The sequence below is a fragment of the Pristiophorus japonicus genome, chromosome 8 (genome assembly GCF_044704955.1).
Source record: "Pristiophorus japonicus isolate sPriJap1 chromosome 8, sPriJap1.hap1, whole genome shotgun sequence".
NCBI lineage: Eukaryota > Metazoa > Chordata > Chondrichthyes > Pristiophoridae > Pristiophorus > Pristiophorus japonicus.
The window spans coordinates 104,286,747-104,419,392 of NC_091984.1; the positions used below are offsets into that span (position 1 = coordinate 104,286,747).

Sequence of the window (132,646 nt, forward strand, 5' to 3'; positions counted from 1 at the left end):
CTTTTGAGTTTATCTGTGAAAACATAAAACATTAAACGGTGCCACCCGACCTGGGTGACACTCCAGACATTTACAAGGCCCATTTTTTTTTTTCCCCTTTTTTGTGTTTTTTTTTTTGTGTTTTTTCTTTTTTTTTTTGTTTTTTTTTTTTGTTTTTTTTTGGGCACTAAAATCACAATTTTTCCCCAGTGCCCCCTATAAAAGGGAAGGGGACACTAAAAGCACCGGCAATTAAAACAAATTAACTTTAAAACGTAAAATCAAATTAAAATTTGGTTGCCGGGCGTGATGATGCACTCCAGTCCCTCCGGTGCCCACCTCTCGCGGAAGGCCGCGAGCGTACCGGTGGACACCGCGTGCTCCATCTCCAAGGACACCCTGGACCGGATGTAAGAGCGGAAGAGAGGCAGGCAGTCAGGTTGAACGACCCCCTCGACCGCCCGCTGCCTGGACCGGCTGATGGCACCCTTGGCCGTGCCCAGGAGCAGTCCTACGAGGAGGCCTTCGGACCTACCCGCTCCCCTCCGCACAGGGTGCCCAAAGATCAGGAGAGTGGGACTGAAGTGCAGCCAGAATTTCAGGAGCAGCCCCTTCAAATAATGGAACAGGGGCTGCAACCTTGTGCACTCAATAAAAACATGGAACACGGACTCCTCCAGACCGCAGAAATTGCAGGCGGCCTGGGAGTCCGTGAACCGGCTTAAAAATTTGTTGCACGGCACTGCTCCGTGCACCACCCTCCAGGCCAAGTCCCCGATGAATAGTGGGAGGACCCCTGCGTAGAGTGCCCTCCATCGGGGACCCCCGCCTCCTCCGGACGGCAAGATGGTGCGCCATGGCGTGTCCGGACGGCCGGCGAGGATGGAAAAGTTGAGGGTGTGCAGGAGCAGCCCGTACAGGAAACCCCTCCGCGCGGAACTGAAAGGCACGGAGGGGATTTCCCCGAGGCGGCTCAAGTTGTGAGGCGCCGGCCCCCGAGGGAGGTTCCGGGGTTTGGCGCCGATGAGGAATTCCGTCCGGACGGGGGTCAGTTCGGACGGGATCTCCCCACGTGCTTGAGCCTCCTCGATACACCTAACGGAGTCAGGGCCCAGAGCTGTTTTTAGCGACTCGATGGCATCGGCCGCGTGGCGGACGTTGGCAGAATTTAGGCGCCGCGCCAGCGTGACTGGCGCCATCCAGCCCGCTCCTCCGCCATCGAGCAGGTCCCTGACCCTGGTCACCTCACCAGCCACAGCCCTCTCTTCCGACCGCCACATGAAGCCTCGGCCGTGGAGGTACGGATTCCCGAGCAGCGGCTCCTGCAGGACGGCCGCCACTCCAGCCGGCGGAGAGCTGCGCTTGGTGGAGACTTTGTTCCAGACCCTGATGAGTTCCCTGTAAAAGACAGGCAGCTCCCGGAGGGCGGTCCTGGCACCCCCCAAGTTCACAAACAGGAGCTGCGTGTCATAATTGAGGTCGAGCTGCTGGCGGAAGAAATACCTCGCCAGAGCACACCACCTAGGAGGGGGCTCGACGTAAAGGTATCTCTGCAGGGTCTGAAGACGGAAAGTCGCGAGCTGGGCGCTGACGCACACCAACGACTGACCGCCCTCCTCAAGCGGGAGACTCAAGACCGCGACAGAGACCCAGTGCTTCCTGTTGTTCCAGAAGAAGTCCACCAGCTTCTTCTGTATCTTGGCGACAAACGCAGGGGGAGGGGTCAAAGTGACCAGCCGGTACCACAGCATTGCGGCCACCAGCTGGTTTATGACTAGCGCTCGACCCCTGTAGGACAGCACTCGGAGCAGTCCTGTCCAGCGCCCTAGGCGAGCGGCGACCTTGGCCTCCAGCTCCTGCCAGTTCGCCGGCCAGGCTTCCTCGTCGGGGCTAAGGTAGACTCCCAGATAGAGGAGATGGGTCGTGCTCCAGGCAAAAGGCCTGAGCTCCTCCGGCAGGGAGTCCACCCGCCACTGACCCACCAGGAGTCCGGAACATTTCTCCCAGTTGATCCTGGCGGAGGACGCGGCCGAGTAAATCTCCTGGCACTCACGCATCCTCCGCAGGTCAGCGGGATCCTCTACCGCGAGGAGCACGTCATCGGCGTAAGCCGAGAGGACGACCTCCACGCCCGGCCCTTGCAGAGCCAGTCCCGTCAACCTCGTCCGCAAGAGGCGCAGGAAAGGCTCCACGCAAACGGCGTATAACTGGCCGGACATGGGGCATCCCTGGCGCACCCCTCTCCTAAAGCGAAGGGGCGCCGTCAAGGACCCGTTAACCTTAATCAGACACTCCGCGGCGGCGTACAAAAGTCGGATCCGGGCGACGAAATGCGTCCCGAACCCGAAAGCGCGCAGAGTTCCGAGCAGATAGTCGTGATCCACCCTGTCGAACGCCTTCTCTTGGTCGAGGGATAGGAAGGCGACCGACAGACCAGCCTCCTGGGAGCAATGGATGAGGTCCCGGACCAGATGGATGTTGTCGTGGATTGTCCGGCCCGGGACCGTGTATGACTGGTCGGGGTGGATCATGTGGTCCAGCACGGCACCAAGGCGAGCAGACATCGCCCTGGCGAAGATTTTGTAGTCCGTGCTGAGGAGGGAGACCGGGCGCCAGTTCTTAAGGAGGCGGAGATCGCCCTTCTTAGGCAGCAGGACGATGACTGCCCTGCGCCAAGAGAGGGGCATCTCCCCGGTCGCCAGACTTTCCCCCAGGACCCGCGCGTAGTCGCCCCCCAGGACGTCCCAGAACGCCCTGTGGAACTCCACGGTCAGCCCGTCCAGCCCCGGGGATTTTCCCCTCGAGAGCCGGGCGAGGGCACCGGTCAGCTCCGCCAGGCTTAGCGGAGCTTCCAGATTTTCGGCGCCCTCCGGGCTAACCTTCGGCAGGTCCTCCCACAAAACTCTACGCGCTTCCTCGCTGGACAGATCCGGAGAGAACAGAGCCCCGTAATATTCACGGACCCTGTTGTTGACGCCCTCCGGATCCGAGACGAGAGAGCCGTCGTCGGCCAGCAGCGTCAAGAGCTGCTTACGGACACTCTGCCTTTTTTCCAGCGAGTAGAAGAAGGGGGAGCCGCGGTCCAGATCCCGCAGGAACCGGATCCGCGACCTCACGAACGCGCCTCGGGACCCGACGAGCTGCAGGTCCTTCAGCGCGGCCTTCTTCGCTTCGTACACCGTCCGCAGGGCCGGGTCCTGGACGACTTGACCGAGACGGGCTTCCAGGTCGAGCACCTCTTTTTCTAGGCGCCCGACTCTGGCCGCCCGCCTCTTGGTCGACCCCCTCGCGTACTCTTGACAGAAGACGCGGACGTGAGCCTTGCCCACGTCCCACCATAGCCTCAAGGAGGGGAAGCCCCCCTGCTTCCTTCTCCAGTCGGACCAGAATCGACGGAACGAGTCCTGGAAACGCACGTCCTCCAGCAGCCGGTTGTTAAAGTGCCAGTACGCGGACCCCGCCCTCGCGCGGAGCGAAGCGAGCTCCGCCCACACCAGGTGGTGGTCCGAACACGGCACCGGCCGCATGGAGGCCGCCGGGACGCAGGAAACGTACGCCCGAGACACGTAAAGGCGGTCGACTCTAGACCATCCAACTCCAGGCCTCACCCAAGTAAAGGCGCTGGAGTCGGGGTGGAGATTTCGCCAGACGTCCACCAAGTCGAAGGACCCGACCAGGTCCCTCAACTTCTCCATCGCCGTCATGCACTGCGGGGCACCGGAGCGGTCCCTCGCCTCGAGGGTGCAGTTAAAATCCCCCCCGAGGACAATGCAGTCGCCGACGTCGACGGAGCCAAGAAGAGCGGACACCTCTTCAAAGAAGCGCGTTTGCTGCGGGCCGGGATGAGGGGCGTACACGTTCACGAGATGGAGCGGCACGTCCCCCAGGCGAACCGTTACGTGCAGCAAGCGGCCTGGCACGGGCTCCTCGACCCCCAAGATCTCCGGCTGAAAATGCGGGCCCAGCAAGATGGCCACCCCACTAGAAATGGCGGTGAGGTGGCTCATGCGGACCTCTCCTTGCCATTCCAGGAGCCACGTGGCTTCGTCTCCCGGAACGGTGTGGGTTTCTTGCAGGAAGCACACCGCATATTTCCCCTCCCGCAGGAGCGAAAAATTGTCAAATCTACGGCGTGCCCCTCTGCCGCCGTTGATGTTGAGGCTGGCTATGGTTATCTTCATGGCAAAAGCATAGTGCAACCTCTACCTTAACCTATTGTGGGGGGGGGAGCGGAGTCTTTTGTTGAACTCCGCTCCCTCCGCAGCCCAGCGAGGAGTCCCTCGAGCTCGCGCAGCTCAAGGTGCTGCTCCTTTGTCAAGGGCCCGCCCGCGGCCAAGGTTTTAACGGCGGCGCGGACGGACCCCTTGATCAGCTCCGGCTCGGACCATTTTTCCAGGGCCAGTCGGGCTTGGTCGCGGCGACCCCGGCTCTGGGCCAAAAAGTCCCGGAGTTCCTTTGCAGGAACGAGGAGGGCCTCAGCGGCGGCCGCGAGCAGATCCACCGCCTCACTGGCGGTGGTCTCTAGGTCTTCACCCGCGTCCCCCACCGAGTCCCCATCCTCCTCCGGGAGGTGGCCGCCAGCAGCCGGCCCATCGACCGCACAAGGTACGGCAAATGAACCGGCCGCTCCAACCGGCCCTGGCACTGCCCCGATCCCACCCCCAGGATCGTCGGCAGAGGAGTCCCCACTGGGCTCTTTTAAAAAAGGTGCTGGGTCGGGAAATGACAGCGGAAGGGGTTCCCCCTCCGCCCCAGGAACCGGAGAACAAGGAGAGACCCGGCCATAGGAAATCCCCAGGCCCTCCAAGTGCTCCAGCTCCAAAGTAAGGGGCGAGGGTGGGTGTTCCTCCCCCTCCCCGCTGCCACCCCCCGGCCCAGCATCTACAGTGTCATAATTATTTGTTTCATTCTCTGCCGGGTCGAGCAACTCCCGGGGGAAGTTGGGTAATAGCTGGGCGGGCTCAGGTTCGGCCTTTTCGGCCTCGCCCGCCTCAGTCCCCGGGACGCCCGGCCCGGCGGCTACGCATTCCTCCGCGGTCCCCACGCCCCCCACGACAGGCAGATCTTCCACTCCATCCCCGGGAGGCAGAGGCTGGGCAGCCTCAACTGTCTCACCCTCCCCGGGGAAAGACTCCTCGCGCCTGCAGCGCAATTTGGGGGCGCTGGTGGGGGACGCGGGACACGCGGCGGGCACCGACTCCTCCGCGGAGGGATGTTGTTCCCCCTCTGCGTCATTGGGGCGGTGCCTCTTTTTGTTCCTGGGGGCGCGCGGAGTCAGGGAGACCTCCATGTCTGCCGAGGCCTCCCGCTCCGCCCCCCCCTTTTCCTTTTCTTGCCCGCGCCCGGGCCCCTCTGTGGTGTTGTTCAAGGGCTCGGGCACGGGCTCGGGGCACCCCGCGCTCGCCGGTGACGGGGTTGGGCTGAGCGCGGTGGTCAAATTATCCGGCGCACTGAGGGGACCCGCCTCTTGATGTTTTGTCTTCTTCCGCGCCTTCTTTCCGGTCGGACGCTCTCCCTCCCCCCCGCCGGAGGCCCTGAAAACAAAGGCCTCCGACGATGCCCGCGCACCCATGGCTCCCGGCACGCGGACGCAACTAGGGGGAGGGGTGGCGGCGGCGCCAGCCTTGGCCGCCTTCGGTGGTTTGGCGGCCTTGGAGGCGGGGCAGTTCTTGCGAACGTGCCCCACCTCCCTGCAGGCATGGCACCGCACGCCGTCCGACGTCCAGAAGACGCGGTAGGCAGTCCCCTCGTGCACCACATTAAAATGACCTTCCGTCGTCTCCTCCCGCGCCAGCCGGACAAAGAGCTGGCGGCGGAAGGAGAACACGTGGCGCAGGCTGTTCTCCCTGAGGCCGAGCGGTATGGGGTTGATCCCTGACCTTACCTCCCCCAGTTGTTGTAGGTGAGGGAGGAGGAGCTCAGCGGAAACAAAGGGCGGGACGTTTGAAACGATGACCCTCTGCGCGGTGGCCTCGAGAGGGTCCACCGGCAGGAACGTCCCGCCCACCGTGAGCCCCTTTTCAAGGGCCAGGGACACCGCCCGCTCCGACCCCAGGAAGAACACGGCCTTCCCAGACATCTTGGAGGCTGCGACAATGGCCGAGGGGCCGACTACCCCAGCCATCGCCCGCACGCACTCCTCAATGCTCATTGTGGGGTGAGTGTAGCTCTTGACCCCGTGTTTCCTGGTTATAAGTCTGAATGGTGGCAGGGCAGCGGGTGGCGCAGGAGGTGCCGTGGATGTGGACACCGCCTGCGCATACGTCCTTGCTGGCCCTGCCACCGGCGTGGATGGGGTCGCCATCACGGGGTCCCTTTAAGGGCTACACCCACCCCAAAGTCACAGGCCTTAATGGTCTTAATTAGGCCTCTTATCTAAAAGACTGAAGCAGAGGAGCTCTTAACGAGGTACCTCTCCCCTCGTTGACAATTGGGGAGAGGCCTTGCTCCCTCTGCTCAGTTGTCTTAATTGGTTTTGTTTTTTTGTTTTTTTTTTTGTAAATTTGGAAGGAAGAGGCCTCAGAGAGAGAGGGGAGAAACAGAGTAGCAGAGAAAGAGAGAGGGGGGTGGGAAGGGGGGGGGGACTGCGAGGGCAGGTCTCCCCTCGCAGCTGTGGGTGGGTGCACTCCCCAGATGGCAAAACACAAAAGTCTTTGGGGTGGTCTTCAGGTGGGGGGAGAAGATGTCTTCACCTGGGGTAGCTGGAGCCACCAGGCACTCCTAACGATCTTTAATTGGGTGTTTAAGAAAAACAACAATCTTCAGCCTGGTAGCTCCAGCTATCCCAGGCTAGGCAAATGTGGGGGGTGGGGGGGGTTCCAATTGTGGGGGGGGGGCCTAGTTGTAAGCAAGGCCCCCACACACACTACCACACACACACACACCCCCCGCGATGTTCCGGCCCTCAGTGGTCTTCTTTCCTCCCCCCACCGATACAACAAAGTCTGTTTGGGGAAATGCACCCACACCCACCTGTAGAAATGTTGAGTCTCCCTCCTTCCACACTGGATGTTGGTTGTTGTGGTTTTTCCCCCTCTCTCCAACTCCTTGCAGAATGGTAAAGTTGTTAAAGATTTTCTTTTCTCCTCCTCTCCCTCTGGATAAAAGTTGAAGGTGAAGCCCCTTCCTTCCTTCTGTTCCTGGGCTGGTCTCAGGGCTCTCCAGGCAGGAGCTCAAGTTGCTAGCTGCTCCACTCACTGCTCACAGCTCCAACTGAGCAGGACACGCCTCCACAGCTCCCCAATTGGTCCTTGTGCATGAAACTCTTTTGAGTTAACCTGCGAAAACATAAAACATTAAACGGTGCCACCCGACCTGGGTGACACTCCAGACATTTACAAGGCCCTTTTTTTTTTTCCCCCCCTTTTTTTTTTTTTTTTTGTGTTTTTTCTTTTTTTGTTTTTTTTTTGGGCACTAAAATCACAATTTTTCCCCAGTGCCCCCTATAAAAGGGAAGGGGACACTAAAAGCACCGGCAATTAAAACAAATTAACTTTAAAACGTAAAATCAAATTAAAATTTGGTTGCCGGGCGTGATGATGCACTCCAGTCCCTCCGGTGCCCACCTCTCGCGGAAGGCCACGAGCGTACCGGTGGACACCGCGTGCTCCATCTCCAAGGACACCCTGGACCGGATGTAAGAGCGGAAGAGAGGCAGGCAGTCAGGTTGAACGACCCCCTCGACCGCCCGCTGCCTGGACCGGCTGATGGCACCCTTGGCCGTGCCCAGGAGCAGTCCTACGAGGAGGCCTTCGGACCTACCCGCTCCCCTCCGCACAGGGTGCCCAAAGATCAGGAGAGTGGGACTGAAGTGCAGCCAGAATTTCAGGAGCAGCCCCTTCAAATAGTGGAACAGGGGCTGCAACCTCGTGCATTCAATAAAAAACATGGAACACGGACTCCTCCAGACCGCAGAAATTGCAGGCGGCCTGGGAGTCCGTGAACCGGCTTAAAAATTTGTTGCACGGCACTGCTCCGTGCACCACCCTCCAGGCCAAGTCCCCGATGAATAGTGGGAGGACCCCTGCGTAGAGTGCCCTCCATCGGGGACCCCCGCCTCCTCCGGACGGCAAGATGGTACGCCATGGCGTGTCCGGACGGCCGGCGAGGATGGCAAAGTTGAGGGTGTGCAGGAGCAGCCCGTACAGGAAACCCCTCCGCGCGGAACTGAAAGGCACGGAGGGGATTTCCCGGAGGCGGCTCAAGTTGTGAGGCGCCGGCCCCCGAGGGAGGTTCCGGGGTTTGGCGCCGATGAGGAATTCCGTCCGGACGGGGGTCAGTTCGGACGGGATCTCCCCACGTGCTTGAGCCTCCTCGATGCACCTAACGGAGTCAGGGCCCAGAGCTGTTTTTAGCGACTCGATGGCATCGGCCGCGTGGCGGACGTTGGCAGAATTTAGGCGCCGCGCCAGCGTGTCTGGCGCCATCCAGCCCGCTCCTCCGCCATCGAGCAGGTCCCTGACCCTGGTCACCTCACCAGCCACAGCCCTCTCTTCCGACCGCCACATAAAGCCTCGGCCGTGGAGGTACGGATTCCCGAGCAGCGGTTCCTGCAGGACTGCCGCCACTCCAGCCGGCGGAGAGCTGCGCTTGGTGGAGACTTTGTTCCAGACCCTGATGAGTTCCCTGTAAAAGACAGGCAGCTCCCGGAGGGCGGTCCTGGCACCCCCCAAGTTCACAAACAGGAGCTGCGTGTCATAATTGAGGTCGAGCTGCTGGCGGAAGAAATACCTCGCCAGAGCACACCACCTAGGAGGGGGCTCGACGTAAAGGTATCTCTGCAGGGTCTGAAGACGGAAAGTCGCGAGCTGGGCGCTGATGCACACCAACGACTGACCGCCCTCCTCAAGCGGGAGACTCAAGACCGCGGCAGAGACCCAGTGCTTCCTGTTGTTCCAGAAGAAGTCCACCAGCTTCTTCTGTATCTTGGCGACAAACGCAGGGGGAGGGGTCAAAGTGACCAGCCGGTACCACAGCATTGCGGCCACCAGATGGTTTATGACTAGCGCTCGACCCCTGTAGGACAGCACTCGGAGCAGTCCTGTCCAGCGCCCTAGGCGAGCGGCGACCTTGGCCTCCAGCTCCTGCCAGTTCGCCGGCCAGGCTCCCTCGTCGGGGCTAAGGTAGACTCCCAGATAGAGGAGATGGGTCGTGCTCCAGGCAAAAGGCCTGAGCTCCTCCGGCAGGGAGTCCACCCGCCACTGACCCACCAGGAGTCCGGAACATTTCTCCCAGTTGATCCTGGCGGAGGACGCGGCCGAGTAAATCTCCTGGCACTCACGCATCCTCCGCAGGTCAGCGGGATCCTCTATCGCGAGGAGCACGTCATCGGCGTAAGCCGAGAGGACGACCTCCACGCCCGGCCCTTGCAGAGCCAGTCCCGTCAACCTCGTCCGCAAGAGGCGCAGGAAAGGCTCCACGCAAACGGCGTATAACTGGCCGGACATGGGGCATCCCTGGCGCACCCCTCTCCTAAAGCGAAGGGGCGCCGTCAAGGACCCGTTAACCTTAATCAGACACTCCGCGGCGGCGTACAAAAGTCGGATCCGGGCGACGAAATGCGTCCCGAACCCGAAAGCGCGCAGAGTTCCGAGCAGATAGTCGTGATCCACCCTGTCGAACGCCTTCTCTTGGTCGAGGGATAGGAAGGCGACCGACAGACCAGCCTCCTGGGAACAATGGATGAGGTCCCGGACCAGATGGATGTTATCGTGGATTGTCCGGCCCGGGACCGTGTATGACTGGTCGGGGTGGATCATGTGGTCCAGCACGGCACCAAGGCGAGCAGACATCGCCCTGGCGAAGATTTTGTAGTCCGTGCTGAGGAGGGAGACCGGGCGCCAGTTCTTAAGGAGGCGGAGATCGCCCTTCTTAGGCAGCAGGACGATGACTGCCCTGCGCCAAGAGAGGGGCATCTCCCCGGTCGCCAGACTTTCCCCCAGGACCCGCGCGTAGTCGCTCCCCAGGACGTCCCAGAACGCCCTGTGGAACTCCACGGTCAGCCCGTCCAGCCCCGGGGATTTTCCCCTCGAGAGCCGGGCGAGGGCACCGGTCAGCTCCGCCAGGCTTAGCGGAGCTTCCAGATTTTCGGCGCCCTCCGGGCCGACCTTCGGCAGGTCCTCCCACAAAACTCTACGCGCTTCCTCGCTGGACGGATCCGGAGAGAACAGAGCCCCGTAATATTCACGGACCCTGTTGTTGACGCCCTCCGGATCCGAGACGAGAGAGCCGTCGTCGGCCAGCAGCGTCAAGAGCTGTTTACGGACACTCTGCCTTTTTTCCAGCGAGTAGAAGAAGGGGGAGCCGCGGTCCAGATCCCGCAGGAACCGGATCCGCGACCTCACGAACGCGCCTCGGGACCCGACGAGCTGCAGGTCCTTCAGCGCGGCCTTCTTCGCTTCGTACACCGTCCGCAGGGCCGGGTCCTGGACGACTTGACCGAGACGGGCTTCCAGGTCGAGCACCTCTTTTTCTAGGCGCCCGACTCTGGCCGCCCGCCTCTTGGTCGACCCCCTCGCGTACTCTTGACAGAAGACGCAGACGTGAGCTTTGCCCACGTCCCACCATAGCCTCAAGGAGGGGAAGCCCCCCTGCTTCCTTCTCCAGTCGGACCAGAATCGACGGAACGAGTCCTGGAACCGCACGTCCTCCAGCAGCCGGTTGTTAAAGTGCCAGTACGCGGACCCCGTCCTCGCGCGGAGCGAAGCGAGCTCCGCCCACACCAGGTGGTGGTCCGAACACGGCACCGGCCGCATGGAGGCCGCCGGGACGCAGGAAACGTACGCCCGAGACACGTAAAGGCGGTCGACTCTAGACCATCCAACTCCAGGCCTCACCCAAGTAAAGGCGCTGGAGTCGGGGTGGAGATTTCGCCAGACGTCCACCAAGTCGAAGGACCCGACCAGGTCCCTCAACTTCTCCATCGCCGTCATGCACTGCGGGGCACCGGAGCGGTCCCTCGCCTCGAGGGTGCAGTTAAAATCCCCCCCGAGGACAATGCAGTCGCCGACGTCGACGGAGCCAAGAAGAGCGGACACCTCTTCAAAGAAGCGCGTCTGCTGCGGGCCGGGATGAGGGGCGTACACGTTCACGAGATGGAGCGGCACGTCCCCCAGGTGAACCGTTACGTGCAGCAAGCGACCTGGCACGGGCTCCTCGACCCCCAAGATCTCCGGCTGAAAATGCGGGCCCAGCAAGATGGCCACCCCACTAGAAATGGCGGTGAGGTGGCTCATGCGGACCTCTCCTTGCCATTCCAGGAGCCACGTGGCTTCGTCTCCCGGAACGGTGTGGGTTTCTTGCAGGAAGCACACCGCATATTTCCCCTCCCGCAGGAGCGAAAAATTGTCAAATCTACGGCGTGCCCCTCTGCCGCCGTTGATGTTGAGGCTGGCTATGGTTATCTTCATGGCAAAAGCATAGTGCAACCTCTACCTTAACCTATTGTGGGGGAGGGAGCGGAGTCTTTTATTGAACTCCGCTCCCTCCGCAGCCCAGCGAGGAGTCCCTCGAGCTCGCGCAGCTCAAGGTGCTGCTCCTTTGTCAAGGGCCCGCCCGCGGCCAAGGTTTTAACGGCGGCGCGGACGGACCCCTTGATCAGCTCCGGCTCGGACCATTTTTCCAGGGCCAGTCGGGCTTGGTCGCGGCGACCCCGGCTCTGGGCCAAAAAGTCCCGGAGTTCCTTTGCAGGAATGAGGAGGGCCTCAGCGGCGGCCGCGAGCAGATCCACCGCCTCACTGGCGGTGGTCTCTAGGTCTTCACCCGCGTCCCCCACCGAGTCCCCGTCCTCCTCCGGGAGGTGGCCGCCAGCAGCCAGCCCATCGACCGCACAAGGTACGACAAATGAACCGGCCGCTCCAACCGGCCCTGGCACTGCCCCGATCCCACCCCCAGGATCGTCGGCAGAGGAGTCCCCACTGGGCTCTTTTAAAAATGGTGCTGGGTCGGGAAATGACAGCGGAAGGGGTTCCCCCTCCGCCCCAGGAACCGGAGAACAAGGAGAGACCCGGCCATAGGAGATCCCCAGGCTCCCCAAGTGCTCCAGCTCCAAAGTAAGAGGCGAGGGTGGGTGTTCCTCCCCCTCCCCGCTGCCACCCCCCGGCCCAGCATCTACAGTTTCATTAAAAACAGTAAATTGTGTTTCTGCCGGGTCGAGCGTCTCCCGGGGGAAGTTGGGTATTGGCTGGGCGGGCTCAGGTTCGGCCTTTTCGGCCTCGCCCGCCTCAGTCCCCGGGACGCCCGGCCCGGCGGCTACGCATTCCTCCGCGGTCCCCACGCCCCCCACGACAGGCAGATCTTCCACTCCATCCCCGGGAGGCAGAGGCTGGGCAGCCTCAACTGTTTCACCCTCCCCGGGGACAGACTCCTCCCGCCTACGGCGCTGCTTGGGGGCGCTGGTTGGGGACGCGGGACACGCGGCGGGCACCAACTCCTCCACGGAGGGATGTTGTTCCCCCTCCGTCTCATCGGAGCCGTGCCTCCTTTTGTTCCTGGGGGCGCGCGGAGGCAGGGAGACCCCCATGTCTGCCGAGGCCTCCCGCTCCGCCCCCCCCTTTTCCTTTCCTTTCCCGCGCCCGGGCCCCTCTGTGGTGTTATTCAAGGGCTCGGGCACGGGCTCGGGGCACCACGCGCTCGCCGGTGACGGGGTTGGGCTGAGCGCGGTGGTCAAATTATCTGGCGCACCGAGGGGACCCGCCTCTAGATGTTTTGCCTTCTTCCGCGCCTTCTTTCCGGTCGGACGCTCTCCCTCCCCCCCGCCGGAGGCCCTGAAAACAAAGGCCTCCGACGATGCCCGCGCACCCATGGCTCCCGGCACGCGGACGCAACTAGGGGGAGGGGTGGCGGCGGCGCCAGCCTTGGCCGCCTTCGGTGGTTTGGCGGCCTTGGAGGCGGGGCAGTTCTTACGAACATGCCCCACCTCCCTGCAGGCATGGCACCGCACGCCGTCCGACGTCCAGAAGACGCGGTAGGCAGTCCCCTCGTGCACCACATTAAAATTCCCCTCCGTCGTGTCCTCCCGCGCCAGCCGGACAAAGAGCTGGCGGCGGAAGGAGAACACGTGGCGCAGGCTGGTCTCCCTGAGGCCGAGCGGTATGGGGTTGATCCCTGACCTTACCTCCCCCAGTTGTTGTAGGTGAGGGAGGAGGAGCTCAGCGGGAACAAAGGGCGGGACGTTCGACACGATGACCCTCTGCGCGGTGGCCTCGAGAGGATCCACCGGCAGGAACGTCCCGCCCACCGTGAGCCCCCTTTCGAGGGCCAGGGACACCGCCCGCTCCGACCCCAGGAAGAAAACAGCCTTCCCAGACATCTTGGAGGCCGCGACAATGGCCGAGGGGCCGACTACCCCAGCCATCGCCCGCACGCACTCTTCGATGCTCATTGTGGGGTGAGTGTAGCTCTTGACCCCGTGTTTTTTAGTAAGTAATCTAAATGGTGGCAGGGCAGCGGGTGGCGCAGGAGGTGCCGTGGATGTGGACACCGCCTGCGCATACGTCCTTGCTGGCCCTGCCACCGGCGTGGATGGGGTCGCCATCACGGGGTCCCTTTAAGGGCCACACCCACCCCAAAGTCACAGGCCTTAATGGTCTTAATTGGCCTCGTATATTAACTGAGCAGAGGAGCCCTTAATGAGGTACCTCTCCCCTAGTTGGCAATTGGGGAGGGGCCTTGCTCCCTCTGCTCAGTTGTCTTAATTGGTTTTGTTTTTTTTTTGTAAATTTGGAAGGAAGAGGCCTCAGAGAGGGGAGAAACAGAGTAGCAGAGAAAGAGAGAGGGGGGTGGGAAGTGGGGGGGGACTGCGAGGGCAGGTCTCCCCTCGCAGCTGTGGGTGGGTGCACTCCCCAGATGGCAAAACACACAAAAAACACAGTCTTTGGGTTGGTCTTCAGGTGGGGGGAGAAGACGTCTTCACCTGGGGTAGCTGGAGCCACCAGGCACACAATCCTGAACGATCTTTAATAGGATGATTAATGACAATCTTCAGCCTGGTAGCTCCAGCTATCCCAGGCTAGGCAAATGTGGGGGGTGGGGGGGGTTCCAATTGTGGGGGGGGCCTAGTTGTAAGCAAGGCCCCCACACACACTACCACACACACACACACCCCCCGCGATGTTCCGGCCCTCAGTGGTCTTCTTTCCTCCCCCCACCGATACAACAAAGTCTGTTTGGGGAAATGCACCCACACCCACCTGTAGAAATGTAGAGTCTCCCTCCTTCCACACCGGATGTTGTTGTGGTTTTTCCCCCTCTCTCCAACTCCTTGCAGAATGTTAAAAGTTGGTAAAGTTTTCTGTTCTCCTCCTCTCCCTCTGGATAAAAGTTGAAGGTGAAGCCCCTTCCTTCCTTCTGTTCCTGGGCTGGTCTCAGGGCTCTCCAGGCAGGAGCTCAAGTTGCTAGCTGCTCCACTCACTGCTCACAGCTCCAACTGAGCAGGACACGCCTCCACAGCTCCCCAATTGGTCCTTGTGCATGAAACTCTTTTAGAGTCTACCTGTGAAAACATAAAACAATAACGGTGCCACCCAACCTGGGTGACACTCCAGACATTTACAAGGCCCTTTTTTTCCCCCCCTTTTTTTGTTTTTTTTGTGTTTTTCTTTTTTTGGTTTTTTTTTTTGGGCACTAAAATCACAATTTTTCCCCAGTGCCCCCTATAAAAGGGAAGGGGACACTAAAAGCACCGGCAATTAAAACAAATTAACTTTAAAACGTAAAATCAAATTAAAATTTGGTTGCCGGGCGTGATGATGCACTCCAGTCCCTCCGGTGCCCACCTCTCGCGGAAGGCCGCGAGCGTACCGGTGGACACCGCGTGCTCCATCTCCAAGGACACCCTGGAGCGGATGTAAGAGCGGAAGAGAGGCAGGCAGTCAGGTTGAACGACCCCCTCGACCGCCCGCTGCCTGGACCGGCTGATGGCACCCTTGGCCGTGCCCAGGAGCAGTCCTACGAGGAGGCCTTCGGACCTACCCGCTCCCCTCCGCACAGGGTGCCCAAAGATCAGGAGGGTGGGACTGAAGTGCAGCCAGAATTTCAGGCGCAGCCCCTTCAAATAATGGAACAGGGGCTGCAACCTCGTGCACTCAATAAAAACATGGAACACGGACTCCTCCAGACCGCAGAAATTGCAGGCGGCCTGGGAGTCCGTGAACCGGCTTAAAAATTTGTTGCACGGCACTGCTCCGTGCACCACCCTCCAGGCCAAGTCCCCGATGAATAGTGGGAGGACCCCTGCGTAGAGTGCCCTCCATCGGGGACCCCCGCCTCCTCCGGACGGCAAGATGGTACGCCATGGCGTGTCCGGACGGCCGGCGAGGATGGCAAAGTTGAGGGTGTGCAGGAGCAGCCCGTACAGGAAACCCCTCCGCGCGGAACTGAAAGGCACGGAGGGGATTTCCCCGAGGCGGCTCAAGTTGTGAGGCGCCGGCCCCCGAGGGAGGTTCCGGGGTTTGGCGCCGATGAGGAATTCCGTCCGGACGGGGGTCAGTTCGGACGGGATCTCCCCACGTGCCTGAGCCTCCTCGATACACCTAACGGAGTCAGGGCCCAGAGCTGTTTTTAGCGACTCGATGGCATCGGCCGCGCGGCGGACGTTGGCAGAATTTAGGCGCCGCGCCAGCGTGACTGGCGCCATCCAGCCCGCTCCTCCGCCATCGAGCAGGTCCCTGACCCTGGTCACCTCACCAGCCACAGCCCTCTCTTCCGACCGCCACATAAAGCCTCGGCCGTGGAGGTACGGATTCCCGAGCAGCGGTTCCTGCAGGACGGCCGCCACTCCAGCCGGCGGAGAGCTGCGCTTGGTGGAGACTTTGTTCCAGACCCTGATGAGTTCCCTGTAAAAGACAGGCAGCTCCCGGAGGGCGGTCCTGGCACCCCCCAAGTTCACAAACAGGAGCTGCGTGTCATAATTGAGGTCGAGCTGCTGGCGGAAGAAATACCTCGCCAGAGCACACCACCTAGGAGGGGGCTCGACGTAAAGGTATCTCTGCAGGGTCTGAAGACGGAAAGTCGCGAGCCGGGCGCTGACGCACACCAACGACTGACCGCCCTCCTCAAGCGGGAGACTCAAGACCGCGACAGAGACCCAGTGCTTCCTGTTGTTCCAGAAGAAGTCCACCAGCTTCTTCTGTATCTTGGCGACAAACGCAGGGGGAGGGGTCAAAGTGACCAGCCGGTACCACAGCATTGCGGCCACCAGCTGGTTTATGACTAGCGCTCGACCCCTGTAGGACAGCACTCGGAGCAGTCCTGTCCAGCGCCCTAGGCGAGCGGCGACCTTGGCCTCCAGCTCCTGCCAGTTCGCCGGCCAGGCTTCCTCGTCGGGGCTAAGGTAGACTCCCAGATAGAGGAGATGGGTCGTGCTCCAGGCAAAAGGCCTGAGCTCCTCCGGCAGGGAGTCCACCCGCCACTGACCCACCAGGAGTCCGGAACATTTCTCCCAGTTGATCCTGGCGGAGGACGCGGCCGAGTAAATCTCCTGGCACTCACGCATCCTCCGCAGGTCAGCGGGATCCTCTACCGCGAGGAGCACGTCATCGGCGTAAGCCGAGAGGACGACCTCCACGCCCGGCCCTTGCAGAGCCAGTCCCGTCAACCTCGTCCGCAAGAGGCGCAGGAAAGGCTCCACGCAAACGGCGTATAACTGGCCGGACATGGGGCATCCCTGGCGCACCCCTCTCCTAAAGCGAAGGGGCGCCGTCAAGGACCCGTTAACCTTAATCAGACACTCCGCGGCGGCGTACAAAAGTCGGATCCGGGCGACGAAATGCGTCCCGAACCCGAAAGCGCGCAGAGTTCCGAGCAGATAGTCGTGATCCACCCTGTCGAACGCCTTCTCTTGGTCGAGGGATAGGAAGGCGACCGACAGACCAGCCTCCTGGGAGCAATGGATGAGGTCCCGGACCAGATGGATGTTGTCGTGGATCGTCCGGCCCGGGACCGTGTATGACTGGTCGGGGTGGATCATGTGGTCCAGCACGGCACCAAGGCGAGCAGACATCGCCCTGGCGAAGATTTTGTAGTCCGTGCTGAGGAGGGAGACCGGGCGCCAGTTCTTAAGGAGGCGGAGATCGCCCTTCTTAGGCAGCAGGACGATGACTGCCCTGCGCCAAGAGAGGGGCATCTCCCCGGTCGCCAGACTTTCCCCCAGGACCCGCGCGTAGTCGCCCCCCAGGACGTCCCAGAACGCCCTGTGGAACTCCACGGTCAGCCCGTCCAGCCCTGGGGATTTTCCCCTCGAGAGCCGGGCGAGGGCACCGGTCAGCTCCGCCAGGCTTAGCGGAGCTTCTAGATTTTCAGCGCCCTCCGGGCTGACCTTCGGCAGGTCCTCCCACAAAACTCTACGCGCTTCCTCGCTGGACGGATCCGGAGAGAACAGAGCCCCGTAATATTCACGGACCCTGTTGTTGACGCCCTCCGGATCCGAGACGAGAGAGCCGTCGTCGGCCAGCAGCGTCAAGAGCTGCTTACGGACACTCTGCCTTTTTTCCAGCGAGTAGAAGAAGGGGGAGCCGCGGTCCAGATCCCGCAGGAACCGGATCCGCGACCTCACGAACGCGCCTCGGGACCCGACGAGCTGCAGGTCCTTCAGCGCGGCCTTCTTCGCTTCGTACACCGTCCGCAGGGCCGGGTCCTGGACGACTTGACCGAGACGGGCTTCCAGGTCGAGCACCTCTTTTTCTAGGCGCCCGACTCTGGCCGCCCGCCTCTTGGTCGACCCCCTCGCGTACTCTTGACAGAAGACGCGGACGTGAGCCTTGCCCACGTCCCACCATAGCCTCAAGGAGGGGAAGCCCCCCTGCTTCCTTCTCCAGTCGGACCAGAATCGACGGAACGAGTCCTGGAACCGCACGTCCTCCAGCAGCCGGTTGTTAAAGTGCCAGTACGCGGACCCCGTCCTCGCGCGGAGCGAAGCGAGCTCCGCCCACACCAGGTGGTGGTCCGAACACGGCACCGGCCGCATGGAGGCCGCCGGGACGCAGGAAACGTACGCCCGAGACACGTAAAGGCGGTCGACTCTAGACCATCCAACTCCAGGCCTCACCCAAGTAAAGGCGCTGGAGTCGGGGTGGAGATTTCGCCAGACGTCCACCAAGTCGAAGGACCCGACCAGGTCCCTCAACTTCTCCATCGCCGTCATGCACTGCGGGGCACCGGAGCGGTCCCTCGCCTCGAGGGTGCAGTTAAAATCCCCCCCGAGGACAATGCAGTCGCCGACGTCGACGGAGCCAAGAAGAGCGGACACCTCTTCAAAGAAGCGCGTTTGCTGCTGGCCGGGATGAGGGGCGTACACGTTCACGAGATGGAGCGGCACGTCCCCCAGGCGAACCGTTACGTGCAGCAAGCGGCCTGGCACGGGCTCCTCGACCCCCAAGATCTCCGGCTGAAAATGCGGGCCCAGCAAGATGGCCACCCCACTAGAAATGGCGGTGAGGTGGCTCATGCGGACCTCTCCTTGCCATTCCAGGAGCCACGTGGCTTCGTCTCCCGGAACGGTGTGGGTTTCTTGCAGGAAGCACACCGCATATTTCCCCTCCCGCAGGAGCGAAAAATTGTCAAATCTACGGCGTGCCCCTCTGCCGCCGTTGATGTTGAGGCTGGCTATGGTTATCTTCATGACAAAAGCATAGTGCAACCTCTACCTTAACCTATTGTGGGGGAGGGAGCGGAGTCTTTTGTTGAACTCCGCTCCCTCCGCAGCCCAGCGAGGAGTCCCTCGAGCTCGCGCAGCTCAAGGTGCTGCTCCTTTGTCAAGGGCCCGCCTGCGGCCAAGGTTTTAACGGCGGCGCGGACGGACCCCTTGATCAGCTCCGGCTCGGACCATTTTTCCAGGGCCAGTCGGGCTTGGTCGCGGCGACCCCGGCTCTGGGCCAAAAAGTCCCGGAGTTCCTTTGCAGGAACGAGGAGGGCCTCAGCGGCGGCCGCGAGCAGATCCACCGCCTCACTGGCGGTGGTCTCTAGGTCTTCACCCGCGTCCCCCACCGAGTCCCCGTCCTCCTCCGGGAGGTGGCCGCCAGCAGCCGGCCCATCGACCGCACAAGGTACGGCAAATGAACCGGCCGCTCCAACCGGCCCTGGCACTGCCCCGATCCCACCCCCAGGATCGTCGGCAGAGGAGTCCCCACTGGGCTCTTTTAAAAATGGTGCTGGGTCGGGAAATGACAGCGGAAGGGGTTCCCCCTCCGCCCCAGGAACCGGAGAACAAGGAGAGACCCGGCCATAGGAAATCCCCAGGCCCTCCAAGTGCTCCAGCTCCAAAGTAAGGGGCGAGGGTGGGTGTTCCTCCCCCTCCCCGCTGCCACCCCCCGGCCCAGCATCTACAGTGTCATAATTATTTAATTGTTTTTCTGCCGGGTCGAGCGACTCCCGGGGGAAGTTGGATAATAGCTGGGCGGGCTCAGGTTCGGCCTTTTCGGCCTCGCCCGCCTCAGTCCCCGGGACGCCCGGCCCGGCGGCTACGCATTCCTCCGCGGTCCCCACGCCCCCCACGACAGGCAGATCTTCCACTCCATCCCCGGGAGGCAGAGGCTGGGCAGCCTCAACTGTCTCACCCTCCCCGGGGAAAGACTCCTCGCGCCTGCAGCGCAATTTGGGGGCGCTGGTGGGGGACGCGGGACACGCGGCGGGCACCGCCTCCTCCGCGGAGGGATGTTGTTCCCCCTCCGCCTCATTGGGGCGGTGCCTCTTTTTGTTCCTGGGGGCGCGCGGAGTCAGGGAGACCTCCATGTCTGCCGAGGCCTCCCGCTCCGCCCCCCCCTTTTCCTTTTCTTGCCCGCGCCTGGGCCCCTCTGTGGTGGTATTCAAGGGCCCGGGCACGGGCTCGGGGCACCCCGCGCTCGCCGGTGACTGGGTTGGGCTGAGCGCGGTGGTCAGACTTTCCGGCGCACCGAGGGGACCCGCCTCTAGATGTTTCTCCTTCTTCCGCGCCTTCTTTCCGCTCGGACGCTCTCCCTCCCCCCCGCCGGAGGCCCTGAAAACAAAGGCCTCCGACGATGCCCGCGCACCCATGGCTCCCGGCACGCGGACGCAACTAGGGGGAGGGGTGGCGGCAGCGCCAGCCTTGGCCGCCTTCGGTGGTTTGGCGGCCTTGGAGGCGGGGCAGTTCTTGCGAACATGCCCCACCTCCCTGCAGGCATGGCACCGCACGCCGTCCGACGTCCAGAAGACGCGGTAGGCAGTCCCCTCGTGCACCACATTAAAATCTCCCTCCGTCGTGTCCTCCCGCGCCAGCCGGACAAAGAGCTGGCGGCGGAAGGAGAACACGTGGCGCAGGCTGCTCTCCCTGAGGCCGAGCGGTATGGGGTTGATCCCTGACCTTACCTCCCCCATTTGTTGTAGGTGAGGGAGGAGGAGCTCAGCGGGAACAAAGGGCGGGACGTTTGAAATGATGACCCTCTGCGCGGTGGCCTCGAGAGGGTCCACCGGCAGGAACGTCCCGCCCACCGTGAGCCCCTTTTCAAGGGCCAGGGACACCGCCCGCTCCGACCCCAGGAAGAACACGGCCTTCCCAGACATCTTGGAGGCTGCGACAATGGCCGAGGGGCCGACTACCCCAGCCATCGCCCGCACGCACTCCTCGATGCTCATTGTGGGGTGAGTGTAGCTCTTGACCCCGTGTTTTTTTGTTATTAGTCTGAAAGGTGGCAGGGCAGCGGCTGGCGCAGGAGGTGCCGTGGATGTGGACACCGCCTGCGCATACGACCTTGCTGGCCCTGCCACCGGCGTGGATGGGGTCGCCATCACGGGGTCCCTTTAAGGGCTACACCCACCCCAAAGTCACAGGCCTTAATGGTCTTTATTAGGCCTCTTGTAGATTGACTGAGCAGAGGAGCCCTTAATGAGGTACCTCTCCCCTAGTTGGCAATTGGGGAGGGGCCTTGCTCCCTCTGCTCAGTTGTCTTAAATGTTTTTTTTTTAAATTAAATTTGGAAGAAAGAGGCTCTCAGAGAGAGAGGGGAGAAACAGAGTAACAGAGAAAGAGAGAGGGGGGGTGGGAAGGGGGGGACTGCGAGGGCAGGTCTCCCCTCGCAGCTGTGGGTGGGTGCACTCCCCAGATGGCAAAACACAAAAGTTTTTGGGGTGGTCTTCAGGTGGGGGGAGAAGATGTCTTCACCTGGGGTAGCTGGAGCCACCAGGCACTCCTAACGATCTTTAATTGGGTGATTGATGACAATCTTCAGCCTGGTAGCTCCAGCTATCCCAGGCTAGGCAAATGTGGGGGGTGGGGGGGGTTCCAATTGTGGGGGGGGCCCAGTTGTAAGCACGGCCCCCACGCACACTACCACACACACACACACACACCCCCCGCGATGTTCCGGCCCTCAGTAGTCTTCTTTCCTCCCCCCACCGAAACAACAAAGTCTTTTGGGGAAATGCACCCACACCCACCTGTAGAATTGTAGAGTCTCCCTCCTTCCACACTGGATGTTGTTTGTCTTTCCCCCTCTCTCCAACTCCTTGCAGAATGGTAAAAGATGTTTAATGTTTTCTGCTTCCTCCTCTCCCTCTGGGTAAAGTTTGTGGTGAAGCCCCTTCCTTCCTTCTCTTCCTGGGCTGGTCTCAGGGCTCTCCAGGCAGGAGCTCAAGTTGCTAGCTGCTCCACTCACTGCTCACAGCTCCAACTGAGCAGGACACGCCTCCACAGCTCCCCAATTGGTCCTTGTGCATGAAACTCTTTTAGGAGTCTACCTGCAAAACATAAACAACATTAAACTGTGCCACCCGACCTGGGTGACACAGCAGACATTTTCAAGCCCCTTTTTTTTTTTGGTTTTTGGTTTTTTTTTTTTGGGGCGCTAAAATCAAATTTTTCCAGTGCCCCCTATAAAAGGAGAGGGGGACACTAAAAACACCGGCAATTAAAACAAATTAAACTTTAAAACGTAAAATCAAATTAAAATTTGGTTGCCGGGCGTGATGATGCACTCCAGTCCCTCCGGTGCCCACCTCTCGCGGAAGGCCGCGAGCGTACCGGTGGACACCGCGTGCTCCATCTCCAAGGACACCCTGGACCGGATGTAAGAGCGGAAGAGAGGCAGGCAGTCAGGTTGAACGACCCCCTCGACCGCCCGCTGCCTGGACCGGCTGATGGCACCCTTGGCCGTGCCCAGGAGCAGTCCTACGAGGAGGCCTTCGGACCTACCCGCTCCCCTCCGCACAGGGTGCCCAAAGATCAGGAGAGTGGGACTGAAGTGCAGCCAGAATTTCAGGAGCAGCCCCTTCAAATAGTGGAACAGGGGCTGCAACCTTGTGCACTCCATAAAAACATGGAACACGGACTCCTCCAGACCGCAGAAATTGCAGGCGGCCTGGGAGTCCGTGAACCGGCTTAAAAATTTGTTGCACGGCACTGCTCCGTGCACCACCCTCCAGGCCAAGTCCCCGATGAATAGTGGGAGGACCCCTGCGTAGAGTGCCCTCCATCGGGGACCCCCGCCTCCTCCGGACGGCAAGATGGTACGCCATGGCGTGTCCGGACGGCCGGCGAGGATGGCAAAGTTGAGGGTGTGCAGGAGCAGCCCGTACAGGAAACCCCTCCGCGCGGAACTGAAAGGCACGGAGGGGATTTCCCCGAGGCGGCTCAAGTTGTGAGGCGCCGGCCCCCGAGGGAGGTTCCGGGGTTTGGCGCCGATGAGGAATTCCGTCCGGACGGGGGTCAGTTCGGACGGGATCTCCCCACGTGCCTGAGCCTCCTCGATACACCTAACGGAGTCAGGGCCCAGAGCTGTTTTTAGCGACTCGATGGCATCGGCCGCGTGGCGGACGTTGGCAGAATTTAGGCGCCGCGCCAGCGTGACTGGCGCCATCCAGCCCGCTCCTCCGCCATCGAGCAGGTCCCTGACCCTGGTCACCTCACCAGCCACAGCCCTCTCTTCCGACCGCCACATAAAGCCTCGGCCGTGGAGGTACGGATTCCCGAGCAGCGGCTCCTGCAGGACGGCCGCCACTCCAGCCGGTGGAGAGCTGCGCTTGGTGGAGACTTTGTTCCAGACCCTGATGAGTTCCCTGTAAAAGACAGGCAGCTCCCGGAGGGCGGTCCTGGCACCCCCCAAGTTCACAAACAGGAGCTGCGTGTCATAATTGAGGTCGAGCTGCTGGCGGAAGAAATACCTCGCCAGAGCACACCACCTAGGAGGGGGCTCGACGTAAAGGTATCTCTGCAGGGTCTGAAGACGGAAAGTCGCGAGCTGGGCGCTGACGCACACCAACGACTGACCGCCCTCCTCAAGCGGGAGACTCAAGACCGCGGCAGAGACCCAGTGCTTCCTGTTGTTCCAGAAGAAGTCCACCAGCTTCTTCTGTATCTTGGCGACAAACGCAGGGGGAGGGGTCAAAGTGACCAGCCGGTACCACAGCATTGCGGCCACCAGCTGGTTTATGACTAGCGCTCGACCCCTGTAGGACAGCACTCGGAGCAGTCCTGTCCAGCGCCCTAGGCGAGCGGCGACCTTGGCCTCCAGCTCCTGCCAGTTCGCCGGCCAGGCTCCCTCGTCGGGGCTAAGGTAGACTCCCAGATAGAGGAGATGGGTCGTGCTCCAGGCAAAAGGCCTGAGCTCCTCCGGCAGGGAGTCCACCCGCCACTGACCCACCAGGAGTCCGGAACATTTCTCCCAGTTGATCCTGGCGGAGGACGCGGCCGAGTAAATCTCCTGGCACTCACGCATCCTCCGCAGGTCAGCGGGATCCTCTACCGCGAGGAGCACGTCATCGGCGTAAGCCGAGAGGACGACCTCCACGCCCGGCCCTTGCAGAGCCAGTCCCGTCAACCTCGTCCGCAAGAGGCGCAGGAAAGGCTCCACGCAAACGGCGTATAACTGGCCGGACATGGGGCATCCCTGGCGCACCCCTCTCCTAAAGCGAAGGGGCGCCGTCAAGGACCCGTTAACCTTAATCAGACACTCCGCGGCGGCGTACAAAAGTCGGATCCGGGCGACGAAATGCGTCCCGAACCCGAAAGCGCGCAGAGTTCCGAGCAGATAGTCGTGATCCACCCTGTCGAACGCCTTCTCTTGGTCGAGGGATAGGAAGGCGACCGACAGACCAGCCTCCTGGGAACAATGGATGAGGTCCCGGACCAGATGGATGTTATCGTGGATTGTCCGGCCCGGGACCGTGTATGACTGGTCGGGGTGGATCATGTGGTCCAGCACGGCACCAAGGCGAGCAGACATCGCCCTGGCGAAGATTTTGTAGTCCGTGCTGAGGAGGGAGACCGGGCGCCAGTTCTTAAGGAGGCGGAGATCGCCCTTCTTAGGCAGCAGGACGATGACTGCCCTGCGCCAAGAGAGGGGCATCTCCCCGGTCGCCAGACTTTCCCCCAGGACCCGCGCGTAGTCGCTCCCCAGGACGTCCCAGAACGCCCTGTGGAACTCCACGGTCAGCCCGTCCAGCCCCGGGGATTTTCCCCTCGAGAGCCGGGCGAGGGCACCGGTCAGCTCCGCCAGGCTTAGCGGAGCTTCCAGATTTTCGGCGCCCTCCGGGCTGACCTTCGGCAGGTCCTCCCACAAAACTCTACGCGCTTCCTCGCTGGACGGATCCGGAGAGAACAGAGCCCCGTAATATTCACGGACCCTGTTGTTGACGCCCTCCGGATCCGAGACGAGAGAGCCGTCGTCGGCCAGCAGCGTCAAGAGCTGCTTACGGACACTCTGCCTTTTTTCCAGCGAGTAGAAGAAGGGGGAGCCGCGGTCCAGATCCCGCAGGAACCGGATCCGCGACCTCACGAACGCGCCTCGGGACCCGACGAGCTGCAGGTCCTTCAGCGCGGCCTTCTTCGCTTCGTACACCGTCCGCAGGGCCGGGTCCTGGACGACTTGACCGAGACGGGCTTCCAGGTCGAGCACCTCTTTTTCTAGGCGCCCGACTCTGGCCGCCCGCCTCTTGGTCGACCCCCTCGCGTACTCTTGACAGAAGACGCGGACGTGAGCCTTGCCCACGTCCCACCATAGCCTCAAGGAGGGGAAGCCCCCCTGCTTCCTTCTCCAGTCGGACCAGAATCGACGGAACGAGTCCTGGAACCGCACGTCCTCCAGCAGCCGGTTGTTAAAGTGCCAGTACGCGGACCCCGTCCTCGCGCGGAGCGAAGCGAGCTCCGCCCACACCAGGTGGTGGTCCGAACACGGCACCGGCCGCATGGAGGCCGCCGGGACGCAGGAAACGTACGCCCGAGACACGTAAAGGCGGTCGACTCTAGACCATCCAACTCCAGGCCTCACCCAAGTAAAGGCGCTGGAGTCGGGGTGGAGATTTCGCCAGACGTCCACCAAGTCGAAGGACCCGACCAGGTCCCTCAACTTCTCCATCGCCGTCATGCACTGCGGGGCACCGGAGCGGTCCCTCGCCTCGAGGGTGCAGTTAAAATCCCCCCCGAGGACAATGCAGTCGCCGACGTCGACGGAGCCAAGAAGAGCGGACACCTCTTCAAAGAAGCGCGTTTGCTGCGGGCCGGGATGAGGGGCGTACACGTTCACGAGATGGAGCGGCACGTCCCCCAGGCGAACCGTTACGTGCAGCAAGCGGCCTGGCACGGGCTCCTCGACCCCCAAGATCTCCGGCTGAAAATGCGGGCCCAGCAAGATGGCCACCCCACTAGAAATGGCGGTGAGGTGGCTCATGCGGACCTCTCCTTGCCATTCCAGGAGCCACGTGGCTTCGTCTCCCGGAACGGTGTGGGTTTCTTGCAGGAAGCACACCGCATATTTCCCCTCCCGCAGGAGCGAAAAATTGTCAAATCTACGGCGTGCCCCTCTGCCGCCGTTGATGTTGAGGCTGGCTATGGTTATCTTCATGACAAAAGCATAGTGCAACCTCTACCTTAACCTATTGTGGGGGAGGGAGCGGAGTCTTTTGTTGAACTCCGCTCCCTCCGCAGCCCAGCGAGGAGTCCCTCGAGCTCGCGCAGCTCAAGGTGCTGCTCCTTTGTCAAGGGCCCGCCCGCGGCCAAGGTTTTAACGGCGGCGCGGACGGACCCCTTGATCAGCTCCGGCTCGGACCATTTATCCAGGGCCAGTCGGGCTTGGTCGCGGCGACCCCGGCTCTGGGCCAAAAAGTCCCGGAGTTCCTTTGCAGGAACGAGGAGGGCCTCAGCGGCGGCCGCGAGCAGATCCACCGCCTCCCTGGCGGTGGTCTCTAGGTCTTCACCCGCGTCCCCCACCGAGTCCCCGTCCTCCTCCGGGAGGTGGCCGCCAGCAGCCGGCCCATCGACCGCACAAGGTACGGCAAATGAACCGGCCGCTCCAACCGGCCCTGGCACTGCCCCGATCCCACCCCCAGGATCGTCGGCAGAGGAGTCCCCACTGGGCTCTTTTAAAAATGGTGCTGGGTCGGGAAATGACAGCGGAAGGGGTTCCCCCTCCGCCCCAGGAACCGGAGAACAAGGAGAGACCCGGCCATAGGAAATCCCCAGGCCCTCCAAGTGCTCCAGCTCCAAAGTAAGGGGCGAGGGTGGGTGTTCCTCCCCCTCCCCGCTGCCACCCCCCGGCCCAGCATCTACAGTGTCATAATTATTTAATTGTTTTTCTGCCGGGTCGAGCGACTCCCGGGGGAAGTTGGATAATAGCTGGGCGGGCTCAGGTTCGGCCTTTTCGGCCTCGCCCGCCTCAGTCCCCGGGACGCCCGGCCCGGCGGCTACGCATTCCTCCGCGGTCCCCACGCCCCCCACGACAGGCAGATCTTCCACTCCATCCCCGGGAGGCAGAGGCTGGGCAGCCTCAACTGTCTCACCCTCCCCGGGGAAAGACTCCTCGCGCCTGCAGCGCAATTTGGGGGCGCTGGTGGGGGACGCGGGACACGCGGCGGGCACCGCCTCCTCCGCGGAGGGATGTTGTTCCCCCTCCGCCTCATTGGGGCGGTGCCTCTTTTTGTTCCTGGGGGCGCGCGGAGTCAGGGAGACCTCCATGTCTGCCGAGGCCTCCCGCTCCGCCCCCCCCTTTTCCTTTTCTTGCCCACGCCTGGGCCCCTCTGTGGTGGTATTCAAGGGCCCGGGCACGGGCTCGGGGCACCCCGCGCTCGCCGGTGACTGGGTTGGGCTGAGCGCGGTGGTCAGACTTTCCGGCGCACCGAGGGGACCCGCCTCTAGATGTTTCTCCTTCTTCCGCGCCTTCTTTCCGCTCGGACGCTCTCCCTCCCCCCCGCCGGAGGCCCTGAAAACAAAGGCCTCCGACGATGCCCGCGCACCTATGGCTCCCGGCACGCGGACGCAACTAGGGGGAGGGGTGGCGGCAGCGCCAGCCTTGGCCGCCTTCGGTGGTTTGGCGGCCTTGGAGGCGGGGCAGTTCTTGCGAACATGCCCCACCTCCCTGCAGGCATGGCACCGCACGCCGTCCGACGTCCAGAAGACGCGGTAGGCAGTCCCCTCGTGCACCACATTAAAATCTCCCTCCGTCGTGTCCTCCCGCGCCAGCCGGACAAAGAGCTGGCGGCGGAAGGAGAACACGTGGCGCAGGCTGCTCTCCCTGAGGCCGAGCGGTATGGGGTTGATCCCTGACCTTACCTCCCCCAGTTGTTGTAGGTGAGGGAGGAGGAGCTCAGCGGAAACAAAGGGCGGGACGTTTGAAATGATGACCCTCTGCGCGGTGGCCTCGAGAGGGTCCACCGGCAGGAACGTCCCGCCCACCGTGAGCCCCTTTTCAAGGGCCAGGGACACCGCCCGCTCCGACCCCAGGAAGAACACGGCCTTCCCAGACATCTTGGAGGCTGCGACAATGGCCGAGGGGCCGACTACCCCAGCCATCGCCCGCACGCACTCCTCAATGCTCATTGTGGGGTGAGTGTAGCTCTTGACCCCGTGTTTCCTGGTTATAAGTCTGAACGGTGGCAGGGCAGCGGGTGGCGCAGGAGGTGCCGTGGATGTGGACACCGCCTGCGCATACGTCCTTGCTGGCCCTGCCACCGGCGTGGATGGGGTCGCCATCACGGGGTCCCTTTAAGGGCTACACCCACCCCAAAGTCACAGGCCTTAATGGTCTTTAATGGCCTCTTATGTTAACTGAGCAGAGGAGCCCTTAACGAGGCACCTCTCCCCTCGTTGACAATTGGGGAGAGGCCTTGCTCCCTCTGCTCAGTTGTCTTAATTGGGTTTTTTTTTATTAATTTGGAAGGAAAGGGTTCTCAGAGAGAGAGGGGAGAAACAGAGGGTAACGGAGAAAGAGAGAGGGGGGTGGGAAGGGGGGGGGGCTGCGAGGGCAGGTCTCCCCTCGCAGCTGTGGGTGGGTGCACTCCCCAGATGGCAAAACACAAAAGTCTTTGGGGTGGTCTTCAGGTGGGGGGAGAAGATGTCTTCACCTGGGGTAGCTGGAGCCACCAGGCACTCCCAACGATCTTTAATTGGGTGATTGAGAAAAACAACAATCTTCAGCCTGGTAGCTCCAGCTATCCCAGGCTAGGCAAATGTGGGGGGGTGGGGGGGGTTCCAATTGTGGGGGGGGCCTAGTTGTAAGCACGGCCCCCACGCACACTTCCACACACACACACACCCCCCGCGATGTTCCGGCCCTCAGTGGTCTTCTTTCCTCCCCCTACCGATACAACAAAGTCTGTTTGGGGAAATGCACCCACACCCACCTGTAGAATGTAGAGTCTCCCTCCTTCCACACTGGATGGTTGTTGTGGTTTTTCCCCCTCTCTCCAACTCCTTGCAGAAATGATAAAGTTGTTTAAAGTTTTCTGCTTTCTCCTCCTCTCCCTCTGGATTAAAGTTGAAGGTGAAGCCCCTTCCTTCCTTCTCTTCCTGGGCTGGTCTCAGGGCTCTCCAGACAGGAGCTCAAGTTACTAGCTGCTCTCCTCACTGCTCACAGCTCCAACTCAGTAGGACACGCCTCTACTGCTCTCCAATTGGTCCTTGTGCATGAAACTCTTTTAGAGTCTACCTGTGAAAACATAAAACAATCACGGTGCCACCCAACCTGGGTGACACTCCAGACATTTACAAGGCCCTTTTTTTCCCCCCCTTTTTTTGTTTTTTTTTGTGTTTTTCTTTTTTTGGTTTTTTTTTTGGGCACTAAAATCACAATTTTTCCCCAGTGCCCCCTATAAAAGGGAAGGGGACACTAAAAGCACCGGCAATTAAAACAAATTAACTTTAAAACGTAAAATCAAATTAAAATTTGGTTGCCGGGCGTGATGATGCACTCCAGTCCCTCCGGTGCCCACCTCTCGCGGAAGGCCGCGAGCGTACCGGTGGACACCGCGTGCTCCATCTCCAAGGACACCCTGGACCGGATGTAAGAGCGGAAGAGAGGCAGGCAGTCAGGTTGAACGACCCCCTCGACCGCCCGCTGCCTGGACCGGCTGATGGCACCCTTGGCCGTGCCCAGGAGCAGTCCTACGAGGAGGCCTTCGGACCTACCCGCTCCCCTCCGCACAGGGTGCCCAAAGATCAGGAGGGTGGGACTGAAGTGCAGCCAGAATTTCAGGAGCAGCCCCTTCAAATAATGGAACAGGGGCTGCAACCTCGTGCACTCAATAAAAACATGGAACACGGACTCCTCCAGACCGCAGAAATTGCAGGCGGCCTGGGAGTCCGTGAACCGGCTTAAAAATTTGTTGCACGGCACTGCTCCGTGCACCACCCTCCAGGCCAAGTCCCCGATGAATAGTGGGAGGACCCCTGCGTAGAGTGCCCTCCATCGGGGACCCCCGCCTCCTCCGGACGGCAAGATGGTACGCCATGGCGTGTCCGGACGGCCGGCGAGGATGGCAAAGTTGAGGGTGTGCAGGAGCAGCCCGTACAGGAAACCCCTCCGCGCGGAACTGAAAGGCACGGAGGGGATTTCCCCGAGGCGGCTCAAGTTGTGAGGCGCCGGCCCCCGAGGGAGGTTCCGGGGTTTGGCGCCGATGAGGAATTCCGTCCGGACGGGGGTCAGTTCGGACGGGATCTCCCCACGTGCTTGAGCCTCCTCGATACACCTAACGGAGTCAGGGCCCAGAGCTGTTTTTAGCGACTCGATGGCATCGGCCGCGCGGCGGACGTTGGCAGAATTTAGGCGCCGCGCCAGCGTGACTGGCGCCATCCAGCCCGCTCCTCCGCCATCGAGCAGGTCCCTGACCCTGGTCACCTCACCAGCCACAGCCCTCTCTTCCGACCGCCACATGAAGCCTCGGCCGTGGAGGTACGGATTCCCGAGCAGCGGTTCCTGCAGGACGGCCGCCACTCCAGCCGGCGGAGAGCTGCGCTTGGTGGAGACTTTGTTCCAGACCCTGATGAGTTCCCTGTAAAAGACAGGCAGCTCCCGGAGGGCGGTCCTGGCACCCCCCAAGTTCACAAACAGGAGCTGCGTGTCATAATTGAGGTCGAGCTGCTGGCGGAAGAAATACCTCGCCAGAGCACACCACCTAGGAGGGGGCTCGACGTAAAGGTATCTCTGCAGGGTCTGAAGACGGAAAGTCGCGAGCTGGGCGCTGACGCACACCAACGACTGACCGCCCTCCTCAAGCGGGAGACTCAAGACCGCGACAGAGACCCAGTGCTTCCTGTTGTTCCAGAAGAAGTCCACCAGCTTCTTCTGTATCTTGGCGACAAACGCAGGGGGAGGGGTCAAAGTGACCAGCCGGTACCACAGCATTGCGGCCACCAGCTGGTTTATGACTAGCGCTCGACCCCTGTAGGACAGCACTCGGAGCAGTCCTGTCCAGCGCCCTAGGCGAGCGGCGACCTTGGCCTCCAGCTCCTGCCAGTTCGCCGGCCAGGCTTCCTCGTCGGGGCTAAGGTAGACTCCCAGATAGAGGAGATGGGTCGTGCTCCAGGCAAAAGGCCTGAGCTCCTCCGGCAGGGAGTCCACCCGCCACTGACCCACCAGGAGTCCGGAACATTTCTCCCAGTTGATCCTGGCGGAGGACGCGGCCGAGTAAATCTCCTGGCACTCACACATCCTCCGCAGGTCAGCGGGATCCTCTACCGCGAGGAGCACGTCATCGGCGTAAGCCGAGAGGACGACCTCCACGCCCGGCCCTTGCAGAGCCAGTCCCGTCAACCTCGTCCGCAAGAGGCGCAGGAAAGGCTCCACGCAAACGGCGTATAACTGGCCGGACATGGGGCATCCCTGGCGCACCCCTCTCCTAAAGCGAAGGGGCGCCGTCAAGGACCCGTTAACCTTAATCAGACACTCCGCGGCGGCGTACAAAAGTCGGATCCGGGCGACGAAATGCGTCCCGAACCCGAAAGCGCGCAGAGTTCCGAGCAGATAGTCGTGATCCACCCTGTCGAACGCCTTCTCTTGGTCGAGGGATAGGAAGGCGACCGACAGACCAGCCTCCTGGGAGCAATGGATGAGGTCCCGGACCAGATGGATGTTGTCGTGGATCGTCCGGCCCGGGACCGTGTATGACTGGTCGGGGTGGATCATGTGGTCCAGCACGGCACCAAGGCGAGCAGACATCGCCCTGGCGAAGATTTTGTAGTCCGTGCTGAGGAGGGAGACCGGGCGCCAGTTCTTAAGGAGGCGGAGATCGCCCTTCTTAGGCAGCAGGACGATGACTGCCCTGCGCCAAGAGAGGGGCATCTCCCCGGTCGCCAGACTTTCCCCCAGGACCCGCGCATAGTCGCCCCCCAGGACGTCCCAGAACGCCCTGTGGAACTCCACGGTCAGCCCGTCCAGCCCCGGGGATTTTCCCCTCGAGAGCCGGGCGAGGGCACCGGTCAGCTCCGCCAGGCTTAGCGGAGCTTCCAGATTTTCGGCGCCCTCCGGGCTGACCTTCGGCAGGTCCTCCCACAAAACTCTACGCGCTTCCTCGCTGGACAGATCCGGAGAGAACAGAGCCCCGTAATATTCACGGACCCTGTTGTTGACGCCCTCCGGATCCGAGACGAGAGAGCCGTCGTCGGCCAGCAGCGTCAAGAGCTGCTTACGGACACTCTGCCTTTTTTCCAGCGAGTAGAAGAAGGGGGAGCCGCGGTCCAGATCCCGCAGGAACCGGATCCGCGACCTCACGAACGCGCCTCGGGACCCGACGAGCTGCAGGTCCTTCAGCGCGGCCTTCTTCGCTTCGTACACCGTCCGCAGGGCCGGGTCCTGGACGACTTGACCGAGACGGGCTTCCAGGTCGAGCACCTCTTTTTCTAGGCGCCCGACTCTGGCCGCCCGCCTCTTGGTCGACCCCCTCGCGTACTCTTGACAGAAGACGCGGACGTGAGCCTTGCCCACATCCCACCATAGCCTCAAGGAGGGGAAGCCCCCCTGCTTCCTTCTCCAGTCGGACCAGAATCGACGGAACGAGTCCTGGAACCGCACGTCCTCCAGCAGCCGGTTGTTAAAGTGCCAGTACGCGGACCCCGTCCTCGCGCGGAGCGAAGCGAGCTCCGCCCACACCAGGTGGTGGTCCGAACACGGCACCGGCCGCATGGAGGCCGCCGGGACGCAGGAAACGTACGCCCGAGACACGTAAAGGCGGTCGACTCTAGACCATCCAACTCCAGGCCTCACCCAAGTAAAGGCGCTGGAGTCGGGGTGGAGATTTCGCCAGACGTCCACCAAGTCGAAGGACCCGACCAGGTCCCTCAACTTCTCCATCGCCGTCATGCACTGCGGGGCACCGGAGCGGTCCCTCGCCTCGAGGGTGCAGTTAAAATCCCCCCCGAGGACAATGCAGTCGCCGACGTCGACGGAGCCAAGAAGAGCGGACACCTCTTCAAAGAAGCGCGTTTGCTGCGGGCCGGGATGAGGGGCGTACACGTCCACGAGATGGAGCGGCACGTCCCCCAGGCGAACCGTTACGTGCAGCAAGCGGCCTGGCACGGGCTCCTCGACCCCCAAGATCTCCGGCTGAAAATGCGGGCCCAGCAAGATGGCCACCCCACTAGAAATGGCGGTGAGGTGGCTCATGCGGACCTCTCCTTGCCATTCCAGGAGCCACGTGGCTTCGTCTCCCGGAACGGTGTGGGTTTCTTGCAGGAAGCACACCGCATATTTCCCCTCCCGCAGGAGCGAAAAATTGTCAAATCTACGGCGTGCCCCTCTGCCGCCGTTGATGTTGAGGCTGGCTATGGTTATCTTCATGACAAAAGCATAGTGCAACCTCTACCTAACCTATTGTGGGGGAGGGAGCGGAGTCTTTTGTTGAACTCCGCTCCCTCCGCAGCCCAGCGAGGAGTCCCTCGAGCTCGCGCAGCTCAAGGTGCTGCTCCTTTGTCAAGGGCCCGCCCGCGGCCAAGGTTTTAACGGCGGCGCGGACGGACCCCTTGATCAGCTCCGGCTCGGACCATTTTTCCAGGGCCAGTCGGGCTTGGTCGCGGCGACCCCGGCTCTGGGCCAAAAAGTCCCGGAGTTCCTTTGAAGGAACGAGGAGGGCCTCAGCGGCGGCCGCGAGCAGATCCACCGCCTCCCTGGCGGTGGTCTCTAGGTCTTCACCCGCGTCCCCCACCGAGTCCCCGTCCTCCTCCGGGAGGTGGCCGCCAGCAGCCGGCCCATCGACCGCACAAGGTACGGCAAATGAACCGGCCGCTCCAACCGGCCCTGGCACTGCCCCGATCCCACCCCCAGGATCGTCGGCAGAGGAGTCCCCACTGGGCTCTTTTAAAAATGGTGCTGGGTCGGGAAATGACAGCGGAAGGGGTTCCCCCTCCGCCCCAGGAACCGGAGAACAAGGAGAGACCCGGCCATAGGAAATCCCCAGGCCCTCCAAGTGCTCCAGCTCCAAAGTAAGGGGCGAGGGTGGGTGTTCCTCCCCCTCCCCGCTGCCACCCCCCGGCCCAGCATCTACAGTGTCATAATTATTTAATTGTTTTTCTGCCGGGTCGAGCGACTCCCGGGGGAAGTTGGATAATAGCTGGGCGGGCTCAGGTTCGGCCTTTTCGGCCTCGCCCGCCTCAGTCCCCGGGACGCCCGGCCCGGCGGCTACGCATTCCTCCGCGGTCCCCACGCCCCCCACGACAGGCAGATCTTCCACTCCATCCCCGGGAGGCAGAGGCTGGGCAGCCTCAACTGTCTCACCCTCCCCGGGGAAAGACTCCTCGCGCCTGCAGCGCAATTTGGGGGCGCTGGTGGGGGACGCGGGACACGCGGCGGGCACCGACTCCTCCGCGGAGGGATGTTGTTCCCCCTCCGCCTCATTGGGGCGGTGCCTCTTTTTGTTCCTGGGGGCGCGCGGAGTCAGGGAGACCTCCATGTCTGCCGAGGCCTCCCGCTCCGCCCCCCCCTTTTCCTTTTCTTGCCCGCGCCTGGGCCCCTCTGTGGTGGTATTCAAGGGCCCGGGCACGGGCTCGGGGCACCCCGCGCTCGCCGGTGACTGGGTTGGGCTGAGCGCGGTGGTCAGACTTTCCGGCGCACCGAGGGGACCCGCCTCTAGATGTTTCTCCTTCTTCCGCGCCTTCTTTCCGCTCGGACGCTCTCCCTCCCCCCCGCCGGAGGCCCTGAAAACAAAGGCCTCCGACGATGCCCGCGCACCTATGGCTCCCGGCACGCGGACGCAACTAGGGGGAGGGGTGGCGGCAGCGCCAGCCTTGGCCGCCTTCGGTGGTTTGGCGGCCTTGGAGGCGGGGCAGTTCTTGCGAACATGCCCCACCTCCCTGCAGGCATGGCACCGCACGCCGTCCGACGTCCAGAAGACGCGGTAGGCAGTCCCCTCGTGCACCACATTAAAATCTCCCTCCGTCGTGTCCTCCCGCGCCAGCCGGACAAAGAGCTGGCGGCGGAAGGAGAACACGTGGCGCAGGCTGCTCTCCCTGAGGCCGAGCGGTATGGGGTTGATCCCTGACCTTACCTCCCCCAGTTGTTGTAGGTGAGGGAGGAGGAGCTCAGCGGAAACAAAGGGCGGGACGTTTGAAATGATGACCCTCTGCGCGGTGGCCTCGAGAGGGTCCACCGGCAGGAACGTCCCGCCCACCGTGAGCCCCTTTTCAAGGGCCAGGGACACCGCCCGCTCCGACCCCAGGAAGAACACGGCCTTCCCAGACATCTTGGAGGCTGCGACAATGGCCGAGGGGCCGACTACCCCAGCCATCGCCCGCACGCACTCCTCAATGCTCATTGTGGGGTGAGTGTAGCTCTTGACCCCGTGTTTCCTGGTTATAAGTCTGAACGGTGGCAGGGCAGCGGGTGGCGCAGGAGGTGCCGTGGATGTGGACACCGCCTGCGCATACGTCCTTGCTGGCCCTGCCACCGGCGTGGATGGGGTCGCCATCACGGGGTCCCTTTAAGGGCTACACCCACCCCAAAGTCACAGGCCTTAATGGTCTTTAATGGCCTCTTATGTTAACTGAGCAGAGGAGCCCTTAACGAGGCACCTCTCCCCTCGTTGACAATTGGGGAGAGGCCTTGCTCCCTCTGCTCAGTTGTCTTAATTGGGTTTTTTTTTATTAATTTGGAAGGAAAGGGTTCTCAGAGAGAGAGGGGAGAAACAGAGGGTAACGGAGAAAGAGAGAGGGGGGTGGGAAGGGGGGGGGGCTGCGAGGGCAGGTCTCCCCTCGCAGCTGTGGGTGGGTGCACTCCCCAGATGGCAAAACACAAAAGTCTTTGGGGTGGTCTTCAGGTGGGGGGAGAAGATGTCTTCACCTGGGGTAGCTGGAGCCACCAGGCACTCCCAACGATCTTTAATTGGGTGATTGAGAAAAACAACAATCTTCAGCCTGGTAGCTCCAGCTATCCCAGGCTAGGCAAATGTGGGGGGGTGGGGGGGGTTCCAATTGTGGGGGGGGCCTAGTTGTAAGCACGGCCCCCACGCACACTTCCACACACACACACACCCCCCGCGATGTTCCGGCCCTCAGTGGTCTTCTTTCCTCCCCCTACCGATACAACAAAGTCTGTTTGGGGAAATGCACCCACACCCACCTGTAGAATGTAGAGTCTCCCTCCTTCCACACTGGATGGTTGTTGTGGTTTTTCCCCCTCTCTCCAACTCCTTGCAGAAATGATAAAGTTGTTTAAAGTTTTCTGCTTTCTCCTCCTCTCCCTCTGGATTAAAGTTGAAGGTGAAGCCCCTTCCTTCCTTCTCTTCCTGGGCTGGTCTCAGGGCTCTCCAGACAGGAGCTCAAGTTACTAGCTGCTCTCCTCACTGCTCACAGCTCCAACTCAGTAGGACACGCCTCTACTGCTCTCCAATTGGTCCTTGTGCATGAAACTCTTTTAGGAGTCTACCTGCAAAACATAAACAATATTAAACTGTGCCACCCGACCTGGGTGACACAGCAGACATTTTCAAGCCCCTTTTTTTTTTTTGGTTTTTGGTTTTTTTTTTTTTGGGGCGCTAAAATCAAATTTTTCCAGTGCCCCCTATAAAAGGAGAGGGGGACACTAAAAACACCGGCAATTAAAACAAATTAAACTTTAAAACGTAAAATCAAATTAAAATTTGGTTGCCGGGCGTGATGATGCACTCCAGTCCCTCCGGTGCCCACCTCTCGCGGAAGGCCGCGAGCGTACCGGTGGACACCGCGTGCTCCATCTCCAAGGACACCCTGGACCGGATGTAAGAGCGGAAGAGAGGCAGGCAGTCAGGTTGAACGACCCCCTCGACCGCCCGCTGCCTGGACCGGCTGATGGCACCCTTGGCCGTGCCCAGGAGCAGTCCTACGAGGAGGCCTTCGGACCTACCCGCTCCCCTCCGCACAGGGTGCCCAAAGATCAGGAGAGTGGGACTGAAGTGCAGCCAGAATTTCAGGAGCAGCCCCTTCAAATAGTGGAACAGGGGCTGCAACCTTGTGCACTCCATAAAAACATGGAACACGGACTCCTCCAGACCGCAGAAATTGCAGGCGGCCTGGGAGTCCGTGAACCGGCTTAAAAATTTGTTGCACGGCACTGCTCCGTGCACCACCCTCCAGGCCAAGTCCCCGATGAATAGTGGGAGGACCCCTGCGTAGAGTGCCCTCCATCGGGGACCCCCGCCTCCTCCGGACGGCAAGATGGTACGCCATGGCGTGTCCGGACGGCCGGCGAGGATGGCAAAGTTGAGGGTGTGCAGGAGCAGCCCGTACAGGAAACCCCTCCGCGCGGAACTGAAAGGCACGGAGGGGATTTCCCCGAGGCGATTTCCCCGAGGCGGCTCAAGTTGTGAGGCGCCGGCCCCCGAGGGAGGTTCCGGGGTTTGGCGCCGATGAGGAATTCCGTCCGGACGGGGGTCAGTTCGGACGGGATCTCCCCATGTGCCTGAGCCTCCTCGATACACCTAACGGAGTCAGGGCCCAGAGCTGTTTTTAGCGACTCGATGGCATCGGCCGCGTGGCGGACGTTGGCAGAATTTAGGCGCCGCGCCAGCGTGACTGGCGCCATCCAGCCCGCTCCTCCGCCATCGAGCAGGTCCCTGACCCTGGTCACCTCACCAGCCACAGCCCTCTCTTCCGACCGCCACATAAAGCCTCGGCCGTGGAGGTACGGATTCCCGAGCAGCGGCTCCTGCAGGACGGCCGCCACTCCAGCCGGTGGAGAGCTGCGCTTGGTGGAGACTTTGTTCCAGACCCTGATGAGTTCCCTGTAAAAGACAGGCAGCTCCCGGAGGGCGGTCCTGGCACCCCCCAAGTTCACAAACAGGAGCTGCGTGTCATAATTGAGGTCGAGCTGCTGGCGGAAGAAATACCTCGCCAGAGCACACCACCTAGGAGGGGGCTCGACGTAAAGGTATCTCTGCAGGGTCTGAAGACGGAAAGTCGCGAGCTGGGCGCTGACGCACACCAACGACTGACCGCCCTCCTCAAGCGGGAGACTCAAGATCGCGGCAGAGACCCAGTGCTTCCTGTTGTTCCAGAAGAAGTCCACCAGCTTCTTCTGTATCTTGGCGACAAACGCAGGGGGAGGGGTCAAAGTGACCAGCCGGTACCACAGCATTGCGGCCACCAGCTGGTTTATGACTAGCGCTCGACCCCTGTAGGACAGCACTCGGAGCAGTCCTGTCCAGCGCCCTAGGCGAGCGGCGACCTTGGCCTCCAGCTCCTGCCAGTTCGCCGGCCAGGCTCCCTCGTCGGGGCTAAGGTAGACTCCCAGATAGAGGAGATGGGTCGTGCTCCAGGCAAAAGGCCTGAGCTCCTCCGGCAGGGAGTCCACCCGCCACTGACCCACCAGGAGTCCGGAACATTTCTCCCAGTTGATCCTGGCGGAGGACGCGGCCGAGTAAATCTCCTGGCACTCACGCATCCTCCGCAGGTCAGCGGGATCCTCTACCGCGAGGAGCACGTCATCGGCGTAAGCCGAGAGGACGACCTCCACGCCCGGCCCTTGCAGAGCCAGTCCCGTCAACCTCGTCCGCAAGAGGCGCAGGAAAGGCTCCACGCAAACGGCGTATAACTGGCCGGACATGGGGCATCCCTGGCGCACCCCTCTCCTAAAGCGAAGGGGCGCCGTCAAGGACCCGTTAACCTTAATCAGACACTCCGCGGCGGCGTACAAAAGTCGGATCCGGGCGACGAAATGCGTCCCGAACCCGAAAGCGCGCAGAGTTCCGAGCAGATAGTCGTGATCCACCCTGTCGAACGCCTTCTCTTGGTCGAGGGATAGGAAGGCGACCGACAGACCAGCCTCCTGGGAACAATGGATGAGGTCCCGGACCAGATGGATGTTATCGTGGATTGTCCGGCCCGGGACCGTGTATGACTGGTCGGGGTGGATCATGTGGTCCAGCACGGCACCAAGGCGAGCAGACATCGCCCTGGCGAAGATTTTGTAGTCCGTGCTGAGGAGGGAGACCGGGCGCCAGTTCTTAAGGAGGCGGAGATCGCCCTTCTTAGGCAGCAGGACGATGACTGCCCTGCGCCAAGAGAGGGGCATCTCCCCGGTCGCCAGACTTTCCCCCAGGACCCGCGCGTAGTCGCTCCCCAGGACGTCCCAGAACGCCCTGTGGAACTCCACGGTCAGCCCGTCCAGCCCCGGGGATTTTCCCCTCGAGAGCCGGGCGAGGGCACCGGTCAGCTCCGCCAGGCTTAGCGGAGCTTCCAGATTTTCGGCGCCCTCCGGGCTGACCTTCGGCAGGTCCTCCCACAAAACTCTACGCGCTTCCTCGCTGGACGGATCCGGAGAGAACAGAGCCCCGTAATATTCACGGACCCTGTTGTTGACGCCCTCCGGATCCGAGACGAGAGAGCCGTCGTCGGCCAGCAGCGTCAAGAGCTGCTTACGGACACTCTGCCTTTTTTCCAGCGAGTAGAAGAAGGGGGAGCCGCGGTCCAGATCCCGCAGGAACCGGATCCGCGACCTCACGAACGCGCCTCGGGACCCGACGAGCTGCAGGTCCTTCAGCGCGGCCTTCTTCGCTTCGTACACCGTCCGCAGGGCCGGGTCCTGGACGACTTGACCGAGACGGGCTTCCAGGTCGAGCACCTCTTTTTCTAGGCGCCCGACTCTGGCCGCCCGCCTCTTGGTCGACCCCCTCGCGTACTCTTGACAGAAGACGCGGACGTGAGCCTTGCCCACGTCCCACCATAGCCTCAAGGAGGGGAAGCCCCCCTGCTTCCTTCTCCAGTCGGACCAGAATCGACGGAACGAGTCCTGGAACCGCACGTCCTCCAGCAGCCGGTTGTTAAAGTGCCAGTACGCGGACCCCGTCCTCGCGCGGAGCGAAGCGAGCTCCGCCCACACCAGGTGGTGGTCCGAACACGGCACCGGCCGCATGGAGGCCGCCGGGACGCAGGAAACGTACGCCCGAGACACGTAAAGGCGGTCGACTCTAGACCATCCAACTCCAGGCCTCACCCAAGTAAAGGCGCTGGAGTCGGGGTGGAGATTTCGCCAGACGTCCACCAAGTCGAAGGACCCGACCAGGTCCCTCAACTTCTCCATCGCCGTCATGCACTGCGGGGCACCGGAGCGGTCCCTCGCCTCGAGGGTGCAGTTAAAATCCCCCCCGAGGACAATGCAGTCGCCGACGTTGACGGAGCCAAGAAGAGCGGACACCTCTTCAAAGAAGCGCGTTTGCTGCGGGCCGGGATGAGGGGCGTACACGTTCACGAGATGGAGCGGCACGTCCCCCAGGCGAACCGTTACGTGCAGCAAGCGGCCTGGCACGGGCTCCTCGACCCCCAAGATCTCCGGCTGAAAATGCGGGCCCAGCAAGATGGCCACCCCACTAGAAATGGCGGTGAGGTGGCTCATGCGGACCTCTCCTTGCCATTCCAGGAGCCACGTGGCTTCGTCTCCCGGAACGGTGTGGGTTTCTTGCAGGAAGCACACCGCATATTTCCCCTCCCGCAGGAGCGAAAAATTGTCAAATCTACGGCGTGCCCCTCTGCCGCCGTTGATGTTGAGGCTGGCTATGGTTATCTTCATGACAAAAGCATAGTGCAACCTCTACCTTAACCTATTGTGGGGGAGGGAGCGGAGTCTTTTGTTGAACTCCGCTCCCTCCGCAGCCCAGCGAGGAGTCCCTCGAGCTCGCGCAGCTCAAGGTGCTGCTCCTTTGTCAAGGGCCCGCCCGCGGCCAAGGTTTTAACGGCGGCGCGGACGGACCCCTTGATCAGCTCCGGCTCGGACCATTTTTCCAGGGCCAGTCGGGCTTGGTCGCGGCGACCCCGGCTCTGGGCCAAAAAGTCCCGGAGTTCCTTTGCAGGAACGAGGAGGGCCTCAGCGGCGGCCGCGAGCAGATCCACCGCCTCCCTGGCGGTGGTCTCTAGGTCTTCACCCGCGTCCCCCACCGAGTCCCCGTCCTCCTCCGGGAGGTGGCCGCCAGCAGCCGGCCCATCGACCGCACAAGGTACGGCAAATGAACCGGCCGCTCCAACCGGCCCTGGCACTGCCCCGATCCCACCCCCAGGATCGTCGGCAGAGGAGTCCCCACTGGGCTCTTTTAAAAATGGTGCTGGGTCGGGAAATGACAGCGGAAGGGGTTCCCCCTCCGCCCCAGGAACCGGAGAACAAGGAGAGACCCGGCCATAGGAAATCCCCAGGCCCTCCAAGTGCTCCAGCTCCAAAGTAAGGGGCGAGGGTGGGTGTTCCTCCCCCTCCCCGCTGCCACCCCCCGGCCCAGCATCTACAGTGTCATAATTATTTAATTGTTTTTCTGCCGGGTCGAGCGACTCCCGGGGGAAGTTGGATAATAGCTGGGCGGGCTCAGGTTCGGCCTTTTCGGCCTCGCCCGCCTCAGTCCCCGGGACGCCCGGCCCGGCGGCTACGCATTCCTCCGCGGTCCCCACGCCCCCCACGACAGGCAGATCTTCCACTCCATCCCCGGGAGGCAGAGGCTGGGCAGCCTCAACTGTCTCACCCTCCCCGGGGAAAGACTCCTCGCGCCTGCAGCGCAATTTGGGGGCGCTGGTGGGGGACGCGGGACACGCGGCGGGCACCGACTCCTCCGCGGAGGGATGTTGTTCCCCCTCCGCCTCATTGGGGCGGTGCCTCTTTTTGTTCCTGGGGGCGCGCGGAGTCAGGGAGACCTCCATGTCTGCCGAGGCCTCCCGCTCCGCCCCCCCCTTTTCCTTTTCTTGCCCGCGCCTGGGCCCCTCTGTGGTGGTATTCAAGGGCCCGGGCACGGGCTCGGGGCACCCCGCGCTCGCCGGTGACTGGGTTGGGCTGAGCGCGGTGGTCAGACTTTCCGGCGCACCGAGGGGACCCGCCTCTAGATGTTTCTCCTTCTTCCGCGCCTTCTTTCCGCTCGGACGCTCTCCCTCCCCCCCGCCGGAGGCCCTGAAAACAAAGGCCTCCGACGATGCCCGCGCACCTATGGCTCCCGGCACGCGGACGCAACTAGGGGGAGGGGTGGCGGCAGCGCCAGCCTTGGCCGCCTTCGGTGGTTTGGCGGCCTTGGAGGCGGGGCAGTTCTTGCGAACATGCCCCACCTCCCTGCAGGCATGGCACCGCACGCCGTCCGACGTCCAGAAGACGCGGTCGGCAGTCCCCTCGTGCACCACATTAAAATCTCCCTCCGTCGTGTCCTCCCGCGCCAGCCGGACAAAGAGCTGGCGGCGGAAGGAGAACACGTGGCGCAGGCTGCTCTCCCTGAGGCCGAGCGGTATGGGGTTGATCCCTGACCTTACCTCCCCCAGTTGTTGTAGGTGAGGGAGGAGGAGCTCAGCGGAAACAAAGGGCGGGACGTTTGAAATGATGACCCTCTGCGCGGTGGCCTCGAGAGGGTCCACCGGCAGGAACGTCCCGCCCACCGTGAGCCCCTTTTCAAGGGCCAGGGACACCGCCCGCTCCGACCCCAGGAAGAACACGGCCTTCCCAGACATCTTGGAGGCTGCGACAATGGCCGAGGGGCCGACTACCCCAGCCATCGCCCGCACGCACTCCTCAATGCTCATTGTGGGGTGAGTGTAGCTCTTGACCCCGTGTTTCCTGGTTATAAGTCTGAACGGTGGCAGGGCAGCGGGTGGCGCAGGAGGTGCCGTGGATGTGGACACCGCCTGCGCATACGTCCTTGCTGGCCCTGCCACCGGCGTGGATGGGGTCGCCATCACGGGGTCCCTTTAAGGGCTACACCCACCCCAAAGTCACAGGCCTTAATGGTCTTTAATGGCCTCTTATGTTAACTGAGCAGAGGAGCCCTTAACGAGGCACCTCTCCCCTCGTTGACAATTGGGGAGAGGCCTTGCTCCCTCTGCTCAGTTGTCTTAATTGGTTTTTTTTTGCAAATTTGGAAGGAAGAGGCCTCAGAGAGAGAGGGGAGAAACAGAGTAGCAGAGAAAAGAGAGAGGGGGGTGGGAAGGGGGGGGGGCTGCGAGGGCAGGTCTCTCCTCGCAGCTGTGGGTGGGTGCACTCCCCAGATGGCAAAACACAAAAGTCTTTGAGGTGGTCTTCAGGTGGGGGGAGAAGATGTCTTCACCTGGGGTAGCTGGAGCCACCAGGCACTCCTAACGATCTTTAATTGGGTGATTAATAACAATCTTCAGCCTGGTAGCTCCAGCTATCCCAGGCTAGGCAAATGTGGGGGGGGTTGGGGGGGTTCCAATTGTGGGGGGGGGCCTAGTTGTAAGCACAGCCCCCACGCACACTACCACACACACACACACCCCCCGCGATGTTCCGGCCCTCAGTGGTCTTCTTTCCTCCCCCCACCGATACAACAAAGTCTGTTTGGGGAAATGCACCCACACCCACCTGTAGAATGTTGGGTCTCCCTCCTTCCACACTGGATATTGTTGGTCTTTTCCCCCTCTCTCCAACTCTTTGCAGAAATGATAAAGATGTTTAAAGTTTTCTGCTTTTTCCTCCTCTCCCTCTGGATAGAAGTTGGTGTGAAGCCCCTTCCTTCCTTCTGTTCCTGGGCTGGTCTCAGGGCTCTCCAGGCAGGAGCTCAAGTTGCAAGCTGCTCTTCTCACTGCTCACAGCTCCAACTGTGCAGGACACGCCTCCACAGCTCCACAATTGGTCCTTGTGCATGAAACTCTTTTGAGTTCACCTGTGAAAACATAAAAACAATAAACGGTGCCACCCGACCTGGGTGACACTCCAGACATTTTCAAGGCCCTTTTTTTCCCCCCTTTTTTTTTTTGATTTTTTTTTTTGTGTTTTTCTTTTTTTTTTTGGTTTTTTTTTTTTGGGCACTAAAATCACAATTTTCCCCAGTGCCCCCTATAAAAGGGAAGGGGACACTAAAAGCACCGGCAATTAAAACAAATTAAACTTTAAAACGTAAAATCAAATTAAAATTTGGTTGCCGGGCGTGATGATGCACTCCAGTCCCTCCGGTGCCCACCTCTCGCGGAAGGCCGCGAGCGTACCGGTGGACACCGCGTGCTCCATCTCCAAGGACACCCTGGACCGGATGTAAGAGCGGAAGAGAGGCAGGCAGTCAGGTTGAACGACCCCCTCGACCGCCCGCTGCCTGGACCGGCTGATGGCACCCTTGGCCGTGCCCAGGAGCAGTCCTACGAGGAGGCCTTCGGACCTACCCGCTCCCCTCCGCACAGGGTGCCCAAAGATCAGGAGAGTGGGACTGAAGTGCAGCCAGAATTTCAGGAGCAGCCCCTTCAAATAGTGGAACAGGGGCTGCAACCTCGTGCATTCAATAAAAACATGGAACACGGACTCCTCCAGACCGCAGAAATTGCAGGCGGCCTGGGAGTCCGTGAACCGGCTTAAAAATTTATTGCACGGCACTGCTCCGTGCACCACCCTCCAGGCCAAGTCCCCGATGAATAGTGGGAGGACCCCTGCGTAGAGTGCCCTCCATCGGGGACCCCCGCCTCCTCCGGACGGCAAGATGGTACGCCATGGCGTGTCCGGACGGCCGGCGAGGATGGCAAAGTTGAGGGTGTGCAGGAGCAGCCCGTACAGGAAACCCCTCCGCGCGGAACTGAAAGGCACGGAGGGGATTTCCCCGAGGCGGCTCAAGTTGTGAGGCGCCGGCCCCCGAGGGAGGTTCCGGGGTTTGGCGCCGATGAGGAATTCCGTCCGGACGGGGGTCAGTTCGGACGGGATCTCCCCACATGCTTGAGCCTCCTCGATACACCTAACGGAGTCAGGGCCCAGAGCTGTTTTTAGCGACTCGATGGCATCGGCCGCGCGGCGGACGTTGGCAGAGTTTAGGCGCCGCGCCAGCGTGTCTGGCGCCATCCAGCCCGCTCCTCCGCCATCGAGCAGGTCCCTTACCCTGGTCACCTCACCAGCCACAGCCCTCTCTTCCGACCGCCACATGAAGCCTCGGCCGTGGAGGTACGGATTCCCGAGCAGCGGCTCCTGCAGGACGGCCGCCACTCCAGCCGGCGGGGAGCTGCGCTTGGTGGAGACTTTGTTCCAGACCCTGATGAGTTCCCTGTAAAAGACAGGCAGCTCCCGGAGGGCGGTCCTGGCACCCCCCAAGTTCACAAACAGGAGCTGCGTGTCATAATTGAGGTCGAGCTGCTGGCGGAAGAAATACCTCGCCAGAGCGCACCACCTAGGAGGGGGCTCGACGTAAAGGTATCTCTGCAGGGTCTGAAGACGGAAAGTCGCGAGCTGGGCGCTGACGCACACCAACGACTGACCGCCCTCCTCAAGCGGGAGACTCAAGACCGCGGCAGAGACCCAGTGCTTCCTGTTGTTCCAGAAGAAGTCCACCAGCTTCTTCTGTATCTTGGCGACAAACGCAGGGGGAGGGGTCAAAGTGACCAGCCGGTACCACAGCATTGCGGCCACCAGCTGGTTTATGACTAGCGCTCGACCCCTGTAGGACAGCACTCGGAGCAGTCCTGTCCAGCGCCCTAGGCGAGCGGCGACCTTGGCCTCCAGCTCCTGCCAGTTCGCCGGCCAGGCTTCCTCGTCGGGGCTAAGGTAGACTCCCAGATAGAGGAGATGGGTCGTGCTCCAGGCAAAAGGCCTGAGCTCCTCCGGCAGGGAGTCCACCCGCCACTGACCCACCAGGAGTCCGGAACATTTCTCCCAGTTGATCCTGGCGGAGGACGCGGCCGAGTAAATCTCCTGGCACTCACGCATCCTCCGCAGGTCAGCGGGATCCTCTACCGCGAGGAGCACGTCATCGGCGTAAGCCGAGAGGACGACCTCCACGCCCGGCCCTTGCAGAGCCAGTCCCGTCAACCTCGTCCGCAAGAGGCGCAGGAAAGGCTCCACGCAAACGGCGTATAACTGGCCGGACATGGGGCATCCCTGGCGCACCCCTCTCCTAAAGCGAAGGGGCGCCGTCAAGGACCCGTTAACCTTAATCAGACACTCCGCGGCGGCGTACAAAAGTCGGATCCGGGCGACGAAATGCGTCCCGAACCCGAAAGCGCGCAGAGTTCCGAGCAGATAGTCGTGATCCACCCTGTCGAACGCCTTCTCTTGGTCGAGGGATAGGAAGGCGACCGACAGACCAGCCTCCTGGGAGCAATGGATGAGGTCCCGGACCAGATGGATGTTGTCGTGGATCGTCCGGCCCGGGACCGTGTATGACTGGTCAGGGTGGATCATGTGGTCCAGCACGGCACCAAGGCGAGCAGACATCGCCCTGGCGAAGATTTTGTAGTCCGTGCTGAGGAGGGAGACCGGGCGCCAGTTCTTAAGGAGGCGGAGATCGCCCTTCTTAGGCAGCAGGACGATGACTGCCCTGCGCCAAGAGAGGGGCATCTCCCCGGTCGCCAGACTTTCCCCCAGGACCCGCGCGTAGTCGCTCCCCAGGACGTCCCAGAACGCCCTGTGGAACTCCACGGTCAGCCCGTCCAGCCCCGGGGATTTTCCCCTCGAGAGCCGGGCGAGGGCACCGGTCAGCTCCGCCAGGCTTAGCGGAGCTTCCAGATTTTCGGCGCCCTCCGGGCTGACCTTCGGCAGGTCCTCCCACAAAACTCTACGCGCTTCCTCGCTGGACGGATCCGGAGAGAACAGAGCCCCGTAATATTCACGGACCCTGTTGTTGACGCCCTCCGGATCCGAGACGAGAGAGCCGTCGTCGGCCAGCAGCGTCAAGAGCTGCTTACGGACACTCTGCCTTTTTTCCAGCGAGTAGAAGAAGGGGGAGCCGCGGTCCAGATCCCGCAGGAACCGGATCCGCGACCTCACGAACGCGCCTCGGGACCCGACGAGCTGCAGGTCCTTCAGCGCGGCCTTCTTCGCTTCGTACACCGTCCGCAGGGCCGGGTCCTGGACGACTTGACCGAGACGGGCTTCCAGGTCGAGCACCTCTTTTTCTAGGCGCCCGACTCTGGCCGCCCGCCTCTTGGTCGACCCCCTCGCGTACTCTTGACAGAAGACGCGGACGTGAGCCTTGCCCACGTCCCACCATAGCCTCAAGGAGGGGAAGCCCCCCTGCTTCCTTCTCCAGTCGGACCAGAATCGACGGAACGAGTCCTGGAACCGCACGTCCTCCAGCAGCCGGTTGTTAAAGTGCCAGTACGCGGACCCCGTCCTCGCGCGGAGCGAAGCGAGCTCCGCCCACACCAGGTGGTGGTCCGAACACGGCACCGGCCGCATGGAGGCCGCCGGGACGCAGGAAACGTACGCCCGAGACACGTAAAGGCGGTCGACTCTAGACCATCCAACTCCAGGCCTCACCCAAGTAAAGGCGCTGGAGTCGGGGTGGAGATTTCGCCAGACGTCCACCAAGTCGAAGGACCCGACCAGGTCCCTCAACTTCTCCATCGCCGTCATGCACTGCGGGGCACCGGAGCGGTCCCTCGCCTCGAGGGTGCAGTTAAAATCCCCCCCGAGGACAATGCAGTCGCCGACGTCGACGGAGCCAAGAAGAGCGGACACCTCTTCAAAGAAGCGCGTTTGCTGCGGGCCGGGATGAGGGGCGTACACGTTCACGAGATGGAGCGGCACGTTCCCCAGGCGAACCGTTACGTGCAGCAAGCGGCCTGGCACGGGCTCCTCGACCCCCAAGATCTCCGGCTGAAAATGCGGGCCCAGCAAGATGGCCACCCCACTAGAAATGGCGGTGAGGTGGCTCATGCGGACCTCTCCTTGCCATTCCAGGAGCCACGTGGCTTCGTCTCCCGGAACGGTGTGGGTTTCTTGCAGGAAGCACACCGCATATTTCCCCTCCCGCAGGAGCGAAAAATTGTCAAATCTACGGCGTGCCCCTCTGCCGCCGTTGATGTTGAGGCTGGCTATGGTTATCTTCATGACAAAAGCATAGTGCAACCTCTACCTTAACCTATTGTGGGGGAGGGAGCGGAGTCTTTTGTTGAACTCCGCTCCCTCCGCAGCCCAGCGAGGAGTCCCTCGAGCTCGCGCAGCTCAAGGTGCTGCTCCTTTGTCAAGGGCCCGCCCGCGGCCAAGGTTTTAACGGCGGCGCGGACGGACCCCTTGATCAGCTCCGGCTCGGACCATTTTTCCAGGGCCAGTCGGGCTTGGTCGCGGCGACCCCGGCTCTGGGCCAAAAAGTCCCGGAGTTCCTTTGCAGGAACGAGGAGGGCCTCAGCGGCGGCCGCGAGCAGATCCACCGCCTCCCTGGCGGTGGTCTCTAGGTCTTCACCCGCGTCCCCCACCGAGTCCCCGTCCTCCTCCGGGAGGTGGCCGCCAGCAGCCGGCCCATCGACCGCACAAGGTACGGCAAATGAACCGGCCGCTCCAACCGGCCCTGGCACTGCCCCGATCCCACCCCCAGGATCGTCGGCAGAGGAGTCCCCACTGGGCTCTTTTAAAAATGGTGCTGGGTCGGGAAATGACAGCGGAAGGGGTTCCCCCTCCGCCCCAGGAACCGGAGAACAAGGAGAGACCCGGCCATAGGAAATCCCCAGGCTCTCCAAGTGCTCCAGCTCCAAAGTAAGGGGCGAGGGTGGGTGTTCCTCCCCCTCCCCGCTGCCACCCCCCGGCCCAGCATCTACAGTGTCATAATTATTTAATTGTTTTTCTGCCGGGTCGAGCGACTCCCGGGGGAAGTTGGATAATAGCTGGGCGGGCTCAGGTTCGGCCTTTTCGGCCTCGCCCGCCTCAGTCCCCGGGACGCCCGGCCCGGCGGCTACGCATTCCTCCGCGGTCCCCACGCCCCCCACGACAGGCAGATCTTCCACTCCATCCCCGGGAGGCAGAGGCTGGGCAGCCTCAACTGTCTCACCCTCCCCGGGGAAAGACTCCTCGCGCCTGCAGCGCAATTTGGGGGCGCTGGTGGGGGACGCGGGACACGCGGCGGGCACCGCCTCCTCCGCGGAGGGATGTTGTTCCCCCTCCGCCTCATTGGGGCGGTGCCTCTTTTTGTTCCTGGGGGCGCGCGGAGTCAGGGAGACCTCCATGTCTGCCGAGGCCTCCCGCTCCGCCCCCCCCTTTTCCTTTTCTTGCCCGCGCCTGGGCCCCTCTGTGGTGGTATTCAAGGGCCCGGGCACGGGCTCGGGGCACCCCGCGCTCGCCGGTGACTGGGTTGGGCTGAGCGCGGTGGTCAGACTTTCCGGCGCACCGAGGGGACCCGCCTCTAGATGTTTCTCCTTCTTCCGCGCCTTCTTTCCGCTCGGACGCTCTCCCTCCCCCCCGCCGGAGGCCCTGAAAACAAAGGCCTCCGACGATGCCCGCGCACCCATGGCTCCCGGCACGCGGACGCAACTAGGGGGAGGGGTGGCGGCAGCGCCAGCCTTGGCCGCCTTCGGTGGTTTGGCGGCCTTGGAGGCGGGGCAGTTCTTGCGAACATGCCCCACCTCCCTGCAGGCATGGCACCGCACGCCGTCCGACGTCCAGAAGACGCGGTAGGCAGTCCCCTCGTGCACCACATTAAAATCTCCCTCCGTCGTGTCCTCCCGCGCCAGCCGGACAAAGAGCTGGCGGCGGAAGGAGAACACGTGGCGCAGGCTGCTCTCCCTGAGGCCGAGCGGTATGGGGTTGATCCCTGACCTTACCTCCCCCAGTTGTTGTAGGTGAGGGAGGAGGAGCTCAGCGGAAACAAAGGGCGGGACGTTTGAAATGATGACCCTCTGCGCGGTGGCCTCGAGAGGGTCCACCGGCAGGAACGTCCCGCCCACCGTGAGCCCCTTTTCAAGGGCCAGGGACACCGCCCGCTCCGACCCCAGGAAGAACACGGCCTTCCCAGACATCTTGGAGGCTGCGACAATGGCCGAGGGGCCGACTACCCCAGCCATCGCCCGCACGCACTCCTCAATGCTCATTGTGGGGTGAGTGTAGCTCTTGACCCCGTGTTTCCTGGTTATAAGTCTGAACGGTGGCAGGGCAGCGGGTGGCGCAGGAGGTGCCGTGGATGTGGACACCGCCTGCGCATACGTCCTTGCTGGCCCTGCCACCGGCGTGGATGGGGTCGCCATCACGGGGTCCCTTTAAGGGCTACACCCACCCCAAAGTCACAGGCCTTAATGGTCTTTAATGGCCTCTTATGTTAACTGAGCAGAGGAGCCCTTAACGAGGCACCTCTCCCCTCGTTGACAATTGGGGAGAGGCCTTGCTCCCTCTGCTCAGTTGTCTTAATTGGGTTTTTTTTTATTAATTTGGAAGGAAAGGGTTCTCAGAGAGAGAGGGGAGAAACAGAGGGTAACGGAGAAAGAGAGAGGGGGGTGGGAAGGGGGGGGGGCTGCGAGGGCAGGTCTCCCCTCGGAACTGTGGGTGGGTGCACTCCCCAGATGGCAAAACACAAAAGTCTTTGGGGTGGTCTTCAGGTGGGGGGAGAAGATGTCTTCACCTGGGGTAGCTGGAGCCACCAGGCACTCCTAACGATCCTCAATAGGGTGATTAATGACTCTTCAGCCTGGTAGCTCCAGCTATCCCAGGCTAGGCAAATGTGGGGGGGGTGGGGGGGGTTCCAATTGTGGGGGGGGCCCAGTTGTAAGCACAGCCCCCACGCACACTACCACACACACACACACACCCCCCGCGATGTTCCGGCCCTCAGTGGTCTTCTTTCCTCCCCCCACCGATACAACAAAGTCTGTTTGGGGAAATGCACCCACACCCACCTGTAGAAATGTTGAGTCTCCCTCCCTCCACACTGGATGTTGTTTGTCTTTTCCCCCTCTCTCCAACTCCTTGCAGAATGATGAAGTTGTTGCAAAGTTTTCTGTTCTCCTCCTCTCCCTCTGGGTAAAGTTGGTGGTGAAACCCCTTCCTTCCTTCTGTTCCTGGGCTGGTCTCAGGGCTCTCCAAGCAGGAGCTCAAGTTGCTTGCAGCTTCCCTCACTGCTCACAGCTCCAACTGTGCAGGACACGCCTCCACTGCTGCACAATTGGTCCTTGTGCATGAATGACAGAAGGATAGTTTGCAGGTGAAGCAGGCATTCAGGAAGGCGAATGGAATGTTGGCCTTCATTGCGAGAGGCATGGAGTACAAAAGCAGGGAGGTCTTGCTGCAACTGTATAAGGTATTGGTAAGGCCGCACCTGGAGTACTGCGTGCAGTTTTGGTCACCTTACTTAAGGAAAGATATACTAGCTTTGGAAGGGGTACAGAGACGATTCACTAGGCTGGTTCCAGAAATGAGGGGGTTACCTTATGATGATAGATTGAGTAGACTGGGTCTTTACTCCTTGGAGTTCAGAAGGATGAGGGGTGATCTTATAGAAACATTTAAAATAATGAAAGGGATAGACAAGATAGAGGCGGAGAGGTTGTTTCCACTGGTAAGGGAGACTAGAACTAGGGGGCACAGCCTCAAAATACGGAGGAGCCAATTTAAAACCAGTTGAGAAAGAATTTCTTCTTCCAGAGGGTTGTGAATCTGTGGAATTCTCTGCCCAAGGAAGCAGTTGAGGCTAGCTCATTGAATGTTTTCAAGTCACAGATAGATAGATTTTTAACCAATAAGGGAATTAAGGGTTATGGGGAGCGGGCGGGTAAGTGGAGCTGAGTCCACGACCAGATCAGCCATGATATTATTGAATGGCGGAGCAGGCTTGAGGGGCTAGATGGCCTACTCCTGTTCCTAATTCTTATGTTCTTATGTTCTAAAAGCAGGGAAGTCTTGCTACAGATATACAGGGTATTGGTGAGGCCACACCTGAAAAACTGCGTGCAGTTTTAGTTTCCATATTTACGAAAGGATGTACTTGCTTTGGAAGCAGTTCAGAGAAGGTTCACTTGCTTGATTCCGGGGTTGAGGGGGTTGACTTATGCGGAAAGGTTGAGTAGGTTGGGCCTCTATTTGTTGGAATTCAGAAGATTGAGAGGTGATCTTATTGAAACGTATAAAATTATGAAGGGGCTTGACAAGGTGGATGCAGAGAGAATGTTTCCACTGATGAGGGAGACGAGAACTAGAGGGCATAATCTTAGAATAAGGGGCCGTCCATTTCGAACTGAGCTGAGGAGAAATTTATTTTCTCAGAGGGTTATAAATCTGTGAAATTCACTGCCTCAGAGAGCTGTGGAAGCTGGGACATTGAATAAATTTAAGACAGAGATAGACAACTTCTTAACCGATAAGGGAATAAGGGGTCATGGGGAGCGGGCAGGAAAGTGGACCTGAGTCCATGATTAGATCAGCCACGATCATATTAAATGACGGAGCAGACTCGAGGGGCTGTATGGCCTACTCCTGCTCCTATTTCTTATGTTCTTATGTTTTTATGAGTGTTAATGAAATTCATTTTGGCCACTTTACCAAATCACTAATTCTGAATAGATAGTTCTAGTTAACGTTTCATTGTAGTCAGAAAGATATGTGGTTTTAGCTTTTTGTTTCCACTTTTATCTCTCGTTTCCATCCATTTTATCGTTTCATTGCGATTCCCTATTTTTTCTTTCTCTTTTCATATAATCTAGGACTCCCAGATTGTGCATTTCCTGTACATTCATCATCATCATCATCATCATAGGCAGTCCCTCGAAATCGAGGAAGACTTGCTTCCACTCCAAATGCGAGTTCTTCGGTGACTGAACAGTCCAATACAGGAATTACATTCTCTGCCATCAGTGGGACAGACAGTCATTGGAGGAAATCACGTGTGGGGAGTCTGGTTTGCCGCACATTCCTTCCACTGCCTGCGCTTGTTTTCTGCATGCTCTCGGCGACGAGACTCGAGCTGCTCAGCGCCCTCGCAGATGCTCTTCCTCCACCTAGGGCATTCTTTGGCCAGGGACTCCCAGGTGTCGATGGGGATGTTGCACTTTATCAAGGAGTCTTTGACGGTGTCCTTGAAACATTTCCTCTGCCCACCTGAGGCTCGCTTGCCGTGTAGGAGTTCCCAGTAGAGCGCTTTGCTTTGGGAGTCTTGTTCGGGCATGCAGACGATGTGACCCGCCCATCGGAACTAGTCGAGTGTGGTCAGTGCTTTGATGCTGGGGATGTTGGACTGATTGAGAACACTGATGTTGGTGCGTCAGTCCTCCCAGGGGATTTGCAGGATTACACATTTCTTGTCTGTACTTCTTGGATGTTCTCTCTGTATATTTTCAAGTTTAAATTCTAAGTGCGAACACACTAACAAAAAAATGATGGAAACTGTTATGTCTTGGATAGAGAGTCAGACTAGATACTGCAAGCTCAAAGTAAGATGTGACTGTAGTCCTTTATTGCAGATCTCAGAGTGCCTCTCCAGCCTGTGAGGTCTCCTTATATACAGGTACTCCCAAGGGATTGTGGGATCCCTTGGCACTCCAGAGGATAAGCCCTATGGTAGTTAGACATGGTAATTACAGGTTTACATTAATAACAAAACTGCCCCCCGCCCCCCACCCCCACAAAGTCAATTGTGTAACTATTTACAATGTGAGTCGATCTGGGGCCTTCTTTTCCCTGGTTGATCGTCTCGGTGCAAATGCTGATGTTGGTGAGTCATTTGTTGAGCCTTCGCTGGGCTGCTGCACAGCTGGCCTTGCTGGATGGCTAGGGGTGGTAAGTCTTGCTGGGCTGCTGCGGGTGATGGGTTCTGCTTCGTGGTCAATCGCTGGGTCGGTTGCCACTTGTGTGTGTGTAGGAGGATCGAAAAAGGTAGAGTCTATTGTGGGTTGTTCTGGATAGTCAGTAAATCTGAATTTGGTTTGGTCCAAGTGTTTTCTGCAGGTGAGTCCATTTGCGAATTTGACCACAAACACCCTACTCCCCTCTTTGGCCAAAACAGTGGCAGCAATCCACTTGGGACCTTGTCCATAGTTCAACACAAATACAGGATCATTTACTTCAATTTTGCGTGACACATTTGCGTGATCATGATATGTATTCTGTTGAAGCTGCCTGCTCTCTACCTGTTCGTGTAGATCAGGGTGGACTAACGAGACCCTTGTCTTAAGTGCCCTTTTCATGAGCAGTTCAGCGAGAGGGGCCCCCAGTGAGCGAGTGGGGTCTTGTGCAGTAACTAAGCAGGACTCGGGATAAGCGAGTCTGCAGTGAGCCTTCAGTTACCCTTTTCAAGCTCTGCTTGATTGTTTGAACTGCTCGTACTGCCTGACTGTTAACTGCAATTCTAAAGGGTCAAAGTGTAATAAAAAGGCAAGCCTGAAAGCTCGGTGCCTCAATGCGAGGAGTATTCGAAACCCAGGAGAGGGCTCTGAGCTAGTTAGAGTGGGTGAGAACTCAGATGAACAGGACCCAAGAAAGAATGCAAAAGGGAGGAGGCAACAGAGCAGAGTAGCACTGGGGTAAGTGTAAACCACAAGGTGATAGGAAGGGACAATATGTATGAATATAAAGGGGCTGCAGGAGGGGTCAAAACTAAAAATCATGGTTTAAAAACTAGTATTAAAACACTCTACCTAAACGCACGCAGCATTCGAAATAAAGTAAATGAGTTGACGGTGCAAATCATTACAAATGGGTATGATTTGGTGGCCATTACAGAAACATGGTTGCAGGGCGGCCAAGACTGGGAATTAAACATACAGGGGTATCTGACAATTCGGAGAGATAGGCAAGAAGGGAAAGGAGGTGGGGTAGCTCTGTTAATAAAGGATGATATCAGGGTAGTTGTGAGAGATGATATTGGCTCTAATGAACAAAATGTTGAATCATTGTGGGTGGAGATTAGAGATAGTAAGGGGAAAAAGTCACTGGTGGGCGTAGTTTATAGGCCCCCAAATAATAACTTCATGGTGGGGCGGACAATAATCAAGGGAATAATGGAGGCATGTGAAAAAGGAACGGCAGTAATCATGGGGGATTTTCACCTACATATCGATTGGTCCATTCAAATCGCATGGGGTAACATTGAGGAGGAATTCATAGAATGCATACGGGATTGTTTCTTAGAACAGTATGCTACAGAACCTACAAGGGAGCAAGCTATCTTAGATCTGGTCCTGTGTAATGAGACAAGAATAATAAACTGTAAAGTTCTGTCCCCTCAGTACAGATTCACACGAGGCATGTAGTGAAGTCAAGGTCACTCTGGACCTGCACCTTTATTTCACAGCTCTGGAATGCTGCACTTGCCTGAAACCTGTGCTTATATACCTGTCTCTTGCAAGTGCACCCCCGGTGGTAAGGTATGCTGGTGGTTACAGGTCATATCTTATTACAGTCATGTATAGCATGTTGGGATACAGTTATATATAATAATGTAAGATACATGACATAAACGATCTCCTAGTAAAAGATCCTCTCGGAATGAGTGATCACAGTATGGTTGAATTTGTAATACAGATTGAGGGTGAGGAAGTAGTATCTCAAACGAGCGTACTATGCTTAAACAAAGGGGACTACAGTGGGATGAGGGCAGAGTTGGCTAAAGTAGACTGGAAACACAGACTAAACGGTGGCAAAGTTGAGGAACAGTGGAGGACTTTTAAGGAGCTCTTTCATAGTGCTCAACAAAAATATATTCCAGTGAAAAAGAAGGGCGGTAAGAGAAGGGATAACCAGCCGTGGATAACCAAGGAAATAAAGGAGAGTATCAAATTAAAAACCAATGCGTATCAGGTGGCCAAGGTTAGTGGGAAACTAGAAGATTGGGAAAATTTTAAACGAAAGCAAAGAATGACTAAAAAAGCAATAAAGAAAGGAAAGATAGATTACGAAAGTAAACTTGCGCAAAACATAAAAACAGATAGTAAAAGCTTTTACTGATATATGAAAAGGAAGAGAGTGACTCAAGTAAATGTTGGTCCCTTAGAAGATGAGAAGGGTGGTTTAATAATGGGAAATGTGGAAATGGCTGAGACCTTAAACAATTATTTTGCTTCGGTCTTCACAGTGGAAGACACAAAAACCATGCCAAAAATTACTGGTCATGGGAATGTGGGAAGGGAGGACCCTGAGATAATCACTATCACGAGTGGGGTAGTGCTGGACAGGCTCATGGGACTCAAGGTAGACAAGTCCCTTGGTACTGATGAAATGCATCCCAGGGTATTAAAAGAGATGGCGGAAGTTACAGCAGATGCATTCGTTATAATCTACCAAAATTCTCTGGACTCTGGGGAGGTACAAGCAGATTGGAAAGCAGCTAATGTAACGCCTCTGTTTAAAAAAGGGGGGAAGACAAAAGACAGGTAACTATAGGCCGGTTAGTTTAACATCTGTAGTGGGGAAAATGCTTGAAGCTATCATTAAGGAAGAAATAGCGGGACATCTAGATAGGAATAGTGCAATCAAGCAGATGCAACATGGATTCGTGAAGGGGAAATCATGTTTAACTAATTTACTGGAATTCTTTGAGGATATAATGAGCATGGTGGATGGAGGTGTACCGATGGATGTGGTGTATTTAGATTTCCAAAGGGCATTCGATAAGGTGTCACACAAAAGGTTACTGCAGAAGATAAAGGTACGCGGAGTCAGAGGAAATGTATTAGCATGGATCGAGAATTGGCTGGCTAACAGAAAGCAGAGAGTTGGGATAAATGGGTCCTTTTCGGGTTGAAAATCGGTGGTTAGTGGTGTGCCACAGGGATCGGTGCTGGGACCACAACTATTTACAATATACATAGATGACCTGGAAGAGGGAGCAGAGTGTAGTGTAACAAAATTTGCAGATGACACAAAGATTAGTGGGAAAGCGGGTTGTGTAGAGGACACAGAGAGGCTGCAAAGAGATTTGGATAGGTTAAGCGATTGGGCGAAGGTTTAGCAGATGGAATACAATGTCGGAAAGTGTGAGGTCATCCACCTTGGGAAAAAAAACAGTAAAAGGGAATATTATTTGAATGGGGAGAAATTACAACATGCTGAGGTGCAGAGGGACCTGGGGGTCCTTGTGCATGAATCCCAAAAAGTTAGTTTGCAGGTGCAGCAGGTAATCAGGAAGGCGAATGGAATGTTGGCCTTCATTGCAAGGGGGATGGAGTACAAAAGCAGGGAGGTCCTGCTGCAACTATACAGGGTATTAGTGAGGCCGCACCTGGAGTACTGTGTGCAGTTTTGGTCACCTTACTTAAGGAAGGATACACTAGCTTTGGAGGGGCTACAGAGACGATTCATTAGGCTGATACTGGAGATGAGGGGGTTACCTTATGATAGATTGAGTAGACTGGGTCTTTACTCATTGTCGTTCAGAAGGATGGGGTTGATCTTATAGAAACATTTAAAATAATGAAAGGGATAGACAAGATGGAGGCAGAGAGCTTGTTTCCACTGGTCGGGGAGACTAGAACTAGGGGGCACAGCCTCAAAATACGGGGGAGCCCATTTAAAACCGAGTTGAGAAGGAATTTCTTCTCCCAGAGGGTTGTGAATCTGTGGAATTCTCTGCCCAAGGAAGCAGTTGAGGCTAGCTCATTGAATGTATTCAAGTCAGATAGATTTTTAACCAATAAGGGAATTAAGGGTTACGGGGAGCGGGCGGGTAAGTGCAGCTGAGTCCACGGCCAGATCAGCCATGATCTTATTGAATGGCGGAGCAGGCTCGAGGGGCTAGATGGCATACTCCTAATTCTTATTTTATTTTATGCTGGCTTAAATGGGGCAGACGTGACATGTTTGACCCCATTGCGGGTCATGAATTCCTTGAATTCTGCACTGGTAAAGCACAGCCCATTGTCACTTACAAGGACATCAGGCAGGCCGTGCGTGGCAAACATGGCCGGTAGGCTTTCAATGGTGGCAGCGGATGTGCTTGCTGACATTATCACACATTCAACCAACTTGGAGTACGCATCGACAACCACTAAAAATATTTTTCCCACGAATGGGCCTGCATAGTCGACATGAACACTAGACCACGGTTTGGAGGGCCAGAACCATAAACTTAGTGACGCCTCCCTGGGTACATTGCTTAACTGGGAACATGTATTACATTTATGCACACAGAACTCTCAATCTGCATCAATACCGGGCCACCACATGTGGGATCTGGCTATCGCTTTCATCATTACAATGTCTGGTTGGGGACTGTGGAGATCACTAATGAAAGTGTCCCTGCCTTTTTTGGCACAATTACCCGATTGCCCCATAGGAGGCAGTCTGTCTGAATAGACATTTCATCTTTGCGCCGCTGGTATGACTTTATTTCTTCCTGCATCTCTAACGGGACACTAGACCAACTCCCGTGGAGTTTTTTATTAAGGTCTGTAAGGGGTCCTGGCTCGTCCAGGTTCTAATCTGTCGGGCGGTAATAGGTGATTGCTCACTCTCAAATGCTTCCATTAACAGAACTAAATCTGCGGGCTGTGCCATCTCCACCCCGGTGTTGGGCAATGGTAGCCTACTGAGAGCATCGGCACAGTTTTCTGTGCCTGGCCTGTGCCGGATGGCATAGCTGTATGCAGACAACGTGAGCGGCCATCTCTGGATGCGGGCCGATGCATTCGTATTTATCCCCTTATTTTCAAAAAAGAGGGATATAAGCGGCTTATGGTCGGTTTCCAATTCAAATTTGAGCCCGAACAGATATTGATGCATTTTCTTAACCCCGTAAACACACGCTAACACTTCTTTTTCGATCATACTGTAGACCCTCTCAGCCTTCGACAGACTTCTGGATGCATAAGCAACCGGTTGCAATTTCCTAAATTCATTAGCTTGTTGCAAAACACACCCGACCCCGTACGACGACGCATCACATGCTAGTACCAAACGTTTACATGGATCGTACAACACAAGCAATTTGTTTAAACATAACAGCTTCCTCGCTTTCTCAAAGGCATTTTCTTGGCTTTTACCCCATACCCATTCATGCCCCTTATGCAGTAGAGAGTGCAGGGGTTCTAACAATGTGCTAAGACCCGGTAAGAAGTTACCAAAATAGTTCAGGAGTCCTAGAAATGACCGCAGCTCCGTCACGTTCTGTGGTCTCGGTGTGTTTTTGATTGCCTCCGTCTTCGAATCAGTGAGCCTGATGCCGTCCGCCGCGATTCTTCTCCCCAGGAACTCCACTTCAGGCGCCAGGAAAACGCACTTTGAGCATTTTAGCCTGAGCCCCACACGATTAAGCCAACTAAGAACCTCCTCCAGGTTCTGCAGGTGCTCAACGGTGTCCCGATCTGTAACCAAGATGTCGTCCTGGAAGACCATGGTGCGCGGGACCGACTTCAGCAAGCTTTCCATGTTCCTCTGGAATATCACCGCGGCTGATCGAATCCCAAATGGGCATCTGTTGTAAACGAAAAGACCTTTGTGCCTGTTGATGCAGGAGAGGCCTTTCAAAGATTCCTCCAGCTCCTGTGTCATGTCGGCCGAGGTCAAGTCCAGTGTCATGAACGTTTTCCCTCCCGCCAGCGTCGCAAATAGGTCGTCTGCCTTTGGTAGCGAGTATTGATCCGGCAGCGAGAAACAATTGATAGTTACTTTGTAATCACCACAGATTCTGACGTCTCCCTTGAGGACTGGAACAATCCTCATTGAATTCGATCGGTGAAATGATGCCCTCTCGTTGCAGCCTGTCCAGCTCGATCTCCACCCTCTTCCTCATCATGTGATGTACCGCTCTCGCCTTATGATGGATGGGTCACGCCCCCAGAATCAAATGGATCTGCACTTTTGCTCCTTGGAACTTCCCGATGTCTTGTTCAAACAGCGAGGGGAACTTGCTTAGGACCTGGGCATGTGAGGTGTCGTCGACGGACGAAAGCACTCGGACGTTGTCCTAGTTCCAGTGTATCTTTCCCAGCCAGCTCCTGCTGAACAGCGTGGGTACCACCCAGAGTGGTAAATCGTGCACCGCTCCATCGTAGGAGACCTTTACGGTAGCACTGTCAATTACGGGAATCAGCTCCTTTGTGTACGTTCTAAGTTTGGTACGAATGGGAGTCAGGACTGGCCTTGAAGCCTTGTTGCACCACAACTTATCGAAAATCTTATTACTCATTATGGAGTGGCTTGCGCCCATGTCCAGCTCCATGGACACCGGGAGTCCATTTAATTCAACCTTTAGCATTATCGGGGGACACTTTGTGGTAAATGTGTGCACCCCATGTACCTCTGCCTCCTCGGTCTGAGGCTCTGGTTCGTCATGATCCACCATGGATCTGTCCTCCTCTGCAACATGGTGGTTTGCAGGATTAGCAGGGTTTGCAGCTCACCTGCATATACGTTAGAGGTGTCTCATTGTTCCATAGCCCTTGCAAACGTGTCCTTTGAAGCTGCATGAATGGAATCAATGATCACCCCCGCAGCGCCAACAAGGTGTTAACTGCCTTGTATTCCCCACCATTGATGGCGGACTCTGAGTCATCTGCAGACGTGCAGCTACAGGCATGTAAATCCTGCCATGTACATTTCAATTTGAAAACAACGTTAGTTTGTTCACAGTGCTTGCAGCAGCACTAATGTGCTGGGAAGTTTGTTTGGTATTGTCACTGGTGGTGATAAACGCCTGGGCTATTGCTATGGCTTTACTCAAGGTTGGGGTCTCTACAGTCAAAAGTTTGCAAAGTATTACTTCATGACCAATGCCCAGTACAAAGAAGTCCCTGAGCATGTGCTCCATGTGTCCTTCAAATTTGCAATGTCCTGCAAGGTGCCTTAGCTCAGCGACGAAGCTCGCCACTTCCTGGCCTTCAGACCTCTTGTACGTGTAGAACCGATACCTCGCCATCAGAACACTTTCCTTCGGGTTTAGATGCTCCCGGACCAGTGTGCACAACTCATCGTACGACTTGTCTGTGGGTTTCGCTGGAGCGAGCAGGGTTTTCATGAGGCCATACGTTGATGCCCCGCAAACGGTGAGGCAGATCGCCCTTTGTTTGGCAGCGTTCCCTTCTCCTTCCAGCTCGTTGGCCACGAAGTATTGGTCAAGTTGCTCCACGAAGGTTTCCCAATCATCTCCCACCGAAAATTTATCCAGGATATCCACAGTTCTCTGCATTGTTGCGTTGGGGTTCGTCATCTGTATCTCGTCGACAGTTGTTATGTCTTGGATAGAGAGTCAGACTAGATACTGCAAGCTCAAAGTAAGTGTGACCATAGTCCTTTATTACAGATCTCAGAGTGCCTCTCCAGCCTGTGAGGCCTCCTTATTTACAGGTGCTCCCAAGGGATTGTGGGATCCCTTGGAACTCCAGGGGATAAGCCTTCTGGTGGTTAGACATGGTAATTACAGGTTTACATACATAACAGAAACAATTACGAGATAAAAAGATAAAATGCAAATGCTGGAAATCAGAAAGAAAAACAGAAATGCTGGAAATACACAGCAAGTCTGTCTGCACCTGAAAATAGAAGATAGGTTAATGTCAGGTGGAGATCCTTCATCAGAACTAAAATTGTTTATAGGACAGATCAAAACAAAGAAAGGAGGAGAAATAATAGATAATGGTCACATAAATACTGCTACAAAGAGATAGTTAGAGGATTTACTAGCTTGTAAGCATACTTTTTTTAAACTAGTATAGATGAAATGAGTTGAATGTCATATCATGTAATTCAGGCTGAGAAAATAATTAATACTCAAGAAGCTCGACACCATCCAGGACAAAGCAGCCCACTTGATTGGTACTGTTTTGTATGCAATAAAGGTACAAACTGAGTACTGTTTAACTGAACAAGGTACAGCCTTGGCTCTGCTTTATTATGGCCCAAAGTGTCTGACTCTCAAAATGGCTGGCCTTTTATACCAGAGCAGCACCATGTGCGTGCTGCTCAGTGGCCTCCAACAATGACACCATCTGGTGGCTACAAACAGCATGTACATACATGACAGGCACCCTATCCACCACCTTCAACATTCACTCCCTCCACCACCAGCGCACCATGGCTGCAGTGTATACTATCTGTAAGATGCATTGCAGCAACTCGCCAAGGTTTCGTCGGCAGCACCTCCCAAACCCGCAACCTCTACCACCTAGAAGGACAAGGGCAGCAGACGCATAGGAATACCACCACCTCCAATTTCTGCTCCAAGTCACACACCATCCTGACTCGGAAATATTCCTTATTCGTCGCTGGGTCAAAGTCCTGGAACAGTACTTTCACCACAAGGTGGTTCAAGAGGTTCAAGAAGGCGGCTCACCATCGCCTTCTCAAGGGAAATTAGGGATGGGCAATAAATGCTGGCCTTGCCAGCGATGCCCACATATCAGAATGAATTTTTTAAAATACTGTTCTAGTACTTTTCCTGTTGTGTTGTTACTTATAACTATATATGAAAAATATTATGAGATTGTGCTATTTAATTATTATCTATATATGTGATTTACCATTTTGTTTCTTCTAGTGTGTATCTGCTTCTGCATTTTGTTCTTGCTGCTGTTTTTGTTTGTTGTTTCCGTGTTTCTCTGGGATATGCTTGTTCCACAACAGCAAAAACATCAGTCCCTAAAATGTTTTGAGCTTTACATAGACTAAAATTAGAAAACAGCATTCTATCAAAAACACAAGCTAACCTGATGTGAAAGGTCATCGACCTGAAATATTTTAACTCTGTTTCTCTTTCCACAGATGCTACCTGACTTGCCGCATGTTTCCAGCATTAACATTTTTAATTTTGGCTGGGATGTAAGTTGATAACAATTTGCATTTATATAGTGCCTTTAAAGAAAGAATTAAATAACTTGCGCTTAACATAGGAAAATGTCCGAAGTCGCCTCACAGAAGCCTAATAAGACAAAACATCCACATGGTCTTAAAATGCTTCAATATTATTGCACTGGTTTGTGACGGAGGAGCGGTGAGAGAGCGTGGCGGAGGTGCGACAGATGAGGGTACGGGCCCCAGAAAAGCCGAGGGCCCAGGGGCAGCACGGGCCTGCCCACATTGCGATATGTGTGCGCACTAGGTCCGTGCAGCAGAGCAGGTCTCCAGTCGTCCTGGTTAACCCTTGCCACTGGATAAAGGCCTAGCTCTGTCAAGCCCGTGTGGTGGCTGATGTGCAACGGTCACCACATGTTAAAAAAATTCACGCACAGGCATCTTCCACCCCTTCAATTGGAGTTCAGAACTGGAACATCGGGTCCTTCATTGAAACATCTGTGAACTCATGTGGAAGCCAGTCATCCTCGTTCGAGGGACCGCCTATGATGATGATGATGATGATGAAGACAAAACATGGGACCGAATCTATGAAGGGGATACCTGTAGTAGGAAGTGTGACTAAAAGCTTGGTTAACTCTGGTGAGACAACATCTGGTGTATTGGGTACAATTTTGGTCTCCTTACCTAAGGAAGAATCTACTTGCCATAGAAGGCGTGCAACAAAGATTTACCAGACTGATTCCTGGGATGGGGGATTATTCTATGAGGAGAGATTGAGTAGACTAGGCCTATATTCTTTCGAGTTTAGAAGAATGAGAGGTGACCTCATTGAAACATATAAAATTCTTACAGGGCTTGACAGGGTAGATGCAGGGAGGATGTTTCCTCTGGCTGGGGAGTCTCGAACCAGGGGTCACAGTCTCAGAATAAGGGGTCAGCCATTTAGGACTGAGATGAGGAGAAATGTCTTCACTCAGAAGGTGATGAATCTTTGGAATTCTCTACCAAAGGTTGTGGATGCTCAGTCATTGAGTGACAATCTTGCTTCTTCAAAGAACTTTTTAAAATCATTTAAGCACATCCCTAAGGCATGCAGAGCTTGGGCCATTTATGGCCTAAATATGATATCCAGAATGTGATTTTGGATAATTTGTTCAGTGGATGTGTTTAAATTTTTGTCTGACACTACCTGACTGTGGATGTATGCCCAGATTTCCATCTCCCAGTTTCTCTCCCCTGGCGTGCTGCTGCTTAATGGAAAGCTCTTTCCTGCTCAATAGTGAATATACTCTGTTCTCGTTGGTTAATTTTGGATTATGTAAAAACCCAGGTAAGCGATTGGAGCTTGGGCAGGTACAGCAGGAGCGGCAAGGTCGGGACGAAGGAGCGGCGAGTGATCTTGGAGCGACGTGATCGGGGCCCAGGAGAGGCGTGATTTCGGGGCCCAGAAGAGACGAGAGCCCAGGGGCAGCACGGGCCACCCACACTGCGATATGTGTGCGCACTGGGTCCATGCAGCAGAGCTGGGCTCCAGTTGTCTTCGTGAACCCTTGCCACTGGACCAAGACCTAGCTCTGTCAAGCCTGTGTGGTGGCTGGGGTGCAACGGCCACCACACGTTAAAAAAATCCACTCACAGGCATCCTCCACCCTTCAGGATGTAGTTTGGAACCTGGAAAATTAGGTCCTTCATTGAAACACCTGTGAACTCATCCCTTTTTGACGTGGAAGCAAGTCATCCTCGATGAAATGGAAATGGAAATGGAAATGGAAATGTGTAATTGTTTTTAATAGGATAATGCATAATAATAATTAATAATTTTTCAGAGCACGTGATGAATGGTGCGCACCCTTTGAACTGCTGATTAAATGGAAAAAGTACTGTTTGTTCATTTTGCTTTTATTGCCTGTTTTTATCCTGGTAGTGAGTGGCCATGTTTAATCTTAAACAATCTTATCTAATAGAAGCTATTCAATTATTTTCCATTTTTAAACACATTCTGTAACTCATTGTCAGCGCTCGTGATGTATCGGTGGCATTTGGCCGAACCAGTTGCAGATCTCAGCTCTACTTGGACACTACAACTGCAGTGTTGGTTTGCTTTTGCACCAAGGCTTCAGATATGGGGTAGAAATTGGATCTCGTTGTGCCCGTCTTACGGATATAAAATGGACGCAATGAGGTCCAATTTAGGGGACTGATATTGTGCGCCCCAAAGACGTCTGAAAAACATACGATCCAAAACTGGATTGGGCGATTTTCAGGCGTCCCTAGCTATGTGAAGAGAAAAAGATTAGTGAAGACAAACGTAGGTCCCTTGCAGTCGGACTCAGGTGAATTAATAATGGGGAACAAAGAAATGGCAGACCAATTGAACAAATACTTTGGTTCTGTCTTCACGAAGGAAGACACAAATGACCTTCCGGATGTACTAGGGGACCGAGGGTCTAGTGAGAAGGAGGAACTGAAGGATATCCCTTATTAGGCAGGAAATTGTTAGGGAAATTGATGGGATTGAAGGCCGATAAATCCCCGGGGCCTGATAGTCTGCATCCCAGAGTACTTAAGGAAGTGGCCCTAGAAATAGTGGATGCATTGGTGATCATTTTCCAACAGTCTATCGACTCTGGATCAGTTCCTATGGACTTGAGGGTAGCTAATGTAACACCACTTTTTTAAAAAGGAGGGAGAGAGAAAACGGGTAATTATAGACCAGTTAGCCTGACATCAGTAGTGGAAAAAATGTCGGAATCAATTATTAAGGATGAAATAGCAGCGCATTTGGAAAGCAGTGACAGGATCGGTCCAAGTCAGCATGGATTTGTGAAAGGGAAATCATTCTTGACAAATCTTCTGGAATTTTTTGAGGATGTAACTAGTAGAGTGGGCAAGGGAGAACCAGTGGATGTGGTGTATTTGGACTTTCAAAAGGCCTTTGACAAGGTCCCACATAAGAGATTGTGTGCAAAGTCAAAGCACATGGTATTGGGGGTAATGTACTGGCATGGATAGACAATTGGTTGGCAGACAGGAAGCAGAGAGCCGGGATAAACGGGTCCTTTTCGGAATGGGAGGCAGTGACTAGTGGAGTGCCACAGGGCTCAGTGCTGGGACCCCAGCTCTTTACAATATACATTAATGATTTGGATGAAGGAATTGAGTGTAATATCTCCAAGTTTGCAGATGACATTAAACTGGGTGGTGGTGTGAGCTGTGAGGAGGATGCTAAGAGGCTGCAGGGTGATTTGGACAGGTTAGGTGAGTGGGCAAATGCATGGCAGATGCAGTATAATGTGGATAAAGGTGAGGTTATCCATTTTGGTGGCAAAAACACGAAGGCAGAATATTATCTGAATGGTGGCAGATTAGGAAAAGGGGAGGTGCAACGAGACCTGGGTATCATGGTTCATCAGTCATTGAAAGTTGGCATACAGGTGCAGCAGGCAGTGAAGAAGGCAAATGGTATGTTGGCCTTCATAGCTAGGGGATTTGAGTATAGGAGCAGGGAGGTCTTACTGCAATTGTACAGGGCCTTGGTGAGGCTCACCTGGAATATTGTGTTCAGTTTTGGTCTCCTAATCTGACGAAAGACATTCTTGCTATTGAGGGAGTGCAGCAAAGGTTCACCAGACTAATTCCAGGAATAGCTGGACTGACATACGAGGAGAGACTGGATCAACTGGGCCTTTATTCACTGGAGTTTAGAAGGATGAGAGGGGATCTCATAGAAACGTATAAGATTCTGACGGGACGGGACAGGTTAGATGCGGAAGAATGTTCCCGGTTAGGGAAGTCAACCGGGTCACAGTCTTAGGATAAGGGGTAGACCATTTCGGACTGAGATGAGTAGAAACTTCTTCACTCAGAGAGTTGTTAACCTGTGGAATTCCCTGCCACAGAGAATCGTTGATGCCAGTTCATTGGATATATTCAAGAGGGAGTTAGATATGGCCCTTACGGCTAAAGGGATCAAGGGGTATGGAGAGAAAGCAGGAAAGGGGTACTGAGGTGAATGATCAGCCATGATCTTATTGAATGGTGGTGCAGGCTCAAAGGGCCGAATGGCCTACTCCTGCACCTATTTTCTATGTTTCTATGATACGAGGGACCACCTATGATAATATTCAAGACAGAGATCAATAGGTTTTTGAATATTAAGGGAATCAAGGGATATGATGATAGTACAGGAAAGTGGAGTTGAGGCAGAAGATCAGTCATGATCTTATTGAATGGCAGAGCAGGCTCGAGGGGCCGAATGGCTTACTCCTGTTCCAAATTCTTATGTTCTTATGTTTAGTTCGCCAATTTCATTTCAATGAATGTTATCCTTGTAAGTTATATTATCTAACTACTGCTAATTATCTTTTGGCACAACTTGAAATTTGTTACTAGTCCAGTAAGTATATTGGAATAAAGGTTCCACATACAATTTTTGATCTTCATTAAAACAAGTTGATGGAAAAGGAGGGACAATATTGTCCGGAAGGGGGCTCTACCGCTGCGCCTAATGTGTTTTGCCAGGATGAAATATGGCGTCGCCTCGTCCGAATGGTCACAGCGGGTTGCGTCACTGTTGATATTGTCAAGGAGCGGACAGGCGCTGAGTCGGGCGGCCCGAGGGGTCTTGGAGAGGCCTTTGAATCGAAAACGCGGGAGCGGCCTGAGACCGAGGGACAGGCAGGAACGGTGTGGGAGAGACATGGAGCCGCCACCAGGCTTCTGGTTCATCCGAAAGGTGAGAGCAGGACCGGGGGAGACGGCAGCTCTCGGTCCGGGCTGTGATAGGTCGCCCCCGGCCAGGATATCTGCTCCATGTCATGAGGTCTTGTACCTGTTTCGGTACTACTATCCTGGGCCAGCTGTAAAGGCCCAGGCTTGGACAGCCTTTGCTCTGCTAATTCTCTCAAAAAACTGGAACATGAATCTACTAAAGATTAAACCGGCAGTGGAAAGCCGCCTGAGTGGTGTTTGGCTATTATGCCCTTCATGGTCCAATAGTATGTTGACACCCACTGCCTACAGTTGCACATGAGGAATGGCTTCCTTGGGTGAGGTACTGGAGGCTGACTGGCGCCTGCGGAAACAAATCCCAGCTCATGTCAGTAGTCTTTTTTTTGGGGGGGGGAGGTAGGGAACTTGTACTTGAAGTACATTACAACAGTGACAATGCAAGCCTTTTCTTTTTACCGTTGAAAGTTGGATTAAACTTTTGCAGCTCTACTTTATACCAGCTCAGTGAGGCTAATAGAATCAATATTGATGTGATCTCAACACAATGTCAACAGCACTAGATTAAATTAGGCAATCTATATACACTTCTGCAATCCTTTGAAAAAGGACAGATTACATTTTGAAAGAAAGACTTTTCACAACCTTGATGCCCCCAAGTGGTTTGCAGCCAATTATGTACTTTAGGAGTTAGTCATTCTCTTTCCCTTTACGACACTCTAAAACTTGCCTCTTTGCTCAAGCTTTTGGTCACCTGTCCTAATATCTCCTTATGTGACATGGTGTCAAATTGTGTTTGATATTGCTCCTGTGAAGTGCCTTGAGACATTTTACTATGTTTAAGATACTATACAAATTGCAATCCTAATAACCTCACTTAAAATAATTTGGAAGATTTGATTCTATTCTGAAATCCGATGAGTGCAAGAATAACTGGAATTGTATGTAAACATTTTTAATTCATATGACGAAGTGGGTTTTGAAACTTACTGCAGCCCTCTGAGATACAGCCAAGGCATTAATTCCTGTCTTGTCACCTTTCTTTCCAGGTATTCAGCTGGCGAGCAGCAGCTGCAATTGCTTGGTCTGTCCTGCTGTTGCCTGTCTCCACCGCTGCATTTGTACTACTTAGTAGACTGAATGTGTTCTATCCTATCCAATGGATTACAGGTATTGTGCTCATAATCGCAATGCAAATAGAAACAGAATTCCCTTTCTGAATGCAGTACAGTTGGTGAAGTCTATTTGTCTCTTTTTGTGGTATATATCAACAATTTAGATTTGAATATAGGGAATATGATTAAGAAGTTTGCAGATGACACTAAAATTGGCTGTGTGATTGATAATGAAGAGGAAAGTTATGAGCTGCAGGAGGATATCAATCTACTGGTCAGGTGGGCAGAGCAGTGGCAAATGGAATTTAATTCAGAGAAGTGTGAGGTGATGCACTTTGGGAGGGCGAATAAGGAAAGGGCAAAAAACATTAGTGGGAGTTGTGTACAGACCTCCAAACAGTAGTGATGTTGGGGAGGGCATCAAACAGGAAATTAGGCGTGCATGCAATAAAGGTGCAGCAGTTATCATGGGTGACTTTAATATAAATATAGATTGGGCTAACCAAACTGGAAGCAATACGGTGGAGGAGGATTTCCTGGAGTGCATAAGGGGTGGTTTTCTAGACCAATATGTCGAGGAACCAACTAGGGGGGAGGCCATCTTAGTCTGGGTGTTGTGTAACGAGAGAGGATTAATTAGCAATCTCGTTGTGCGAGGCCCCTTGGGGAAGAGTGACCATAATATGGTGGAATTCTACATTAGGATGGAGAATGAAACAGTTAATTCAGAGACCATGGTCCAGAACTTAAAGAAGGGTAACTTTGAAGATATGAGGTGTGAATTGGCTAGGATAGATTGGCGAATGATACTTAAGGGGTTGGCACTGGATGGGCAATGGCAGACGTTGAGAGACTGCATGGATGAACTACAACAGTAGGTACATCCCTGTCTGGCGTAAAAATAAAAAAGGGAAGGTGGCTCAACCTTGGCTATCAAGGGAAATCAGGGATAGTATTAAAGCCAAGGAAGTGGCATACAAATTGGCCAGAAATAGCAGCGAATCCGGGGACTGGGAGAAATTTAGAACTCAGCAGAGGAGGACAAAGGATTTGATTAGGGCAGGGAAAATAGAGTACGCGAGGAAGCTTGCAGGGAACATTAAGACGGACTGCAAAAGTTTCTATTGATATGTAAAGAGAAAAAGGTTAGTAAAGACAAATGTAGGTCCCCTGCAGTCAGAATCAGGGGAAGTCATAACGGGGAACAAAGAAATGGCAGACCAATTGAACAAGTACTTTGGTTCGGTATTCACTAAGGAGGACACAAACAACCTTCCAGATATAAAAGGGATCGGGGGGGGTCAAGTAAGAAGGAGGAACTGAGGGAAATCCTTATTAGTTGGGAAATTGATGGGATTGAAGGCTGATAAATCCCCAGGGCCTGATGGACTGCATCCCAGAGTACTTAAGGAGGTGGCCTTGGAAATAGCGGATGCATTGACAGTCATTTTCCAACATTCCATCGACTCTGGATCAGTGGCTACCCTCCACTCCATAAGAAATGTAACCCCACTTTTTAAAAAAGGAGGGAGAGAGAAAACAGGGAATTATAGACCGGTCAGCCTGACATCGGTAGTGGGTAAAATGATGGAATCAATTATTAAGGATGTCATAGCAGTGCATTTGGAAAGAGGTGACATGATAGGTCCAAGTCAGCATGGATTTGTGAAAGGGAAATCATGCTTGACAAATCTTCTGGAATTTTTTGAGGATGTTTCCAGTAGAGTGGACAAGGGAGAACCTGTTGATGTGGTGTATTTGGACTTTTAGAAGGCTTTCGACAAGGTCCCACACAAGAGATTAATGTGCAAAGTTAAAGCACATGGGATTGGGGGTAGTGTGCTGACATGGATTGAGAACTGGTTGGCAGACAGGAAGCAAAGAGTAGGAGTAAATGGGTACTTTTCAGAATGGCAGACAGTGACAAGTGGGGTACCGCAAGGTTCTGTGCTGGGGCCCCAGCTGTTTACATTGTACATTAATGATTTAGATGAGGGGATTAAATGTAGTATCTCCAAATTTGCGGATGACACTAATTTGGGTGGCAGTGTGAGCTGCGAGGCGGATGCTATGAGGCTGCAGAGTGACTTGGATAGGTTAGGTGAGTGGGCAAATGCACAGCAGATGAAGTATAATGTGGATAAATGTGAGGTTATCCACTTTGATGGTAAAAGCAGAGAGACAGACTATTATCTGAATGGTGACAGATTAGGAAAAGGGGAGGTGCAATGAGACCTGGGTGTCATGGTACATCAGTCATTGAAGGTTGGCATGCAGGTACAGCAGGCAGTTAAAAAAGCAAATGGCACGTTGGCCTTCATAGCGAGGGGATTTGAGTACGGGACTACAGTTGTACAGGGCCTTGGTGAGGCCACACCTGGAGTATTGTGTACAGTTTTGGTCTCCTAACTTGAGGAAGGACATTGCTGTTGAGGGAGTACAGCAAAAGTTCAGCAGACTGATTCCCAGGATGGCGGGACTGACATATCAAGAAAGACTGGATCAACTGGGCTTGTATTCACTGGAGTTCAGAAGAATGAGAGGGGATCTCATAGAAACATTTTAAAATTCTGACTGGTTTAGACAGGTAAGATGCAGGAAGAATGTTCCCAATGTTGGGGAAGTCCAGAACCAGGGGTCACAGTCTAAGGATAAGGGGTAAGCCATTTAGGACCGAGATGAGGAGAAACTTCTTCACCCCGAGAGTGGTGAACCTGTGGAATTCTCTACCACAGAAAGTTGTTGAGGCCAATTCACGAAATATATTCAAAAAGGAGTTAGATGTAGTCCTTACTACTCGGGGGATCAAGGGGTATGCCGAGAAAGCAGGAATGGGGTACTGAAGTTGCATGTTCAGCCATGAACTCATTGAATGGTGGTGCCGGCTCGAAGGGCCGAATGGCCTACTCCTGCACCTATTTTCTATGTTTCTATGTCTATGGTATACACATTAAGCAGTAGGCCACTTAATAACGTAGATGAAGAAAGGGATCTTGGAGTGCTTGTCCACAGAACTCTTTTGGGAGGAAACTAAAACATTAAATCATTAAATCGTGTACCCCCCAGAGGGCACACCAAACATTTCCAAGGCCCTTTTTTTGTGTTTTTGTTTTTTTTTAAGTTTTTTTGGGCACTAAAATCATATTTTTTTTCTCCAAGTGCCTCCTATAAAAGGGGAGGGGGACACTAAAAACACCGGCAATTAAAACAAATTAAACTTTAAAACATAAAATCAAATTAAAATTTGGTTGCCGGGCGTGATGATGCACTCCAGTCCCTCCGGTGCCCACCTCTCGCGGAAGGCCGCGAGCATACCGGTGGACACCGCGTGCTCCATCTCCAAGGACACCCTGGCGCGGATGTACGCGCGGAAGAGAGGCAGGCAGTCAGGTTGAACGACCGCCCGCTGCCTGGACCGGCTGATGGCACCCTTGGCCGTGCCCAGGAGCAGTCCTATGAGGAGGCCCTCGGACCTACCCGCTCCCCTCCGCACAGGGTGCCCAAAGATCAGGAGTGTGGGACTGAAGTGCAGCCAGAATTTCAGGAGCAGCCCCTTTAAATAATAAAACAGGGGCTGCAACCTCGTGCATTCAATAAAAACATGGAACACAGACCCTTCCAGACCGCAGAAATTGCAGGCGGCCTGGCAGCCCGTAAACCGGCTTAAAAATTTATTGCACGGCACTGCTCTGAGCACCACCCTCCAGGCCAAGTCCCCGATAAATAGTGGGAGGACTCCCGCGTAGAGTGCCCTCCATCGGGGACCCCGGCCTCCTCCGGACGGCAAGATGGTACGCCATGGCATGTCCGGACGGCAGGCGAGGATGGCAAAGTTGAGAGTGTGCGGGAGCAGCCCGTACAGGAAACCCCTCCGCGCAGAACTGAAAGGCACGGCGGGGATTTCCTCGAGGCGGCTCAAGTTGTGAGGCGCCGGCTCTCGAGGGAGGTTCCGGGGTTTGGCGCCGATGAGGAATTCCGTTCGGACGGGATTTCCCCACGTGCTTGAGCCTCCTCGACACACCTAACGGAGTCGGGGCCCAGAGCTGTTTTTAGTGACTCGATGGCATCGGCCGCGCGGTGGATGTGGAGGTATGGATTCCCGAGCAGCGGCTCCTGCAGGACAGCCGCCACTCCAGCCGGTGGAGAGCTGCGCTTGGTGGAGACTTTGTTCCAGACCCTGGTGAGTTCCTTGTAAAAGACAGGCAGCTCCTGGAAGGCGGTCCTGACGCCCCCCAAGCTCACAAACAGGAGCTGTGTGTCGTAGTTGAGGCCGTGCTGCTGGCGGAAGAAATACGAGGAGGGGGCTCGATGTAAAGGTATCTCTGCAGGGTCTGAAGACGGAAAGTTGCGAGCTAGGTGCTGACGCACACCAACGACTGACCGCCCTCCCCAAGCGGGAGACTCAAGACCGCGGCAGAGACCCAGTGTTTCCTGTTGTTCCAGAAGAAGTCCACCAGCTTCTTCTGTATCTTGGTGACAAACGCAGGGGGAGGGGTCAAAGTGACCAGCCAGTACCACAACATGACGGCCACCAGCTGGTTTATGACTAGCGCTCGACCCCTGTAGGACAGCACTCTGAGCAGTCCTGTCCAGCGCCCTAGGCGAGCGGTGACCTTGGCCTCCAGCTCTTGCCAGTTCGCCGGCCAGGCTTCCTCGTCGGGGCTAAGGTAGACTCCCAGATAGAGGAGATGGGTCGTGCTCCAGGCAAAAGGCCTGAGCTCCTCCGGCAGGGAGTCCACCCGCCACTGACCCACCAGGAGTCCGGAACATTTCTCCCAGTTGATCCTGGTAGAGGATGCGGCCGAGTAAATTTCCTGGCACTCACGCATCCTCCGCAGGTCAGCGGGATCCTCTACCGTGAGGAGCACGTCATCGGCGTAAGCCGAGAGGACAACCTCCACGCCCGGCCCTTGCAGAGCCAGTCCCGTCAACCTCGTCCGCAGGAAAGGCTCCACGCAGATGGCATATAACTGGCCGGACATGGGGCATCCCTGGCGCACACCTCTCCCAAAGCGAAGGGGCGCCGTCAAGGACCCGTTAACCTTTTATCAGACACTCCGCGGCGGCGTACAAAAGTCGGATCCGGGCGACGAAATGCGTCCCGTACCCGAAAGCGCGCAGAGTTCCGAACAAATAGTCGTGATCCACCCTGTCGAACGCCTTCTCTTGGTCGAGAGATAGGAAGGCGACCGACAGACCAGCCTCCTGGGAATGATGGATGAGGTCCCGGACCAGATGGATGTTATCGTGGATTGTCCGGCCCGGGACCGTGTAGGACTGGTCGGGGTGGATCATGTGGTCCAGCACGGCGCCAAGGCGAGCAGACATGAACCCTGGCGAAGATTTTGTAGTCCGTGCTGAGGAGGGAGACCGGGCGCCAGTTCTTAAGGAGGCGGCGATCGCCCTTCTTAGGCAGCAGGACGATGACCGCTCTGCGCCAAGAGAGGGGCATCTCCCCGGTCGCCAGACTTTCCCCCAGGACCCGCGCGTAGTCGCCCACCCCAGGACGCCACAGAACGCCCTGTGGAACTCCACGGTCAGCCCGTCCAGTCCCGGGGCTTTTCCCCTCGAGAGCCGGTCGAGGGCGCCGGTCAGCTCCGCCAGGCTTAGCGGAGCTTCCAGATTTTCGGCAGGTCCTTCCACAAAACTCTACGCGCTTCCTCGCTGGACGGCTCCGGAGAGAACAGAGCCCCGTAATATTCACAGGCCCTGTTGTTGACGCCCTCCGGATCCGAGACAAGAGAGCCGTCGTCGGCCAGCAGCGTCAAGAGCTGCTTACGGACACTCTGTCTTTTTTCCAGCGAGTAGAAGGGGGAGCCGCGGTCCAGATCCCGCAGGAACCGGATCCGCAACCTCACGAACGCGCCTCGGGACCCGACGAGCTGCAGGTCCTTCAGCGCGGCCGCCTTCGCTTCGTACACCATCCGCAGGGCCGGGTCCTCGACGACTTGACCGAGACGGGACTCCAGGTCGAGCACCTCTTTTTCTAGGCGCCCGACCCTGGCCGCCCGCCTCTTGGTCGACCCCTCGCGTACTCTTGACAGAAGACGCGGACGTGAGCCTTGCCCACGTCCCACCATAGCCTCAAGGAGGGGAAGCCCCCCTGCTTCCTTCTCCAGTCGGCCCAGAAACGATGGAACGAGTCCTGGAACCGCACGTCCTCCAGCAGCTGGTTGTTAAAATGCCAGTACGCGGACCCCGTCCTCGCGCGGAGCGAAGCGAGCTCCGCCCACACCAGGTGGTGGTCCGAACATGGCACCGGCCGCATGGAGGCCGCCGGGACGCAGGAAACGTACGCCCGAGACACGTAAAGGCAGTCAACTCTGGACCATCCTACTCCAGGCCTCACCCAAGTAAAGGCGCTGGAGTCGGGATGGAGATTTCGCCAGACGTCCACCAAGTCGAAGGACCCGACCAGGTCCCTCAACTTCTCCATCGCCGTCATGCTTTGCGGGGCACCGGAGCGGTCCCTCGCCTCGAGGGTGCAGTTAAAATCCCCCATGAGGACAATGCAGTCGCCGACGTCGACGGAGCCAAGAAGAGCGGACATTTCAAAGAAGCGCGTTTGCTGCGGGCCGGGCTGAGGGGCGTACACGTTCACGAGATGGAGCGGCACGTCTCCCAGGCGAACCGTGATGTGCAGCAAGCGGCCTGGCACGGGCTCCTCGACCCCCAAGTTCTCCGGCTGAAAATGCGGGGCCAACAAGATGGCCACCCCACAAGTAGTAGTGAGGTGGCTCATGCGGACCCCTCCTTTCCATTCCAGGAGCCACGTGGCTTCGTCTCCCGGAACGGTGTGGGTTTCTTGCAGGAAGCACACCGCATATTTCCCCTCCCGCAGGAGCGAAAAATTGTTAAATCTACGGCGTGCCTCTCTGCCGCCGTTGATGTTGAGGCTGGCTATGGTTATCTTCATGACAAAAGCATAGTGCAACCTCTACCTAACCTATTGTGGAGGGGGGAGTGGAGTAGTTTGTTGACCTCCACTTCTTCAGCAGCTCAGCGAGGATCCTTTTGAGCCGGCGCAGCTCAAGGCCTTGTGCCTTTGATAAGGGCCCGCCCGCGGCCATGGTTTTAGCGGCGGCGTGGACGGACGCGACGAGCAGCCCCGGCTCGGACCATCTTTCCAGGGCCAGATGGGCTCGGTTGCGGCGACCCTGGCTCTGGACCAAAAAGTCCCGGAGTTCCTTTGCAGGAATGAGGGGGGACTCAGCGGCGGGCACGAGGAGATCCACCGCCTCACTGGCGATGGACTCGAGATCTTCACCCGCGTCCTCCACCGAGTCCCCGTCCCCCTCCGGGAGGTCGCCGCCAGCAGCCGGCCCGTCGACCGCACGAGGTACAGCAAACGGCCCGGCCGCTCCATCCGACCCTGGCTCTGCCCCGATCCCACCCCCAGGATCGTCGGCAGAGGAGTCCCCACTGGGCTCTTTTAAAAGCGACAGCGGAAGGAGTTCCTCCTCCGCCCCAGTAGCCGGGGAACACGGAGAGACCTGGCCAAAGAAATTCTCCAGGTCCTCCAAGTACCCCAGCTCCAAAGTAAGGGGCGAGGGTTGTTGTTCTTCCCCCTCCCCGCCGTCACCCCCGGGCCCAGCGTGTACAGAATCATTAAAATTGTTAACATTTTGTGTTTCTTCCGGGTCGAGCGACTCCCGGGGGAAGTTGGTTAATAGCTGGGTGGTCTCGGGTTCGGCCTTATCGGCCCTGCCCGCCTCAGTCCCCGGGACGCTCGACCCGACGGCTACGCATTCCTCCGCTGGCCCCACGCCCCCCACGACAGGCGGATCTTCCACGCCATCCCCGGGAGGCAGAGGCTGGGCAGCCTCGACTGTCTCACCCTCCCCGGGGACAGACTCCTCTCGCCTACGGCGCAGTTTGGGGGCACTGGTGGGGGACGCGGGGGACGCAGCGGGCACCGACTCCTCCGTGGAGGGATGTTGTTCCCCCTCCGCCTCATTGGAGCGGCGCCTCCTTTTGTTCCTGGGGGGGCACGGAGGCAGGGAGACCTCCATGTCTGCCGAAGCCTCCCGCTCCCCACCCCCCCTTTTTCTTATCTTGCCCCACCCCCACCCCCTTTTTCTTATCTTGCCCGTGCCCGAGCCCCTCTGCGGTATTGGTCAAGGGCACGGGCTCAGGGCACCCCGCGCTCGCCGGTGACAGGGTTGGGCTGAGCGCGGTGATCAAATTGTCTAGCGCGCTGAGGGGACCCGCCTCGAGATGTTTCGCCTTCCTCCGCGCCTTCTTTCCGATCGGACGCTCTCCCTCCCCCCCCGCCGGAGGCCGTGAAAACAAAGGCCCCTGACGATGCCCGCGCACCCACAGCTCCCGGCACGTGGTCGCTACTAGGGGGAGGGGTGGCGGCGGCGCCAGCCTTGGCCGCCCTCGGTGGTTTGGCGGCCTTGGAGGCGGGGCAGTTCTTACGAACATGCCCCACCTCCCTACAGGCATGGCACCGCACACGTCCGACGTCCAGAAGACGCGGTAGGCAGTCCCCTCGTGCACCACATTAAATGATCCCTCCGTCGTCTCCTCCCGTGCCAGCCGGACAAAGAGCTGGCGGTGGAAGGAGAACACATGGCGCAGGCTGTTCTCCCTGAGGCCGAGCGGTATGGGGTTGATCCCTGACCTTACCTCCCCCAGTTGGTGTAGGTGAGGGAGGAGGAGCTCAGCGGGAACAAAGTTCGGGACGTTTGAAAGGATGACCCTCTGCGCGGTGGCCTCGAGAGGGTCCACTGGCAGGAACGTCCCGCCCACCGTGAGCCCCTTTTCAAGGGCCAGGGACACCGCCCGCTCCGACCCCAGGAAGAACACCGCCTTCCCAGACATCTTGGAGGCTGCGACAATGGCTGAGGGGCCGACTACCCCAGCCATCACCCGCACGCACTCCTCAATGCTCATTGTGGGGTGAGTGTAGCTCTTGACCCCGTGTTTCTTTGTTATTAGTCTGAAAGGTGGCAGGGCAGCGAGAGGCGCCGTGGATGTGGACGCCGCCTGCGCATATGTCTTTGCTGGCCCCGCCACCGGCGTGGATGGGGTCGCCATCACGGGGTCCCTTTAAGGGCCACACCCACCCCAAAGTCACAGGCATTAATGGTCTTAAATGGCCTCGTTGGTGTTTGAACAGAGGGAGCTCTAAAAGAGGCACACCTCTCCCATATTTGACAATTGAGGAGGGGCCTTGCTCCCTCTGCTCAGTTGTCTTAATTGGTTTTTCAATTAGGAGGAAAGGGGCTCTCAGAGAGAGAGAGAGGGGGGATGGGAAAGAGGGAAGCTGTGAGGGCAGGTCTCCCCTCACAGCGATGGGTGGGTGTTTTTCTTGGGATGCACTCCCCAGATGATGGAAAAACAAACACAGTCTTTGTAGATGGTCTTCGGGTGGGGGGAGAAGATGCCTTCACCTGGGACAGCTGGAGCCACCCAGGCACACACTCCCAACGATGTTAAATAGGTGATTAATAGTTCTTCAGCCAGGTAGCTCCAGCTATCCCAGGCTAGGCAATGGGGGAGGGGTGCTTCAGTGGTGTGTGTGGCCTTGCTGTAAGCAAGACCCCCACACACACTTCCCCACACACACACACACACACACACACACACACACACACCCCGCGATGTTCCGGCCCTCTAGCAAGTCTTCTTTCCTCCCCCACCGATATAACAAAGTCTTTAGGGGAATGCACCAAAACACACCCACCTTTGGTTGATGAAGTTTCTCCCTCCTTCCACATTGGATAGTTGTTGATCTTTTTCCCCCTCTCTCCAACTCTCTGCAGCAGTATTAAAGGTTGTTGAATTTTCTGCTCTCCTCCTCTCCCTCTGGATGGATTGGAATGTAGAAAACCCCTTCCTCCTCTTCCTGGGCTGTTTCACAGGGCTCACTCAAGGCCTCCCAGGCAGGAGCAACAGCAGCAAGCTCCTTCTCTCACAGCAACAGAGCTCCAAGTGAATAGGCCACACCTCCAAAGCTCCACCATTGGTCCACAGATTCCCTGAAAGTAGCAGGCCAGGTGGATAAGGTGGTTAAGAAGGCATAAGGAATGCTTGCCTTTATTGGCCGAGGCATAGAATAAAAGAGCAGGGAGATTATGCTTAAATTGTATAATACTTCGGTTAAGCTACAGCTGGACTACTGCGTACAGTTCTGGTCGCCGTATTATAGGAAGGACGTGATTGCACTAGAGGGTACAGAGGAGATTTACTAGGATGCTGCCTGGAATGGAGAATCTTAGTTGTGAGGACAGATTGGATAGGCTGGGTTTGTTCTCGTTGGAACAGAGGAGGTTGAGAGGAGACCTCATCGAGGTGTATAAAATATTGAGGGGCCTGGACATAGTGGATAGAAAGGATCTATTTCCATTGGTGGAGGGGTCTATTATGAGGGGGCATAGTTTTAAGGTGGTTGGAGAAAGGTTTAGAGGGGATTTGAGGGGGAGACTTCTTTATGCAGAGGGTTGTGGGGATGTGGAACTCTCTGCCTGGAAGAGTGGTGGATGCAGAAACCCTCATCACTTTTCAGAGATGGTTGGATGGACTCTTGAAGTGCAGTAACCTGCAGGGTTACAGACCGAGAGCTGGTAATTGGGATTAGATTGGATGACCTTTTGTTGGACGGCGCAGATATAATGGTAAGTACTACAGAGAATAGAATATGGCCAGGGTGATCTCCTGGACTAGTTTCGATCGCCTGGATGGTCGGAGAGGAATTTTCCCAGATATTTTCTCCCTAAATTTTATCTGGTTTTTTTTTTGCCTCTCCCAGGAGATCACATGGCTCCGGTTGGGGTGGAGTGTAGATGTTTTCAGTATAAGGGGTGTCGCAGTTGTGTGAGGTGGTCTGGTTGGGCTGGGTGCTCTTTGCCCTTCTGTCATTGTTCATAGGTTTATATATAACCTTTAGGGCTGCTGACCAAGGGCCGTGCGGCTTTTTATTGGCTGGTGCAGACACGATGGGCCGAAATGGCCTCCTTCTGCGTTGTAAATTTCTATTTTTCTTTCTTTTTTCAGACTCGCTGAATCACTTGAACAGTTCTTATATAATTTTTTCAATTCTGGTGCTGTGTGGAGTAGTGGTGACTATCGGCATCTTCAATATGGAATTTTACACAGGTATTGAAACTTTTATTCCTCGTACATGTCTGGTGCTTTCTCAAAACCTTTCTCTGATCCTGTCGTCTTCTCGTGCTCGATTTATTTTACACAACTCACTCTTGTGTGATGCAATTCTGAACATTCTTAATTATTCAAATCTTGCGATTTACCTTTGTAACTGTTACAGCAATAAGTAAGGATGTTAAATTGGTGCTTTTCAATGACATTTCATTTAAAAATGGAAAATCTGTTCCATTATCAGCGAAACAAGAGGAAGCGGTTTACATTCACTATATCCTGTTTAATATATAACCTGATGGATCATTTCACACGAGTTGCATGGCTGAAGTTTATTCCAGTTTTTGATTGTGCGCATGTATATATACAGGATTTTAAACACTTGGGCTCCATAATTTTGAATAATTTCTCTGTCTGAATAAATGTCTAGCATTTAGAATTGTGGCTTTGTTTTGATTAAACTCTCAAAGAAGTGTAAATGTGTCTGACAGAAAAGGAAGAAAGTAAAGTTCTTATTTTTTTTGAAAATGAGTATCTGGATTCATTAAATTTGAGGTGCGTATTGTGTTGCCAGTTTAGGTCACTTGCTGTAACCTGTGTACACCATTTTATAATATATGACGCAGATTTGAATAAGTAAAGGGGGAGCGGGGGAGCGGAGGAAGGCAGCTGTAGAAAAGGTCAGAGGGAAGAGTGTTTTGGGTGAAATGTAGGGTTGGATGAGAATGCAGCAAGGCTGGGAGAAGGCCACAGGGATTTAAAAACAAGGATTTTAAATTTACTCCACTGGGAGCCATTGCTCCCTCAGTGAGGGAGGGGTGGTGGGTGAACAGGACAGGCAAAGTGTGACAGATTTGGACAAGCTGGAGTTCAGGCAGGGTAGGAGGCCAGCAAGGAGATTGTTGGAGCGGTTGCGTCTGCAGGTGATGAAGGCATGTATTAGGATATCAGTGGTGAAGAGTGGAGGTGGATAGTTTTGCAGAGGTGGGACTCGATGTTTTGGTCAGATAAAGCTTTACATTGAGAAATGTGATCTGTTTTCAAATGATTTGCCTCCGTCTACCTCACTGTCAGTAAATTAATGGCCTCTACCAGGGTCTCATACCTACTGCTGCAGGTAAAAATTCATTCTTCTCTTTATTTTGCAGTGGAGCCTTCTATTCCGTGCAGTCGGATTGCACTCATAGGGAATGTGTTCCACCCTCATCGGTTTCTGCATTCAGTCGTACATGCAGTGGTGGGGATGCTGATGGCATGGTGTGCGGCAGCCATAGCTGGGGGGCGATATCAAATGATCAGTGTACCTTGCTCATCTCAGGACAGGTGAGGAGCATGGAACCAACAGAAGTCTAAAATTTTATAGAATATTCCTGTGTGGTGTTTGTGTGTTCACCCTGTCTTTATTTTGTTGCCAACAAAACCATCTACTTTGATTGTTCTTGTCGTTGCAGCTCTGCATCCAGCAGCCACATGTGCCTGAATGAGTTTCACGTTTTCTTACTGATGGAGGGGGCCTTTATAGGATATTGTTATAGTCTTCTGTATTTTATTAACAACTTCAATTATTTGTCTTTCCCAATTATACAGGTAATAAATGTTTGTTACTTTTAACTTCTACTTTGGCTAGATTAAAATCAGATTGAACTTTCTTTTTAAAGCAACTATTTGCTTACTTTAAATGTTACAGTCCTTCATCCAGACCTCAAACTGAAACTCTACTTCCTTTGTTCTACCAGCTTTTAAAACCTAAGCTCACTGTCATCTAATCACTGCTTCTTGAGCCAACTGGCCTTCGATTCTACTCTATTCACCTTGGAGGTATCTTGCACTCTGTGGCTTGGCCCTTAATTTCAATATAATTTTTTAAAATTGTGATTTATTATCTTTTTTTTTAGATTTTTCTGGGGTCTCGCACACATGATTCCCCAGTCAGGGGGACAAACAAGCCACCAGCTCCCAAGCCTCTGCCACTCTGTAACCAGCTGCCTGCAGTGGCTGTTTTACCACTTTGTTTTCGCTCCTGAGTCCCCTTAGCTTGGACAGTGTGGCAGCTGTCCAGCAGCCCAGCTGTGGAAATGGTGCTCAACTATTCATCGAATCGTGGGTGTAAGCTCGTTGCTTTGCTGCTTGGTGTTGCAGTGTGACAGCAATATGCTGTCACTGCTGCTGCCTTGCGTAGACATGTGAAAGGCAAGGGAGATTATTCCGTTGTACTTCATATCTACAGCTCCATGGTTACATTTAGTTTCTATCTATAGTTTGCAAAAATCTGCTGGACTTTGTGATCCCTTTAACAGGAGCTGAGCAAGGTAGAAACGAGAGAGCCATTGCTAGAAGTTTCAGGTGACTGACGATGTAATGCTTAACCATCATTTTGTGATGCCCCAGAATCTTTCTGTGGAGTTGTGTATATATCTACTGCTGAAACTAATCTGGCCTCCCTGAGGACTCTTGGTAAATCCACTACTCGGTGTGGAAATGAGACGTACAAATGGGATTGGTCTGAGTTAGCTTATCTCAGCTGGGCTAGGGAAGGCAAAAACCAGTCTGAGTTCTGCTCCTGATTAGAATCCAATGACCACTGCTGTGAAGGGAATGTGTGCGCATTGGGGGAGGACAGTATCCAACAGAGCAGTAGTGACCCCTCACTGCGGTTCAATACCCCGCTGACATTGTCCAGACAGCCACATGAATGGCCATTTGGGTGCAGCATAGGAAGATGTACCGCATTTGTGAAACGGTTGCCTCGGTGCGAGTCAGCACTCAAAAGAGGAAGGGAGGAAAACTTGAGGAAAGAAGAAAAATAACCATTGCTGTTTCTTTTGTAGCAATTCAAGTACCCGCGTTTCAAAGGAAACCTGTCTTTGATCATTAAGTACAGTGCTGTGCAGTCTCTGTATTTTCTCAGGAACTACTGCATCCTTTACTACTTTTTAGGTAATCTTTTTATATTTGTCGTCTTGAGTTACTCATGGGGAAAAGTTTAAAAAGAATTGTATCTCTCGCTATAATTGGCTCTGCTTGTATGCCACTCTCTTGCTCTTTCTCTCCCTTTCTGTTTGTCTTCCACTGTGTTTTTTTGCTCCTACTATATGCCTCACGGACACCAGGGGAAATTTTTATCTCGTTACCGTTCCATTTGGCTCAAGAAGCCAGGCGATGGGAAACCCAGAATGAAGCAGTTACTGATCTCGTCCACTTATCACTGCCCTGGCGCAGATTCCAATTTTTGGGCAAACATGAATTCTGGTGGGCCGCATTGGAAATGTGCAGAAGCTATTTTGCAAGGAAGAGCTTGTGCTGAAGCTACTAATCAGCTGAAGCACTCCGTGGAGAAGAGTCTGGACTGGGAGTAGAGCTGATCTTAGAACAGTGCATAAGCAGAAGTTAGGAAAGTGGGAGGCTGGTGCATAGAGTCGCAGCTGAGAGAGAGGATTTGAATGAGAGGTGAAACAAGGAGTGATTGAGCAAAAGTCTGAGAACTGAGAAAAATGCACAGGTGGAGTGAGTTCCTGTTCCTTTGTAGCTTTTGACGGATGACCAGGCAAAATCATTGTACTGGAGGTGCTGAGCACAGACACTTGGAATGAATGACAAGAGGCAGGGAGAATGAAACTAGTGGTAGCAAACTGAAATGGAAGAAAGACTGCTGTTACTGTTTTATTTTTAAAAATCCAATGAGTTTTCACCCTTGCAGATTACATGTTAGATTGCTAAAATAGAATGCAGCTTTGTTAAATATTTTTATAAATAGATAGGATTGTGTTAGCTTGTACTATATTTGACATCACTGCATGGAATGAGGACTGGGGAGGAGATGGGCGCATAAATAGAAATACAACTTAAAACCGATCTTTAATAAGGAAGCAAAATAATACCACCATGTTGCATGAAGCTGAGAAACAGAAAGATTTTGGAAAGACAGGAGTAGCAGTATAGATTGCACTTTTAACCCAGCCGCTTGCAATTTCCAAACCTTCTGGAGCAGATTTCTGCAACTATCTGCCTGCATATGTTTTTCTGCTGTTTCAACCCATCTTGCAATCTGCCCTCTGCACTTATATTTATTTTATTAGTTAAAACCGAGATTTTATTTTTGCTGTATGAAAATTTCAACCAGTATTGTATTCTGTTGATTTTTCTTGAAAGCTCTGTGCCTTAAAAATATTTCTGTTTTCATTTTTCTGTAGTGCTCCTGCGTTCTGCCTGTTTATTTCTCTTTATCAAAGTCAAATGGTAGAGTGCAGTTTGGGCAGATTGAACTCGTTCATAAATGCTGACGCTTGCACTGCAGTAGTGCTTACAAGAAATTGCCTCTTCAATGGTGATATGGCCTAGTAGCCAGAATCTGCATAGTGAATGTAGGGCAAAATAATATCCTTGGATGTGCTTAATTTGAAGATGCTTTTTTTTTTCTCTCTCGAGTATTTTCACAATGCTATCTTTGTTTTTTTCCCCCTAGGTTATGTGCCAAGGGCCTGGATAAGTGCCTCAACAACCCTTCAAAGAGACAGGTTGGGGAATTGCCCACAAAATATTCATTCATTGATGTCTGATATTGTTTGTATAAACTACTTGGAGGTTTTTTCTGTTCTTTCCCTTCCTCTCCTGAAGCCACTAACTCTTTTTGGCTGAGTATATTTCCACAGAGAGTCCTCCAGTTCCTCACCCAAGTCGCCATTCTAGATGTGAGAGCCTATATCAGCAGCTATTTGACTGCAGAGGAAATCACAACTCAGTCCCATCCTGTCCTTGCCCCCCCCCCCCATCCTCCCCAGTATCTGGCTACTGCGCCATATCTCTACTTGAGATGCTCCATTCAGTCAGTTTCTGGTAAAGCTGGTTGATTTTAGCACAGGGGCATGAAGCCAATTGTAGCATGTCATCTGCTCTGGCTGAGATCAGCGAACACGGCACAGACTGGGGATTGAACCTGGGACTTTCTGGTTCATAGTACCACACTTCACAGTGCATTTTATCCACAGCCATTTTGGGGAGCTGTTTGACTTCTTTTTGAAAATTGAAGTTGGTGACTTCATTATAGTCTGTGGACAGCATTTCTTACGAACGCTGCTAACTTTAAACATCCTGAATGTGATGATTTGAAAATCTGCTGATATGAAATGTTTGTGAATACTGAACCAGGCAGAGTTGAGCACAAATTGGCAATCTCACTCAGGCCATAGCAGAAAGTTCCCCCCTCCCCCACAGGGCCCCCTACAGATGTTCACTTAAGTTAAGAGCTTTCATTTTTTTCTCCGAGTTAATCCCACAGCATTGTACCAAACTCATTCTGTGTCTGAAATTCCCAAATGTTGAGCGTAGATCATAAGCAGTCCCTCGGAATCGAGGAAGACTTGCTTCCACTCTTAAAATGAGTCCTTATGTGGCTGAACAGTCCAATACGAGAGCCACAGTCCCTGTCACAGGTGGGACAGATAGTCGTTGAGGGTAAGGGAGGGTGGGACAGGTTTGCTGCATGCTCTTTCCGCTGCCGGCGCTTGATTTCTGCATGCTCTCGGCGATGAGACTCGAGGTGCTCAGTGCCCTCCCGGATGCACTTCCTCCACTTAGAGCGGTCTTTGGCCAGGGACTCCCAGGTGTCGGGACTATTAAAACCTGTGACCTAAAGAAAAGGTGGTGGAGGGAGAAAGCACAGGAGATACAGCATCTGGCCGACAGCCATGATGTGCGAGAATTCTTCATCACAGTCAAGGCCACCTACGGTTCAAACTCCTAAGTCCCCACCCCACTGCTGGCCAAGAACGGGGAAACACTCATCAAGGACACCGAGGCAGTCGGGGCCTGCTGGAAGGAGCACTTCGAAGATCTCCTCAAGCAAGACTCTGCCTTTGACTCGAGTGTTCTCGACTCCATGCTACCTGCCACCACCTCAGTAAAACCCCAACACTGCATGAGGTAGAAAAAAACCATAAGACAGCTTAAGAACTAGCACAGAACCACATTAACAAATGTACTTGAGTAAATTGTTGCAACAGGTTGGTGGCACTGTTACATATTTTTAATTATGGAGTGCACTTTTAATTAACTGTACCTTACCCTTGTATATCCCTGTGCTTTGCCCATGTGAAACATTTGCTGTTTTGATTCTACATTCTTGTGTCTGAACAGTGGCAGTGGGGGACAGTGAAGAGAATTATGGTCATTGCTTAAGCTCAGATTTCTTTTTAGAAAGAAGCTTGTCTATCAGATGACCACAATGTGGTGCAGTATTTCCAAAACTAGAGCCAATGTGTGAGTGAGACCTTGAAAAATCTGTCTGTAACTTTTTCTGAAGCACACAGCATCCCTTGGATACCCTGACCGGACTGTTTGACTTGCCGCTGCTCTACACAACCTGGTTAAGTGGTACCTTTCTCTTGGTCACCTGGTACATTACATGGTTGCTCTTTAAAATCTACGTCACTGAGGTGAGTATGGAATACGTAGGTATAAAATAAAAGGGTGGCACTGTTTATTCAAGAGTTTCTGAATTATGTTGCCAATGATTCTAGATTTGAAGACCTTAGAATCTATGTGCAAGTGACCCTATTCCAAAGCCATCTAAAGCTGCTAATACTGGGATTTTTTTAATGGTTTGCATTTCTTCTGATCCCCTTTCTTGTTTAAACTGGCACTTCTGTTGAAATAGAACCTGCCTCTGTGTTTACATGTTGGTGTAGTTTCCGAACTGTTCAGTAATCGCTCCTGCCCCTCAGCAGTTCTGCTTTCCAAAATAGATTGCGCTAGGATGAACTTCAAAAGTTTAATTTTGATGGTCCAAATCCTGTTTGAATCCTGGGGGTGTTCCATCTATGCAAAAAGGGACATTTTCATATTATCAAAATACCAAAGTGGTCACTTTGAACTGCATCCCAAATTACAACGCTGTTGTTACCTTTCTGCCCAACTTAATTTCATCTGTCCATAATCATTTGATCTTGAGTTGATATTACAAAGTCCTGTCATCCTGTTTTTTAATGTGCAGAAAGATTATTGCCAATTTTTGAAAAATTCAGATTCTGTAACTGCTCGTTTATATTTACTTCAGGAGTCCCCATCATGTTCTGTACTCTTTGCCTTTTCCCATTGACTCAGGTATTCCAATTTCCTGTGCAGCCACCTTTTGGAGAGGAAGCTGATCGATGCCTCCCTAAAGTCCTAACCAGCAATGTTTCCCCCTGTGTAAAGGTAAACCCAATGGATGTCGTCAGTGAACATTAAGGCACTATTTTTGTTAATGTGTCTGTCTTCTATGTAGCAGATTCCTTAGATTTACAGCTGGCAAGATGCTAATTGAGTGTGTATCTCTTTCTATTTCAGTACCTAGCTTTGCAAGACATGGCCTTACTTTCCCGGTATTCAGCTTCTCGAAGACAGGAGGTGTTCAGCCTTAGCCAGCCAGGTATGGAGAAACTCTCTAGCTACTCTCTTGAATGTTGGATAGATGCAGGATTCCTCTGGTTTAAATATTTAGTGGCTTCCAAAGGCTGTTGTTGACCTTGGGAGTTGGTGGTGGAGTGTAGCCATGTGTAATAATGGACCAGCAGAAGGATCAGCGGACTGCACTGGAGTTGGGATGGAGGTCAGATGTCAGCTTTGATTCAGTGATGTCGTTCCAGGATTGTATAGTTCCTTTTTGGGGTACTTCATTTTACTGATTAAAACAAATTGCAAATTTGTTTTGAAATGCACTGCAAATTTTGAGGGGATCTTTTGTGGAAGTATTAGTTATAATTTTGGTTACAATACCACGTGACCATGATCCTGAAAATCAACATCAAATCACCATATCCAGGATGATCGCTGATCTCATCATCTGCGTCATTCGCTTCAAACTCATTGTTTCGCTTTTGCTTTTCCCTGCCAAAAACTGCTTCGCCCGCAGAAGTATTCCAACAGATCATTGTCACAGATTTCCCAGTAATCTCATCTCTTATCTTGAATCAATTCTCTTACCTACTTACTTCTGCAAGCTGCCTGCCATTTTATACCAGTCATTTCCTAAGGGAGATCGAATATAGTTTCCTCTCAATTATGTACTTTCTGCACCACCTTCGCAGAGTATAGGGTGCTTCACACATGGACATTCCTGATGAGAAATGTTAATCTATCTTTCAGATTCCACTCAATGCTGTGCATTTCTTACATTTTCTGTTTAATTCTGCTGTTGGTGCTTTATTTCACTTTACAAGTTATGGAATGTGTTTTCAAACCATTTCTTTAACAATTACACTTTATTCCATGCTGAGCTGGTGTAGCTAATCATTTTTGTGTGTTTTTTATAAAGGTGGCCATCCTCATAATTGGATAGCCATATCTGGCGAATGCTTGGCCTTGCTAAATGACCTAACGCAAAAGCTAATAGCATATCAGGAAGCTGTTGCTGCTAATGGTCGAAGTAAACTGTATCCTATCCCTGGGGAAAGACACCTATCAAGCACCTCAGGTCAGGTTTTGACGAATACTGTTTAAAAGGTTATTATGTTTTATAACCTCTCTGGCACAATGGGTATTGGAGTTGTGGAGCAGGTCACTGAAATGGACAATAGTTGGTTGAAGTGACCATCTGATGTGGAGAGAAGGAATTGTTACATATGATTAGGAGATCAGTAGCTGGAGTGGAAATCGGATTAAAACTGTTCAACCTAATGCCCTTTCCTCTTAAAGTTTCTCAATTTCATAATTAGATTAACTGAATGGCAGCAGAAACACTTGAAATCTATAATTTGTTTCTAAAAAGTTGTCCAGAAATGTTGCATTTATTTCTGACCATTTCAGCAATAACAAGTTGCTTTAGATTTTTAAAATATTGGTTACTGTATTTTTCTATATAAACTTGTTATCTAACCAGTGGAATATCCTGGCACGACAGATCTGCCAGAGGTGGTGGCACAGTGGTATACAGTCCGGAAGGAGTGACCCTCGGAGTCTTCAACGTTGACTCTGGACCCCATAAAGTCTCATGGCTTCAGATCAAGCATGGGCAAGGAAACCTCCTGCTGATTACCACCTACCGGCCTCCAGGTTCAATATGGAGGAGCACTGAATCAGCCACTTGGAAGTACTGAGGGTAGCAAGGACACAGAATGTACTCTGGATGTGGACTTCAGTAGCCATCATGAAGAGTGGCTTGGTAGCAACACTGCTGACCGAGCTGGTCGAGTCCTGAAGGACATAGCTGCCAGACTGCAGAGCATTCTGGAGGGGGAGCAACCTGAAGTCGTGGTCTATATGGTATCAGCAACATGGGTAGAAAGAGGGATGAGGTCCTGCAGGCAGATTTGAGGGAGCTAGGAAAGAGATTAAAAAACAGGACCTCAAAGGTAGTAATCTCCGTATAACTCCCGATGCCACGAGCTAGTGAGGAAAGAAATGGGAGGATAGAGCAGATGAATGTGTGGCTGGAGATATGGTGAGAGAGGGAGGGCTTTAGAATATTGGGACCGGTTCTGGGGGACCGGTACAAGCCAGATGGGTTGCAGCTCAACAGAGCCGAGACCAATATCCTCATGGGGGCAGGCTTGCTAGTGTTGAGGGTTTAAACTAATTTGGCAGGGGGATGGACACCAGGATGTAGCATTAGAAAGGAGAAAGAAAGTGCACAAAAGATTGGGAGAGACAGATAGCACTAGAGTAAGAAATAGTAAGGTATACTTACTATAGTAAGATACAATAGTAAGGTATAGTAAGATACACTTGCTTTAGAGGCAGTTCAGAGAAGGTTCACTAGGTTCATTCCGGGGATGAGGGGTTTGACATGAAGAAAGGTTGAGTATGTTGGGCCTCTGCTACATAAGAACATAAGAATTAGGAACAGGAGTAAACCATCTAGCCCCTCGAACCTGCTTCGCCATTCAACAAGATCATGGCTGATCTGGCCGTGGACTCAGCTCCACTTACCCGCCCGCTTCCCATTACCCTTAATTTCCTTATTGGTTAAAATTCTATCTATCTGTGACTTGAATACATTCAATGAGCTAGCCTCAACTGCTTCCTTGGGCAAAGAATTCCACAGATTCACAACCCTCTGGGAGAAGAAATTCCTTCTCAACTCGGTTTTAAATTGGCTCCCCCGTATTTTGAGGCTGTGCCCCCTAGTTCTGGTCTCCCCGACCAGTGGAAACAACCTCTGTCTCTATCTTGTCGATCTCTTTCATTATTTTAAATGTTTCTATAAGATCACCCCTCATCCTTCTGAACTCCCAACGAGTAAAGACCCAGTCTACTCAATCTATCATAAGGTAACCCCCTCATCTCTGGTATCGGCCTAGTGAATCGTCTCTGTACCCCCTCCAAAGCTAGTATATCCTTCCTTAAGCAAGGTGACCAAAACTGCACACAGTACTCCAGGTGCGGCTCACCAATACCCTGTACAGTTGCAGCAGGATCTCCCTGCTTTTGTACTCCATCCCTCTCGCAATGAAGGCCAACATTCCATTCGTCTTCCTGATTACCTGCTGCAGCTGCAAACTAACTTTTTGGGATTCATGCACAAGGACCCCCAGGTCCCTCTGCACCGCAGCATATTGTAATTTCTCCCCATTCAAATAATATTCTCTTTTACTGTTTTTCTTTCCCAAGGTGGATGACCTCACATTTTCCGACATTGTATTTCATCTGCCAAACCTTAGCCCATTCGCTTAACCTATCTAAATCTCTTTGCAGCCTCTCTGTGTCCTCTACACAACCCGGTTTCCCACTAACCTTTGTGTCATCTGCAAATTTTGTTACACTACACTCTGTCCCCTTTTCCAGGTCATCTATGTATATTGTAAATACACCACATCCATCGGTACACCTCTATCCACCATGCTCGTTATATCCTCAAAGAATTCCAGTAAATTAGTTAAACGTGATTTTCCCTTCATGAATTCATGTTGCGTCTGCTTGATTGCACTATTCCTATCTGGATGTCCCGCTATTTCTTCCTTAATGATAGCTTCAAGCATTTTCCCCATTACAGATGTTAAACTAACCGGCCTATAGTTACCTGCCTTTTGTCTGCCCCCTTTTTTTAAACAGAGGAGTTACATTAGCTGCTTTCCAATCCGCTGGTACCTCCCCAGAGTCTAGAGAATTTTGGTAGATTATAACGAATGCATTTGCTATAACTTCCGCCATCTCTTTTAATACCCTGGGATGCATTTCATCAGGACCAGGAGACTTCTCTACCTTGAGATCCATTAGCCTGTCCAGCACTACCCCCCTAGTGATAGTGATTATCTCAAGGTCCTCCCTTCCCACATTCCCGTGACCTGTAATTTTTGGCATGGTTTTTGTGTCTTCCACTGTGAAGACCGAAGCAAAATAATTGTTTAAGGTCTCAGCCATTTCCCATTTATTAAATCCCCCTTTTCATTTTCTAAAGGACCAACATTTACTTTCGTCACTCTTTTCCGTTGGAATTCAGAAGAGTGAGAGGTGATCTTATCGAAACGTATAAGATTATGAGGGGGCTTGACAAGGTGGTTGCAGAGAGGATGTTTCCACTGATGGGGGGGACTAGAACCAGAGGGCATGATCTTTGAATAAGGAGCCGCCCATTTAAAACAGAGATGAGGAGAAATTTATTCTGAGGGTTGTGGATCTGTGGAATTCGCTGCCTCAGAGAGCTGTGGAAGCTGGGACATTGAATAAATTTAAGACAGAAATAGACAGTTTCTTAAACGATAAGAGGTTATGGGAAGTGGGCAGGGAAGTGGAGCTAAGTCCATGATCAGATCAGCCGTGATATTATTGAATGGCGGAGCAGGTTCGAGGGGCCGTATGGCCTACTCCTGTTCCTATGTTCTTATTAGGTGGGGTCAGACTAAGAGAAAATACGAGAAGGTTTACGGTAGTTTTACAATGCATGTGTGTAAACGCACAAAGTGTGGTAAATAAGGTTTGTGATTTACAGGCCGAAATAGGCACATGGGAATATGATGTGGTGATAACTGAGATCTGGCTCAAAAAAGGGCAGGATTGGCGATTAAATATTCCTGGATACAAAGTGTTCAGGAAATATTATATAGGATACGCGACAGAGAAACAGGTCATTCGACCCAACCAGTCCATGCTGGTGGTTATGCTCCACTCCCATCTTTCCTCATTTAATAATCATATAAAACTCTCTTCCCTTCTCACTCATGCTTTTTTAGCCTCCCCTTAAATGCATCTATACTATTCACTTCAAACACTACCTGTGGTAGCGAGTTTCACATTCTCACCACTCTCTGGATAAAGAAGTTCCTTCTGAATTCCCTATTGGATTGGTGACTATCTTATATTGATGGCCTCTAGTTATGCTCTTCCCCACAAGTTGAAACATTCTCTGTATCCACTCTATCAAAAGCTTTCATAATTTTAAAGACCTCTTGGGTCACCCTCAGCCTTTTTTCAAGAGAAGAGAGACATAAGAACATAAGAAATAGGAGCTGGAGTAAGTCACCTGGCCCCTCGAGCCTGCTCTGCCAGTTAAAAAGATCATGGCTGACCTGATCATGGACTCAGCTCCATTTCCCTGTCTGCTCCCCATAACCCTTTATTCCCTTATCGCTCAAAAATCTGCATCTCCGCCTTAAATATATTCAATGACCCAGCCGCCACAGCTCTCTGGCATAGAGAATTCCATAGATTTACAATCCTCGGAGAAAAAATTCCTCCTCATCTCAATTTTAAATGAGCGGCCCCTTATTCTGAGACTATGTCCCATAGTTTTAATTTCTCCTACGAGTGGAAATATCCTCTCTCTATCCACCTTGTCTAGCCTCATTATCTCATGTTTTGATAAGATCACCTCTCATTCTTCTAGACTCCAATGAGTATAGGCCCAACCTACCTTCATAAGTTAACCCCTTCATCTCCGGAATCAACCTAGTGAACCTTCTCTGAACAGCCTCCAATGCAAGTATATCTTTCCTTAAATACGGAGACTAAAACTGCGCGCAGTACTCTAGGTGTAACCTCACCAATACCCTGTAGAGTTGTAGCAGGACTTCTCTGCTTGTATACTCTATTTCCCCCTTGCAATAAAGGCTAACATTCCATTTGCCTTCCTGATTATTTGCTGTACCTGCATACTAACTTTTTGTGCTTCAGGACTCCCAGGTCCCTCTGTACTGCAGCACGTTGTAATTTTTCTCCATCTAAATTATAATTTGCTTTTGTATTTTTTCTGCCAAAGTGGATAACCTCGCATTTTCCCACATTATGCTCCATCTGCCAAATTTTGCCCATTCACTTAGCCTGTCTATATCCTTTTGCAGATTTTTTGTGTCCTCCTCACAATTTGCTTTCCCACCCATCTTTGTATCATCAGCAAAGTTATCTACATTACACTCGGTCCCTTCATTCAAGTCAGTAATATAGATTGTAAATAGTTGAGGACTCAGCACCAATCCCTGTGGCACCACACTAGTCACTGTTTGCCAACCGGAAAATGACCCATTTATCCCGACTCTCTGTTTTCTTTAGTTAGCCAATTCTCTATCCATGCTAATATATTACTCCCAACCCCGTGAACTTTTATTGTGCAGTAACCTTTTATGTGGCACCTTATCGAATGCCTTCTAGAAATCCAAAAACACCACATCCACTGGTTCCCCCTTATCCACCCTGCTCGTTACATCCTCAAAGAACTCCAGCAAATTTTTCAAACATGATTTCCCTTTCATAAAACCATGCTGACTTTGCTTGATTGAATCATGTTTTTCCAAATGTCCCACTACTGCTTCCTTAATAATAGACTCCAGCATTTTCCCAACAACAGATGTTAGGCTAACTAGTCTATAGGTTCCTGCTTTTGTCTGCCTCCTTTTTTAAATAGGGGCGTTACATTTGCAGTTTTCCAATCTGCTGGGACCTCCCCAGAATCCAGGGAACTTTGGTAAATTACAACCAATGCATCCACTATCACTGCATCCACTTCTTTCAAGAGCCTAGGACTTAAGCCATCAGGTCCAGGGGATTTGTCCGCCTTTAGACCCATTATTTTGCCGAGTACTCCTTCATTAGTGATGGTGATTGTATTAAGTTCCTCCCTCCCTATAGCCCCTTGATTATCCACGATTGGGATGTTTTTAATGTCTTCTACCGTGAAGACCGATACAAAATATTTGTTCAACATCTCTGCCAGCCTATTCATCCTTTCCTGATGTGTATATACTCTCATTTTTTGTATTATCCTTGTAAATGTTCTCTGCACCCTCTCCAGTGCCTCTATATCCTTTCTATAATAATGGCAAACTGTACGCAGTTATTCTTGCATATGGTCTAACCAAGGTTCGATACAGATTTAGCATAATCCCCCTACTTTTCAATTCTATACTTCTAGAAATAAACCTTTGTGCTTGGTTTGCTTTTTTATGGCCTTGCTAACCCTGTGTCGCAACTTTGTGATTTGTGTATTTGTACTCCGAAATCCCTTTGTTCTACCCCACCTAGACTCGCACTCTCCAAGTAACAAGTGACTTCCCTATTCTTCCTACCACAATGTATTATCTCTCATTTATCTGTGTTGAACTTAATTTGCCAATTATATGCCCATTCTGAAGGTTTATTAATGTTCTCCTGTAATTTGACCTTGTTCATCAATCTATTATGGGGTACATTATCGAAGGCCTTTTGAAAATCTAGATAAATTACATCTACTGCATTATCATTGTCTACTCTCTGTTACCTCTTCAAAAAATTCAAAGAAGTAGGTCAAGCAAGACTTTCCCTTTTGAAATCCATGCCAACTATTCGTTATTATATTTTTGCTTTCTAGATGATCTTCTGTTTTCTCCTTTAGTAGGGATTCCATTATTTTCCCCACCAGCGATGTTAAGTTGACTGTCTATAATTCCCTGGACGTATTCCAGCCCCCTTCTTAAATATAGCTATTACGTTAGCTATCTGCCATCCTCTGGCACTACACCTTTTTCTAACAAATTATTAAATATGGGTAGTAATGCCTCTGCTATCTCTCCCTTGGATTCATTTAAAATTCGTGAATGCAATCCATCCGCACCAGGGGTTTTATCCTGAGTTTGATTTGTTTATTTAATATAACCCCTCTTTATTTTTAAAGTACTTAGCTCATTACTAATCTTATCATCCAATGTCATGTCCACCTGTTCTATCTCCCTGGTAAATACTGAAGGAAAATAATTACTTAATATTTCTGCCATCTCTCTGTTGCTGCCTGTGGTATTATCCTGTCTATCCCTTAATGGCCCTATTCTCATCCCAAACTTCCTTTTTATTGATGGGCCTGTAAAATATTTTACTATTTTGTTTTATGTTCCATGATAATTTAATTTCATAATTCCTCTTTGCCTTCTCTCGTATTTCTTTGTATTCTCCCTTATCATGTACTCCCCTGCTGTCTATGTACTTAATATACACTTCTTTCCTTACCCTTAATTGTTCCCTTATGGCTTTATTCATCCATGGAGTCTCATTAGTGTTTGGTTTGTCCTTTTTAGCAGAATATTGTGTTCCTGCACTCTGTTGAACACCGTTTTAAATGTTTCCCATTGCTGTTGTACATCGTTTTTTGCCAATTTTGTTGCCCATTTTATTTTCCCAAGTTCTATTCTCAGCCCCTCAAAATCAGCTTTTCTCCAATCTATTACCCTGGTTTTCGTCATACTTGTGTCTTTCTCAATTATCATAAAGTGTATTATATTATGGTCACTATTGCCTAGATATTCCCCTACCTTTACTGCTTGTATCTGCTCTGGTTCATTCCCCATTATAGATCCAATAATGAATCCTCCCGTGTTGGGCTTTTTACATATTGGGTTAGAAAGGAGTTCTGTACATATTGTACGAATTCCATTCCCTTATCTCCTTTACCTACCTCTTCTGTCAAATTAATATCAGGGTAGTTGAAATCCCCCATGATTATTCTATGTTTTTTTACAGATTTCCCTAATTTGTCTGCATATTTCTTCCTCCATTTTCCTTCCACTATTGGGTGGTCTGTAGACTGCACCTATTAGTGTGATTGATCCTTTATTATCTTTTATCTCTATCCATATGTCTTGCGGATAGCTGCGTCACTTTTTTCTACAGCCATTATGTTACCCTAATAAGTACAGCTACTCCACCTCCCCTCCCCCCCCCCCTCTATCTTTTCTAACTGTTATACCCTGCAATGTTTAATTTCCAGTCCTGATTTTTCTGTAGCCATGTCTCAGTAATCCTGACTATATCTGGTTTCTCGCAACGCATGATTGCCTCCAGCTCCCCTGTTTTATTACGGATACTGTGTGCATTGCTGTACAGACAGTTTTACTCATTTTTAATTGGATTTCCTCTCACTTTATATTTAACCACACACAACCTGCTCTGCCATGTCTTAGTGTAGACTTATTTTATTTATGTAATTAATTAGTCTTTATTCAATGATTATTTATAGTTATATTAATGAGTTTAACTAGTTAAGCTATAAGTTTAATACAGTACTTTATAGTTTCCCACACCTAGTTTAAACCACAGTCCTAGGTTAGTGAGAAAAGAGAGAAAAAAACCTTAATAAACCAATCACCTACCTGTTGTCCTTGTTTTTTTTTTTGGAAATTGTCAAAGGTTCTGATGCCTCCTCCAATTGGGCCCTTCCCCCTCTTCTCCGAATTCCCAAATAAAACACACTGTTTAAGTGCACTCAGGTTAAGACGCTGTTTACTTTTATACTATAGCAGCCTCATCCAAGTTACAAGCACTGACTCAGCTTCCCTACTCTTGCTGTTAGCACCTGTTCAGGACAAACACTTACAGCTGACCGTTAACTGCTGGCAGGCAGCTTCTATTAACTACAGTTTTTAAAGCTCTAAGTTTAAATCAAAATATTGAACTAAATTTTATTATTGATAGCTTCTACTTACCAGAAATTCCCATTATTTCCAAATTCCCAAACAAAACATGATGTTTAAATGCACTGTTAAGAAACTCTGTGCTGATCACTCTGCACAGATAGGGAAGGAAAGAAAGGAGGCGGGGTGGCAGTATTGGTTAAGGAGAATGTTATAGAGCCAGAGAGAGAAAGGTTGTCTTGGAGGGGTCAAGAACAGAATCTATTTGTTTAAAGTTAAGAAATGACACAGGTGTCATTACACTACTAAGTGTACTCTACAGGCCACCAATTAGTGGAAAGGATTATAGAGGAGCAAATTTGCAGGGAAATTAGAGTGGTGCAAGAACTATAGAGTAGTGATAATGAGGGACTTCAACTATCCTAATATAGATTGGGATAGTAATGTAAAGGATAGAGAGGGGGAAGAATTTCTGAAGTGTGTGTTCAGGAGAACTTTCTTGATCAGTATGTTTCCAGCCCAACGAGGAAGGAGGCATTACTGGATCTGGTTCTCGGGAATGAGGGTGGGTAAAGTGAAACAAGTATCGGGGAACATTTAGGGAACACAGATCATATCATAAGGTTTAGATTAGCTTTGGAAAAGGACAGTGGGCAATCAAGGGTAAAAATACTTAATTGGAGGATGGCGCAGGTAAATTGGAATCGAAGATTGGCAGGCAGAACTGTAATCGAACAATGGGCTCCATGCGTAGGTCTCCTTTTAGGTCCCACCCCTTCTCGTACCACCTGTTTACGACTTATATACCGACAGAAGACTTTTGAATTCCCTTTTATATTACCTGGCTGAGGTACTAAATTAATACTTTGCATCTGTCTTCACCAAGGAGGTGGTTCGGGTACAGTCGAGGTACATTTCCACGAGGGGAAAAGGTAAGGCAACCAAAGTCAGAGCTCCCTGAATGATGAAAGAGAGAGAATAAGATGAAGTCGAAAAAGAGCGTATATTCAAAAGGGAGTTAGATGTGGCCCTTATGGCTAAAGGGATCAAGGGGTATGGAGAGAAAGCAGGAATGGGGTACTGAAGTTGCATGATCAGCCATGATCATATTGAATGGTGGTGCAGGCTCAAAGGGCTGAATGGCCTGCTCCTGCACCTACTTTCTATGTTTCTATGACAAATGTCCGGTTGAGAATCAGGCTGAATATAAAAAGTTCAGAGGGGAATTGGGGGAAAAAAATAAGAGGGGCAAAGAGAGAATATGAGAATACATTGACAGGTAATATAAAAGGGAATTCAAAAGTCTTCTGTAGGCATATAGGTCGTAAACAAGTGGTAAGAGAAGGGGTGAGACCTACGCATGAAGGCAGAGGGCATGGCTGAGGTACTAAATGAATACTTTGCATCTGTCTTCACCAAGGAAGACAATGTTGTCAAAGTCATAGTGAAAGTGGAGGTGATGGAGATACAGGATGAGATTAAATATTGATAAAGAGGAGGTATTAGAAAGGCTGGCTATACTTAAAGTAGATAAGTCACCAAGACCAAATGGGATGCATCCTAGGATGCTGAGGAAAGTCGAGGTGGAAATTGTGGCGGTACTGGCCATAATCTTGGAATCCTCCTTAGACACAGGGGTGGTGCCAGAGGATTGCAAATGTTAAACCCTTGTGTAAGTATAACCTTGGTAGTGGAGAAGCTTTTAGAAACGATAATCAAGGATAAAATTAAGAGTCACTTGGACAAGTGTGGATTAATTGAGGAAAGCCAGCAGGGATTTATTAAAGGCAAATCGGGTTGAACTAATTTGATCGAGTTTTTTGATGAGGTAATAGAGAGAGTTGATGAGGGCAATGTGGTTGATGTGGTGTACATGGACTTCCAAAAGGCGTTTGATAAAGTGCCACATAATCGGCTTGCAAGCAAAGTTGAAGCCCATGGAATAAAAGAGACAGTGGCAACATGGATATGAAATTGGCTAAGTGACAGAAAAACCAGAGTAGCGATGAACGATTGTTTTTCAGACTGGAGGAAGGTATACAGTGGTGTTCCCCAGGGACTAGGACCACAACTTTTCTTGATTTATATTAATGACTTAGACTTGGATGTATAAGGCACAATTTCAAAATTTGCAGTTGACACAAAACTTGGAAGGAAAGTGATCAGTGAGGAGGATAGTGATAGACTTCAGGAGGACATAGACAGGGCTGGTGGAATGGGCAGGCACTTGGCAGATGAAATTTGTCGCAGAAAAGTGCAAAATGATGCATTTTGGTAGGAAGAACGAGGAGAGGCAAGATAAACTAAAGGGTACGATTCTAAAGGGGGTGCAGGAACAGAGAGACCTGGGGGTATATCTGCACAAATCAGTGAAAGTGGCAGGGCAAGTTGAGAAAACGGTTAAAAAAAACATACAGGACTCCGGGGCTTCATAAATAGAGGCATAAGAGTACAAAAGCAAGGAAGTCACGAAGAACCTTCATAAAACACTGGTTCAGCCTCAACTGAAGTATTGTGCCCAAGTTTCGGATATCCTCCCAGAACAGCGCACTCCGAGAGGCCCGCCTATTTTTTAGAATTACAAAAGCGCCTAAAACTTGCCTCGCGATTCTCCGAGTCCAGCAGGCTTGTTTCACCGTCAATGCAGCGCAGCACAAGCAGCTGGGAGCGGAGCTACAGCCCTGGGCCAAAGAGAGTGCCGGCAGCTGCAGTGAAGTCTGTGCGCCTGCGCAGTATCTCCTGGCCCTCCCAGCGCGTCCTGTCTCCAGGCGACCCTATCTCTGGCCGAAGGGACGTCGCGCTGTTCGCCGCCCCTATCCCGGGCCGAGTGGTTGACCTGCCTCGCCTCACCTCGTCGCCACTGCCCTTACCACCTCAGTGGTGGGGCCCCCCAACCAGCATCTCTTCGGCGGCGGGCCCCGCCCGAACTGCAGCTCTTTGGCAGCGGGCCCCGCCTGACCAACTCTTCGGCAGGCTGTTGGAGGGCTCCCGGTGCTGCAGTAGGTGAGTAGAAACTTTTAATATTTTATTTATTGATTGGTTTTTAATTTTTTTATTTTAATTTTTTTTAATTTTATTGATCATTTATTATTGATGATGGCTCTTTATTGGTTAAAAGTGAAGTGTTTAATGCTTTGTAAAATCCCCTAACTTCCCTCCCTCCCACCCCCCATCTCTCGCTACCAGCGTCTAATTTCTAAAGTGTAGGCAAGGTTTTTCTGAGCATACAAAACTCGACACTTACTCCGTTCTAAGTTAATTTGGAGTAACTTTTCGCTGCCTAAACTTGCAATGCCCCCCTTTTGAAAAAAAAACTACTAAAACGAAACTATTCTAACTAACTAGAACTGGAGCAAACTAAATGCCGAGAATTGCGATTTCTTAGATACTCCGTACTAAACTAGTTGCTCTTTTTAAAAAAAAAAGGAGCAACTTGAGCCGAAACTTGGGCCCATTGTATCCAATTCTGGGCACCACACTTTAGGAAGGAGGTGAAGGCCTTAGAGAGGGTGCAGAAAAGATTTAAGAGAATGGTTCCAGGGATGAGGGACTTCATAAATAGAGGCAGTTATGTGGATAGACTAGAGAAGCTGGGGTTGGTCTCCTTGGAGCAGAGAAGGTTGAGGAGATTTGGTAGAGGTGTTCAAAATCATGATGGGTCCAGACAGAGTAGATAGAGAGAGACTTCCCATTGTCAGAAGGATCGAGAACCACAGGAAACAGATTTAAGATGATTGGCAAAAGAACCAAAGACAACATGAGGGGAAACTTTTGCGCAGCGAGTGGTTATGATCTGGAATGCACTGCCTGAAAGGGATGTGGCGGCAGATTAAATCATGGCTTTCAAAAGGGAATTGGATAAGTACCTGAAGGAAAAAAAGTTGCAAGGCTATGGGGAAAGGGCTGGAGAGTGGGATTAACTGATGTACTCTTGCAGAGTGATGACATGGGTTGAATGGCCTCCTGTGCTGTAACCATTCTATGATTCTATAACTGGGCCTGAGGCAGGTAGTGAGAGAACCAACACAAGGGAAAATTTACTTGACCTCGTTCTCACCAATCTACCTGTCGCAGATGCCATTTGTCCATGACAGCATTGGTAGCAATGACCACCACATAACTTGTGAAGACGAAATCCCACCTTCACACTGAGAACACCCTCCATCGTGTTGTGTGCGGAATGGGATAGATTCAGAACTGATCTAGCAGCTGAAAACTGGGCATCCATGAGGCGCCGTGGGCCATCTGCAGCAGCAGAATTGTATTCCACCACAATCTGTAACCACATGGCCCGACATATCCCTCACTTTACCATTACCATCAAGCCAGGGGACCAACACTGCTTCGATGAGACGTGCAGAAGAGCATGCCAGGAACAGCAGTAGATGTACCTAAAAATGAGGTGCCAACCTTGGGAAGCTGCTGCACAGGACGACACGCATGCTAAACAACAGAAGCAGCTATAGACAGCTAAGCGATCCCACAATAAACGGATCAAAGCTCTGCAGTGCTGCCACATCTAATCATGAATGGTGGTGGATAATTAACCAACTAATGGGACGCGGAGGCTCTATGAACATTCCTATCCTTAATGATGGCAGTGAGCGCGCGAGTGGAAGAGACAAGGCTGAAGCATTTGCAGCCATTTTCGCCAGAAGTGCTGAGTGGATGGTCCATCTCAACCTCCTCCTGAGGTCTCCACCATCACAGAGCCAGTCTTTGGCCAATTCAATTCATTCTGCGTGATATCAAGAAACGTCTGGGTGCACTTGCTACAGCAAAGGCTGTGAGCCCCGACAACATCCCGGCTGTCTTGCTGAAAATTTGTGCTCCAGAACTAGCCATGCCTTTAGCCAAGCTGTTTCTGTACAACAATACTGACATCTACTGACAATGTGGAAAAATGCCCAGGGATTTCCTGTCCACAAAAAGAACAAATCCAGTCTAACCAATTACTTCCCCATCAGTCTACTCTCAATCCTCAGCAAAGCGATGGAAGATGTTATCGACAGTGCTATCAAGTGGCACTTACTCACCAATAACCTGCTCACCGATGCCCAGTTTGGGTTCCGCCAGGACTGCACGGCTCCAGACCTTATTACAGCCTTGGTCTAAACATGGAAAAAAGAGCTGATTTCCAGAGGTGAAGTGTGAGTGACTGCCCTTGACATAAAAGCAGCATTTGACCAAGTGTGGCATCAAGGAGCCCTAGTAAAATTGAAGTCAATGGGAATCAGGGAAAACACTCCACCGGCTAGAGTCACACCTAGCACAAAGGAAGATGGTTGTGATTGTTTGGCGGTCAATCATCTCGGCCCCAGAATATTGCTGCAGGTGTTCCTCGGGGCAGTATCCTCTGCCCAAACATCTTCAGCTGCTTCATCAATTACCTTCCCTCCATCATAAGGTCAGAAGTGGGGATGTTCGCTGATAATTGTACAGTGTTCAGTTCCGTTCACAACTCAGATAATGAAGCAGTCCATGTCCGCATGCAGCAAAACCTGGACAACATTCAGGCTTGGGCTGATAAGTGGCAAGTAACATTTGCGCCACACAAGTGCCAGGCAATGACTAATTCCAACAAGTGGGCGTTTAACCACCTTCCCCTGACATTCGACAGCATTATCATCGCCGAATCCCCGACCATCATCATCCTGGGGAGGTCACTATACTGTGGCAACCAGAGTAGGTCAGAGACTGGGTATTCTACGATGAGTGTCTCACTCCTGACTCCCTGAAGCCTTTCCATCATCTACAAGGTACATTACCACCTTCTCATGGGCAATTAGGGATGGGCATAAATACTGGATTTGCCAGCAATGCCCACATCCCAGGAAAGAATTTAAAAAAAAAAGGATTATCTTGTAACAAACTTATTTGAATAGACACAGCCCAGATACAAATGTGCTTTTATTGTAATTTCTTTCTGTTACAGGAACCTCCTGCCTTGAAGGGTCTGCCAGCTACCAGCCTTCATTGAAGACACCACTCTCTGCCCGCCTTCCCCAGGGCCCTCTGCCATCGTCGTTGATCAAGTCTTCAAACTCTTCCCTCAGGAGCTTGCTTAGCTTCCCTTTTACACCAGATCTAGGCAGTCCTTTTGGCTCCACTTCTGCAAACCGCTTGAGTGACGTGTTGGACTTGGGCTCTCCCAGCTACGGCTCTATACAGAGCCCTCACGTAACAAGGAGGGGGCCGAAGCTTTGGACGCCAGCTTGTGGTTCCTCGGGTAGGTCTGCTGTGGCTTGGTCTGCAGGAGTTAAGATGCTATTCCATTGAAAAGACTTTATTACAAACTCTTATTTGTGGCAAATAAAAATAAACAAATTCACCCAATATTGACACAATCATGTCAGCAGCTTTACAAATTGATTTAGTCATAGTGCAATCAAAATGCATAATTAGATTGCCAAACTGTTTGAGTCCTGATTCTAAATTGGTGAACGCAGCAATGTTGAGAGATTGGGTCAATAACGATTGGTTGGCATCTGTTTGTGTCCATGTGCACTTTTATTTCTGGGCTTTTCCCTACCTCTTCCCCCTCTGCTCATCACTATAGATTTATCCACCCCTCTCCCCAGGGTGCTGACTTATGCTGCATTCTACATCCTACCAGTACTCTATGTGGTATTCTTTATTGTATGAGCTAAAACTATGAATGTTGTTGGTTTTGAGGGGCATCTTCGCCAAGGCCAAACCTCTCCTCACACTGCACCTTCCAGCAAAACGAGGGTGCTGACTGGCTTTGACAGGCGAATTAGAAGCATTTGTTAACGAAGAAAATTGAGTAAAAACTGAACCCGAGTAACTTCTATTTTAATCCAGCAATACAGATGAGTTAAAATTGGTGGAAATAATAACTACTTTAAAAGAGCAAGATTTTTTTGTATGTTAATATTACTGGCATCATTGAGGGCTAACGGTGCCTGTGTGTTTTCAGAATACCGGGCAAACACAAGCGAATTTGTTGGTCAACCTGCCCATGTCAGCAGCAGAACTCCTGAAGTGACCAAACACAGTGCCATTTCAGAATGGATGCTTCAGAGACAAGAGCAGGTAAAGGTGTCCTGTTCGTTTGGATGAACTAACCATCTGGTGCGTGCCTCCTATGGTGGATCAGTGGGTAAAAGGACTATGTGGGTCTGAGCCTCAACGATTCAATCTTCAGTCTGTGTTAAGTTAGCTGAAACCACCTGCGGCAGCTGTTAGGTCTTTACTGATGGCCTCTCTTCCACCCCTCCAACTAGAGTTGCCATCTCTGGTGGGAGGCATTCCTGGAGGTTTGATCACATGACATTCTGACCACATAATATCTGACCAAGTGGTGCCTGATCACATGACACCTAATCACATGACTTCTACAGATGTTGTTACATTTATCTTATAAAGGTTGGGGTCCCCTGTAGTTGAGTATTTTTGCTCGTGGTTTCGTGCCAGCAACCGTCATGTGACAAGTTCCAAGAACCAGGAAGCCACTCATGAGCAGGGAAGAGGAGAAGCTGAGGTGGGAGGAACTTTGATTCCACCGGTAACTAATGGTAACCCTCTGAAATTGCACTGATAACTAATGGTAATACTGGTAAAACTCAGATTCCCATCATAAATAACAGCAATACAATAACTCACTGATAGTCTATATATAAGTGGCAATAATGGGTCTAATGCCCCGATATCCGACCTGTAATTAGTTGTAATCCTATAACTTGCTGATATTCACCCAATAACTTCAGCCAGAATCCCTCCGCACTGCACAAAATGTGGTCAGGCCCACCTAGTCAGTGCCACTTTTAACAGGCCCCACCTCTCTCCCTATCTCCTTGTCTTTGGTTTGGACTCTGGTTCTGTATGAAAGCGACCACTCTGAACTGGGAACCTCAGTCACAGCTGATCTGTACCATACATCAAAACCTGGACTGAACCGAGATCCCACAAAGGGCAACGGGGCTTTGTGTTTGGGGCATTTTTCACAGATCACATCATCCGAAACTCAACTCAGCACCATTTCTAAACCACTCCCTGAGCTCGGATTCGATAAAGCAATGTTTTTATAGAAATTATAGCACAAGGGAAGGCCATTGGGCCCCAGATGCTGGCGCTCTCTCCTGTAACCCCATTCTCTTTCTCTCTTTCCCCCTCACCACCAAAGATATTTTTATATTCCTCCTTTTCAAATATATATCCCATTTCCTTTGAAATGAAGTTTTAGTTTTTACCTCAATCGCTAAATGTGGTGAAGTATCCCACGGTCTAATAGCCCTCAGTTCAAGAACTTTCCTCCTTCCTTCCCTCTGGTTTCTTCCAGCGAGAATCCTTGGTTACCGTTACCCATTCGCCTACCAATGGAAATAATCTCGACTTTCTAGCCCTCTGCCGACTGCACTGCATGCGGTGGCGACTCCCTGTGACAGTGGTCGAGTGACGTCACCAAGCCTGAGGCTTTAACAGCAGCAGCCAATGATATCGCGGAGGGGGCATACTGCAGCAGGAAATTTAAACAGCTGATCTCCTGGGCTGCTGGAGACACAGCATGGGAGAGATACCACTGATTCCGGGAAACTCGCAAGTCATCCCGGTAGGGTTGGTAACCCTAATTCCAACCCTCGTGGCTTTAGAACATACCCGTGTGTGGACATCGAATGGAGACAGGATCGGGGTCAACTGTGATGGCGAATGCTTTCTTTTCAGGGACTATGTAAATAGCTACTTGTTTGAGATGCTGTCGGGAGCGGAGGGAGCAAAGATTTGGAGGGGTAGTGAGGACCTCTGCTGCTGCTTCTGTTATTGTTCCAAAACTCTTTCATTTTGCAGTTGTTTGGTTTTCTCATTTTTCATAGGTATTTCTTTGTCAGAGTCTCAGCCTTTCTATTTTCTTGTCTTCATTTTGCGTGCTGATGCATTTTTACACTATATATACAACTGCATTGCAGATACAGAGATCAGGCTCTAAGGACAAGACATTTCACAGTAGCATCACCAGAACCATCCTGCAATCTATGCATGAGTTACTATCCATTTTTAATGTTAAATGATCATTTTAGATTGCTTGCCAAATGTGTGGCATAATTGGAGAATTGGGAAGAGCTGTAAGATATGATTCCGATCTCACTTGTGGCGCAGAACGTAACTCACTTCTGGCTTGATTGTTTATCCAGTCAGCTGGCTTGTGTAATGTAACCTATATCCTCCATCCAGCACCTGAAAACTTAAAACAAAATGTATTAATATGGCTTTCAAATATGTTTTGTTCACTTAGGTTAAAACTTTCTTGTCGAAACGGGGGCTGGTAATGTATTTATTTAACAAGGTACGGACGTGAGTGTCATTTAAGCCGCATCAGATCAACAGCATGTCAAATTACGTTTTTCTGGAAATCTTGCACGTTGCATGCTGCGTTGTTCGGCTGCTAGTTTTATAGAGCTCATAATCCCTTTGCTTGCAATGTACTTTTGTTCAGCATCCTCTTGCATTAGTTAAATGGCTCTGGCAGACTCTGGTTCATTTGCATTGTTCTTGGGGGCTTTTCTTGGAATTGGTTTGCTAACAAAGGGCTCTTTCGGTTTCAATTAGTGTTGGATGGAAGTTGTATCCAGCATATTTTGTTGGGGTGAAATCAGTTTAGGAATGTGAACGTAAATCTGTTTTTCGCAGTGCCATTCACTTTATCAATTCAAAGGAAGTGTGAGCACCTTGATGTTGAAACGGAGTGGATGAATCCAGATCTCTTGTCGCAAATACAGCATTAGTTTCACAAACTGGAAATATTAAAATACAAGATATATACACATTCGGAATACAATAGTACATAATGGGTCAGTTTCCCTTTGAGAACATTTGTTTGTATTTCAGACTATAGATAATGAAGTTTTGGTCGTGTTATGATGAATACCACTGCCTCTTCCTCTTCTGCTATAATCTTCTTTTGACGCATTGGTTCCTCAAACAGACAATGAATGCTGAGCTTATTCTGATCAAGCAACAGATTTAGAGGAATTAATATATTTTTCCAGCTACTGCTTTTAACCTTTTTAGGTTTCGAGATCATCAATTCTGTTAACTGCTGAACGCCGATATTCTTCAACAACCTCTGCAATACTTCATACGTGTGTGTGTGTGTGTGTGTGTGTATTTTCTTGCAGATAAGTTTTTTTATTTTTTTTTTTAATTAATTTAGTCAATTACTGTTGCCCTCTAACCTGAGCGGCATATAAGTAACTACAGTTATCTGGTGTTGTCTAGTTAGAGCTCTGGCCTTGGCACAAATCAGATTAGCAGCTAAATATCATAACTGTCATCCAGACACACAACTTTCAATGAGCAACGGCGTAGGAGAACTTATGGTATTTACTATTAACGGGAAAGAGGTGACAAATACCACTTGAAAACTTAATTAACTAAATACATTAAAGATGGCAGGACAAGCGATGTGTTTCTGCTGTTGCATGTGGGAGCTGGTTGACCCCATTGAGATCCACGGTGACGTCTGCACTCGAGGAACTTCGGCTCCGTGTTGATGAGCTGGAATCCGAGCTGCGGACAGTACGACACATCAGGGAAGGGCAAGAGTTACCTAGATGCTGTATTCCAGAAGGCAGTCACATCCCTTGGATTAATTAATTCAAATTTGGTCCGTGGTCAGGGACAGGAGGGTGTGACTACAAGCAAGGCAGGTATGGGGACTTGAGAGGTAGTTATGGAGGAGCCTCAGCCCTTGCTCTTGTCCAACAGGTTTGAGGTTCTTACTCCCTGTGTGGGGACTGCAGGGAGGATGAGCAAACTGACCACAGCACCGTGGTACATGGGATCATTCAAGTGGGGGGGAGTAAAAAGAAACATAGTGGTAGGGGACAGTATCATTAGGGGGATAGATACGGTTCTCTGCAGCCGAGAGCGTGAGTCCCGAAGGCTGTGTTGCCTGTCCGGTGCCAGGGTTAAGGACATCTGAGGTGAGCGAAAATTTAAAAAGTCAAAAGGGACAGAATGTATAAACATATAATGGTGAATCAGAAAGTGGGGTCAAAGTAGGGGAAAATGTTTTTTTTGAAAAAAAATCAAATTTAAAACCTCTATCTGAATGCATGTAGCATTCGTAATAAAATAGATAAGTTGACGGCACGAATAGATACAAATGGGAATAGAGACGTGGTTGCAAGGTGACCTGGACTGAGAACTAAATATTCAGGGGTATTTGACAATTCTGAAGGACAGGGGGAAAGGAAAAGGGGGTGGGGTAGCACTGTTAATAAAGGATGAGATCAATGCATTAGTGAGAAACGATATTGGCTCAGAAGATCAAGATGTTAAATGAGTTTGGGTGAAGGTGAGGAATAATGAGGAAAAAAATCGCTGGTGGGTGTAGTCTATAGGCCCCCTAACAATAGCAATACTGTTGAATGGAGTATAAATCAAGAAATAATGGAGGCTTGTAAAAAAAGGAACAGCAATAATTATAGGCGATTTTAGCCTGCATATTGATTGGACAAAGGAAATTGGCCAGGGTAGCCTAGAGGAAGAGGTCATAGTGTATCCGGGATAGTATCCTTGAACAGTACGTTGCGGAAATAACCAGGGAGCAGGCTATCTTAGATTTGGTACTGTGTAATGAGACAGGGTTAATAAATTATCTCCGAGCAAAGGATCTTCTAGGAATGAGTGACCATAACATGGTTGAATTTCAAATTCAATTGGAGGGTGAGAAAGTTGGATTTTAAACCAATGTCCTAAGCTTAAATAAAGGAGGCTACAAAAGTATGAAGGCAGAGTTGGCTAAAGTAGACTAGGACGGTTGATGAGCAGTGGCAGACATTTAAGGAGCTATTTCATAACTCGCAACAAAAATATATTCCAATGAGAAGGAAAGACTGTAAGAGAAGGGATAACCATCCGTGGCTAACTAAGGAAATAAGGGATGGTATCAAATTGAAAACAAGGACATACAATGTGACCAAGACTAGTGGGAGGCCAGAGGATTGGGAAACTTTTAAAAGCCAGCAAAGAATGACTAAAAAAAATGATTGAGGGGGAAGATAGATTATGAAAGTAAACTAGCACAAAATATAAAAACAGATAGTAAGAGTTTCTACAGGTACATAAAAAGGAAAAGAGTGGCTAAATTAAATGTTGGAACCCTAGAGGATGAGACTGGGGAATTAATAATGTAGAGCAGGGAAATGGGAGAGATGTTGAACAAATATTTTGTATAGGTCTTCACGGTAGAAGACACTAAAAACATCCCAATAGTGGATAATCAAGGGGCTATAGGGAGAGAGGAACTTAATACAATCACTATTACCAATGAAGTAGTACTTGGTAAAATAATGGGACTAAAGGCGGACAAGTCCCTTGAACCTGATGGCTTACAATCCTAGGATTTTAAAAGAAGTGGCTGCGAAGATGGTGGATGCATTGGTTGTGATCCACCAAAATTCCCTGGATTCTGGGACGGTCCCAGCGGATTGGAAAACTGCAAGTGTAACACCCCTATTTAAAAAAAGGAGGCAGACAAAAAGCAGGAAACTATAGACCAATTAGCCTAACTTCTGTCGCTGGGAAAATGCTGGAGTCCATTATTAAGGAAGCAGTAGCGTGGCATTTGGAAAAGCATAATTCAATTAAGCAGAATCAGCATGGTTTTATGAATGAGAAACCATGTTTGACAATTTTGCTGGAGTTCTTTGAGGATGTAACGAGCAGGGTGGATAAGGGGGGGACCAGTGGATGTGGTGTATTTGGATTTCCAAAAGGCATTCAATAAGGTGCCACAAAAGGTTACTGCATAAGATGAAAGTTCATGGGGTTGGGGGTAATAGATTAGCATGGATAGAGGATTGGCTAACTAACAGAAAACAGAGAGTCGGGATAAATGGGTCATTTTCCGGTTGGAAAACAGTAACTAGTGGGATGCTGCAGGGATCAGTGCTGGAACCTCAACTATGTACAATCTATATTAATGACTTGGATGAAGGGACCAAGTGTAATGTAGCCAAGTTCGCTGCTGATACAAAGATGGGTGGGAAAGCAAATTGTGAGGAGGACACACACAATCTGCAAAGGGATATAGACAGGTTAAGTGAATGGGCAAAAATTTGGCAGATGGCGTATAATGTGGGAAAATGTGAGGTTATCCACCTTGGCGGAAAAAATAGAAAATCTAATTATAATTTAAATGGAGAAAAATTGCAAAGTGCTATAGGAGAGAGGGACCTGGGGGTCCTTGTGCATGAAATACAAAGTGAGTATACAGGTACAGCAAATAATCAGGAAGGCAAATGGAATGTTGGTCTTTATTGCAAGGGGGATAGAGTATAAAAGCAGAGAAGTTCTACAACTGTACAGGGTATTGGTGAGGCCACACCTGGAGTATTGCATACAGTTTTGGTCTCCGGATTTAAGGAAGGATATACTTGCATTGAAGGCTGTTCAAAGTAGGTTCACTCGGTTGATTCTGGAGATGAGGGGGTTAACTTATGAAGATAGGTTGAGTAGGTTGGGTCTATACTCATTGGAATTCAGAAGAATGAGAGGTGATCTTATCGAAACATATAAGATAATGAGGGCTAGACAAGGTGAATGCAGAGAGAATATTTCCACTCATAGGGGAAACCAAAACTAGGGGACATAGTCTCAGAATAAGGGGCGCCTATTTAAAACTGAGATGAGGAGCAATTTCTTCTGAGGGTTGTAAATCTATGGAATACTCTGCCCCAGAGAGCTGTGAAGGCTGGGTCATTGAATATATTTAAGGCGAAAGATAGACAGATTTTTGAGTGATAAGGGAATAAAGGGTTATGGGGAGCAGGCAGGGAAGTGGAGCCAAGTCCATGATCATATCGTCCATGATCAGATCAGCCATGATCTTATTAATTGGCGGAGCAGGCTCGAGGGGCCAGGTGGCCTACCCATGCTCCTATTTCTTATGTTCTCATGAATATTTTGTAAGCATCAAACTTGTCTTCATAATTCAGAAAAAGTAATTTTAACTTCATTTAAATAGCAGCGATTTTCTGTAAATCAGGCCGAGTGAGTGTCTATTTGATATCTCCGGTGAAATTAAAATCTACTCCTTTTGTCTTTTGGAGAATGTGGGATACTCTCATCGTAATTGATGAAGGGGCTCTGTGACCTTGGACTCCATCAGCTTCTGATTCGGCGAGATATTTGTGGAGATTGGTTTTGTCAGCCAGGGTTAGTCTCTGACCACGCAGTACCAAGACACGAATACAAAAGCAAAATACTGGAACCTGAAGTAAAAACAGAAAATGCTGGAAATCTCAGCAGGTCAGGGAGCATCTGTGGAGAGAAAAGCTGAGTTAAAGTTTCCGGTCGATGACCCTTCGTCAGAACTGGCAAATGTTCGAAAAGAACAAATTCTTAAGGAGCACTGAAAGGGGGAGGGGAAGGAAGAACAAAAGGGAAGGTCTGTGATAGGGTGGAAGGTAACAGAGATTAAAGGAATGATGGGCCGAATTTAAATGGTAGTGGCAGAAGTTAGAAAAAGGTTAGTCTAGATAGGGTGTGAATAATGACCAGCAGCCATTGGAGATAAAGAGGAAAAGAAATATAAGATCAGTGGGTGGGGGGAGAAATGGAGCCAAAAATGGGCAGAGTTTACCTGAAATTGTTGAACTCTATGTTGAGTCCAGAAGGCTGTAAAGTACCTAAACGAAAGATGAGGTGCAGTTCCTCGAGCTTGCATTGAGCTTCATTGGAACAGTGTCAGAGGCCGAGGACAGAAATGCAGCAGTGGGAGTGGAACGGGGAATTAAAGTGACAGGTGACCGGAAGCTCAGGGTCACAGTTGCGGACTGAATTGAGGTGTTACACAAAGTGGTCACCCAATTTGCGTTTGGTCTCCCCAATGTAGAGACCAAAAAGGAATGGCAGTAATCATGGGGGATTTTAACCTACATATCGATTGGTCAAATCAAATCGCACGGGGTAGCCTTGAGGAGGAATTCATAGAATGCATACGGGGTTGTTTCTTTGAACAGTATGTTACAGAACCTACAAGGGAGCAAGCTATCTTAGATCTGGTCCTGTGTAATGAGACAGGAATAATAAACGATCTCCTGGTAAAAGATCCTCTCGGAATGAGTGATCACAGTATGGTTGAATTTGTAATACAGATTAAGGGTGAAGCAGTAGTGTCTCAAACGAGCGTACTAGTGGGATGAGGGCAGAGTTGGCTAAAGTAGACTGGAAACACAGACTAAACCGTGGCACAATTGAGGAACAGTGGAGGACTTTTAAGGAGCTCTTTCATAGTGCTCAACAAAAATATATTCCAGTGAAAAAGAAGGGCGGTAAGAGAAGGGATAACCAAGGAAATAAAGGAGAGTATCAAATTAAAAACCAATGCGTATAAGGTGGCCAAGGTTAGTGGGAAACTAGAAGATGGGGAAAATTTTAAACGACAGCAAAGAATGACTAAGAAATCAATAAAGAAAGGAAAGATAGATTATGAAAGTAAACTTGCGCAAAACATAAAAACAGATAGTAAAAGCTTTTACCGATATATAAAACGGAAAAGAGTGACTAAAGTAAATGTTGGTCCCTTAGAAGATGAGAAGGGGGATTTAATAATGGGAAATGTGGAAATGGCTGAGACCTTAAACAATTATTTTGCTTCGGTCTTCACAGTGGAAGACACAAAAACCATGCCAAAAATTGCTGGTCACGGGAATGTGGGAAGGGAGGACCTTGAGACAATCACTATCACTAGGGAGGTAGTGCTGGACAGGCTAATGGGACTCAAGGTAGACAAGTCCCCTGGTCCGGATGAAATGCATCCCAGGGTATTAAAAGAGATGGCGGAAGTTATAGCAGATGCATTTGTTATAATCTACCAAAATTCTCTGGACTCTGAGGAGGTACCAGCAGATTGGAAAGCAGCTAATGTAACGCCTCTGTTTTAAAAAAAAAAAAAGGGGGCAGACAAAAGGCAGGTAACTATAGGCTGGTTAGTTTAACATCTGTAGTGGGGAAAATGCTTGAAGCTATCATTAAGGAAGAAATAGCGGGACATCTAGATAGGAATAGTGCAATCAAGCAGACGCAACATGGATTCATGAAGGGGAAATCATGTTTAACTAATTTACTGGTATTCTTTGAGGATATAACGAGCATGGTGGATAGAGGTGTACCGATGGATGTGGTGTATTTAGATTTCCAAAAGGGATTTGATAAGGTGCCATCACACAAAAGGTTACTGCAGAAGATAAAGGTACGCAGAGTCAGGAAATGTATTAGCATGGATCGAGAATTGGCTGGCTAACAGAAAGCAGAGAGTCGGGATAAATGGGTCCTTTTCGGGTTGGAAATCGGTGGTTAGTGGTGTGCCACAGGGATCGGTGCTGGGACCACAACTGTTTACAATATACATAGATGACCTGGAAGAGGGGACAGAGTGTAGTGTAACAAAATTTGCAGATGACACAAAGGTTAGTGGGAAAGCGAGTTGTGTAGAGGACAGAGAGAGGCTGCAAAGAGATTTGGATAGTTTAAGCGAATGGGCTAAGGTTTGCCAGATGGAATACAATGTCGGAAAATGTGAGGTCATTCACCTTGGGGGGGGGGGGGGGAGAAAAAACAGTAAAAGGGAATATTATTTGAATGGGGAGAAATTACAACATGCTGTGGTGCAGAGGGACCTGGAGGAATCCCAAAAAGTTAATTTGCAGGTGCAGCAGGTAATCAGGAAGGTGAATGGAATATTGGCCTTCATTGCGAGAGGGATGGAGTACAAAAGTGGGAGGTCCTGCTGTAACTGTATAGGGTATTGGTGAGGCCGCACCTGGAGTACTGCGTGCAGTTTTGGTCACCTTACTTAAGGAAAGATATACTAGCTTTGGAGGGGGTACAGAGATGATTCACTAGGCTGATTCCAGAGATGAGGGGGTTACCTTATGATGATAGATTGAGTAGACTGGGTCCTTACTCGTTGGAGCTCAGAAGGATGAGTGGTGATCTTATAGAAACATTTAAAATAATGAAAGGGATAGACAAGATAGAGGCAGAGAGGTTGTTTCCACTGGTCGGGGAGACTAGAACTAGGGGGCACAGCCTCAAAATACTGGGGAGCCAATTTAAAACTGAGTTGAGAAGGAATTTCTTCTCCCAGAGGGTTGTGAATCTGTGGAATTCTCTTCCCAAAGAAGCAGTTGAGGTTAGCTCATTAAATCTATTCAAATCACAGATCGATAGATTTTTAACCAATAAGGGAATTAAGGGTTACGGAGAGCGGGCGGGTAAGTGGAGCTGAGTCCATGGCCAGATCAGCCATGATCTTGTCGAATGGCGGAGCAGGTTCGAGGGGCTAGATGGCCTACTCCTGTTTCTAATTCTTATGTTCTTATGACCACATCGTGAGCAGCAAATACAGTCTACTAAATTGAAAGAAGTACATTATACTTCTGTTCATTTTGTGCTTTTCCTCTTAACTTGCCTCCTTACTTATAGAACAACAATAAAGGTATTGGGTAAAGATTATACCTAAACAGGAAGGGATGTGGAAGCAGGATAGAAATAGGTACTCAAACAGCAGATGTGATGTGAAAGGGAGAAACTTAAATTTTTGAGGTTTTTTTTCCTACCCTGGCACTAGATTTTTATGGCTTTTGAATTTTTAGATCATTCTCATAAGTTAGTCCAAACTCCTTATGCTTTTCAGTGTCTTGACTAGCCTTGGGTAATGTACCCAAAATAACAAACAACTACTGGAATTATCCTTTGTCTTCATAGGATTTTCTACCATTGATGATGGAGCTTGTTTTAAGTTTAAATTATTTTTTATTATTTTAAAAATCTGGAATTTAAATCATGGAGAAATTTGACATTCTACAAATATAAAATTAGTTTTTCTGGGCCAAAGAGATTGTTCAGTCGTAATTATGACTTAGTATGCTGTTAAAAGTCCAGTTACACCTCATTCAACAAGGCTTAACTTTTTCAGTGAGATTAGTGCGTAAAAAGTGATTTCTAAGATTTCCATCTGCGAAGTCTTCAGGGTAGGGAATCACTGACGGCAACATCTGCAATTCCACGTTTAACTCCACATGTACGGATGCCAGAAGTTGCTGTCAGTTTTACAGAGTACTGACAGTTTTGCCATCATTACAACTGCAAATTCCAGGCTATTGTATTGTGACTAGATTTAAAGGAACCGCCACCAAGCCAACCCTAAACCAAAAAAAACCTTATTTTTGTTGTGACAGAGACTAGTACTTAAAAAGGGAATTGTGCAATGCACCTGCACTTTGAGGGACAAAGGTTTGTGTCAGGCATGTGAGAAAAATAATTTGTTTAAATCACATCTGATAAGTTATCTTTAACGTGGCTAGTTTTCATTAAGCGCGTTTGATTTTTTTTCAAATGAAATACACCACGCACAATTTTGCAAAGCTTCTTTGAAATGATCCGGAGTAATGGCTCAAATGTGCTCCATTGGGTAGCTTTGATGTTTGTGTGTGACTGATACTCCACGGTGTTTCAAAATCCCAGCTGCCCTGTCTTGTCAATCTTGCTTATGGTGCATGTTTTTAATTTCTTTATAATGAAGAGAGATTAGTTTTAATTGCATTTTCTTTTCAGCTTCCAGAAGCTTCAAGTCAGGCCCTGTTTGCCAACAGTCAAGCACATATATGGGCTCTTGAAGGTAACTGCTTATGTGTGAAATGTGGTGTTTACAGAATAAAACCATAAATGTTGAGGAATTCCTTCTAACCAGCAATAAATTGTATTCCATTTAATGTGAAACATATTTGTAGTTAATCCAACCCAAATGTATGATAGTTTTTCATTAACTCCTGGTGGTTTCTAGTTGTGCTACCCTACCCGTTGAACTTTTAACCTTTTTTAAATCTTTAATGCACTAGTGATACCATTATTAAGGAATTGTTCTTTAGCAGTGATCTGTTTGCTTTCATTTTTGCCTAACTGATGCTCGTTAAAGGTATCCAATAAATGCCTGCTCATACTTTTTCAGTGATTTTATATATTTTTTAAGACTAAGATCCTGTTTGACACTAAATACATGATGGGATATCCAGCTGTTTGGTGACCTGTTTTCTGAATTGCTGCCTTGGGAATGTCCAGGTCAATATAGTTGTTTTTTATGGGCCATTTATTTTGTGCTACTGCCTTGACATTGCTCCCAGTAAGTTGGAGAAAACTCTGTCTCTTGTCTGTATCTGCATCATCTTCGGGTTGTGTGTGCATGTGCTCTATCTCTTGTTTTTCTCTGTCTCTTTGTTCACCTCTCCCTTCCTCTTTATTTTTCTCTTTTTTTTTTTCCTTTCGAGTGTGTGCTGTTGGGTGAGGATGGAAACTGCAGACAGCCACATTCTGCATTTTGGGGTTGTGAGTGTTGGGATCTAGCCAGGGTCACAGTCCAGATTTTGGGTTGCAGGTTTGGGAGGAAGGGCAGATTCAGCCAGGTCTGCAGGGAGATTTCAGGTCACCTTGAGGAGGGATGTAGTCATGACGAAACTGGCAAGCAACCTCCTGCTCTTTAGGATACAATTGCTATTGAACTACCAACCCAAAAGATGCAAGTTCAGATCCTTCCATGGATAGTTGTGAAATCGAATTCAAAATTCTGGTCATTTGTGGGCTAGCAACAAAAAATATTCACAAACTTTTGGGTTATTTGTAAAAAATCCAATTGGTTTATTGATGTCCTTCAGGAAATAGGTCTTATCACCCCCTACCCAATCTGGCGTACATTTGACTTCAGTCCCACACTAAGTGGTTAATTCTTAATATCCTCAGAGCAACTATGGATGGACAATACATCCTGCCTTTCCAGTGTCGCCCACATCCCAAGAACATCTTATAGAAACATTTAAAATAATGAAAGGAACAGACAAGATAGAGGCAGAGAGGTTGTTTCCACTGGTCGGGAAGACTAAAACTAGGGGGCACAGCCTCAAAATACGGGGGAGCCAATTTAAAACCGAGTTGAGAAGGAATTTCTTCTCCCAGAGGGTTGTGAATCTGTGGAATTCTCTGCCCAAGGAAGCAGTTGAGGCTAGCTCATTGAATGTATTCAAGTCACAGATAGATTTTTAACCAATAAGGGAATTAAGGGTTACAGGGAGCGGACGGGTAAGTGGAGCTGAGTCCACGGCCAGATCAGCCATGATCTTGTTGAATGGCGGAGCAGGCTCGAGGGGCTAGATGGCCTACTCCTGTTCCTAATTCTTATGTTCTTATGTTCTAAGAATGAATGTTTAAAGTGTCGCACCCCTTTATGTTTCTTCCCCTCCCCCGTCTTAACACTTTTCGTCGCTCCTCGTTCTCCCCTGCGCCCTAACCACACGTCCTTGTTCCACAGCATCACTCCTTTCATGCTACTTTCTGCTGTCTCAATCACCTCCTACTGCCCCATGTTGGCTGGCCCTGACTGGGTTACCCTCTCTGCCCCAGCCCCGATACACAACCCAAAGCTGGCCTATGGATCTGGCTGACTCCCTCCTGCAGCCCGTGAGCCCTGAAAGTTGTACTGCCCAGCATCACGCATCCACCACAGGAAAAGACAGCCTGTAACACTAAACAAATCCCTTTCGGCTACACCATGCCACACAACCTTCTTTCCAAAAGGAAAAATAGAAGTGGAAGAGGAAAGAGAGAGAGAGACAGAAGGGAGAGCAGATATATAGAGAGAGAGAAGCAGCAAAAAGGAGGCAACAAAAATAGAGAAAATCCACTCTTTTAAATTCATTCACAGGATGTGGGCATCGCTGGTGAGGACAGCATTTATTGCCCATCCCTAATTGCCCTTGGGAAGGTGGTGGTGAGCCACTGCCTTGAACCGCTGCAGTCCGTATGAAGGTACTCCCACAGTACTATTAGGAAGGGAGTTTCAGGATTTTGACCCAGTGACGATGAAGGAACGGCGATATATTTCCAAGTCAGGATGGTATGTGACTTGGAGGGGAACTTGGAGGTGGTGGTGTTCCCATGTGCCTGCTGCCCTTGTCCTTCTAGGTGATAAAGATTGTGGGTTTAGGAGGCGCTATCTAAATATATTAAAAGTCTTGTGTGTGCAAACATTCCATTCAATGACTTACTTCCTGTAATACTCCATTCTGTCATGCTATTGCTGTCACACTATTTCAGTCTCTCCAATTTTCATTTTATTTTAGTAATTTGTAATGCAATGTTGTTTCAATCCTTGCAGCTGTACCTTCAAGTTCTATATTACTTAACTTGCATCTGATTTAGACTGGAGCTGGTCATGTCACGTGATCCTTCCGGGTCCAGGTGGCAGATAAAGGGCTACCAGTGAAAGCATGTGTAGTTAGGGTCATTGTGGCAGTGAGAGGGATAAAATATTCTATCCTCTTACTCTGCATGAATAATGCCACAGGAAATTCGTCAGCGTGTGTACGTATTCATGTTTATAATCTCGAATATTCGCCTGACACAAAAACTGGTTATATATAGCTGGTTATAGAATTTTTTGAAAGGGGATATAAAATCTGATAATTCACTCCTTTTGCTGACAGTAACTTCAAAAATGGTGGAAAAACTACTGAGGTAACCTGCAGGGCTTTTCAGATATTGTCAGCTTATCATCATAGGCAGTCCCTCGAAATCGAGAAAGACTTGCTTCCACTCCCAAAGTGAGTTCTTTGGTGGCTGAACAGTCCAATAGGAAAGCCACAGACCCGGTCACAGGTGGGACAGACATTCGCTGAGGGAGTGGGTGAGTGGGGCTGGTTTGCCGCGCGCTTCTTCCGCTGTCTGCGCTTGACCCCTTCATGCTCTTTGCGTTGAAACTCTAAGAACTCGACGCCCTCCTGGCGGATGTACTTTCTCCACCTCGGGCGTTCTTCGGCCAGGGTCTCCCAGGTGTCAGTGGTGATGTCGCACTTTACCAGGGAGGCTTTGAGGGTGTTCTTGTAACGCTTCTACTGCCCACCTTTGACTCGTTTACCATGACGGAGCTCCGCATAAAGCATTTGCTTAGGGAGTCTCGCATCTGTCATGCGAACTATGTGCCTGCCCAGCGAAGCTGATCGAGTGTGGTCAGTGCTTCAAAACTGCGGATGTTGGCCTGGACGAGGACACTGATGTTGGTGTGCCTGTCCTCCCAGGGGATCCGCAGGATCTTGCGGAGACATCGTTGGTGATATATCTCCAGCGACTTGAGTTGCTTTCTATACATCGTCCATGGCTCAGATCCATACAGGAGGGTGAGTATTATTCCAGCCCTATAAACCATGAGCTTGGTGGTAGATTTGAGGGTCAGGTCTTCACACACTCTTTTCCTCAGACGGCCGAAGGCTGCACTGGCGCACTGGAGGTTTATATGACGGAGCATAAGAACATAAGAAATAGGAGTAGGTGTAGGCCACTTGGCCCCTCGAGCCTGCTCTGCCATTCAATAAGATATCTGATGTTTGCCTCAACTCGACATGTTTTTGTTCACTCTCTTGAACTATAATCCTTTAAAAATAAAGGTTTTTCAGCTGTCAGCGATAGACTTGCATTCATTTTACCCAATGCTACTAAAGTCTATAGCTATTTTAAATTAGTTTTTTTTAATTAAAACTGCTGTGATTACACTTCCTATATTTTAGGTTTGCTCCCTATTTTGCTGTTCCTCCTTCAGTTTTAGAAGTGGCTTTTGTCATGAATGTATACGTGTACTTAAATCCACCCCACTTCCTATTGGATACAAAAGGCATTTTTTTTAAACCACTGAGACTTGAAGTTGTCTTGATCTGGTTGTATCATTGGATTGACCGGATCAAACTGTGATACCAATATTTGATCATTAAAATCCCAAATGGCCCGGAGTGCCCAATCAATTGACTCTGTTGCCAACCTAAGCTACTGATCTGCAGGAACAAGCTATCAAGGTGCTTGAGAGCATAGAATAAAACTAAATAACTGAATTATTCTGTACATCAAATTTCATAGATTTAATTATGTAATAAATGACATTATTATGTAATTATGTAATAAATCTAAAACTCCACTTTCCAGAATAAATCATGAGAGCAACTTTTTTTTCCCCTCCAGCTTTGTTGCTCAGTGGAAAAACTACTGAAGTAACCTGCAGGGCTTTTCAGATATTGTCCATTACAGGTGCAGCGTCGAGATCCACACTCGGGACTGATCGGTGGCAGGGTTGTTCAGAATCCGGATCTGCCGACCTCGGTGGGGGGGACCCTGCCGTTCGACCGCCCCCCCCCCCCCCCCCCCCCCAAGGCTGCCCTTGCCTCGCCGCCGCTCACCTCACCGCTGCTGTCCTTACCTTGGGGCCTCCTTGATGGCTCGCCTGAACGCCTCCACGACGGGGCCAGCTGGCCCGAACACTGCCTCTTCAGCGGGGCCCGACCGGCCCGAACAGTTCCTCAGTGGGGACCCCCGCCCCCTTTCTGACGTTCCGAAATCCAGAAATACCCAAACCTGGGCTCAGGTATTTCCAGATTTGTGATGTCAGAAAGACAATTGAAAGCCCGGAATCCGGAACGGCCTCTGTCCTGAGGGATTCTCGACACTGCACCTGTATTAGCCTGTGCAGAGGCTTCCTCTAGCTCTATAAACTTTAAATGTTAATCAGTCTACAACACATCCAGGTTGAATTTTTCCACCCCCCCACCCCAGACTGTTCCAGTAAGAAATGGTGAGGTTTTATTTAATTTTGTTGGGGTTTCGATTTAATTACTGTATCTCATTACCTTTTGCAGGCATCTCCCATCTTGTTGCTGCCTCGTTTACAGAGGACAGATACGGTGTAGTACAGACAACGCTGTCATCCATTCTGTGTGCTATGCTCTCTCTCCAGGAGGTAAGATTCATTTCTATGATGTACCGGGTACTGAAGTACACATTTGAAATGCTGCTTTTTCGCATGAATTAAATTATTATAGTAAATGGTAAGTAATTAGAAGTGTATAGTGTACCTCAATCTTCTCGTCGTCATCTACTCCCCACCCCCCTCACACTAGTTAAACCCCACTAACTGGACAAGTCATGGTGAGTCTTGAGGCTAACTTGGAGCCCATCCACGTTAGCATTGTAATTCTGACAATCAGGCCCTCGGATTATATAACTGGCTGCAATGCAATTACATGAAGGTTTTTTATTCCACTTTGGAGAGCAACTGGATATTAGCTTGCTCCTCTCGTAAGATTTGGAATATGTCACAGGTTCCACACGTCAAACGTGTCAGTTACCAGGCACATTACCTACTCGGTTTACACATTTGACTTGTCAAGGAGTGTAGATCCTGAAATTGCAATCCTGTAATGCTTTTCACTTTTTGAATTGCTTATTTTAAATGCAACTGTTGATGCAGTAAGCATTGCTAATTTCTCGCGTGTCATATGGGATATTTGGGTAAGAGTGGGGTGTGGGAGACTTGAGTGAAAGTTATATGTTGCCTTCAGTGTCATAGGTAGTTGATTTTTTTTTCTTTCAATTCTCAAATAATTGTCAGCGTTTTTGCACTTAGCAAGATGGGGCACATCTATGAACAAGAATTATGCACTTCTATAATTTAAGAGCCTAGGCTCACAGTCCAAACAAATGTGCCAGTTGCAAGGAGAAGCTGCCAACCATGTACTTCAGCCCCAACTGAAGATGATTGCCAATTCCCACTGTTATGATATTTTCATTTCCTACATACCTGCAGACACTTGGAGCTATGTTAAAGCTGTCCCAGATCATTTGATATGGAACATTGGAACCATCAGAGAGACAGAATTTTCCATCATCACTCAAACTGGATTCAGGTACAGGTCCCAGGGTGAAAGGACAGCATGTTAATCCACTACACCACTCAGTTCCTGAATCCAGTACAAACTAAAGGACAGCAGGGGAATCAGCATCTGAAAGAGAAAAACCTGATTCAGCTCTCTTTTCACATTACTTTAGATTTCAGGCCAGATAAATCTTTCAGGCGCTGACAGAATTTTCCATTTTCTTTCAGATTAACAACATTCATGAAGTTCCTTTTAAATCCCTATAATCATTACTTCTCCTGAGATTGCATTTTTGTTTTAAACAGGCTGTAGACAGGCATTTTAAACTGCCTCATGCCTCCAGCAAACCAGCTAGATCCACTGGCACTCTGATAGATTCTTCTTACAAGACACTGAGATTTGCCCTTCGTGCCTCCTTGAAAACTGCAATTTACAGGATAACCACTACCTTTGGAGAACATTTAAAGTAAGTTTGCTTTTGCCATTCTCTAATGTTCTATATAGCATTGCAAGGTGCATTTTCAGCATCTCTCGCTCTCATGGCCTTGCTAAATGTTTTTAATCAAGATAATTGAGATAAAACTAACTTTAGATAAAATTAGAATTTTTCTATCTTAAATTCTTGTGAAATGTTCAAGTAAACGTTTACAATAACTTATGAAGTTAAAATGTTCTGATCAGAAACTTTTTTTTTTATTGAATCATTTTTAATTTCAGGGCTGTCCAGCTGTCATCAGAACACAGAAAAAGACTGCAGCAGTTTCTGGAGTACAAGGAGTGAAGCGATTGATATCTTGCATCCTCCCAGACCTGATCAGTGTGAAGACTTTATAACGCACTTCCAACCTTGTTACTTTTTTGTATCCTGCACCAGTGTAGGATTACTTTTGGCTTTAAACCTTTTGGAAGAACGATCCCAAGATTTCCCTTTTCATTGGGAACACGTCTCAGCTCATTACTTTTGATAATTCTTTTTGTACATCTTTACAGAGAGAGTGTGTGTATGTGTTTGTAAAGGACGAGTATTTTTCTGTTGAAATGCTGTTTTGAGTTACACAAGATTAAACCTGAACTTTTAATCGAATTTTTGACAGCTGTACCTATTCATAAGTCTAATCAAATCTGTGAAATTAATGTTGCTGCAATTTTGACTGGTAAATGCAATTTTAATTGACGAGTTTAAAATGGGCTACATCACCACGAGCCAGCATTTGGAAAGATGTTATTGTATATAATCTGTTCTCTAAACTTACAGCGACAGTGATCACATAACTTGCTCTGAGTAACGAATAGTGGTACAATAGCAGCTGGCTATTTTCAGATTCGTCGACAATTAGCAAATGTTCATACAGAAAAGAACCGAGTTATTTCATAACATTTCTGCAGTAAATAGTGGAAAAGAAATGTAAATAGATTCAAATGTTTAAGTTTATCAATACAATGGTCTGAATTTTTCTCCATTTCCTCTCCTCTCTTCCCCTCCTGAAGCTATTGTCTCTTGCTGGGCTAGTTTTGTTTTCCTTTCAGAACAAAATGTTGTGACAGGTTATTTTATCGATGCCAGCAGTTGACACTTGATTCCACGAGGAAGCCTTGGCTATACAATATGTTGCTGAAGTGACTTAGCTTTTTTCATGCTCATCAAAGCCAGCAGGATTAGTGCTTTCCGATTACTCACATTCATTGTCTACATTGAATTGTTTTCAGGTCAAGTACAGCATGGGTTACATGCAAATAAAGTTCCCTCTACACTGCTGCAAAGGCATCCTAACCCCAATCTGAACCTTGGGAAAGTGCATCAGTGTGGCATTTCCATTTTCCACACCAGCCATCCTCTCTCAATGGGATTATTCTGCATTCAGAGCAGCTTGGTGGTGCAAGCCAACACCCAACAAACTCATTTCACATATGACCCTTACAGTTAGGAGAGAAAGGAGACTTTTCAATTCATCAGGCTGAGCTGGACTGAAACCAAAATCCAAGAGGTGAATGTTTGCAAACTCAGCGGCACCTTGTATTTTATTTATCAATAAGTTTCAAATCTAAATCTATGGTTATAGATTTGAAGAAAATATAGAAATATTTCCCCTAAGAGGTTAGCCTTCTGATATCTATATCTAAATGATTTGATTGAAAGTGATCCATTACAGTGATCCAGAGGCTGATTGCGTGCCTTTGTCACAATCTGTAATGTTCTGAGATGTACCAAGCATGTGTGTACTATACTGAAGGATTTCTGAGGGAAAAAAGCTGACCAGATCCTTTGCCTTTTTGTAGTTTTACAAAGATTCAAACAGGCACTTGTGCTGTGATTAGAATAACGGGGATTGAGTGACACGGAGTCAATATTGTCCATTTACCTTTTGAAACTAGCATTCAAATCCTGCCCAGCCATCAGAGATGGCAAGAAAAGAGTTGAAAAATTTGGGCTGTGCAGGTATGAGTGCCACTCTTAAGGCTCTGAATGCTTCCTTGACTGGACCAGGGTGATGCATTTATTTTTAAATGTAGGTGCAAAATTTAAGAACATCATAATGATTTGGTTCCCTCAGCAAGGTGTTAAAGAAAGTAATGTGGAAAATGTCAGGATTGGAGGAGAGGCAATCGTCAACTTGGCAGTGGCTGTCGATGTGATACTCTGCTAAATGCCAGAGCATCAGGACTGACACAAAAATGAGTCGCGCACAAATAACTTGCTGCTTACCTGAAGGAATGGGAGAAAAACATACCAGGGGTAACTTACCAGCTTTGTACTCTGGCAGGGAGGCTTGTCTGATGGTAGTACATATTGGAAATTTGGGCTTGTATTCCTGAGGTTCTATGCTGGACACAGAGTTGGAAAACTATCCCTACTCTTTTAGGATATGCTCTCCGATTCTTCAGCTTGCAAATCATGCTTTGTTTTAAATTGGGTCTTGTGCTCATCCTGTCCTCAGCTGAGTGCCGCAGAGCTTTTGAAGTGCTTTAAGGGTTAATGATTAAAATTATGATATGGAGTCAACAAACAATATATGAATGGCTAGGAGTCACAAGACTGCAAGAACAGAATGGAAGTAGCAAGGAATACAGATGGGAGCAGAGTCAGTTATTCTCTAGTATCTTCCCTAAACTCCAGAAGGAGAAGACTTACTATGATGCTTAAGAACATAAGAAATAGGAGCAGGAGTAGGCCATTAGGCCCCTCAAGCTTGCTCCGCCATTCAGTAAGATCATGGCTGATCCTTTAATTCCTTAATATTCAAAAATCCATCGCTCTCTATCTTGAATATATTCAACGACTGAACATCCATAGCCATTTCGCATAGAGAATTCCAAAGATTCATTTCAGTCCTAAATGTCTGACCCCTTATTCTGAGACTGACCCCCTGGTTCTCAACTCCCCAGCCAGGGGAAACACCCTCCCTGTATCTACCCTGTCAAGCCCTGTAAGAATTTTGTATGTTTCAATGAGATCACCTCTCATTCTTCTAAACTTGAGAATATAGGCCTAGTCTCCTCAATTTCTCCTCCTAGGACAATCCCTCCATCCCAGGAATCAGTCTGGTGAACTTTTGTTGCACTATGGCAAGTATATCCGTCCTTGGGTAAGGGGACCAAAACTAGTGTGGTCTCACCAGAGCCCTATATAATTGCAGTAAGACATCTTTACTCTTGTACTCAAAACCTCTTCTCAGTTTAACTGTTATATTAAATAAGATCACTTCTTATTGTTGATTCTCACCTTCAGTGTCTTTGCAATAGTTTGATTCTTGTTGCTGTATTTATAAATGTGTTTATTTGCTTCGGTATGATCCACTGGAAGAACATAGGCTGGCTTTTGTGAAACTTGTGAACTTATTCATTGCAAAAGAAACAGACCCTGTCTGCCTCCTGTAGGTTAGGTAGCCTCAATGAAACACCCAACTGTCTATAGCCAAGGGGCAAGAATACAAAGGGAAAGTAACCTCAATTCAAATAATAGATCAACCCTTAAAATGCTTTTATGCAGATACAAGGAGTATTAGAAATAAATTGATGGAATTACAGTCCTGTGCATCATTCGAGAATTTAAACATAGGTATTCCAGAAACGTGGCTAGTTACAGATGAAAGAAAATGACAAAATAGAGATAAGTATCTCACACAATTAAGGGTAACAAAAGCAACTATTAGAGCAGCTAAAAAATTTAATGGGAAAGAAGATTGTTGATAATTGCAGGAGTATTGGCAAAGGCAGTTTTAGTTAATTTATAGTCAGCGGACCATTAAGGACTGCTTTGGACCACTAAGCGACACCTTAGGACAGATTGAAATAGAATCTCAGGCATGGCAAAGGTGTTCATTGATTGCTTCAGTCTACACTCCATGGACAATGCCCAACTACTAGAAATAAGTTGTGCTACAATAGGAAAATTGAAAATATTACAATAAAAGGATAAGATGTCTTTAATTAGAATAAAACAGCTTAAATTCGATCACGCTGAGGGTCGGATGGCATCCACCTGAACTAGAACGTGTGAATTGCAAGCCCTTTCCCTTCTCCAGCAGTTTACTGGAGTCTGGAATTGTGCCCTTGGATTGGAAAGATGTTTATAAGAGCATAAGAATTAGGAGCAGGAGTAGGCCATTCTGCTCCTTGAGCTGAATTCAGTAAGATCATAGCTGATCTTCTACTTTAACTGCAATTTCCTGCACTATCCTCCCCCCCCCCCCCCCATCCCTTGATTCCCTTCATATCCAAAAATCTATTGATCTCTGTCTTGAATATACTCAACAACTGAGCCTTCACAACTCTCGGGTAGAGAATTCCAAAGATTCACCACCCTCTGAGTGAAGAAGTTTCTCCTCGTCTCAGTACTAAATGGCCGACCCCTTATTCTGAGACTGTGACCCCATGGTTCCAAGCTTCCAGCCAGGGACAGCATCCTCCCTGCATGTACTCTGTCAAGCCCTGTAAGAACTTTATATGTTTCTATGAGATCACTTCTCATTCTTCTAAACTGTAGAGAATATAGGCTTGGCTATTCAATCTCCCCATAGGACAATCCCCCCATCCCAAGAATCAGTCTGTGAACCTTTGTTGCACTCCTTCCTTAGGTAAGGAGACCAAAACTGTACACAATACTCCAGGTGCAGTATATAAATGAGTACTCTTGTACTCAAATCCTCTTGTAATAAAGGCCAACATACCATTTGCTTTCTTAATTGCTTGCTGTATCTGCATGTAAACTTTCAGTGATTCATGTACAAGGACACCCAGGTCCCTCTGAACACCAACATTTCCCAATCTCTCACCATTTTACTAATACTAATTTCTTTCAGTTCCTCATTGTCACTAGACCCCTGGTTCTCCACTATTTCCGGAAAATTTTTTGTGTCGTCTTCTGTGAAGAAAGACACAAAGGGGCCAAAATTCAGCTGGAGCACCTACTTTTTAAAAAAAAGTTTTTACCGCCGTTTCAGAAGAGGTCCCCTCTTTCGCGAAATTCACCTCTTTGTCTCTTTTTTTGAATTGGCCAGCAAGTCGGTCATAAAGGGGATGGAAATGCAGCAGTAAATGCTGGTGAGGGGTGGAAGTGGAGGCGGGGTGAATTGCCCGCCGCTGTCACTCACAGCGGAGCGGTGGTGACATCATTGCGTGTCTGCGTCACCACGTACCTTGCCTCCGTTAAAGGGGAGAGAATAGGCCATCAGTCGCAATCGGACACTGGACCACCAGGGAGGGTTTCGGCCGGGCCAGCGGCCTGGCCCTCGAGGCTGAATCCAGGGTCACAATAGTCCGGCCAACATGGAAGTCGGCCGGTGAAAAAAATAAAATGGTGGCCACGGCATTGGGCCCTCGCCTTTAACGGCCATCGCACAGCCAGGGCAGAGAGACCATACAAGGTGCACTGACAGAAAAAGCTGTCGGAGGCACCGCTCGGTGACGATGAGATTTTGCGAGAGGTGGGGGGTCCCGACGGTGCGCACACTGATGCACACAGGGCCGGTTAGGGACCGCCAGAAAAACCTCTGAGCTGAATTTAGCTTGTAGCGGCCATTCAACCAGAAACCGGTGACCGCTCGACTCTGCCGCATGGCCGCCACAAACAGGCGGTAACGGGCCTTATTGGAGAGCTGAATTTCGGCCCCAAAGTATTTGTTTAATTTCTGTGCCATTTCCTTATTCCCCATTATAATTTCTCCAGTCTTAGCTAATATTTTCCTTTATACACACCCATATAAACTTTTAGAGTCTGTTTTTATGCCTCTCACTAGTTTACTCTCATTCTATTTTCCCTTTCTTTATCAATTTCTTGGTCTTCCTTTGCTGAATTCTAAAATCTTCCCAATCCTCAGGCTTACTGCTCTTTGATCTAATATTATCTTTGACTTCTCTTGTTAGCCATGTTTGGACCACTTTTCCTGTGGAGTTTTTGTGCCTTAAAGGAATGTATATTTGTTGTAAATGATGTATTAATTCTTTAAATGCTAGCCATTGCTCGTCTACCATCATACTTTTTAATGTAGTTTCCCAATCTACCTTAGCCAACTCGCTCCCCATACTTACGTAGTTTGCTTTGTTTAGATTTAAGACCCTAGTTTTGGACTTAACTAATTCACTTTCAAACTATTGTATGATAGAAAGTACACTGCAAAATTGCATGTCCTAGTATTTTCTTGGGATACTGTGGTTAACAGTTAAGCTAGAGCTCCGGACAGGAAAAAGATGATATATTAAGAAGTGCAGAAATAAGCTATTGTAGGTAGTGGAATTGAGTGAAAAGAAAGGAAAGCAGGAGGGAAGGAAGAAACTGTTAGATAGATGCAACGCAACAGACCAGTATGATCTAGAGAGAAACTTTACCAGAAATGTTAGACATTCATTGTTTCAGAGCTCACCACACTTTTTTTAAACAAAGTAGTGCACTTCTGTTATATTTTACAACTCCACTAATTTAGTGCAAAGGGCATAGGACCACTAAAATATAGAAAAACACAACCATTTTGGGGCAAAGGAGTGAGGTATGGACTGCCTTTATTAACAAGGTTCAAAGGCACTTTGAATGGGGGGGGGGGAGGGGGACCAAATTGTCAAGCTGCCAACTATCAAAAAATTATTTAATCAATGAAGTAATAGCCTATTGCCCCAGGTCTGTTACAAAAATGGGCCTGTTTCCAATAGTACAATAAACCTATTCTTGCCATTTTTCTGTAAAGAGTACTTCATCTTCAAATTTACTTGGTAAAAGTCCTGAGCTATATATCAATAGAACAGCTGAGAAGATGAATATCTCAGATCCATCTCCCATTTGTGAATATTCATGGATAAGAGCCTGTTACTGGGCACAACAGGCTCCAGTTTTAGCTGCTTGGTCAATTAGAACTGGCAACTATAGGAATGCTCTTTATCAATAGTTTTACAATAATAAGAGCAAGATGATTAGTCTTGAAATAGAATTGGATCTTTGAAGTCGTTAATTATACCCCTTAGGGTCAGTAATAGGCAAACTGATGATTAAGTGTCTTCTTTATTCAATTGCCAGGGATCCTATTTGTTGCCAGTAACACTGCTGCAGTTTTCGATGGCTGCCAGGCAGACAAGGGCAATGTGTGGTTGAATCTCTCTTGGGAATAAGTCCTTCAAATGCCAGCAAGGAGCCAGATGGTAAAGCTTAAAGTAATTCTGTGTCTCAAATACACCCATTAATTCTCCCAATTTAATAATTATAAGAAGCCTGTGAAGGTCTGAATTACAGAGCAGCTGTTTCAGATCTTGTTGTCCAGGTCACTAGATGCTATTCCCAATATTACAAAGTACACTACATAGTGTTTACAGTACAGAAACAGGCCATTTGGTCCAACAGCTCCATGCCAGTGTTTATGCACTCACGAACCTCCTCCCACCCTTCATCTAATCCCATCAGCATATCCTATTTTGTTCTCCCTTAACTCTTTATTTAGCCTCCCCTTAAATGCATTTATGCTAGTCGCCTTAACTACTCCTTGTGGTAGCGAATTCCACATTTTAACCACTCTTTGGGTAAAAATGTTTCTCCTGAATTCCTTATTGGATTTATTAGTGACTTATATTTATGGCACCTAGTTCTGGTCTTGCCCACAAGTGGAAATATCTTCTCTACTTCTACCCTATCAAACCGTTTCATAATCTTAAAGACCTCTATCAGGTTATCCCTTAGTCTTTTTTCTAGAGACAGAGCCTCAGCCTGTTCAATCTTTGCTAATAGGTATAACCTCAGAGTTCTGGTATTCTAGTATCTCGTTTTTGCATCTTCTCCAGTGCTTCGAAAGTCTTGCAATATGGAGAGCAGAACTGTTCACAAGACTCCAAATGTGGTCTAACCAAGGTTCAAGTCAAGCTTAACAACTTCTTTGTTTTTCAATTCTATTGGAAAAAATCCTGACAGGATAAATCTACATTTGGAAAGGCAAGGATTAATTAGGGACAATCAGCATGGATTTGTTAAAAGATCATGTTTGACTGACTTTGCAAAGTGTAATTTGAGCGATTCTGACATCAGATCCCACACAGGATAGAGCTCCCCATCCCAGCACTAGTTCCTGATGCCCCCTCCCCCTCCCCAGCCGAAGTTCATGCCTCATCCCAACACAAGTTCCTGACCCCATCTCTGCCCCGCCCAAGTTCCTGACCTTACCTCCCACCACCACCGATGGGGCAATGTGAGTGTGTCATTGATTGTAAACAGGTTTATTGGGTACGAAGTGAATAGTGCCAGTGTCATGACTTCTGGATTGCATCTATTCCAATGATGTCCCTTGTCGCACATGTACCAAGCTTTCAGAGAAATCATGTGTGTGTGATCCGTCTTCCCTCCCTCCCCTCCGATCGCCTCTCAGGCTTCTCCCCATTCTCGCTCTCCTCCGATCGCCTCTCCCGCTTCCCCCCATTCTCGCTGCCCCCCCGTCTCTCTCTCCATCCCCCCCGTCTCTCTCCATCCCCCCGTCTCTCTTTCTCTCCCCCTCCCCGTCACTCTCTCTCCCCCCACCCCCGTCTCTCTCTCTCTTCCCCCCCCCCCCGTCTCTCACTCTCTCTCTCTCTCTCTCCTCCCCCCCCCCGTCTCTCTCTTTCTCCCCGCCCACCCCCATCTCTCTTCCCCCTCCCCCCCGTCTCTCTCTCCCCCCCCATCTCTCTCTCTCTCTCTCTCCCCCCCCCACCCCCGTCTCTCCCCCCCCACTTCGTCTCTCTCCCCCCCCACCCCGTCTCTCTCTCCTTCCCCCTCCACCCCCGTCTCTCTCTCTTTCCCCCTCCCACCCGTCTCTCTCTTTCCCCCCCACCCCGTCTCTCTCTCTTTCCCCCTCCACCCCCGTCTCTCTCTCTTTCCCCCTCCCACCCGTCTCTCTCTTTCCCCCTCCACCCCCGTCTCTCTCTCTTTCCCCCTCCCACCCGTCTCTCTCTTTCCCCCCCACCCCGTCTCTCTCTCTTTCCCCCTCCACCCCCGTCTCTCTCTCTTTCCCCCTCCCACCCGTCTCTCTCTTTCCCCCTCCACCCCCGTCTCTCTCTCTTTCCCCCTCCCACCCGTCTCTCTCTTTCCCCCTCCACCCCGTCTCTCTCTCTTTCCCCCTCCACCCCCGTCTCTCTCTCTTTCCCCCTCCCACCCGTCTCTCTCTTTCCCCCTCCCCCCGTCTCTCTCTCTCTTTCCCCCTCCCCCCCGTCTCTCTCTCTTTCCCCCTCCCACCCGTCTCTCTCTTTCCCCCTCCCCCCGTCTCTCTCTCTCTTCCCCCCTCCACCCCCATCTCTCTCTCTTCCCCCCCCACCCCGTCTCTCTCTCTCTCCCCCCCCCCCCACCCAGTCTCTCTCTCTTTCCCCCTCCCCCCCCATCTCTCTCTCTTCCCCGCCGCCCATGTGTCTCTCTCTCCCACTCCCCCCCCGTCTCTCTCTCTTTCCCCCTCCCCCCCGTCTCTCTCTCTTTCCCCCCCCGTCTCTCTCTCTCCCCCCCCAACCCCCCCCCCCCCCCGGCCGTCTCTCTCTCTTTCCCCCTCCCACCCGTCTCTCTTTCCCTCTGCCCCCCCCTGTCTCTCTCTCTCCCCCTCCCCCGTCTCTCTCTCTCTCCCCCTCCTCCCCGTCTCTCTCTCTCTCCCCCTCCCCACCCCGTCTCTCTCTCTCCTCCTCCCTCTCCCCCCCCGTCTCTCTCTCTTCCCTCCTTCCCTCCGTCTCTCTCTCCCCCTCCCTGCTGTCTCTCTTTCCCTCCCCCCCCCCCCCCGTCTCTCTCTCTTTCCCTCCCCCCCCCCGTCTCTCCCTCTTTCCCCTTCCCCCCGTCTCTCTCTCTTTCCCCTTCCCCCCCGTCTCTCTCTCTTCCCTCTCCCCCCTGTCTCTCTCTCTCTTTCCCTCCCCCCCCCGTCTCTCTCTCTTTCCCTCTCCCCCCTGTCTCTCTCTCTCTTTCCCTCCCCCCCCCGTCTCTCTCTCTTTCCCTCCCCCCCCCCGTCTCTCTCTCTTTCCCTCCCCCCCCCCGTCTCTCTCTCTTTCCCTCCCCCCCCCGTCTCTCTCTCTCTCTCCCCCTCCCCCCGTCTCTATCCCCGTCTCTCCCTCCCGCCCCCCCCATCTCTCTCCCTCTCCCCCCCGTCTCTCTCCCCCTCCCCCCCATCTCTCTCTCTCCCCCTCCCCCCCATCTCTCTCTCTCCCCCTCCCCATCTCTCTCTCTCCCCCTCCCCCCTGTCTCTCTCTCCCCCTCCCGTCTCTTTCTCCCCCTCCCCCCCGTCTCTCTCTTTCTCCCCCCTGTCTATCTCTCTCTCCCTCCCTCCCCATCTCTCTCTCTCTCCCCCTCCCTCTCTCTCTCTCCCCCTTCGTCTCTCTCTCTCTCCCCGTCTCTCTCTCTCTCTCCCCCCGTCTCTCTCTCTCACCCCCCCGTCTCTCTCTCTCCCCCCCGTCTCTCTCTTCCCCACCCCCGTCTCTCTCTCTTCCCCCCCCCACCCGTCTCTCTCCCCCCCCGTCTCTCTCTCTCCCCCCTCACCCCCGTCTCTCTCTCTCTCTCCCCCCCCTCACCCCCCCGTCTCTCTCTCTCCCCCTCCCCCCCCCGTCTCTCCCCCTCCCCCCCCGTCTCTCTCCCTCTCACCCCCCGTCTCTCTCCCTCTCACCCCCCGTCTCTCTCCCTCTCACCCCCCGTCTCTCTCCCTCTCACCCCCCCCGTCTCTCTCCCTCTCACCCCCCGTCTCTCTCCCTCTCACCCCCCGTCTCTCTCCCTCTCACCCCCCGTCTCTCTCCCTCTCACCCCCCGTCTCTCTCCCTCTCACCCCCCGTCTCTCTCCCTCTCACCCCCCGTCTCTCTCCCTCTCCCCCCTCGTCTCTCTCCCTCTCACCCCCCCCGTCTCTCTCCCTCTCACCCCCCGTCTCTCTCCCTCTCACCCCCCGTCTCTCTCCCTCTCACCCCCCGTCTCTCTCCCTCTCACCCCCCGTCTCTCTCCCTCTCACCCCCCCGTCTCTCTCCCTCTCACCCCCCCCGTCTCTCTCCCTCTCCCCCCCCCGTCTCTCTCCCTCTCACCCCCCGTCTCTCTCCCTCACCCCCCGTCTCTCTCCCTCTCCCCCCCGTCTCTCTCCCTCTCACCCCCCGTCTCTCTCCCTCTCCCCCCATCTCTCTCTCCCTTCCCCCCCCATCTCTCTCTCTCCCCCTCCCCCCCCGTCTCTCTCTCTCTCCCTCCCCCCCGTCTCTCTCTCTCTCCCCCTCCCGTCTCTCTCTCTCTCCCTCCCCCCCCGTCTCTCTCTCTCCCTCCCCCAACCGTCTCTCTCTCCCCCCCGGCTCTCTCTCTCTCTCTCTCCCCCTCCTCCAACCGTCTCTCTCTGCCCCCCCCGTCTCTCTCTCCCCTCCCCCCCGTCTCTCTCTCTCCCCCCCCGTCTCTCTCTCTCTCTCTCCCTCCCTCCCCCGTCTCTCTCTCTCTTCCCCCTCCGTCTCTCTCTCTCCCCCCCCCCCCCGTCTCTCTCTCTCTCCCTCCCCCATCACTCTCTAGCTCTCTCCCCCCCTCCGTCTCTCTCCCCCCGTCTCTCTCTCTCTCTCTCTCTCTCCCCCATCTCTTTCTCTCTCTCTCCCTCCCCCCGTCTCTCTCTCTCTCCCTCCCCCCCGTCTCTCTTTCTCCCCCCCCCGTCTCTCTCTCTCCCTCCCCCCGTCTCTCTCTCTTCCCTCCTTCTCCCCGTCTCTCTCTCCCCCTCCCCGCTGTCTCTCTCTCTTTCCCCCTCCCCCCCGTCTCTCTTTCCACCTCCCCCCCGTCTCTCTCTCTTTCCCTCTCTTCCCCCCCACCGTCTCTCTCTCTTTCCCCCTC

General features: G+C 51.8%; 1 protein-coding gene across 5 annotated transcripts; it reads left to right on the forward strand.

Annotated features, from left to right (window-relative positions):
* Positions 1-66,511: 66,511 nt before the first annotated feature.
* On the forward strand, positions 66,512-121,482 carry ndc1 (NDC1 transmembrane nucleoporin). 5 transcript variants are annotated; one of them, XM_070887214.1, is made up of 18 exons: positions 66,512-66,690; positions 67,733-67,853; positions 78,800-78,901; positions 80,050-80,224; positions 80,353-80,488; positions 81,730-81,838; positions 83,364-83,415; positions 85,200-85,332; positions 86,000-86,092; positions 86,225-86,306; positions 87,192-87,350; positions 101,621-101,914; positions 102,626-102,741; positions 104,939-104,989; positions 114,271-114,334; positions 119,382-119,482; positions 120,704-120,864; positions 121,116-121,482. In XM_070887214.1, the coding sequence occupies exons 1-18, from the start codon at positions 66,655-66,657 to the stop codon at positions 121,177-121,179; spliced, it is 2,049 nt and encodes a 682-aa protein (XP_070743315.1). In that variant the 5' UTR covers positions 66,512-66,654; the 3' UTR covers positions 121,180-121,482. The 5 variants fall into 5 exon arrangements, with proteins under 5 accessions (XP_070743315.1, XP_070743318.1, XP_070743317.1 ...); XM_070887213.1 differs by lacking the exon at positions 66,512-66,690 and adding an exon at positions 66,953-67,053; XM_070887216.1 differs by lacking the exons at positions 66,512-66,690; positions 87,192-87,350 and adding an exon at positions 66,945-67,053.
* Positions 121,483-132,646: the final 11,164 nt, after the last annotated feature.

What these genes read in the sequence shown, in the direction of transcription:
- ndc1 (XM_070887213.1), top strand. Translation starts at nt 66,991, where the DNA reads ATGGCTTCCTTGGGTGAGGTACTGGAGGCTGACTGGCGCCTGCGGAAA. An exon ending in CAATATGGAATTTTACACAG is followed by an intron (nt 78,902 to 80,049) that starts GTATTGAAACTT and finishes TTTATTTTGCAG; the next exon opens with TGGAGCCTTCTATTCCGTGC. An exon ending in TGCTTCAGAGACAAGAGCAG is followed by an intron (nt 102,742 to 104,938) that starts GTAAAGGTGTCC and finishes TTGTTCACTTAG; the next exon opens with GTTAAAACTTTCTTGTCGAA.